We start from the raw sequence: 144,179 nt of genomic DNA on the forward strand, positions 1-144,179 counted from the left end.
GTGCACAAGGCAGGCAGGAACAGGTTAGTATGACACTGTTCTTTCTGCTTGGTGTTTTGACTCCCTTGGGACTGAGTTCAAGACCCAAGGTTCTTGAGAAATTGGAGGTGGGAGGGCCAGGGAAACCTCAAGAAAGGATTACTATGCTCTCCACTAACAGGACACAAAAGGGTTCAAGTAATTAATTGGAAAAATAAATGCTACCATATGTGTAGCCCATGTTGATTAGGCAGGTATACCATTTCTTTATATAGGGAACAATAAAGATAAGGTTTTGTTTGACTATTCTGTCTTCGCTCCCTCAAGTGTCTTCTTTAAATATATGACAGTTTGGTTTTTTAAAAGTCAAACACATCCTTGTTCCCTTTTCCAAATCATTAACATGGAACTTTACAGTTTTTTTTCTAAGTGAGAAAGAAATGCCATTTACATTTTCAGTCTGTCTCAAGTGTCAGCATGTGCTACCCACTCTCACTCACGCACTGGAGCTGAGCACACACACACATGTGTACTGCAGTGTGTTCAGCAATTGCCGGTTCATTGTTAATTTCTTGAACTGAATGAACAAAGATAAAAGTGCAAGTTGTTCTTTCCAGAGAGATCATGTTTTCTGACAGAGATGATGCAGGAATCCCTTTCCTAGAATGTATCTAGGAAGCTGCTTCCCACAGAGTTGAGCATGTGCTGCTCAGCTAGCTAGGTGGGGCTGGGGGGGCATCTTAGGTTATAAATATGTATGTTTAAAAATGTACCTCCTGTGAGAGGGGGTGGTGGGTGAAAAAGTACCTACGAGGTACAACGTACACTACTAAGGTGGTGGGTACACCAAAAGCCCAAATTCCACCACTACTCTCAGTATATACACATAATGGAATTCAACTTGTACCCCCTATATTTATTAAAATTTTTAAAAAGGAAAAAAAAATGTACATCCTCACCCCATGACATACATGTTAGAGGTTCTTTTCTTAAATATCCTTTTTTTTCCAGAAGTGGAAACCACTATTTACCACTCTTTCTTGCAGTATCTGAGTCTCCTTTTTGCTGTTCTGTTCCTCTTTTGGCTGAGGGGTGTATGTGTGTGTGGGGTGGAGATGGGGGGAGGGGGATGGAGCGAGAGGAAACGAATATGAATTAGGGACTCTCAGCCCTTTTAAAACTGCTGACCCCACAGAGGGGTCACATCTCTGGTGGAAAACACCCACGACAGGTTTCAATAAAAGGCCCAGTGGAGAACAGCCGTTAGCTAGATGACGCCCAGTGCTCCCCAGCCAGGGGCTGGCTTCTAAGCAGAACCGCAGGGTGAGGGTCCCAGCGGCGGGACGGGCAGGAGGAGGCCTCTGATGGGCTGGGGCTGGCAGAGCTGTGGTCTTCCGTCCCTTCCCACCTCACAGAGTTCTCAGAATCCAAGTACGCCTCAAGGCCTCCCTCCCAACCCTACACTTCCAAGTCTTGCATCGTCGATGAGGTCTGACCATTTACAAATGCAACTCTCAGGGAGAGAAGGGAACGTTCCAGAAACTGAATTGCCGTCAGGAACTCAAGGCTCTTCAAAAAAAAAAAAACCTGTTTTGGTCGGGTGCTAGGTGGCAAAGGTTAAGCTAAAGGCAAATCATTCAGCAAAAGCAGACAGAAACTGTTCAAGGGTGCTCTAGGATGAAATGGTAGTGGGGAAGGGATGGAGGGGAAAGTGTTTCTAGAATGTTCTCCTCCCAGTTTCATAGCACCGAGCCATAGAGTAGGATAGTGCTGTGGTCTAATGCTGGTATCTCCCCCAAGTTCATATGGAAACCCCCAAAGTGATGGTATTAGGAAGTGGGGCATTTGGGGGGTGATTAGGTCATGAGAGTGGAGTCCTCAGGAATGGGGTCAGTGCTGCCATAAAAGAGGCCCAAAGAAACTCAGTGGCCCTTTCACTTCGTGACGACTGAGCAAGAAGACAGCTATCCGTGAGCCAGTAAGCAGGCCCTCCCTCACCAGACACTGCATTTGCTGACTCCTTGATCTTGGACTTTCCAGCCTCCAGAACTGTGAGCAGTAAATTTCTGTTGTTTATAAGTCGACCAGTTTATGGTTTATTTTGTTATAGCAACCCTAACCAACTAAGACAGAAGTTTATCACTAGGGTGAAGAGGGAGGATGCCTTTCTTTTCCTTACGGTTGTCCATGCTTCTTTCTCATCTCAAAACTGTCTTTTAGACCAAATCTGACTGCAACATTCTGCCTGGTCCTGCCAGAGCTTTCCTGGCTGGGCAGGATCCCTGCATCTGCCCTCTGTGCACTCCGTAGCTAGCTCGTTCCTGGGGCTTCCCCAGGTTTTGCAGAAAACGAAACACTGCATCTTTAAAGGACCAAATTAAAGAGAAAACATATTTTGTTGTTGTTGTTCAATACATACTGTATTTAACTTTTTTTTTTAATCCCAGAGAAGTGAAATGCAACATCTGTTTGAGTTTATGTAACATCCAAAGACTGACGACTCAGAATTTCCTAATTAAAGTCATTTTTAAGGCACTCTGCAGAGCCAGCTTTCGCCTCTTCCTTCGTTGGGTTTTTCTCCGATCTGTAGCAGAATACCTGGTTTCTCTTTCTTCAAAGTGATACACACATGCTCATGCTCTTAACCTGCTCTTCTGTTCTGGACGACACCAAAAGACAGCACAATTCCAAAGGGGGAAACAGTAAACGGAGGAAATACATCGCGGGAGGGGGTTCGGGGGAGAGCAGAGGGGACACGTACCAGGAAATGAACTGATATGTTCGTAGCAGAAGGGAAATTCAACAGGGTGGGGTGGGCCAGATGGCTGGCAGCCGGCAAAAAAATAGGCTACATTTCCCAGTGAGGTTTGAATTAATTTAGCTGGTTCCTTTTTTTTTTTGTTTGTTTGTTTTTCATTTTTAAAGATAGGGCCAATGTAAGGGAGGTGTGTGACAATAATGGAAGGTGTACATAGGTAAGTGTGCTTGCTCGTGCTCGTGCACGTATGAAGGGCTGATCTTAGAGACAGGCATGACCAGGGGCTCTATAATGTCCTCCTGATAAAAAGTAATCTCCCTTCCTGGCCCACTTCTGTGCCTGAAATTCCCACCACTAGAGCCACTCCTTCAGATTAAGGCATTATCTATAGCCCCTGTTAAAACGTAAACGGTCACCTGGGAAGGGTAACACTCGACTCTTTAGCACCCACTGACTGAACTGTCACCTATCAGAGAATAGGACCCTGAGAGATGGGACATAGGGCAGGGACATTCTGGGGAGAGAAGGCTAGTGGCATATGGGATGTGGGGTCAGTGGCCGGGCAGCTGCGGGGAGTGTGTGAAGTAGTAATACTTTCCCTGGGAAACCACTTACATCGGGGAGGTGGGAGAGCAATGTGAACACGTCCCACGTCACAGGTTTCCCTAGGGCTGTGTGTGTGTGTGTGTGTGTGTGACAGTTTGCATCTATTACAACATTCTGCGTATATTCCTAATTCAGAATTCACTTGGGCCCATGATGAATGTGAAACTGCACTGAGTGAAAGACAACGAAAGTCCTCGATTGTTTTCATATAAAATGCAATTATATGTAAAGTCTAGCATGGCTATAGATCTAGACGGTTTGTATGTAGGTAGCGTGTGCACATGCGCACACACACTCACACACATTTACTCACACTCCGCAGTGGAGATCTCGTAAGTGTCAAGGGTGAGATGTCTCTTCTCAGCCATCGAGGATTTGGATGCAGAGTGGCTGCTGCCAGGTTGTTGGGGAAAGGACTGGCTTGAGGGCATTGTGACCCCTTCCTCTGTTACCAGTAGACCCTCACTCAACTCAGGTGGCTCTGCAGAAATGGCCAAGGCTTGCGTTAGAAAGATTGGCACAGACATTACCATCAGTATGGGGACTTGGAGACCAGAATGTTATTGAAGTACCCTTTAAACTTTTGGAGTCTGGGAGGCTAGAGGAGGGGCAGGTGGACAGAAAATCTGGCAGGGGACAGGTTCCTGCACTAAGCAAAGCTGGAAATCATCTAGGACCAGCCTCCAAGCTCAGTGCAGGTGCCAGCCTCAGGGTATGACTCATGGGACCTGCCGCCCCTCCAGGGATCTGCTCGGGTGGGTTGAGCTGATGGGGAAGTTCGGTGGGGAGGAGGGGCTGGAGGAATGGGAACAGGACTCCAGAGGAGGCGTGGGCACTAATGGATGCGGGGGTCTGGGCAGTGGGGAGAGGCAGAGGAAAGAAGACACTAGAAGCATTCTCAACCTTGTTTTCACATTGCAATCACCTGGGTAACTTGAAAAACACCGATGCCTATGCGCTACCCTTGAAGATTCTGCTGTAATTGGTTTGGGGAGAGGACCAGGCACAGATATTTTGAAGCTCCTCAGAAGATTCTAAGGTGCATCTTGTGTTAAGAATATCGTGCCAGAGTGGAATGAGAAGTCCTGCTCCGAACGGTCAGGCTGCAGCCCGCTGGAGTGAGGAGGAGGAGGAGGGGAGGGCGGGCAGGAGGGCGTGGGCGGGGCAGGATTCTGACAGCTTCTGTCTGGACAGTCGAGCCTCTACTGATTGTGTGGCTTTACGGCCTCACTGGCTGGTGGTTTCTAATCCCATTTGTGGTTGAAAATCTGGCTGGGATGGAGGTGTTTAGGCACAGGGAGAGAGTTCTCCCCCTTTCTTCTGTGGCTTCTACGGGGAATGATTCACTGTGCTCTATGGGGCCAAGAAGACAAATTCTGGGGCTGATGCTTCAAAACTGGAAGCGGATTTTCTGTTGTCTAATGAATACTTATTTCATAAATAAATAAATCAGTAAGCAAGCCAATAAATAAACTAATACATAAAACAACGCACACCATTTTTGCCCTCTTAGGGTGGTCCTCCCCCCCCACCCCGCTGATCTGGGGACATTCACTCTGCTCTTGGTCACCTGAAGGCACGCAGCCTGGATGAGGGAGGGGAAAGAGGACTGCTTTGGCCCTGGCTCTCCAAGGATCAGAGACCTTTGAGAAACCATCAGGGAGTGTCAACACTGGCCGCCCACGTGGAGAAGGGAATAAGAGGGGAGATACACAATTCCCTCTGTTTCCCACCCAAAAGTGCAGAGAGGGAAGGCAGAGTTTGGGAACCAAGGTGGGGCCATGTTAGGTATCTGAAGTCCAGGCTGACCAAGCTCTTCATCCCTGGGAGGCTTCCCTTCGAGGGTCGGGGATGGACTGGAGATCTGAATGAACCCCATCTTTCCACGCACAAAAAGATACAGCAGGCACCACTCCCACTTCAACATGGCTCCCCATGAGCCAAGCGGGCAGCCCGGTCAGCCCACGGTGAGTGCCGCGTGGCACACGGAGGAGGGTGGGAGGTACTGGTCGTGGCCGGGAGGATGGCGAGGACACAGGCAGGACGGTGGCACTCGTTTTAATGGGAACTCAGCTGTCCAGGGCTTCAGCTTCTGGAGCCGCCAGCCATTGCTCATTTCGTCCTTCTTAGTCTCTGCCATGTGGTTCTGCTTGCTGGGCTTGCCTTGTCCTACTGGGAGACCTGCATGTGGATATGGAAACATGTAAATAGAGCGGGCGCTGAGACAGTGATCAAAGACATGTCATTCCCTAAAAGCAGATGTTCACAATGTAGGCTTCATAAATAAACTTTAAGAGGGAAATGGCCCTGAAATTTTATGTAAAATTTTTGGTAATTATTTTTATATGCACTCCCCTATAAAGAGAGTCTAGAATTTTCCTATGGTTCTTTAAAAAGATTAGAAACTAAAAATTCTTAAAGGATTCCAGGTCATTTAAATGTGTAACCCATTAGCAAGGCACAAAAGGACCTATGGACATGGGTGAGGATTCCAGACCCCTATGGCATTGTTCTCAGCATCCAAAGCACAAATGAATTTGTAGGAATTGCCAACCCGAGCCCTGTAGTTTCCCCCGGCATTCCTGTGCGTGGGCCCTCACGCCTGCTGTGCCCAAACTGACTGCTTGAATGTGCGTCTTTATTCTTCACCCTGAAGTTGTCAATCAATTTTTTCTCTACAAAGAAAACTTGTTGCCACTATTTTTTGTGGGTTCTTGTATATATTGTTTTTTATTAAGAGTTGTGGTCCTAAAAGAAGTAGTGGGTGAAGTCAATTTTTAAAATAAAATTAAAAAAAGCATTTTTGAATATATGAAGGGAGTTGCTGTGAGGCAAGCCAAGCACGGGGCATTCTCCTCTTTCTTCCCGGATCCTTTTCTTGTTTGCATCTTCGGATTTTTTATGTACTGTGTTTGCCTACAGGGATGTTCCGCTGTCATGGCACAAATTTATGATTACAAATTAACATAATTTGCTTTTTTCAGGTTTTATGCATGGTTTCAAATTCTTGTGTAGATGGTCAAAGAAATTTGTCCCAAGTGTTTGGAGTTAGTAGACGACCCCATTACACATACAAACAGGGACTTGGCCTCGAAGCCGTTCTAGAAAATGTTCCTCTGTATACTCTGTGCTCGGGGATGGCTGCCTTGCTCTTTGGTGTCAGTAAGTGCCCATTCCCCTTTCTGCAATAATGAGATTGGTCAGAACTGGTCAGAGGCACTGAGCCCTTGATCCTTTGCATGTCACAGAATGACAGACATGGCAGGGACAGTGGAACGAGTGGGGCACGATGGGGGTGTGCAGAGGCCTCGGGACAGCCTCAGAGTCTGCTTGCTGCTCACAGACCACACTGGAAAGATGCTTGTGTGCAAAAGTCACATCGCCATGGTGGCTGCTTCATACGATCACCATTTCATCACTATGTTTTTATATTATATTAATTCTATTATACTTATTATACAGTAAGGCTTCCTTTGGGGTAGCATATATTTTTTTTTTTGTACAGAAAATATTTTAACTGCACGGTTGGATTTTTGTCTATTAGTTTTCTCAAAGGCAAGGCAGGAGGCTAAGAGCTCTCAATGTGCTCTCGCAAGCCTGCAGACTTTGAGAGGGTGCACATGGCACTGATGGAAGCATCAGCCTTCTTCCTATTTCACAAACGGAAAAGTGAAGGTCGCAAAGGCAGTCGCCATCAGACCCACATAAAGCACAAATCCAGCCTCAGGGGTCTCAGGTCCCCTGGTCCATGAGACCGTCCTGTGCAAATGAACGTCTCATTGGATATAGAGAACTGGCTTGGAAATGCCTACTTCTTCACTAAAGAGGAGAAGACAAGATTGTTTTGGCCGTAAAAGGTTTGGAATCCAACTAAGTTTAAAGTTGTTTGTCCTTTCAAAACAAATGCCCTATTTCCCTCCTGATGAATGTGCCCAAAGAAGGCATTTTCCTTTGTTTGATTTTGTGGGCGGCTCCTGGGAGCAGGTACTTCCTTGCTGTTTCAGAAGAGCCATGAAATTCTTTAGGTGAAACGGGAGATGAGTCTTTAGTTCCCTGATGTGTGTGTGTGCACACAAGAGGTAGGTGGGGTAGCCTCCCGGCCTCTGTTCATCTGATATGCATGTGCAGAGTCTTTCTTTCTTTCCTAATTAATTAGAAGTAATAGCTTTCCATAGTTTGTGGTACGTGAGGGAGTGAAGTGGGAAATAATTTAATTGGCTGTCTTGCTTTCAAAGCCCAGTTTAATGAAATAGTTCTCAGCCTGAAGTGCATGTATTATCTTTCCTGTTATTTTTCCAATTAACATTTCATTGGATCGCGCCTGTGTGGAATATTGTAATTGGTTTGAAGGGCGGGGTGAAGGGACAGGAGCAGATGGAGAGATAACCAGCTGGTCCTTTCATCCCGAGTGCCTGCGCAGGCATGGACACGGCGGGTTTTCCCCGGTGCCTTGCCTCGGAGGAGCTCAAAGTGCTTGACGGAAGTCCTGCCCTGTCACCTTACCTGTCCCTCACGGAGGGCAACACCCCCTCACAGGCAGACTGGCTGATGTGCTGCATGGAAGAACTAAGGGGGACACTTTCTGAGGTCCCAGGCTTGCCTGTGATGTGTGACCCCAGGGGGAATGAGTGGCTCCCAGAGCTCCCTGTGAGTACCGCCTCTGCGAGGGCAGTCACTGCTCAGCCTGGCACACGGGAGGTGCCACTGCAAAGACTTTAGACAGAATAAGCGTTCAGAGGGATCCCACAGTGCTTCCCCTCTCCTCTCTTCCTCTTGCGCAGAAAGCAGGGAGCTGGAGGCAGGCGTGAGGGGCTGGGACTAGGGCAAGGCGGGTGCCCGGGGCGACACACTGAAGGAGGCTCCTTCGTGCAGGCAGGGCAAGCGCAGGGCTGGTGTATGCGCACATTTGAGGGTGAGTGACAGTCTCGCTCTGTCACCGCAGCTAGAGTGCAGTGGCGTCATCATAGCTCACTACAACCTCAAACTCCTGGGCTCAAGTGATCCTCCTGTCTCAGCCTCCACACACCACGACATCTGGCTGTTTTTTTCTATTTTTAGTAGAGATGGAAGTCTCACTCTTGCTCTCAAACTCCTGACCTCCACCGATCCTCCCGCCCCAGCCTCCCAGAGTGCCAGGACTATGGGTGTGAGCCCCCCACCTGGCCTCAGTGAGGGCCTTCTTACACCCTGCACCCTGGTGCCTCGCTTGCCTCACCCAGTCTCTGGCCTGGCATGAAGCAAAGCCAGGCCTCCTTTCTATCTCCTCCCCACCCCATGCAGTGATGCCGGCCCTCAGCCAGCCTGAGACCAGCCCGAGAGCGGCGATCTCGTCCTCCACCTACTTCACGTCCAACCCCCTCACAGCACCCAGCGAGGTCTGTGTGGCACCAGTCGTGCTGTGTCTCTGCCCTCTCCCCAAGTGGCTGTGATTCTAACGTCTGTTTTCCCTTCTCCCAGGCATTTTGGACCCAGCACTCAGCTGCTGTAAGGATCAACCCATGCTTCCTGGGTTAGGCAAGGACAAACGTGGGCCTGGAGGCAGAGGAGGGCTGCTATGCTGGGCCACATGGCCTGCTTCCCAGAGGCCTGGCTTCACATTTGTCCTGGGGAGAGGAGCTGCTCTCAGGGACCACTCCCAGGCCCAGCTGGAGAAAGGCACAGCTGGGATGTAGGGACAGGAGGGCCTTGGGGAGCAGCCCTAGGCAAACTCTGTGGCTAGGCCAGGTGGGGCCGTGGAGAATGGGGCCACTGAGGCAGGTGCGGAGAGAGGGGCCATCATCAAATATGCCTTGAGTGTGGTGAGAGAGCCCATTGGGCTGCAGGGTGGGAAGAAGTATTTCCTCATTTTATTTGTACCCACATGACCAAATCTGTAACTTCATGTCTAGGTAATGTGGGGTCCTAGCCAAGATCTGGGTGGTCAAAAACTATCTAAGGATAGATAGGCCAGTCAAGACCCACATGCAGGTTTGAATCTTCTCCTCTGTTATCTCCTGCCTGAGCCCATGACAGGAAAAACGTAGCCGTTCCTGGCTGGCTTTTCTAGTCAGCTTTAAACTAGGCAAACTGTGCTGGGATTTCGAGTCTGGCCCAGAACTGATGTTCAGCCTCCTTTCCTTTCCAAAAGGCCTCTGAGAGTTCCAGCTACAAATGCTTCCTGGAGCTGCTTCCTGCAGGGCTTTGCAACAGTCTCTTTCCTTCCTTGGCCACCAGGGTTCAGGCCTCCCTGAACAAGCAAGGTGGCTGGGGCCGCTCAGAGCCTACCAATCTCCACAGAGGCCAGGCCTCACGTGGCAGGAAAACTAGGTTTCCCTGAGATGTTGGCTGGGCAGTATTAGTCTCTCAGTTAACAGAGGAGGAAAGTCAAGCCCAGGTAAGTTAAATTATTTGCTCAAGTCCAGCTTACCAGCTGGGTCCAGAAGATCTCAAGTCATGCTCAGTTCCTGGGCTCTGGCCTCCTTCCTCAGAGTACCTAGGTGGGCCTCCCTTCTCTGGGAGAGAAGAGAAATCACCTGCAGGCACAGAGTCTGGGCCAGTCGAGCCCAGACTCCTCAGTGGAATTCATTCTGTCTTGTTAACATGCACCCAGGGTATCAGCTAGGGCAGCCCCGTGAAGACTCCCTCTCCTTGTCAGCCCTGCGTGAGCAACAGCAGCGGCCGGACAAGCAGAGAACAGTGTTTGCATTTAATAGGGGAGAGAATGTTCTGTGAGAATGGAGAGAAGCTCAAGTCCTTAGAGCACCACTAGAATTACAGTGCCTTTGGACAAGGCACTTGAGCTTTCTGCTTCAAATTCCTCAACTATAAGACGGGGATATAATGACAATCTTTCGGGACTGTTGAGGATAAAATGACAAAGTATTTGTGTCTGTGCTACGTAACAGACTCATCAAATGGGAGCTGTTGTTATTAATAGTAATGATGACAGAAGGACCAGGCCAACACTAAGATTTCCCGCCTTGAACAGAGATGCATTTTACTCTACACAAAGGAAAGTAAAAACCCTTTGTGAACTGTAAAGTATTTACACATGGAAGGGATTTGGGACAGACGGAGGTTAGAGATGGGATCTGTCATGGGCGGGTGCATGGCTGACCTGGGGTGGGGGGAATGGCACGCCATCTCCCAGATGCATGCCTATAAAAGTGTCTGGAATGGCCAAATAACCTTGGCTGTCCTCTGGCCACTGAACTGGCAACTCTCCCAATGGCCTTCCCTAGGCAGATGTCCTACCGGGGAAACTAGAACCAGATGTCCTCAAGATCTCTAAAGAAATTAATGGCAATACGACTCTAGGGTAAAAATATCTGTGTGCACAGAGCTTGCTCACTCAGCTCCCTTTCTATCTAAGGATCATTTAGGCTTTAATTATAGAGTTCAGGCGTTCATTGGGCTTTTGATTAATTTTCTTTTCAGCCTGAAGAGTGTGTGTGGTGGGTCTCCGTGTGTGTATGTGTGTTTACATCTTTCTTTGCAACTCAGTTGGGAGCCGGCTCCGGCAACGTTTAATTGTGCCCTCAGTTCTAACAAGAACGTTCGATGTGCCAACCAGAGCTTGGAAACCCATTGTTTCCACTGCCTCTGCCCTACAGGCTTCTCCTGCCGTGTTGAGCGACAGCGGGTGGCAGGACCTCGCTCAGCTGGGACCTCAGCTGCGGGACGCACGCTTTCCTCCCCCTTTCGTGCTTGTGGTGGTTAAGGGATTCTGAGACCAGGGGAGCAGATTTCCCACTCCACTAATTACCAGGACTCGCTAAGCGCTGGTGACTCACAGCCGGCTCACCCACACTGCAGCCCCTGGCAGGCATTTTTCTGGGCCGATGTCCCTGAGGACTACAAGGCTCTCTGCGTAAGGAAACAGTGTTCATTCTCTTATTTTTGATGTGTCCACTTAATAGAGTGGTAGCGACTACATGCCTGTGTAGGCGAAGGTGACTGCTTTCTCCTTTCCTTCCTGCCCTTTTGTGCCCTGTAGGTAGAAAGGCATCCCAGCGTAGCAGAGGGACAGGGAATTTGGAGCCCAAAGGCCCCTTTTGGATCCTGGCTCCTGACATTTCCTGTTTGTGTGCCAGCAGACATGTCACTTAACCTCTTGGTCTCAATGTACTATCTGCGGATGGGGATAATAATAACAACAGTATCACACTCCTTGAATGGCTGGGGATGACAAAATGCATGTGGAAGCCTCTTGTAAAATGCTCTGTAAATCACAGTTATTTTTATTGCTCAGAATTGCTGCTTAGAACATGATTTTGACCTATGAGGTACTATTCCCAGTGACAGGAGAGAGGGATTTGCAGAAAGGTTCCTGCAAAGGGAGGCAGATAGGGGACTAGCTTCCAACCTTCCCACCTGCTGGGGGCCATGGTAATGACCCAGCAATGTACAATGCATGCAGCAGAGAGCCCAGATTAAGGGTCCAACAGCAAAACAGCTGTTACAGATAAAAGGGCATCTGGAACAGTCATTTTTTGGGACATAATAGTAATAAGGATTTCCCCTTGTTCTTTAAAGGATGGATCCAACTGTCTCTAGTATTTCGAGTAATTGGTTTGTGAATGAATGGTTCAGGGATGGTGATGATATTTTGGCTAGAGACAAGAAGAGGCTCTGGGTCACAGGTAAGTGTGACCATGCTGTGAGATAAGACTTGGAGACCTGGGGCCTTCTCTTAGTTCTTCTGCCAGTTAGGTGTGTGACCCTGAATAGATGACCTAATTTAACTGGGCCTCAATTTCCTTTGAGATCATGTACTAAAAGACCTCGAAGGTGATTTGATATAAAATCTAAGACCTGGTGGAATGCTTTGTCTTACACAGGAATTCAAAACTCTTGTGCCACCAAGAAACTCTGTATGTGCCTGTGTGTGTGTGTGTGTGCGCAGAATTTAAATATAGTCCTGAGACCACCCAACTAAAACTTAATCAAGGCACTGAATGAGCCCCTTTGCATCTGATATCAGATGCAGGCACTTTGAGGGGAAGGAAGGCTGGATAAGAGGATGGAGGTGACCCCAACAGAGAATTCAAGGTCAATTCTCTCTTTTAAGAGAGGCTTTCATTTGACAATATCCTAAGCTGAAAGGTAATGATCCATAAGTCACAGGAACAAAAGGGGTCATCTCCTTGTAAAACGATGATAACTTTAAAATAATTGGCTATAGCGCAATAGAGCATTCTGACAGGCTGATTTCAGAACTGAGCAACTCAACTGTAGAGTTTGCAATACTATCAATGACAATAATCATAATGTATACTTGCATAGTGCTTTTAACTTTTATAAGCACTTTGCGATCTCTCTTTTTTTCATTTTGTCATTATATAATTTCCCAATAAACTGCCTTGGAGTAATTTCTTTTAAAACTCTGAAAAGTGTGATTTTTTTCAGGGGGAACAAGTCTAGCTAAGTATGTTTGCACCTTGCTTTATAAATACAGATATGCCTTTGAAAAATTATGTTACATGTAAATATAATTATGTTAAGTCATATCTTATTTTAAAAAGGCCACGGAAATTTGAAAACAGAAATCTTGTATAGGATCTTGTAATGCAAATCCTTTCTTTTTAATCTGTTGTTGTGTTCATCACAATTTTGGATTTTTAAATATCAGGTTTTCTTAACCACTTTGGTACCAGCGTTGACTATAGTCGATAGCCACAGATGAATGCGCACAGTGACTTTAGCCGACAGCCATGATATGACTTTTCTAATTTTTCATTTATCAAAATAAAATTGTGAACACTTAAAAATAACGTAATGAAAACATATATGTATATGTTACCTATTCTGATTTACATTACAAGTAAAGCTGCCTGTAAAGTAAAACAAGTTTTCAGTGCTTTAAGGCTTTTCTCATCACACAAGAGCAAAATGGATTCGTCATCCATGCACAGCACAAACTATCGTGCGGACTATGAGTGCCGGCTGTGAGCAAGGCATTGCCGCCGATGAGCGCGGTACTGAAGTGGCTAAAGTGGGCTTACATGGATAAAATTCCAGTATAAGTATCTACACACCCCTGAATCCCATGAGGGTGGCATCTAATTCAAGGGAGAGACTGCTGTTTCTGATGTCAACGTGGAAAATAAGCAGCTTTACATTTCAGCCGTGGAGCTCTTTGGGGCTACCTCTCCCATAAAAAAACAAAAGGGACAGAGGAATCCAAATGTAACAGTTGAATTATTTCTAGATGGAATGTTTCCAGGTCTTCTGTGAGTCACTGGTGTGTCATTAATGTGCTGTCATAAATAACTTGCCATCAATAACTAATCTTTAACAGAGCAGTTGATGGTTGGAGTGTGAGGTTAACACTACATAATTTGGAGTGAATCTGTTAGCACTCTTATGTAAATAAGTACCATCCCCTGGGAATAGAACCTGAAATAAATTCAACTAAATTGCATTTTTAATAAAAACAATAAACAAGTCCTCCTGCCTTTTATTCTCTATCCTCAAACTCTGGTAGAAGACAGATCTTTGGAGCCAATCATGAGATTGCAATAATTGCTCTGAACCATAACTCTCTCATCTCTGAAATTAGGCTGGCTGTTGTCTACTCATCAAGTACACAATGGCATTGTGAGAAATTTATAATTAGTTTGCATGAGGGGTTTTGAATAAGGAATCATACATATATATATATGATTATATATAATATGATTTTATATCTATATCTATATAAAAATCTCACAGTTTGCATCATGGGGAATAAAGGAGAAAGCTCTTGTTATTTTGGGGGGGGGGGAGGGTTGATTCAAGCTAGAAGAGCTAGAAAAATCCTCATTGTAAAGACTGAAAACTTTAAAGTTTTGTATTGGTCTGACTAAAAGAAACCTAGCCTCTCATCTTTATTGGTTGGACCTTGGCAGTACAAGATTTCTTAATGTAAGTAGCTCAGATTTTCATTAAAGGGCTCTAAAGTTTAGCCTTATGAAGCACTTTCTTACAAATGCTCAAGAAGTTCAAGTCGAGCTTCTGTGAAATATTAATAGAACTAAAATAAACATATGGATGCACAGTGTACGTACTGTGTACGTACAAAGGCTACAGGTACATATGCAAGCATTGCTGGCAAATCTGCTAACAATTATGCTGAATGCATCCTGGTGTGAGTGCGCACGCATATTTTGTGTGAACTCCACATTTAAATAATTCAGAAACTAAAAAGAAAAAGAATAAAAATACTGTTCTTATTTGTTGAAATGTTTGTGAAACCCTGCATGGATTCATGGCTTATAAATTTTCTTTTTGTAAAGTTAGGGCTGGTGATGGGGTGAGAATAAGCAGCTGTAAGCAAAATCACAGTTTGGATTTCACTAAAAACATGATGAGGGTCCCAAATACCATAGCTGCTGCAGAATACAGCAACTACATATCCAAATACTGTGATTAAAAATACTCTGCATAAACAATCTTTTTTGGAAAGGGGTGGGTAGATGGAACCAATGGGAATCTCCACTGGTCAGTTCACATCAGCACCACGGACAGTTCCGAGGAGGCTTTTCCCCCTTCAGAATGAAGCAAGTTATCATTTCTCCAGTTTTCTGAGCGTTCCGTTCATTCCAGGGAGTGTGCTGAAGACCTGAGGATCAACTAATAAATGCACAGGTAGTAATTTGTAATAACAACTTATTCTTTCCTCTCCCCATCCCCCATTCTTTCACCACTTGACTTTCATTCCACCCATTTCCCCAACATCCTCCTGTCAGACAGCAGGGCTGTCTTGTCTTACAAACACCTGGTGTGGATGTTTTCACTCCTTCTTCTAATTGGTTGGGAAGCAGCATTTGCCACAGGCACTGTTTCATTTTGTTTCCATCCCCTGCATCTCACAGGAAAGAAATGGTCAATAGTTCAGATAAAAGAATCATCCTGGTCAGCTCCAAAATATGGCTACTTGCATGGTAATCACGGCAAGTCTGTCAAATCAGTGATTTCTTTATTCCTAAGAGGAAGAAACTTTTCCTAAGGATTGTGGTTCTACCACCCAAGGAGCAGCCCTTCTCCTCACAAGTGGCTGCAAAGGCTGGCAAACCAAGAGGTCTGCTTTGGCTCAGAAACTCAGTTTGGCTCCTGGCACCCCTGGCACCCTCACTGCGTGTCTCGGGGGCATGTGCTCCACACAGTCAGGCCAGTCTGCTTCTACTTAGGAGGGATCACAACCAGAGGTGGCCCTCGCTTGGGCCTCCACATAAGGACCTGGGCATCGTTGGCATTGGGTTTGACCAGTGCGTTCGGGGGGATGGGCTCCATCCGGCTCAGAATCCGGGGCTGCTCCTGCTGAGTCCTGCCCACCAGCCGGGCCCGCTGCCCCAGCAGCTGAAGAGGGTCCACCTCAATGTCCACCCTCATCCTCCACTTGATGGTCTGCAGAATAATCTTCTCCTTGGTGGTGGTATTCATGGCCACCAGCCAGGTCGTGAAACTTTGGTCCCTCTTGATTCTTGTGAGCAGTGGCACGTTGTTGTCACTCACAGGCACCGCCCACGTCACACTGGGGTAGAAGTTGTCATTCATGCTGACGGAGAACCTGGAGATCTTGTTGGTGGGGCCAACCAGGGTCACAGTTTCTGTGGTGTTCCCGTACCAAGGGTAGCTCACCCCATCTGAGTCACTGATGGCTTTTACTCTCCCTTCCCTCAAGTCAGGCAGTTCCCAGCTTGACCTGGCAAAGCAGAAGAGATGCACAAGAAAAGAAGAGGCTGAATGAATTTTTCAAAAGCTGGAGAGGTGCCCACCACTCACTAACATAGTCAACTTGGGCAAAATGGGGCGTTCAGAGGGAGAATGCAGGCCAAAAAGTTCTATGCTGTGCTGTTTCAGGATTAAATGAGAACAAATCAAAACAAAAATAACAAAAGCAACACCAAAAGCAAGTTAAATAAAACCATGGCTGACCCAGTTGAGAGCAGGAAGTTCAAAGAGGCAGTTGGGAGGCCACAAAGAGACATCAATTAGTTGGGATGACAGTAATCAGACATTTAGAGGCATTCCATCGCAAGAACCACTTTCTTGGGAAGTATGAGTGTAAGCTTTGTGTGTTGGGAAGAGATGGTGGTTGAAATTTGATGGACTTGGAAGGAAGAAAAGGTTATACTAACTTCTTAGGAAACCACAGCAGTAGAATTTCTACTCAACAAAGAGAGTTGTTTAAATTCTAGCCATCAGTCACTCTTGTGCTTAGAAAACAGAGATAAGGAAAATGATAATGCAGGGAGGTAACGGTCATCTGCTGGAAGCCACCTGGATGTGACAGTTACACTACAGGCTGGCGCTCACAGTCCCTAACACACTGCTCTCCCAATGCCTCCTCGTCCAGCCTGGGAGCCTCATTACTAAGTTTGGCAAACTTGCCATTCTGGTACCTGCCTACTCTTCTTGGCTGCCTCTGACCTTGTACCATGTCTTTTCCCCCTGCCATAGACTGTTGCCAGTCATTATCATCATCATCATCATCATCATCATCATCATCACCACCACTAATACTTAGTGAGTGCTTACTCTATTCCAAACACTGCCCTAAGTACTTTACCTTATCTCAGTTAATGTTCAAAATAGTCCACAAGATAAATCAATTTTTATTTGCATTTTACACATGAGGAGATGGGGTCTTAAAAGATGTTGAGGTACACGCCAAGGGTCCTGCAGATGGCAAGGGGTGGAGCTGGGAGTTGTCTGACTCCAAAGTCCATGCTTTTGACCACTCTATCATACTGCCTCCTGCAGGGCCCCTACATGGTGCCTGAGGAAGCCACAGTGGAGGGGACTCAGGCTGTCCAATGAGCTAGCAGCTCCCACAGCAGCCGTGGGGAGCTGGACTGGACCCTGGTGTGGGCCGGTGTTTAGTCAGCAGAGCCTGGCTATGCATTCTCCATGTTTCTACTCCTGGGGGCAGGGATGACGCTTGGTAATAATGCATTAGAATTAAATAATTAAGGAATGGAATGAGACTGCTTCATTCATCAGCTAAGAGGCAGTGGCCTTGTCTGATATAAAGTTCTTCCTCCTATGAAGTGACAGAAGATCCTGCTGGGCTTTACACAAGTGCTCTAAAAGGGAGCTGCATTGTCAAGTTGATGCTGAATACATCTCAGCATCCCTAATGGTCACATGGGGACCTGGGGACCCTGTCCACTGCCTTCTGCTGCCCCCACCCCCCACAGCAGCTCCTATGCCAGTGAGCCTGAAGTGAAGGCAGGGCCTGGCTGCCTGGGGAGGAGGTGAGCCACAGGTACAACAGCCTTTTCTCTGGTCTCCATGCCCTTGACAACTATTGGGAAAACTGTAGTACATCATGGTTGGCAGACACTAGTCAGGAATTGATCTAATGCAGAAAGTCAGACAGAGCTCATTTTGCTACATATGCTACTGTAGCTGGGGGTAGTAGCCCCCAGGTAATTATTTCTTACTGTATAAAAGGGAACAGGCATTGTTTGAGTGAGTTATAATCATATAATCATTTTGGTTGTGACCAGTTCTTACTGGCCTTTGGGCTCCTCTGTGGGATGGGAGAACACAGCAGTGACAGATTATACTTGCTCTCCCATCCTAACTATAGCATATTGCCTGGGGAATTTGGATTTGAGCTTATGTGTTGTGTATTCTGTCACAACACTGTCTATTTCAAGACTGGCTATCTTGCGGGCCAATTCAGTGATTTCTGTCTTATAGAGACTTTTACAGCTCAATTTGTGCCCCTCTCTTCCTGCCCAGAGCCATGTAAGCAGGCTTGGGGCCCAAGGTCTACAGGTCAACCCTGTAAGACAGATCATAAAACTCAGTTGGGTCCCAGGTTTTATGAAAAACAGAGATAATACAAAGAAGGCAAACTCTTGTGTCTGTCTCAGGAGAGAAGAAAGAGACCCTTTTCTTGGAGAATTCTTGCAAATAGAGAAATACAACAGGCTTCTTAATCATCACATCAGAACAAAGACATCTGGCCACATGTAGTCACTGGGCGTAGTGATCTTGGGAGGCTACACATTAGTTCTATCCACACTGCTGTCACGTCCGTGGCTGCTCTTGTGGAAATCCCTCAGGTCTGAGGCATGCTCTCTTCCATAGTCCTGGGACCCCAGGACTACATCATTAGGGGTGTAGATTTTAGAAATAGCCAAAATTCATAATGACTTCAGTCTAGTCATAGAGATGACTAGAACATAATATGGAGTGACTTTCTATTTGAAAAGTATAAAATTTTTATTTCTATTTCTTTTATGAAAAATACAAACTAATGCACATCCCAAGGCAGTGGCCTGCTCTCCCCCTGTCCCTCCATTCTTTATTTTTTTCCCAAAAAGAGAGTCATGCCTATAAAATGCATGTCTAGTTTATGTAACTGATGAAATGGCTTTGATAATGGTTTTCTGAGAAGTCCCTGAAAAGTTCCAAGAATGATAGCACCATTTGAGTAACATAATGACCACGTAAGGGGACTACTTCGAATGAGGTACAGGGGGTACTTCAAGTTCCAGATGGCCCAAACTGAACTCACCATCTCCACGACAGCCAGGCCTTCTTCCCCTGTCTCTGCTCCAGGGGGTGTCCCACTGCTCACCCGATCTTCCGGGCCAGAAGAAAGGGTCATCTTTGGCTCCTCCTATCCCATCAGCTGGGCTGCCGCAGCTACTGCACCACTGCATCCTGTGCCTCTTGCCCCACATCGATGCTTGAATTCAGATTCCTTTCTCCACCCAGCTCTCTCCACCCTAACTTAATCCAAGCCCTCAGCATCTCTTACTTGGTCTACTGGAATGGTCTATAACTGGTTTCTCTGCATCCAACTCTAGTCCCTCTCAAACCCATCTTTTAGGTTGCGTAAGTGTTCAAACATGCAAATCTGATCATGCTCTTTCTATACAGAAACCCTTCCATGGCTTTTATATTAATACATGGACCTCGCTGGCACCACCCACAGGGTAAGGTTCACAGGACATACAAGGCTTTCCATGACCTGGCCTCCCCATCCACACACCCCATGCTGTTTCTCACCTCTGCCCCTGTGCTCACGCTGTGCCCTCTTGCCCACACTGCTCTTCCTCCTACTCAAGTTTCACTGTACCCAAGTACTCATCCTCTGAGAATCGCACGTGTGTCACCTCCTCCAGGAAGCCTTCTCCTCCATGCACCCCTGGATGTGTGCAGATCTGCAGGTGCCAGATTATACTGGAACTACTTGTTTATGTGTCTGACTTTCCCATTAGGAAAGGTTTAGGATTGTGACTTATCTTTAAATCATTAGTGTCTAACATATTCCTAGCACTAAGCACTTAATAAATCTTTATTGGAGGAATGAATATTTTATTCAAGTCATTTTCATGCCTATATACCTGGAGCTTGGTAGAACTTGTTTACAACAAAGTGTTTTATCACAGTTTTATAGTTTATGTATTCACTCACCTTTTAAAGAAAAGCTAACATCGATTATTCATTTAGAATCTATTATCAGAATAGCACCATGCCTTGCACTGGAAGTTATTTATCCTTAAAAGGAGGGGGCAAGCCACACAAATAGAACTGAATGAATTAGTAAATACGAACGTATTTTAGTGACAATTCATGCCATCATATACCTAGATAGAAAAATGAGTGATACAGACTTCAAGTGATACAGAAATTCAGAGACATGGACATCCACGCAAGGAGGGAAGGCTTTGTGGAGGAAATGGGGTATGAACTGTTGGGAATAAAGGTAGGCTTTCCCAGGTAGGAGGTTCCATCATGGGCAGAGGTGTGACATCAAGCATGAACATGGAGTGTCCAGGAAACAGAGAAGAGAACACTTGGGAGGGAGGGCAGGCATTGGGAAGAGTGGAGACAGCTGGGTGGGCAGGTGGTGCCAGTTTGTGGAGTGCCTTAGGCACTGGGGGCTTCATCCTAGAGGTGGTGGGACTTTTGCTCAGGAGAGTGAATTTGCAGGAGGAAGAGTGATGTAAAAAGAATTTGAGGGCTAAAGGGAAGGAATGAGGATGTTCAAGAGCATTTGAGACACTCGGAATGATCTTTATTGAGAACTTCATCTAGGCTGGTGGCCGAGGGAATGAACAGGAGGCACCACATATAAGAGATATTATAAGGTTAGATCCTCTGGGGGTTAGTCATTAATTGCCTATTAGATACAAAAGAAGGGATAAAGTGGAACAGTCACTGGGAAGAGCTAAGCATGGTTGACTCTGTGTGTGTGTGTGTGTGTGTGTGTGTGTGTGTGTGTGTGTGTGTGTTAAGAATCATTCACAGATGTACCAAGGTTGTGGTCTTACTGTTGCTGGCATTCTCTGCCCATTTCTGGATCAGCCCACAGTGGTATTTCAGGGTGACAGTCCCTGATTCCTCCTCTAAAGAGTGAGGGTGGAGTCACGTTTGTCTTTGTCTCTCTGGCCCACAGCAAGGTGTCTGGCACGTGGTACACGCTCACTACTCACGTTTCTCCTTAAGTATCACTATTTCCCTCTCAGTTTCCTTTGCTGGGTCTGCCTCGTCTCTCAGCCTTTTAATACTGGAGGGCCCCAGGGCTCTCAGTTTTTGGTCCTCTTCTCTTTTCTAACTATTTCCATTTCCTTGGTGATCTCATCCGGTCTCATGATGTTCAGTACCATCTGCACTCTGACGACTTCCAAATTTATATCTCTAGCCTGGATTGCTCCCTTGAGCTCCGGATCCATATACTCACCTGCCCACTTGCCAAAAACTTCTCAGTCACTCCTGACCAATCTCTCACATTCCACATGCTGAGCATCAGCAAATCCTGTTGACGCCACCAAACTATATCTAGAATTCAACTCCTTCCCACCACCTCCATCACCACGACCTTGGTCCAAGCTACAGCTGTCACCCCTGGATTACTGCAAGAGCCTCCTAACTGGTCTCCTAGCTAATAATACTTCCACTCTGCCGCCCAGTCTATTTTCAACATGGCAGCCCCCATGATCTTGTTAAACATTTGCAAAATTGTGTCACCTGCTGAAAATATTTCCATGTCTCCTAAGCCATGCCGAAAAAGCCAAGCTTTTTAAAATGGCTTATGTTGCCCTACACCATCTGGTTCCTCACTTCCTCTCTAATCTGATTTCCTTTTCTCTCTCTTCCCATTCTGGCCAATATGCTGCTTATGGACCATCAAGCCAAGTAAGCTGCCACCCTAGGACCTTTGCACTCACTATTCATTTTACCTGGAGCATTCTTCCCTCAAATATCTGAAAGGCTTGCTCCCTTGCTTCCTTCATTCCTGCCTCAAATACCATGTTCTCAGTGCAACCTTTCCTGATAATCAAATTTAAAATTCCAATCTCCTGCCCCCTATCCCCCACTCCTATCCTCCACCTCTGCTTTATGTTTTTCTCCATAGCATCTTCTAATATACTATATCACTTTAATCGCTTTGCTAACAATCTGTCTCCATTCTACTCAACCCCTAAGAAGGTAGAGATTTCATTTATTTTATTCACTGCTATATCTCCAGTACCTAAAACAGTGTCAGGGAGACAGAAGGAGCTTGAAATTATTTGTTGAATAAGTAAGTATAATATCAAACTGATCTGATGTGAAAGATGGGAGAAGACCATGAATTTTAGAATGTCAATTTGGAGGCTGCTGCTTTTGCAGAGCTGACTGGATAGGCGAACACAGTGTCTGTGACGTAGCTGCAAAGCTGGGTCTAGCTCAGAAGAAAGAGCAAGAAATGTAAATTTGGCCACCATCTGTATGGAGAGGATCATTTGATATGTTGGTGATAGGCGAGATCTTTGGGGACGACAGAGAGATCTTCGGAGACTTGTTTAGATGGCCAGACCGAGGAGTCTGAAAAGCAAAGGAACAGCCAGTGAAGGGGGAGAACTAGTTTCCAAAGTCAGGAAGATTTCAGGGAGTCAGCACTGTCAAAAGCCACAGAAATCGAAGAGAGCAGGGTTAAGGAGAAGCCTTTAGTTAATTATCAAGACGGCAGGAAAGACATCCCAGTGGAGGCCGTTCTGTAAGGGGTTATGGAGGGAATGAACAAGCCCAAGAAAATACTGAGAGTTCAGGTCCTTCCTTTAAGAAGCCGGCCACGACGGGCAGCGTAAGATGAAGGCGAGAGGTGGTTGAGCTGAAGGCAGTGTTTCTGTGGCCAGGTGCCAAAGCTTGCAAGCCCAGTGCCACCCCTCACTAGCTGGGTGAACTCAGGAGATCGGTTCTTTCTGTACCAGTTTCCCCTCCTATAAAATCAGGCTGACAACAGCACTTCCTTGATGTACTTGGTGTGAGAACTGAATGAGATGAGAAATGGGAAGTACTTAGCGAAGTGTGTGGCACAAAGTGACATTGAAGTTTAGGTATTAGTAAGTAACAGCAATGGGGGCAGGGTTAGGGGAAGAAGGAAACTAACAGCCATTGAACCCTTCCACACGTGAGCACTTGACAGTGGCCCTATGAGGCAGGAATCATTATACTCTGTCACACACAAGGAAAAGAATCTCAGAGTAAATTGTCCAAAGTCACAGATGGGAAGGGGCAGTGCTAGGATTCAAAGCCAGGGCACTCTGATCTCAATCCTGCCTTTCCTGCTGCACCATGCTCATGGGAAAAGCTCCTATTACCCTCATCCCTCTTTAGGGTAATTTCTTGAGGGTATTTTCTCATCCCTCTTGCCTTGAAGTCTTTGGTGTGGTGAACAGAGATGTGCCAAAACTGCCTTGAGCAGATACGGGTGTCCGTCCCAAGTTAAGAGCTGCCTGACCTCATGCAAGTCGCTCCTGCCAGCTGCAGGTTCCTTATTTGCAAAATGGGAAGAAAAATAACTCCAGGCTTCCCTACATCTCAGAGCTATTATAGGGATCAAATGAAGTGATGATGTATGAGCAAATGCTCTGTAAACTATAACACACTGTGTCAATATTAGTTATTATCTCATTTCCTTCCTTCTCCTACAACCCTTCCCCTCACTGTGATAAACACAGTGTTTTTGTTTTAGACAATCAGCCATTGACCCAAAGCTCACAGCTAATGGACTCGCCAATGGGCCTAATAATGAAAACATCGATTATTGCAACCTTCACGCTTTCTGCATCCGGTTTTTAGAAGAAAGAGGCAAATCTCAATCAAACAAGCTCATGTTAAGCATTTCATCCAAATAAGCAGTCCCTGGGTGAAGGTCGAGGCTCCACCCAGACCCAGCCAGTTCTGCCAGTACCCGTGAGGGGCACAGCAAGCTCTCTGAGAAGAGCACCCACCCCCAACCCTGGGATCTCCCTGAAGCCCTGTAGTCACTGGAGCAATGCTGGAAGCAGCATCTTTGGAGGCAAGGAGTTGGCAGGTGTGCAGGGACTCTACTGATACTAATGTCCCCTGGTGCAGTGTGGGATGGGAGTCAGGGAGAGCACACATGTAGGACCGATGGCTCCAAGCCCAGAGAGCTTCCAGGGCAGGCCTTGAGATCTGGAATGGTCCTGCCCTTAGACCCAGGTGAGAGGAGTCCTGGCCTGGCCTTACACTTTAAGGGGACTTAGTCTGGTATCTTCTGGCCAACCAATACCACATTGGACAAGGAGTCTGAGGGGCTGAGAGGATGTGCCTGTCCTTCCAGACCATCCTCTGGGTATGTGGGATCTCAGTATTCTCAGCCCAAATGGCCCTAAACATGTCTCCAGGATCTACACAGGTCTTTTCCTGGTCTGTCTTTCCAAGGGCCATCCAATCTGCTGTGTGTGCACTTTGGGGCACATGTAGTGGCCAGAGGGTGGCTGTCTGTTGGGGGTATGCATGGAGTTTGGGCCAGTATGTCAGTGTCCACATGCATATGCACGATAGGACATATCTCTCAACCTGGTTCAGAGCCAAGGGTAGGAAGAGAATGGGTGGGGCCGGGGCTGAGGGTCTGCTGCTCCTAGCTGCTGCATTCTGGCACAGAACTTTGAGGCAGCCAAGTTATTGTAAATTTGAACATAAAAGACTTCAGGTTGCTATAAAGGTGTATTTGTCTAGGAGGAAGATAGAACTTATTTGATTCAGTGCTCTGTTAGTTTGACCTATAACTTTTAAGTATTTAGAAATATGATAGCCAGGCCTTTGTACTCTTACCCTGGAACTTACATATCTTAAAGATGGACAGAGCTGGGAGTTTTCGATGCACAGCTCTGAAACCCTGAATAGTTCCAACCCAGAATTTTTTCTTTTGTTATGTGTGTTTTTTTCCATACCTGCTTAGTCTTAATATTCACAAAGCACTCTCACAATCATCCACTTTGTGCATCAGTTACAGGACACAGCTATCATTCGACTTTCCATCATACTGTAAGGAACTAGCTCAAGGTCTCGCAGCTACTGAGGGGCGCCACTGAGTTGTGAACCCCAAATCTGATTCTAAATCACATGCTTTCTCATGATGCCTCCAAAAGTTCTGAAAAATAATAATAATAGTCATTGATGATATCAGCCGACCCATACATATTGCTATGACCATATCAGTTGTCAAAAGATTGAAACATTTTTGGAATAATCGCTAAACAGCCCGTCTCCTTCCTCAGTGTCCTCTCCCTGGCTACCCAGGTGATCCTCAGGCCTCCCACCCCACCTCTCCAAAATACACCACCTAAAGGGTTAATGCAGGCACAGTAGGGGACCTCCAGGACCCAGCTGCAGCTGGCAGTGTTAGTTCTACTAATGTCACCCTAATCACAGCCCACTGGTAGCTTCCTGAATGCCAGGCTCAGTGATCTAACTGCCACGTGGAGCCTGCTCTTTAAAGGAATCCCCACTGCTGAGTTAAGTTTGCTGCACTTAGAGGGTGGGAGAAGAGGCCCCTACCTTCTCTCTTCATCTTCATGGCTCATACCTAAGGAGTCACTATTTAGTTACATGGAAAGTAACTAAAGAGAACCTCGTACCCTTGAGAATTCATGCTTTTCCCATCTAATACCGAGGCAAGCGATGTGCCCCCCGTTCGTGTGAGCCTCAAGCTCAGTGTCATCTCAGACTTCCCTCCTCCCAAGCCCTCCACGGGGAGTTGGAAGCAACAGTGCACGGAGTGGGTGCGAGGCGAGGAGAGAGGAGAGAGGCGGCACGGGGGTGGGGTGGGGTGGGCTCAGGGGTGGGCCAGGAGGTGGGTGCAGTGGGGGGCACTAAGCCAGGCCCCATGTCACCTGGGCAGCCACTCGGCCCCCAGACACCAATTCCCAGCCCTGGCTCTGGCCCACATCCCGATTCTCAGATGGTCTGCACCATGATTACAGAGTAAGTTTTAAAATTAGGATTTTCCTTATTCTGCACTGCTTATGTCAGACCCGGAGAAGCTGTAAATACTCCCCTCCCACCTTCACCTCCGCCCCCTTCCTCTCTGGCCACATCCTTTCCTTTTTGGCACACAAGAGAGAGTCATTTTTCTCCACTGCAGAAAACAAAATTCCCAGTGTTTTTCAGGGGTCGTCAGTGCTGGGAGAGGCTGTGTGTTTCCACCGCCCGCCCTCACGTTCTGTTTAGACTGCGTTTGTCCAGCACCGGAGCCGTCTTCTCACTGCGTGTTTACCCTTCCTCACGTGGAGGTCGGTTCACCTGGCACCTGCTAAGTTGGCTGGGTTCCCAGAGGCCTCCGCTGACTTGTTTCTACTGGACAGTCCTGAGGGCGTGGGTCAGTGGCCACTTTCCTGGGTCCTGTCTGAGGCTGGTTTACCTCCGACTCCAATTCTGAGCTTCTTGGAGCAAAGTGCCTGCCGGTCCCCACACAGAGGCCGCAGAAGCCAGGCAGCCTCCCACGCGGGAGACGCTCACTCACGCCCGCAGGGCACGGGGGCCAGGCCCAGGCTGTGTCCCTTACAAGGGCCACGTCTGCTGGCCACGTGGCTGGCCCTCCTGGCTCCTTACCAGGCACGGGGCCTTGTGCTAGGCCCGGGCAGTCTGCCCCATCCTCAAGGAGATCACAGCCCCCCTGGGGTGACCGGTCCAATCCTCCTGAAAGAGTAAAGCCCTGCTCACATCCAGGCTCCGTGGGGAACAAGAGGAGGCAGAGGTGACGGGCCAGGAGTGGAGATCACGGAGGTTTCCAGGCGAAGTGGGGCTGGAGCAGGACCCAAGGACAAAGGGCACTCCATGTGGGCCACGTCCCAGGTGGAGACGGAAGCAGAGTGTGGACCCCGCCTGTCCTTTGCCAACCCCCTCCCCCATCCTGCTCTCTTAACATTGCGCTCTGCTCTGCCTCCACAATATGGCCAGAATTTGTCCCTTCTCTCTGGCGCCATGGCCACCACACTGTTCCAAGCCAGTTTTCCTCCTTCTGGGACCATGCGACACCCTCCTCGCCGGGCCTCCGCTTCCAAGCTTGCCCCGCCCCACACCCACAGATATGGTTTTGATCAAACGTAAACTGGATGACGCCTCCTCTCTCTGAAAATCCCTACGATGGTTTTCTACTGTATTTATAATGCCCACGAGTCACTGTTTGCCCCCACCAGCTCCCCGGCCTCATCCCCACCCCGTCCCTCCCGCCACTCTGGACTCAGCAACACTGACTCTTCTTGTCCTAGAATAAGGCAAGCTCCCTCCTGCCTCTGGGCCTGTGGATTCGCTGTTCCCTCTGCTCAGAACCCTTTCCTTACTGCTCTTTACACGCCTGGCTCCTTTTCATCCTCAACTTGCAGCTCAAAGTCACCTCCTGAGCGTGTCCCCGACTGTGTGTGCATTTCAGCGTGTGGCTCCCCACCAGACTAGAAGCATCCTGAGGACAGGCCCGGCTGCTCCTCCAGCAGAGCCCAGAGCACGTGCTTCCTTGACGTGGTTGCACTGAACGGGGTGAGTGTTTCTGGCAGAGCAGGCAGGGCTGGCTGCGGAGGTGAGTTCCAGAGGGCAGCAGAGGGGATAAGATGGGGAAGTCTCTTCTGGAGTCCAGGGGAGAGTCCAATGTGAAAGCTAAAGGGATCGGGATGGATCGCATGCAGACACACTGGGACACGCGTCCCTGGGGCTCCTGGCTAGGTGCTGAGTGCCCTCCTCTGACACTTGGCATCAAACACGAGCTCTGCTGGGCTGGGAGAGGCTGGGGGGCCAGGTGGCGGTGTTAGGCGGAAGGGGGCTGCAACCCACTTCAATCTGGCCCACGGAAGTGGCCTGCATCCTCTACTTCCAGCCCTTGAAGCCAGACAAATGGCAGGTTGGGGGGTGGTGGTGGTGGTGGATGTGTGTGTTGTTTGTTTGTTTTTGGTGAGACAGGGTCCTGCTCTGTCTCTTAGGCTGGAATGCAGTGGTGTGATCTCAGCCCACTGCAACCTCCAACTCCCAGGCTCAAGCGATCTTCCTGGTTGAGCTTCTGAGTAGCTGGGACTACAGGTGTGCATCACCACACCTAGCTATTTAAAAAAAAATTTTTTTTTTTTTTTGTAGAGATAGGGTCTCATTGTGTTTGTTGCCCAGGGTGGTCTCGAACCCCTGGCCTCAAGTGATTCTCCTGCCTCGATCTCCCAAAGCATTGGGATTACAGGCATGTGCCACCATGCCTGGCCCGTTTTTTCCTTCTTATTTTGGAATTTCTGCTATTACAGGTAGAACCTTAGCTAAAATTGAGAAAAGACATTATGGGATGGATACACCAAAATGCTGGTAAGTGGTTACCCATGATTATGGGATTATAAGTAATTCCTATTAATTTTGTATTATGTTCTCATTAAACAACATTTTTGTCTTTATTCTGTAATAAAAAGAGATGAGTCACCTAATAGGATTGAATAGTGTGATTGTGAAGCACTCTGGGGAAAGAGAAAGAAGATGAGGAGTGGGCAGAGCTGTATAGGCTGAGGGGTGGCTCGAGCTGACCCAAAGAGGCAGTGTGGGGTGGGACATACTGGATTGGGACATTGTCCGCAAATCTGGACATCGCCGCCCGCTGACCACATGGACTTTGGAAAATGACCAGGCCTCTTTGCGCTTCCATTTCCCATGTGAATAGGGATAATAATAAAACCTACCTTGTAGGGTTGTTTTTTTAAATGAGAAAGCCTATAGAAAGCAATCTATACTGTGCCTGGCATACAATAGGTACTTCATAAATTGGAACATTATTATGAGTATTGCTCATTTGAAAAGAACACGGACTGCCTGGGACCTGAGCTTCCTCAAAGGATAAGACCCATTTCTTCCCTTCGTATGAATGAGAACTGCTTCCCTCCCATCCTGACAGAGTAACAGGAGGGCAGATGGAGACACTGAAGGAGGGGGAGGGAGGGAGGGGGAGGGAGAGAGGGAGGGAGGGGGGGAGAGAGAGAGAGAGAGAGAGAGAAATGATGCACTCATAGCACACACCAAGAAAGATGCACGTCCATGACAGTATTCCTTTCACAAGAATTTTCTGAAAATTCTTTGTGAAATCACCTACTTTGTTCTCAACACTGTGTTAGACTTTGTGGATAACACAGAAGACACACACACACACACACACACGTATTGTGCATACAGTTTCGAGGGGCAGGGTTTCCAATCTAAGAATACCTGCTCTGGAGGTGACTAGCCTGGACGCCCTTCTTGGGTGACTGCTGGGCTATCTTCTCCAATGCGAGCCCTTTCACCCCCAATTTCCTCATCTATAAAACCAAGAGAGTGGAATAAACAACCTCATGGATAAGGCTATGTCAGCTCCTATAATCTCAGACCAAAGACCTCAGTCCTTGTGCTGATGTGGAGTGGGATTTTCAGGGCCGCAAAGGGAAGAAGTTGTGGCTTCAGAAGAGAGAAATGTAGTGGTCATTCTCTAGGGACGAACTCCTTCCAGAACACAAGACCCCACACAACTGGTTCTCCCTGGGATCGAAGGCTGCTGGGGACTCAGGGTGGCCTCCCTGCACCTAGGTCCCTACCCACTCTCCTCTCCGTGGTTCCAGCTCCTCCTGATGGAGTTTCCTGCACTACCTGCAGCTGGGGTGGGGGGAGGGGGCGGGGGGAGGGGGGCACCGCAGCTCCTGAGCCCGACACACGTCTCTGATTTGCTGGCTGTCAGGCTTCCAGCCTGTGCATCGGGGGGTGGGAGGAGACACTGTGCGCTTCTCAGAGCCCAGCCCCAAAGCCTGGCCTCCCCCAGAATGCCCACTGGAGTCCAGAATCCCGCAGCTCCCGCAACTAGGAAAGGCTTTGACACTGTGAATACACAACCCCTTTCTTCCTTTTCATTTTTTCGCTTTCTGCCTTGTCACTGACTGGGAGGAGGTGTGGTTCACTTATTTCCTTTTGTGTTATTCAAGTGGCATTCCTCGTATGGAATCTTTTGGTGGATCCCTGGAGGAGGACATCTTGAGGTCCCGTCTTCTACTCTGTCTTGGTTAACTGACACAGTCTGGCACTGCACGCGCTGTGGTCTCATTGACTGTTGTAGCACAAAACATCTGCGGTTCGAACTGTTATTTATAAAGACACGACCGATTTTCTGTGGCTGAATCTAATGGCAGCACACGTATCTGATGGGCACAGTGACCAGTGAGCACGCCTGGCCGGAGGCCCCGGGCAGCTCTGAGGGAAGGACGGCCACTCTGCCATCCCTTGACATCTGGGCCCACAGCTGTGCCTCAGCTCTGGAGGCTGGGGCAAGAACCCGAGATCTCAGCTGCTGCACTTTCTTCCCAACTAATGTGGGAATCAGGGGGAATGACTCTTTAAGGCCAAGGAGATATCGATAAGGACATGACTGTCAAACCTTCTCCAAGATGAGAGTCACTAGATACTTATCAGCTGAATGGATGAACCAGAGCAGGGCTGCTGGGCACAAGCATGAGAGCAGGAGTACAGGGCATCACCAGCTCTTCTCCCGTGCCTCACTGGTTATCAAAGCCTCAGAGACCCCGTGAAAAGTGGCCATGACCAGGCCATGACCATAAGGTCTGGGTACCTTGGGGTCAATGCAGAGTCTGGACTAGGGGCTCTTTGGCCTCAATGGTCTATAAGGGTCCAAAGTCAAAGTCAAAGAGATGTGTTTATTGCAGCAAGAACCAGGCCAGGAGAACACAGTTCAAAACAGTTGTGGTGACAAGGTTGAGATGGTCAAGGCAGGCAGAGGGTAGGAATCTCAAAAGTCAGCTATTAATACTGCTACTACCAATAAGAGCGGCTAATATTTACTGGAGGTTTCCATGTGCCAAGCATTCTACCAAATGTTTGATATAGCAACCTCAAAGTAGGCACTGTGCTTCTTCCTTTCTTTTGCATACGGTAGCTGAGGCTCAGGCCAAACTACTCACCAATGTCACAAAGCAAGGAAGTGGCAGAGCTGGGATGAACTTAACTCTGACCCTCCAGCGCGCCTGTGTCCACTCCTAGATCCATTAACCTGATTCCCCTTGTCCAACCATCCCCAAAGTTCTGGGTCTCTTCACAAGTGACAGCAAAGCTGAGGTATGTCCCTAGAGGAGGCACAGCGGCAGACGGACAGGACTTTGCTGGCTGCCACTGGCTGGCTGCTGGGAGTAGTCATATCTCACTGGCACTGGGCAGGAAGATGAAAGGGGCCTCCCAGTTCCCACTGAATAATGCCCAAGGAGACAGGGGAGAGGGCAGGGAAGGGTCAGGCCCACGAGAGCTGAGCAGAGAGAGGCATACGCAGGAAAACAAGGGAGGAGGCGGCGTGGTCTAGCGGTATGGACTTTTAAAATCAGAGTTTATTGTTTTCATTAACTTTCCACTTTGTGTTCTTCGCACGCCACATTTCACTGCGTGCTGAGCAGGGCGGCAGATGTGGGGAGTTGCCGGCAGCAGCTGAGCCGGGCAGGAGAGATGAGGATGCTGGCAGCTGGGTGTGTGCCCCGGTGACAGGACTGTGGAAATGCCTCACTGGACAGGTCCCAGCTTAGCACACAGAAGCGGTGTCTGTCTGCAGTAGGCAGAGGTGGGGCCACGCTGATACCCACGTGTGGATGCAGGCACTCACATGGGTGTTACCAAACTCAAGAGGTAGAGACTGCAAAATTTCTAGACTAAATGTTCCCCTAGTGTGGCCACACGAAGCACGGTCCAGGTGGGATGCCCCTTTCTGCTGTCACTAATGCAAGTGGCTCGCACACTTGCTCTCACTCATTCTGCAACAACATTGTTAGGTGGCCATGGTGATCATCACCCCCATTTTGCAGAGGAGACTGAGACACAGAACTTAAGTGACACTTGAGGATGACAGCTACAGCCAGCCATGGAAGCAGGATTCTCACCCTGCCTAATGCCTCCACAGCCCAAATCTAAGCACTCACGGAAGGATGCTACTATTTCCTGAACACTTATTATACTTTGGGTACCAGGCTACATACTGTATATGGGTTAACTCATTCGGTTGTCACAAGTCCTGAGGAAGAAAGCGTTGTTAGCCTGTCTTACGAATGCAGCCACTCAGATGGAGAGAAACGAAGTGACTTGTCTGTATTCACCCGGCTTGTATGTGGCAGAGCTGGGACGTAAACCCATGGGCCTCCCACGTGACCGTGTTGTGTTTTCAATTTGTAAAAGTTACACTATTTCTCTCCTTCTCCCCACATCTGCTTTGTTGATTGACTGACTAATTCCTTTAACAGGTAATTTCTGAAGTCCATCTGCATCCAGGGCAAAATGTAGGGAGGGGACACAAAGATGATCGTGACCTGGCTCTGGGCAGGCAAAAGGCACACGCAAAGGACTGCAGTGCAAGGAGGAACGTGAGGCGTGCTGCTCGGGCCAACGAGCACTTCCGGGGTGCTGGAGATGGCAGAGAGCACTCGTGTCTGCTGCCGTTTCCTCCTGCACCCTGGGGAAGGTGGCCCAGAAGTCAGCCTCCCCAGGCTGCAAATGCCTCGAGCCAATTCTGCTCAAGCTGTGGTCGTCTCCTTCCACCGCCCAGGGCACCGGCTTTTGTCCCTGGGTGGATCATCTCTGATGGTTCTGGCTTCGGTGTGAGAGCCAGCAGGGAAGCCGGCGTGCGACAGAGGCCTCTGGAACTTCATGCTCTTCAGCTGTTAAACTGAAACCAGGAGCTTTCGGACCCTTCTTTATTCAAGAGCCCGTCAACGCTGCGTGGGAGCTGACGTGGATTCCAAAGGAACGCCAGGACCGCACCTGCGTGGCCCTTTCCTCCACCGTGTCCCACTTTCTCCTCTCTCTCTTTCCAAGGGAGTTTTCTCTCTTCTGCAAGACCCTGCTGGGCAGAGACAGCACTGGGCATAGAATCAGAAGATTCAGGGCCACATTCTGGTCTGTCACTCAGCTGCATGAATTCGTCCTAGGCCTCAGTCTCCTGAGCTGTAACATGGGATAAATGATGCCCACAGAGCCACTCTGTGGGCCATATGAGAAGAATATAAAATGTTGGGTTTTATGCCTGTCACAATTCCCAGGCTTCACTGAGTGGCATCTGGCTACACGCAAGCCATTCACACACACCTCCACCCTCTGGGGCTTCCTGATGGCTCCAGCCCAACTGATTTCTGGAGGGCTGTGTGAGTTTAGCCCAAGGTACTTGGCTTCCCAAGGGTAGGGGAGAGGAGGCAGGTGCTGGGTTAATCTGGGGTTTGGGTTGTGCTGGGCTGGTGGGCTCCCCAGTGTATAACTCTTCAGAAGCTTCCTGTCACTGGTAGAATGCCACTGAAACCCTGACCGTGCCCCACATGGTCACACAGGGTCTGGTCTCTGACTGTCCCCAGCTGTGCCTCATACCACACTCCCCCATGCTCTCAGCACTCCATCCTCAACAGCTTCCCTCGTGGTCCCCAAACATGCCAGGATCCTCCCTGCCTCAGGGCTTTGGCACATGCTGTCTGGAGGGTACTTTTCCCCACTGTTCACTTGGGTAACTGAATAATCCTTATATCTAAGTGCAAGTGTCCCTTCCTCTGGGACACCCTCCCCGATCCACACTCCTCCTCCTCCCCCACGCTGAACTAAGCTAGATCTCTGTTAACAGAACATCCCATCTTTTATTCACAGAACTTATCACCGTTTGTAATCACGTATGTGTGAGTATGATTTAATGTCTGCCTCTCCATGTGGGTTGAAACATGCTAACCCTGATTACTAATAGCAACCAAGGACTCACCACAGTCTGGCACGTGGTGTATTTCATCAGCCTGTGGGAGGAGTGAATGTCTGCACAAAGGAGGTAAAGCAAGGGACAAGAGGATGGAGGAGAGTGGTGGTGTGATCTGCCTGCGAGGTGCCCGGGTGGGACAGGCAGGGAGGAGGCAGAGGGCTCTCGCGCAAGAAAGAAGGGGCCAGCAGAAGGGCCTGGGAGGGGGCTGTTTGAATCTGAGATTTCAGGGAAGCAGCAGGGGCGGATGGTCTGTGTTGAGGTCCCTAGAAAGGGGTGGATGCTTTCTAGGGGTGAGGCCCCTAGAAAGGGGTGGACCCCCCTTCGGATGGGGTCTTGTGGGTCTGGGCATCCAGACATGAGAAATGGGCCAGGACGTGGGATAGGGCTCCGTGGGGGGAGCCGATGCTGCCCGTGTCCCTGTGTCATGGGGTGGCCCTGCCCTCCAGGTATCCGAGGTAGCTGGAATTTTACCAGCGGGAGGGAGAGGGGACTCTGTTGACACAAGTGGAATAGGGGTTAAACAGCAATGTTCCCTGGGCGGTGCAGGGCCCTGCGGCTGGCAGTGCCGCATGGAGGCCCCAGACTTGGGACCCAGTGTCCCTGGGCCACGCTGGGGCTCTCCGTCCTCCTGGCAGCAATTACAAAGTGAACAGCAGAGGCAGGGGAGGATCAAAAGCCAAGCAGGAAGCTGATAATTGCCCCTTGCAGAAATAGCTCTTTTAAAATACCAGTGAGGTCCTGAGGTTCGTACCCAGGTCAGTTATACAACGCTGCTCCTGCCCCTCCCAGAGCCCTGGAATTCTTCCCAGTGTCCCCTCTCTGACCCCTACGACGCTCTCATGTAGGGAAAAAGATGCCGATGTGAAAACTGGGAAGCGAAAGCCCGACCCTGCACGCACCGATTTTTAGGACTCCTGAGAACACAGCCACGGGCGATCACGCTGCGTTTTCCACGCCAGGACCATCACGACCACCTGTCCATTCACTGACACGTGAGCCTGCCCGTTCAGCGGACAGGCAGAACAACGCCTCGCCTGCTGAGACTGAGCCCTTGTTCAGCAGGAAGATGGGCTGGAAAAACTAAAAGTCAACCAGCAAGAGAGGTAGGTTCCAAGAGCCAGAGGAGGCCACACCAAGGACAAGGGAGCAAGAGCCATCCAAGGCCACAGGCTATTAACCCTTTGCACTCGCTTGCTTTTTTCTCGACTCCTTTATTCTCCTTGGGATTTAATTTTTTAAATGCCCCATAGTTTACATTTTACTTGTCCTTTCATGCTAATGAAAACAAGAAAAGATACTGGAAAAATAGACAAAAATCTCCCTTTTCCCCCTCAGTGAAACTACGTGTTGAGTGTGGCTCAACATACGAGCTGCTACCGATGCTAACCGTGTCGAGTCACACTTGACATCGGAGTGCAAAGGGTTAACTCTGCCGGTCTAGGGCTACAACTAACCATGTTGAGAAAGACGCAGTCCCACTCAACAGCAGTAAGAAAGAAAAGCACCTCAGAGATATGGCTTCTCTGACACGAGTTCAATGATTTCTTGACTATTAACCACGTGCTCGGTGCTGTCCTAGATGCAAGGGGCACCAAGACTCGTAAGGCAGGTTGCTTGCTCTCAGGGAGTGTCTGCATTATTTGGGCAGGACAGACTTAGGGGAAAATCACTTCGATATAATGTGGAATATTTGGGGACAGAGACATGTAATCATAGGGGCAGCAACGAAAGTGCCCAGGCCATCTGGAAAGAGGGGGATGGTGTGACAATAATGATGTGACAATAATGATGGCTAATGTTTATCGAGGGCTTTGTGTAGGCATTGTTCATGGCACTTCACGGGCATTAACTGATCAAGTCTCACGACAACCCAATGAGATCGGTATTAACGTTATTCTCATTATTATTATTATTACTTTTTTTTTGAAACAGGGTCTCACCCTGTCCCCAGGCTGGAGTGCAGTGGCGTGACCATAGCTCACTGTACCCTCTAACTCCTGGCCTCAAGCGATCCTCCTGCCTCAGCCTCCCAAATGCTGGGACTACTGGCATGAGCCACCAAGCCTGGCCTATTGTCCCCATTTTAAAGGGGAGGACTGAGGTTTGGGAGGTGAAGAAACTGGGCTAGGGCAACACAGGATTTCAATGCAAGCTGTCTGGCTCCTGAGCAGACATGGGGTAAGAATGAGCAGCAGACGAGGAAGCAGTGTGAGCAATGATCTCAAGGTGTGGGAAGGACAGAAAAGCGTAGAAGCAGCAGTTTCTGTATTTCTTGAACGTAAAGTTGGGCCAAGAGTGAGAGAGGACAAGGCTGAGGGGCAGGTGGTGGCCGTGACATCTTCCCCACGGCTGTGCGGTTGGTTTGGTGCAAGGAGGCGGCGTCTCAAACATAATCCTTTGAGGTCCCATCACTTCCTACTGCCACAGAGACAGATGCTCCCCAGGATTTGGTGACTGAATGAATGGGAAAGTAACTACAGCCAGATATTGACTTACTACTTTACATTTCACAGAATATTCCCCATAGAAATGGCCTCATTTAATCTGCACAACAATCCTATGAGCCAGATATAATGTCTTCCATCTTACAGACACAGAAGCCGAAGCTCAGAAGGGTTAAATGATTTTCCCGAGGTCCCGCAGGCCCGAAGTGATGGAGACAGGTCCTGAACCCCCATGCTAGCTCTGTGATGTTTTCCGCCACACTCTCCCTGCCTCTCAGTGAGGCGAGACCGCAGGGGAACCTGGAAACTCGGTGGTTAACATGGCTCAGCCATCATGTTTCTGTAAAATAAAAAGAGGGTGAAGCTTATGTATCAAAAAGCCTATTTTTCTGAAGATTTTTTTCCCAGAACTTGGCTCTCAGAAAGATGATCTGCCCAAACTGCCTGTAATACACTTGGTAAACGTGAGCCAGAAATAATTAGCTAATGAGCTACCATTAATGCTAATTATCTGTGCCAGTGGAGGCGAGCATTGATGTGGAGAATAGAAAGTGTGGCAGTGTCTCTCGGATGGTGGGGCTGTGCCGTCCTGCCCCCAGTGTGGGGTCCCCGCTGGTCTGTGCTACAGGTAGCCTGTACCCCAACCCTGCCTGGTGTCGCTAACCGCCCCTGGCCACCAGGGCTTGCTCAAAGGGGCCTCTCTAGTGGCCAGTGCTCTCAACACACCCCCCATCTCCTCCCACTCCTAGTTAGTCCTGCACTGCCCCCTGCCTCTTCTCTCTGCAGAACCTTCACTTGGGACCCAGTTCTGGTTCTCTGCCTACTCTCTGCCTATTGGTCTTCAAGCCTCCAGCTCGCTCAAGCCTGTTCTTGCCATCCGGCACGCAGACTCCGATTCCCCTTCACCCCACGCTCCTCGGCTGCAAGCCGGCCTTGCCCAGCCAGGACCCCAGGGCCGGGCTCCCCCAAATGAATTTTGTGCATACAACACAGCTTTTATTTCAGGTCCAACCACCCCAAACGTGCTCATTAAATTTGGTGACATCTACTAGTTATTTTTGTATGAGATAGTGACAGTAAAAGAGGCCCCCACAAATGCTATTCTGATACGCATTTTTGATGAATGAAGGAGTAAGTGACTTGTTAAATCCCCCCCACAATGACAGGTGGATAGGATGGTCGTCTCCACTTCGCAGACAAGCACACTGGATCTCAGAGACAGCTTAACTTGCCGCTAAGTGGCCAGGGCTGGAATTAGACCTGGGCCTGTCGGAGCCCCAAACCTATATTCTCTCAAATCCACTTGTAACATCAGTAGTAATTAATAAATAAAAAGAAATAATAGAATATACTCAGGCAGCTACTCCTTGAAAACGTCTCATGGAGAAGCATTTTTGGAACAGAAAAGATTGTATGTAATATATAAATAAGCACCTGTTAATTGTTCCTGTTTTACGAGTCATCTATATATTGTGAAACTATATATAGTTTCTTAAAGTGGGCATGGCATTTTGTGAGAAATGGCCCAGAACAGATATTGGTCAGAAAGGTGGTAGGAAGACATGGCCAAGTCATGTGTTCATTCTATTAATAGGTGTGAATGGTGCTTGTGAATAGCAGGAAAAACATGCAGATGATCTTAAATTCTAATTTTCAAGCTGCTGTTCCAAGTCCCTGCCCTTCTCATTGCTCTCACCAAGAAACAAGGGGCTGATGGGGCAATTGTCTCCTTTTATTTCCTTTTCTCCTGGGCCAAAAGCAGAAGGAAAGAGACAGAAACATTACTGCCCTAACACGGCTGGCCCTGTATGCCCGGGAGTTCACGGGTCCCCATTTCAAGGCCAGGAGCTTGCCTTCTTTTACATAAAATGTCCTTTCTATTCCTTCTCACAGGGAAAGGCTCTGAGAGGTTGAACCCGTGCCAAAGCAATGGAGGACGAACTCAGGAGGGAAAAGTACATCAGAGCAATTCTTCGCACAATAAAAGAACTCTGATCGGCAGAGGCTTCTCCAGGGTCTGGAAACCGCAGACAAGCAGGTTACTGGGAAGCGCTCTTTATTATTTTCTTAAAGAAAGCAACATAATTATCAGAGGTAGATTGGGCTCTGGAGGCAGGGCAGGCATTGATTTTTTAGGAAAGATCCGAATTGTCCCTCAGCGTGTCCCGACTGGCTGGGAAGGCGAGGAACAGGCTGCCGCGGAGGGGGCTGCACAGGCCCAGGGTCGATGACTGCTCACGGTGGAGGAAGGGACACGGGGACGGGGGAGGGGGCACGCAGGCGTGTGGATGCGCGTGTTCATGAGTCCCTGCTTTATGGAGCCAGAGGTGTGGCAGCGGAGGGAGGCAGGAAGCTGGGATGCAGGGAGGACCTCAAACAGAAGTGCAGAATGCAGCCCCCGAGCAGAAGCCATCTGAGGGGACCATGCTTAGGAACATGCCCACGCCCACAGCCAAGGGGAAGATGGTGGCAGATGAGCAGCAGGAACAGGAGTGGCAGGGTGATGGGTGTCAAGCAGGCCCTGCTGGAGAAGGCTGAGGCCAGGAGGAGGGGACAGAAGCAGAAGGCCGCCACCCGGCTATGGGGACAGGTACACAGGGACGCCGTGTCCCGTGCTCCCTGTAGGACTTGGTCTCCGCTCAGCGGCAGGGCTCTCCACCGGGACGGGACGCATGTGTGATGCCGACGCTTGCAGTTTGACAGGGAGCTGCAGTGGGCATTTCCCAGTCCCCGCGGCCCCAGAGCTGCCCGCGGCCATCCTGCACCGCTCTGCGATGAGTCTGTGAATTCGTGCTGTCGTGTTCTGCAGGGTACGTGTTCCTCGGCTTCCAACATCTGCGCTTTTCTTGGAAGACTGATGGTGCAGGAGTGCCCCACAGATGTGGGGACAGAACGTGCCTTTGTGTTTTTGCGGTGAATATTCTGACCCTGTGGTGGATGCTCCCGTGGGTTCAAATGGTCACAAATTCTGGAAGGAGCCCCGAAAGGAGCAGGAGGGTGGTTGAGGGCCAAGTGAGGCTGAGACAGGCAGGGAAGCTCCCTTGGGAGCGACAGCAATAGCAGCAGGACAGTTGTGGAGGTTCATACGCCTATTTCATGCCCGAGGGTGTACAGAATTTTACACACACTCTTCCACACGTGGGTATTATCAGGCCCATTTTATATACATGAGAAAACAAGTTCAAGGAGTTAAAAGTGACTCTGCAAGTGGCCGAGACGGCAGGTCTCTCTGACACTCAGGATGCTTCTGCCCTTGTCATTTTGCCGGGTAACTGTCCGCCTGTACCAGCCCTTGCAGGGCCCGGCAGGGGCAAGTCCATGACAGCCCTGCCCTGAGGGCTCAGGAGTCTGGTCCTCAGGGTGGCTTCCCATCCCTGGAGCATGGCAGATGCAATGCAGAAGCCCTGCAGCAGTGACAGGCCGGAGCAGCCGGGCTGGGGAGTGCTTGTCCCAGGAGGGTGCACGCACATGGTGTCACAGGTGAGACGGGGGCTGTGAGGAGCAGCCTGGACAGGTGCAAAGAGGTGGAGGGGCGGGCAGAGCAGTCAGCGCAGCCAATAGGGCAGGAACCAGGACAGACAGGCAGATGGAAGTTGAACAGGCCTGATGCTGGCCTGAGGTTCGGGTACATCTGGGGACATTCGTAAACTTCACAGCTTCCCAGTGCTGGGGCGTGGGCTGTCTGAAGCCTCCAGGGCAGGGGTCCTCAAACTACAGCCCGCGGGCCACATGTGGCCTGCCGAGGACATTTATCCGGCCCACTGGGTGTTTTTGCCGCCGCTGCCTGTCCTGCTTAGCAGCCGACTCGTCCCAGGCCCACAGTGCGCATGTATGGAATGTACATTGCACTCTCCAATGGCCCTCCAACGGTCTGAAGGACAGTGAACTGGCCCCCCCCCCCCCCCCCCGTTTAAAAAGTTCAAGGACCCCTGCTCCAGGGGGAGGAGACTAGGGACTGCATGGGGAGGAAGGGCACCGTCACTGTTTCCAGCAGGAGCACTGTAACCGGCACCTCCACATCTGTCCCCATTCTCGTGAGCCCACAGGGACCCCACGCCACCTCAGAGTGCCCTCTGCTCAGCCCTGCCAAGAAGGGGGCAGGAGGAAAAGGGCAGGGGACAGCCCAAGTGACATACAGTGAGTGACACGCAGAATCTCCCAGAGAAAAGGTGGCTGGGACCTGAGTAGAGGAGCGAATCAGCAACTGTTCCCGGGGGCAGGGTGGTGACACTCCACTGGCCGAGAGGAGTAAGGTGCCAGCCCTGAAGAGCAGCCACAGGTTAAACAAAGAGACCATCAAATACCAAATGCAGGAAGCTGCAGACTGAAGTGTGCTTCCCCAGCTGGAAATGGCAACACCTAAAAATACTGAGCTGCGGTTCTCACAGGAACGCGCAATGGCCCACGTTCAATCTAGAATGGCTTCTGGATTATGGGTTAGAGTAAATAAAGAAGATCATCTAAGCACCATAACCACAGGTTTTTAGCTTAAAATGACATCTGGTACCAACATATTGTCTGTCTCTAAGAAACTCCAATTGCCAGTCGTCCCACGGGCCTCTGCTGCTCTCAGCAAATTTTCATCCAGGGTTGCTCTGACTGGTGGTAAGAATGTAAGTTTGGATTTCAGCTCTCCTTTGGGTCCTGGAGTTCCTACTGCTACCCAGAAGCCACTGCTGATAACAGGATGGTCACTGGTCAGCACCTGGCCACTCTGATACGGGGCAGTGAGCCCAGTCTGCTCACATCTGTGGACGGGCAGCTGGCTGAGGCTAGCCAGCCTCAACAGCCCCACGAGCAGATTATCATACATCCACCTCTTCTCCAAGAAAAACAACTTTTTTTTTTTAGATAGTCTGGGTCTATTGACGTGGCTAGAGTGCTGTGGCATCAGCACAGCCCACAGCAACCTCAAACTTCTGGACTCAAGCGATCCTCCTGACTCAGCCTCCTGAGTAGCTGACTACAGGCATGTGTCACCATGGGGTCTCTCTGTTGCTCAGGCTGGTCTCAAACTCCTGAACTCAAGCGAACCTCCCGCCTCAGCCTCCCGCAGTGCTAGGATTACAGGTGTGAGCCGCCACGTCTGGCCAGAGGAAAAAACCTTTAAGTACACAATCTCTCGATGGTTGGTTGGTGGTAGAATTTTCTTTGTTAAGAAGGAAAATTCATACTCCATGATAGATTTAATTCCTGGTTCTACAACGTCCTAGCTCTGTGACCTAGGCAAGTCACTTAGCTGCTTTATGCCTCAGTTTCCTCATTTGTAGGGTAGGATAAGCGTATCTCTGACTGTCCTGACGTGGTCAGAGAGGCCTGCTTCAATATTCTTGTCCTTGTCCCCTCACCCAGCCTTCCTCTCGCACACCCACTAAGTCAGGGATGCCTGCGCCGCACCCCACCCTGACCTTCGACTCGGGAAGTCAGCTAGTTGCCAGGGAAACCAGCCTGGCGTCCTAGGATCCAGAGAAGATGAAGGGCTGTCTTGAAGAGAAAAAGAGCAAGGATTTATCACTGACCCTGCCATTCCTGAGTATCGTGAAATCCCAGCCTCAGATCCTCCCGCTGCACAGCTGGGCATCTTTGAAGAGTCGGGCAGTAGGAGCCTGCAGCTGCTCTGTCCCTCCCGCCGTGTGGCCAGCATTCATCAGCTCTTCCCCCTGTGGCCGTGGCTGGTGCACGTGGCGACGAGCAATCACCACTCCCCCGCCCCCCACGGGGTGCTGCCCGAAGCCTGGTGAGTCCTCAACTTCCCCACTCCCTTCCTGCTTGCTGTCACCGAGGCAGCAACTGCGCCAGGTGTGCACACTGGCAGGTGGCCAGGTGGGCAACGGTGACTTCAGATGCCACGAAGCTCTCAGAGAGGAGAGCCCGTGGCCCACAACTGTCAGGGACTCGGCTTTTCATTCCTCACCTGGCAGAGCCGTCGGGGAGCTGAGCACGTCTGGGCCTGTGGGCGGCAGGGCATAAGGTATGACGGGGCAAAAGTGGTCTTAGGACAGGCGTGGACTAAGAAGTGACAAGTGTGAGCATACACTGGCTCTGTATAATCAAGCCTTGGAAGGGCTGTGTGCTATACACGTGTACGGGAATGACAGAAACCTGAAAGGTCCCTGCTGGGCGAGTAGGAAAAAGGACACAGGAGTTGGGAGGAATGAAATGACCAATAAGAATTCCCATCTTTGGTGACCCAGCTGGGCGAGTGGGAGGCGCAAGGCCTCTGTATGAAGGCAAGCTGACACGGCCACCGTAGATGGGGCTCTCCCGGGAGGAACACTGGCTCAGCCCTTGCCCTTCCCTTTTATACATGCTCTGTGTATGTTAAGCAACCACGAGGTCCAGGAGGCTGGGCTCTGTCCAAGGACCAGCACTGCTTTCTGCATCAAGGAGATCCTAAATGTATGGAGTGTGTTAGAAACAGGAACCTTCTCCAGGACTGATGGGCAGGGATGGGAAGGATAGGGTTAGACTGGGTTTCACATTTTCTTCTCTGCACCCCAACCAATGGGCCTCTGCTTTCAGAGCTGGGTTATTGAGTTGAGAGGCTTGATACACAGGATGTGACCAAGTGCAGAGAACAAGCTAGAATTCTCAGTTGTGTCCAGGGCTACCTGTTACAGAGGCTGGAACAAGCTGTCTGCAGCAATAACACATCGACTATGCCTCATGTACAGTGTCCCTGCTGTGCCTATAGTCAGTCTGTTTTGGAAACGTATTAAGTCTCTTGCTCTAGTTACAAGTAACTGAGAATACCACTTCTTTTTGGTCACCTGGAGTGGTGGAAAAGTCAAACTCCCAAGGTCAAAGAATATGTCTTTTTTATTTTTATTTTGTCTTTGTCACCCCAGCTAGAGTGCAGTGGCGTCATCATAGCTCACCGCAACCTCCAACTCCTGGGCTCAAGCGATCCTCCTGCCTCAGCCTCCAGAGTAGCTGGGACTACAGGTGCACACCACCACACCTGGTTAATTTTTCTGGTTTTTGTAGAGACGGGCTACTGCTCTTGCTCAGGCTGACCTTGAACTCCTGAGCTTGTGCAATCCTCCCACCGTGGCCTCCCAGAGTGCTAGGATTATAGGCATGAGCCACCTTGACCAGCCAAAGAACATGTCTTTATAACAGAAAACTGTCAAGTGTTCACTACTGGACTGCAACGTCTTCTTCATGGGGCTTTTGGGGCGATCTGATGGATGCAGGTCATCAAAGTCACAGCACAGTTCTTGGCACATAATAAGCACTAGGGGAATGTTCATAATTATCTAATTGCCTGTAATATTTGAAGTATAACCAGCCCTAGAGCAGGGCTCCGGGCTTCCTAGGGGCTCCTTTGTCACCTGTGGCTTTCTATTCTTTATTGCTCTCTGGCTAAATTTCCATCCAGGTCATAGTGATTTTGCCTAAGAGAATATAAATCACATTCAGTAAGTTGCATGAGCCAGGCTCTCAAAGACTTCATTAACATCAGGAGACATTACTCAGCACTGTGGCCTTCCCAGGGTATAATTCTGCAATTTCGTCCCCAGAAGCAGCCGGGCCTTTCTGGCATTGCTGCCTCTGTCTAAATTCTTGGGGTGTATCTCTCCTCTGCTCTGCAATTCTCTTTCAGCTTAGTCATGCCCATCTTCAGAACGGATTTACTAGGGATTAGCTTTCTTACTTATTTATCACCTTTCTATTATAATTGTGCTCACAACCCTGTCCCTGGATAGACAGACACAAAACAGATTAAGGATGAGGGAAACAAACGTGTGAGCCCCAAAGCAGGGTTCTATGAAGCCCAGCTGATTTTTTTTTTCCCTTCTGATCTTCACCTCACTTCCCCCCGTTTATTAAAAAAATACTAATCAGGTTTTTTAGGTCAACAGTCTGAATCAGTCTGGGAGAGAAACCTCTGGAGTCTCAAAGGGCACTTTCCCTTGGAATCTGTCTCCAAATGTGGCGAGACTGAGCCACAGGCTCTCGTGGTGGTGTCTCGGGCAAGGCAGCTCTCTGAGGACGGCCTTGCAGGAAGATAGTAATTCTTGGAATCCACCGATGACACGCTGACCTCCCATTCCAGCCACTCCTTTCTGGAGATGCCCTACTACTCAAGGAGTGGCAAGAATACGCTGGTGCCCTGTCACTCCAAAAGGCAGGTGTTGTCCGTGCCCCTGCCCTCCTGCCCTCAAACTGAGAATGGGCAGAGGTTTGGCAGCAAGACCCTGGGCCACCCGGGATTCTGAGGGTACTTCCTGTATGCCAGGCTCTGTGTAAGTACTGCACAGTCACTTCATTTCGCCTTCGCAACACTCCCACTCAGGATGAACACATACCGGGGTTACTCCCATTTCACAGACGTGGAAACTGAGGCCCAGAGAGGTTATATAAATACCCAAAGTCATATCACTTATTAGTGCCAGAGCTGAGATATAAACCTAAGTCATTAGACCCTAACATCTGCATTCTTGAGAAATTCATTTAAAGTGCACTGTTCAATTGGCTATGTTAGAGGGATGATTTTTTTAAAAAAAAATCTGCTTTCTAATTTATAAATAAAAACACAGAATTTTATTGCAGGGAATGAGGCTCAGCTGTACCCTGCCGGATGGTCACTCGGCCTAAACACAGGCCATGGCCACAGACCCTGCACAGCCTATCCGGCTCAAGGTGAGTGAGGGGTGAGCGGCGGATGAGCAAGGTGACTCTCACCATGGCCTCTGGACCAGGTTTGCTGCCTTTGGCCAGGACACCTCTTTGGATTCACAGCCCTCCCGGCGGTCAGGGTCCTGCCTGCTAGAGACTTCCTGGGAGACAATGTGGTTTAGCGGGAAGAGACCCGCTTTGCAGGGTCACTGTGCCGGGTTAGGAATCCCACCTCTCTCACTTGGACCTGTACGTTCAGATTAACTTCGCTGCTCCAGCTCTGGCTTCTCCGCCTGCTAAACAGCGCTGATAGCTATGTCACAGCGCTATGAAGATTAAATTAAATGTGTGATGAGAGAACACACGTGAAAGCTTTATAAACATTAGCAACTAAGTATACCACTCATTTATTTTTATCAGGGTGTGAACGACCATTAGGATTTACCCTCCAAGGACACCTGCGTTTTAAAAGAGGAATTGGCTACAACAAATGAGGCTCAGATTAGCGGGATGTGTATGCAGCACCTGAAGCTCAGGAGTCCAGGTCAGGAGCCAGCTGGAGGGACCGGAGCCGCGCTCGCCACCCTCTGCAAGGGGCCACTCTGCGCGGTGTTCTGGCCGGCCTTTCCCGTGCTCTCACTCGGGTTCTTTGTCTCGAGCGGCCGTGGGCAGCAAATGGGTGTGTGTTTCCTGGGACGGAAGGGCCGCCGCATGGGTGTAGGTGACGGGCATGCAAGCGATGGGTGCAGCTGTGAGACCACCAGCCTTCACTCGGCTCTGTCCTCAGTGGGAGGGGACAGTGGGGGAAGTCCCCACCTCAGCAGGGGCCGTGTCAGGATCCGAACTGGTGCAAACCAGTGAGGTTCCAACACGGATGAATGACAAGAAGGTGGCCCATCGGAGCCCTCAGTGCCGTTAGGTGGACCACATGAGGGTCCACTTACCTGAAGGCACTTGGTAGGCATGAAAACTCTTTATGTAACAAGACGCAGGGCAGTAAATACGTAAGACAGCATTCATCCTTTCACTATTTAGCCAAAGGCCTCCTCTGTGCACACTCTATGCTGAGTATGATCAAGCATGAGGATGAAGACACATTTCCATTGCATATGAGAATTTTTGAAGTGCTCACACACGTATGATCTAACTGAATTCTTAAAACAAACTCATACAGAACACAGTCTAATGGTTATTTAGAGGACGGGAAACTGAGGCTCACAGAGAGAGCGTACCCTAGATCACTGTTATTAGATGGTACAGCTTGGGCTGAAGCCTACTGGGATTTGCTCATTCATTTATTCATCCGTTCATTTATAAAATGGTTTGGATTTTTCAGAATCGATTCTGATGTAGTTTAGTATACATATGTCATCTTTTGGAAAAAAAACAAAACAAAACTGATATCTAGAAAGTTCTGTGTGAATACCGGATGCTCTACATTTACCACCAGGACGGTGTTCGTAACAGAGACAAATTTTCCAGCACTAATTTCCAAGGAGAAAAGAAGAAATGCACTTCCAGCAAGAAAAACTGGGTGTCTGGGAAAGCTTCCAGCCACGAGATTTCCAGCAGGACTTGGAAAAACTTGGTCCACCCTGCATTATAACAGACAGTGGGAGTAGGAAGGAGGTAGCCTTTCCTCATCATTTCCTGTGCTAGTTACCTTAAAGGACACACAGAGAAAGACAGGGACCCTTCCCCGGAGAGTATAGCAGTGTGGATGCCTTATTTTAAAAGAGACAGCAGTATGGCTTAGGGTTTTTGTGTTTTTTTTTTTTTTTTTCCTCCCCGAACTCAGAAACCATGGTTATCCTGGCCAACATCTTCACAGAGTTAGACTGCGTCTGACTCATGTGTATCCCCTGCCTGCCGGGGAGATACTCTGGTCTTACAGAACAAATTCCCTTCAGCCTTCTCCTCCGACGGCACAGAGGTGGCGCTTCTCAAAATTTGGAGAGCCAAGGATGAGAAACGAGAGATTCAGGAGGGGCATGTGTGTGGTACTACTGGTTCCCTCGAAGTGTGACAGAAAACAGCTTTTGGTGTCTTACCATGAAACAGCACGGTTTGTTCATTGATTTGACAAATGTTTACGGAGTGCAGAGACTGTTCTAGGCTCTGCGGTCACAGCAGTGAACAAAGCAAAGCTCCTGCTCTCGGTGAGCCTGTGCCCGGGCGGGGGAAACAGACAACACACTGACAAAGGAGATAAAGGCAATGAGAGACGGGGGTTGCTGTTTAAGACAGAGGCACAGGCATGGCCTCTTTGAGAATGTTGTCACACTGTCATTTTAGGCAAACACCCGAATGAAGTGAGGGAGACGGCACGGGGGTCGGGAGGCAGAGTGCTCCAGGCAGGGGGGACGAGCAAGGGCAAAGGCCCTGCGGCACGTCTGAGCTCACCTGGGGAAGGTGGGGAGAGGTGAGGTCACACAGGTAGTGGCACAGCAGGGGTGCAGATCCTGTGGGCCCTGCGGCTGCGTTTAAAGGACTGTGGCTATTTACCATGCAGCGTCTATGTGCTGGGCATGTCCCGGGGTCTGGGGACACAAAGATAAACAAGCCAAGGTCCCTGCCTTCACCCGGTTTATGGTCTAGCAAGGGATGACAGACAAAGATGAGTCCAGTGCTGGAAGGTGATTAGAGGGGCCAAGGGCTCAGGAAAAGGCTTCCAGAGAAGAAGGCTCCAAAGGTGGCAGGAACAGTTGTGAATAAGCCAGAAGTGAGCTGTGTTCTAGAACCGGTTTTGCCCATTTTCCATCTCAGTCAAATCCTTTGCTCTTTCTGAGCTTTGACTTCCTTGTGCCCAAAATGGGAATAACTACACTTGCTCTCTACAGAGAAAACAAGGTCAAAGTTGTGAAAGTGCTTTGAAGACCAGTGCTCTAGACAGACGTAAAATACTGCTACTATATCTCACCACGCCACTTACTCTTGCTACACACGTATGCCTGTGGGTGAGTGCACACGAGCGGTGCACAGGCTCCTAGCATCTCTCCATCCACCCAGCAAAGCTGGTCACTCTGTCTGTGAAGATCTAGAGCCAAGCTCCTCGGCCCGAGGCCTGGCTGTACCCTGCAGCCTCCGTGCATCCTGTGGCCATCAGTGCAGCCGCTGGTTAACTGGAATTGCTCGAGCGCGTGTGCAGACTCCTGGGCTCCTCATCCTCTCCGACCAGAACCAGAGCTGGGACTCTGCCCCTGCTCCCCAGGCTCCAAACAAGAAGTGGCCACTGGGCTCCAGGTGTCTGGTCACCCTGCAATGCCCTTTGTCCGTGTTTGGGAGAGGGATGCTGTTCCCACACATGCCAGGTGTGGCTCTGCCCAGAGCTTTGTTTCTCTGTAGCCAGAGGCGCTCAGCCCGGGAAAGAGTCTGCCATCTCTATAAAGAAGGTGTATTTGGGGAGCAAATTTCCATCAGCAGATTGGCAAGGTTATAGCGTAAAACCAAACAATCCTCAACAATAAAGTTAGAATGGAGTGCCATTGCATGCCATCTTGCAGAGTTAAAAAGCCCGTTTCCTCTAGTTTCCTTCAGAAAGAAGAGTCCCTTTTTGCCAACCCCAAGGCTTTATGGATTTCGTCTTCTGGGGCAGTTTCTCCAATCAGAGTGGTCTTACAGTAAGCTAACCTGCCTAAGCTGAACCGTCCTTTCTTGACTTAGGAAAAACACTGGCTGGGTTCAAATACTTGTTCTGCTCTGTGACCTTGAACTCTCCTTGGGTCTCAACGACTGACTATTTGTAAAATGGGAAGATTAGAACAGATGACCCCGAGGTCCCTCCCAGCTCCAATCTTTTAGGATCCCATGACCCTCTGTTTCCACTGGCAGCACCCTGTCATCTGTCTTGGCTGAGGGGTCACCGTGTCTCTGAACTTCACCCTTGTCTTTTGTCTTTCCATGGTCTCCTTCTGTTTTTCTCGCCGGTTTAAGGAAACACACAAGCCCCTGGGTAGGATTCCTGCCTAATTTTGTATCTTGCAGAGCAGCAGTCCCCAGCCTTTTGGGGACCAGAGACCGGTTTCACGGAAGACAATTTTTCCACGGACTGGAGGTGAGGTGGGGGTTTGGGGTTGGGGGGGGCTGGGGGTGTGGAACTCAGGCAGTGATGTGTGTCCCGTTTCCCAAAAGGCCACGAACCCGTACCGGGCTGTGGCCCAGGGGTTGGGGACCACAGTTGTAGGGCATGCAGTTTGCTGTTGGTGCTCAATAAATACAACAGCAGATTAATAGACTCCAAACAGCACATTTCCTTTCTTCATTTAGACAATCAGCTGTTACAGTCTTGGCACCCCCATAACATGTTTCCTCGTCAGCACAAGCTGCTACTTCTCTGATATGCTAATAACAGCAAGTCTCCATTTAATCCCATCTGAGATGTCAGCTCTTAGGGCCTCTGTTGCATTGCAGTCTTAACGGCACTTATTTTTCTATAAAGGTATGCTTTCATTAGCATAGATTTCTATCGAGAAGGCAGCTGTTTTATTCATGGCAGGAGTGGCTCAACTGTGGGTACATAGGTAGATGGAAGGCACTGGATGTCTCAGTGGTCTGGGAAAGAGCAGACTTTAAATACCTAAAGAGTTATAGCAAATTCTAAACCTTCTTCCTGGATGGATGGGACATAAAGGCAGGTTTCTGGATGTCTGGGAAGAACACAGAAGCTGAGTCGAGTGGGGTCCAAAAGACAGAGTCGGGGTGCAGCTGGGATGGAAAGTCAAACAGATAGTTCCACAGAATTGCTCAGCCTAGACAGCTGGGCAGGGACGAGCACAAACCTGACATGATGCGACTGGGGAATGGGGACGCTGGACCCAGAGATACCAAGTCAGGCTCGGATTAAAGGGAAGAAGGTCCTTTGAGGCAACCTGTGGTCCTTTGAGGCAAACCTCGTGGGCTCTGTAATAGAACTGCAGCTTGGATACTGGGCTGTCTCCTTAGATGGCAAGCTCTTTGTGGAATACAGATGACCAGGAATTAGGAACTTGTAGAGGAGCTTCCAGCATGCAGGGGGCAGTGGGATTCTATGACCTCTAAAGATCCCTTTGAGCTCTAATAAGAGTATGAAATTCTATGAGATTTTTAAAAAAAATCTATACCAAGATACCTATCTAATGTATAATTTCAGTTAATCACATTGCAAATAAAAGAATAATAATTTCACATTCTAATAGGTTCTGTGCCTTCCCAAGATAAAACTTATAAGTTTATTGTTAGAAAGAATCTTATTGGTCATCTAATCCAGAGGTGGACACGCAGTGTCCTGCTGCCTCTTTTAACAAATAAAGTTTTATTGGAACTATTAGCCCATTCCTTCACGTACTGTCTTTGGCTGTTTTGGTGCTCCGGTAGTAGAGCTGAATAGTTGCAACAAAGATCACACGGCCCGAGAAGCCTAAAACACTTATTACCTGGCCCTTTAGAGAAAATGTTTGCTACTCTTCAATCTAGTCCCTCATTTAACAGGCAAGAAAACTGAGGCCATTAGAGTGAAATGGCTTACTTTGGCTGAGTTGGGAGGAGAACCGTGACATCTGACTCCCAGGCCCGTGTTTCTCCGCTGTGGCTCAGGGGGTCCCACCCTGGTGGCTCTGTCGGCAAGCACCTCTTCTTATCATGCCACATGTCATTTTATGGCCACAGGCCCCAAGGGGCAGAGGTGAGCTGACTGGCCCAGGGCCACTCCACCAGCCTGCCAGGCATAGGACGAGCCTCAGACTTTCCATTCCTGACCCTGCAGGGAGCTAGCCCAAGCTCAGGCCTTGGAAGGCAGAGAGATGCTAAGAGCTTCGAAGGCGAGAACTCATCCGGCTCCCCAAGTCCTTCTCGGCATTAGCATTCACCTTCTGTTATCTAACAAAAGGACACATTTACAACTGTCTCCAGCTCAACCTGAAAACCCTTTTCACAGGTTTCCAGGGAAATTACTCCAAGCAGCCCTGATGGGTTAAAATGATTTTAACACACCAGTTGCCTTCAATTCCTTCAGCGGCATCCGCTACAAACAGCAAAACATATGAGAACCTGATATTTACCTTCCTTTGAAATGAGAGATTCCAAAGGAGACGGTGCAAAGGGGGAAAAAAAAACACGCAAGCAGCCCTGCCTACCCACAATCATATTTGAAGAACAAACAGCCCACTGGAGGCCCAGGTCGGGCCTCTGCTTTCTGTGTGGGAGATTTCCCAGAGTGGCGAGCATCGGTCAGACCATTAGAGCGATCTACATTTGTCCAGGAGAGTATAAATGGAAAGCCCACCCCCACTCTGACCCTTCTTCCAGCTGCCTCCCTTAAGACAGCTGTTTCCCTCCTCCTTGCCATTTACAAGACTTTACATTTTCTGCACTTCCACTTCTATTACACATCTCTCTTGGACAGACAGGAATGAATATTCATGCGAGAGATTAAAGCGCATCAGCAGTTCTAACATAAGTGGTCAAGAGAATAAAGCATGCACGTCGTAAGTGGCCACAGGAGACTCCCCGAAGCTTTGCCAAGGCGGTATGCTGAACACACGCGTGCTTCCGCAGGCCCACGGGGCTCCTGCTCAGCTCGGGCGCAAGCCTGAATTTCAAGGGTGACATTTCCAGCCAAGGGAGGAAAGAAAGCTAAGGATGAGAGAGAGAGGACGAGTCTTTAAACAAAGGCAGCTCTGCTTGGGGCTCAGCCAGAGGACCTACCGTTACCAGTTACCAGTGGCTCTGAACGCAGCCCACCCCTTACCACCAAGTCAGCTCCTCGCGGCTTAAAGACGATGAAAACCAACATGGATTGTGTTAGGCACTGGGTGGGGTGCTGGGGATCGAAGATAAACAGGGGCCTTGCCTTAACATTTATTGAGCATCTATCTGTGCCAGGGGCTTTGCATAAGCCATTTCTGTAAATCCTCACATAGCCATAAGGTCAGTATTATTATCCTCATTTTATACATGTAGCACCCACAACTCAGAGAAGTTAGGTAACTGATCCAAAGACGCACAGCAAGTTAGTGGTGGAGCCGAGCACTGAACTTGCGTGTGTGCCCGTGTGCTTCCCAACACACTGCAGCACTTCCAAAGCCCAGAGACTCTCTTTCATCCTGGTTGCTGGCTGACTGTGCTTCAGTCACGTAGCAGCGTGCCCAGCAGCTGCAGGAACATGGGTGAAGGCCCAGATGCATTCAGTGTGCTGCACATCATGTTGAGGCAAGAGCATGTTGAAGGTGAAGGTCAGCTGGAGAGGAGATGCCGAAGAGTGAAATGTGGGGAAATACAAATGCTTACGTGGGTGTGAATTATTTGCACTGATTGTGGCTAGTGAGAATGCCATATATGCAGACAGTTGTACTCACTTGGACCCTAGGGGGTCCATAAGAGGGGTCCCGGAGGGTCATTGCAAGGGAGGGCGAAGACAGTAAAAGCACAAGATTCCTGCAGAATCCGGGAGTGAGGTGGGTGGATGAACACAGGAGGAGCTAAGAGTTGCTCCTAAGAGCAGGTGTGGGTGGCGGGCAGAGGGCCTCACTGTGGACTCGCAGCTAACCAGAGAGAACCGTGAACACTCTGGGCAGGAGGGGTCCGCCTGACGCCAGAACCTTGGCCACACCATATACGCTGACACCATTTGTCTTGTTCTTCACACCCAAGTTTCCCACACTCCCCTCTTCCATCGACTTGCCAAACTGAGCAGGGGGAGGAAGTGAGGACACAAGTCCATACAGGAACACAGCCACTTCCCGGCACTGGTCCCCAGAGCTGCAGCTCAGAGTGACCTTTCTTGATCTCACTCTTCACCACCAACACTACCATCACCAGGCCCACTCCTACAACTGGCAGAGTCTGGGGAAAGAGCGAAAAAAGAAAAAGCTTACCCTACCACATGCCTAAATGTTTAAAAGTTATAAAACAAGCCTACAAGTTGCTAAATAAAATATGCGATAGTCTCCTACCTTGACAACTATACCTTCACATCTGGAAGACCAAATTCAAACTTAGAATTCCCAGACTCCACAGAGCTCTGTGCTGGACTATAGCGGCAAGGGGTGGCACACGCACCGGAGCGGGCACCGTCATGGTCCATGAGGAGCTGCGCAGAAATGAGCGTGGACAACATCATGGTCCATGAGGGACCACACGCAGATGGGTGTGAACACCACCATGGTGCACAAAGGGGCCACATACACATAGGTGCAGGCACATGGTCCATGGGGCTGCACACCCATGGGGTGGACGCCACAGTCCACAGGGGCTGCATGCTCTGGAGGGGCACTCAAGTCCCCAGGACCAGGCTCTGTCCACACCTTCATCTTTAGTCACCCTTGGGCACCTGAGGGTTCACAAGGTAGTGGGGCCCACCCTCAGAGAGGCAAACTAAGGGGAAAAGGTCCACATGGGTCCTGGAAGCTCTAGGCTAAGCGGGGAATGGCAGGGTCCTGGCTACCACTGAAGAATGGTCTAGAAGGAGGAGTATGGGCATGTTTTCTTGGTCCTTCAGAACTCCATGCCCTGTGGAGAAGGACACAGGAGAGGGTCTTCTAAAGCACAGGGACCAGGGCAAGGTACTAATGCTCAGCTGTCCTAAGCATTTGACGTGTGCCAACGTATTCATTCTCATAACAACTCTATGAAGTAGGTACTGTTATTATTGTCCTTTTACGGGTGAGGAACCTGACTGAGAGCAGGCAAGTAACTTGCCCAAGGTTGTAAGTGACAGGGCCAGGTCTTCTAGTCACATCAACTGCACACAGAGCAGAGCCCACCTTTGGGGCACACAGTGGCTTCTATGGCAGCTTCCCGGAGCTCAGCCCTGAAGATAACTCTCAGCCAGGCACTATGGAACACCTGCTGTATACTCATGGCCTATACTCATGAACGTTTGGAACAACTCTTTGTCACGTCCCCATGCCTCTGACTGCTTTGCTGAGTCATGGATTAATCCCTAGATCTGGGCAGTGGATGTGCTGAAGCATCATTTTGCAAAGGTGGAAGAGTCAGGAGATGGATTTTTTTTTCCCTTGGCTCAGCCGGGCTAAGGAATGGCATCATCCCCGGGGAGGGGACGAGCACACTCTGAGGGCACTGGGGGTCAATGCCTTAGCTGATAACCAAGAGAAGGCTGCTGTCAAGGGCACGGATCTGCCTGACGCGGGAGGTTTCTAGCAGCCGGTGATGGGGGCTGCCCTTGAACTGGGGGCAAGTACACACCCAAGGAAAGAGAGCTACTGCGCTTCATCCTGGTTCTTCTGAAAGCCCAGCCCATGTCTACCTGGGTCAGATAACAAATGTCAGGGAAAACCCAATCAGCTTGACATTTACACATTTATAAAGTTTACTACCAACACTTTATCAGCCAACTCATCTTAGCTAGCAATAGACCTCAAAATAGAGATTAGCTGCAACCCACTCACAAATGGTTTAAAAAAAATCGGCCCAAAGGTGGGAAGTGCATCATTGTGTGAAGAACCGTGGATCTGGGTTCAAATCCTCATTCTTAGCAGCTATGTGGCATTGGGTACATCATTTGATCTCTCTGAATTCTTGGCTTTCTGACCCGTAAAATAGGAATGGAAAGTATCTAATAGGATGATTGTGAGCATTAAATGAAATAATGTATATAAAGCCCGTGGTATACACAATGTGCTCTTAAAATGTTCTTTCCCCTCTTCTTAGGCCATTTCTGGCTTCCACTCCTGCCTCCTGGGCACCCCTGTCCTCAGGCTATCTTTAGGATCCCGGTGGGGTGTGTTGTTCCCAGCTGCGGGTGGCCTTCTTTTGCATGAGGGAAATGTGGTCAGGTTGAGAGCTCCGGGAAGAAGGTATAAAAACAGCAGAGCGCAGCAGTGCCCACTTTTGATCAGGGACCACTTCTAAGAAAGGCGGGGAACTAGACAAAGACGTTTCAAAGAAATCCCTCAGCAGCGGGGACAGCAGAGTGTGGGGGCTAGACCCTGACACAGCAAGGTGACAGTGTGGCTTGGCAGGAAGGCTTCAGCTGCAAGGGGAGAACAGGTGTCTCTGGCCGCCTTTGCTGGCCTTGGTCCACTTCTGGGCCTTGACCTTCAAAGCCAGGCCAGACCTCCCACACCTGGAACACGTTCAGGTGGCCTGGGGACCTCAGGCCATCGCCCTCATGAGTGGAGACACAGCCGACAGTCTCTGGCTCCACCTTGTCTTGGCCATCTCTGCCTCCAGGTTTCTCAGATCAGTCTCTCTCCTCCTTCCTACTTCAGTGACCTTATATGAGGTCCTCATCCCTTCGCTCTGGGACAGCGACGACAGCCCCTCATTGGTGTCCCCGTCTCCAACCTCTCTCTAATTCATCCTCTGTGGTGCTGTCAGGTGATGTCTCTGAAATGCACAACTGACCCTAATTTAACACCCTTCACCCTTCGATAGCTCCTCACTGGCCAGAGGATGAAATCTAAGCTCCTCAGTCTCTTAGGCCTTTTGCATTTGCAAAGGTCAGAAAACAACTTGAGGAAGCTCAGATTTTTTTAAAGAAAGGGTTTGTTAGCAGGATACTGGGACAGTTCACACCAGAGAAGGAAGAGCCACAGGAACTGGGCAGTTTCTGGGATTTCAGGGGCCAGGACTGGGGGCTCCTCCCTGGGGTGAGGAAGAGGCCATCAGTGGCCGAGAACCATACCCCATCGGCGACATGCCACCAGTGCAAGCCGGATTCTTCTGCCCCAGCTCCAGCAGAAGTCCCAGGGGAGTACAGTGATTGGCCAGCTTAGGTCACATGCAACTAATTAGGGTCAAAATTATTGTGGCCAGTGGACTGGGGGAATGTGCTTGGTACCTGTGTCCCATGCCTGGGCCTAGTCCCAAATGGGAAGAGGAGTGAGATCTGGGCTAAAGAAGTCGGGAGAAGGGTGCTGAGCTGAAGAAGACAAAAGGCCCCCATGGTTTACCTGCGATAGCTGCATCACTCAAGGTGCCCTACCTGGAAGCCCGCACAACTGCAACGTCAGTCTCCCTGCAGTTTCTAGCACACACCAGGCTGTCTTATGCTTCCCTGTCTGGCTCGTGGTTTTCAACCATGTTTTCCTATAACGTCTTCTGCCCTTTTCTTTTCTGCCTAGTCATCCTTCAAGATTCGGTTCCTTGTCACCTCTTCTGAGATTCCTTCCCAGAGCTCTTAGACTAGATCGAGTGTCACTTTTTGGGATACTGGCACATCTGTGTGTCTTTGTGGAAGTTACTACACAATAACACTAAATGATGGAAATGACAATAAAAACAAATGTATATAGCACCCACTATATGCCAGGCACTGCTTTAGGCACTTGGCATATTTTAATTCATTTGCTCCTCACGCCAACCCTATGAGGCAGGTACTACTATTAGCCCCCAGTTTATGAAGTAAGGAAATGGAGGCGCAGAGAGTTTATGTCACTTGCCTGAGATCACGGAGCTACTGTAATAAGCAGCAGAGCCAAGTTCAAACCCAGGAAGTGTGACTCTGAGCCTCTGCTCTCTAGAAATAATTTTTAAGAAAATTTTCTCAACTCCTCCTTCACAGAATCTAGAAATAACAGGCCTCAGTCTACCCTGCTGGGCGGTGAGGGTGACACTGTGACAGTCACCCGCACATTCTTGGTGCTGACTGAGTCACTCACAAAATACTGTCTGGCAGAATTGACCAGAACTTCCTCCACTGGCCAGCAGGAAGAGGAGGAGGAAGGAAGGAAGAAAGGCCGCTTCTTCTTGGGAGTTGGATTTTGGAGGGCTGTAGAAATGGAGTCAGAGGAGTCCAGCCCCAGACTGGCTGTGTCCTGGCAGACCTGGTGTGGGGGAGGGGACACGGACACCAGCCACACTGTCCTGCACCTACCTGGTCGCCACTGCGAAACATCTCTTCCTAACTCAGCCACCCTTTCTCTCCAACTTGCACATTCTTTAAGCAATTTTGGCTTCTCCTATGGTTAAAACTGAGACTTCCCTGGTGGCATGAGACAGAGGCTTCCTCACCATGCTCTCCCAACTGCAGTTCCTTGCCATGTATGACTTGATAAGGCCTGTGTCCGGGTACACACGAGCTGGGGTGATTTTCACCCAGGGCTGCGGCATCCTTCAATTATGGACCGACATGCAGGCAGGCAGGCCTCAGACTCACTGCCTTTCCTCAAATAAGCTCTCAAGCGGCCCCGACTCAGCTTCTCCAGTTGCATATTGAAGCTGACTCTTAATAATCTGCCTCAGTGGGTCTTGGGGCTCACAAGGACCCGTCTCCACCAGCAGGCCCAGTGGTGAGAGCGAGGGACTGTGACCATCACAGGCCGGTCAGTGACAACGGCCCATGTTTCCCCGCCAGGGGGACCCGAAACTGAACTGCAGCCCAACAGCAAATGAACCAATATCGAAGTCAGACATGGTAAGAGAAGCTTTTTAGTGAGTCTTTCCAATGGCACTGAGCTAAGCTATTAACAAATAAAATCACCCCTCTGTATCTGTGGGGCTTTGGTTCCAGGCTGGGGTGGGGAACCTGAGGCCTTAAGGCCATATGTGGCCTTCTAGGTCCTTAAGTGTGGCCTTTTGACTGAATACAAATTTTATAGAACAAGTTCTTCTATTAAAAGGGGTGCAGCAAGAAAAGATGAAGCTTTTCTTGCCTTCTTTGGTGCTTAAAATATATTAATAACAACCTTGAAATCCAAAGGTTGTAGGTTCCCCACCCCTGAATGGTGCAGTATTTGCATATAACCTCTGCACATCCTCCTGTATATGTTACATTATCTCTAGATTGCTTAATATCTAATACAATGTAAATGCTACATAAATAGTTGTACTATATTGCTTTTTTTTTTTTTTTTTTGGCGACAGAGTCTTACTCTGTTGCCCTGGCTAGAGTGCCGTGGCGTCAGCCTAGCTCACAGCAACCTCAAACTCCTGGGCTCAAGCAATCCTGCTGCCTCAGCCTCCCGAGTAGCTGGGACTACAGGCATGCGCCACCATGCCTGGCTAATTTTTTCTATATATTTTTAGTTGGGCAATTAATTTCTTTCTATTTTTAGTAGAGGCAGGGTCTCACTCTTGCCCAGGCTGGGTTCGAATTCCTGACCTTGAGCGATCCTCCTGCCTCGGCCTCCCAGAGTGCTAGGATTACAGGCGTGAGCCACTGCGCCCGGCCAATATTATTTGCATTATTTTTTACTGTTGTATTTTTTTTTCTGAATATTTTTAATCTTCGGTTGGCTGAATCCTTGGGTGTGGAACCCATGGACACAGAGGGCTGACCATACTCTCTAATTTAATCTTCACAGCTCTGTGTTAATCCTTTCCTATAGATGCTGATTCTATATTGGACACTTGGGAGACGGCACTAAATAAAACGAAGATCTTTAACTTGTATACAGACAAGCGATAAACACAACAAGCAAGTAATAAACCACGAGGTAAACCATGTAGTGGGTTGGGGAGAAATACTGTGAATGAAGCCATAGAGCAGGCAAGAGAGACTGGGAGTGCCGGGGGATGGTCTAGGCCTCATTGAGAAGATGGTAATTGAGCAAAAATGTGATGGAGGTGAGGGAGCTGACCACGTGGACACCTTGGGGAGGGGCATTCTCGGCAAAGGCCCGAAGGTGGGAGCTTGCTTGGGGTACTCAGGGAGTGGGGAGGGGGCTGGTGAGGCTGGGAAGGAGAGGGGGTGGGAGAGACAAGGATGAGAGGCAGTGAGGGTCACATCATGCAGGGCCATAATATGCACCATTGCACATTATTATGTAGGCCATAACATGAGTACCATTATCAGCCCCATTTTATAGATGAGGAAACTGAGGCAAAACAAAGGTTGCATGTCTTGTCCAAGGCAACGTGACCTTTAAGTTTTGGAGCTGGGAATGGACTCATGCAGTCTAAGCCCAGAGCTCATGTGTGCACCCTAATGACATATAGATAGCTCCTCCCAACACACGGCAATCCAAGAAGTGTCGTGATGTCTTCCCATATCCACCAAATTAGGGAAGGCAGGACCTAACACTCAGAAACTTTTGAGCTAGACAGAACTCAGAAATCTCCTCTTCTAATTCTGGTGTAATGGAAGGAACAAATGATTGTGAGGCTGAAGTCTGGGGTCCTCCCCTCTCTTATTAGGTAACACACGACATCCTTCTGGGCGTTAGGATCCTCACATGGAGACAATCACCCCTGTTTTACAGCGTTGTGCAGATTAAATGAATTGATACATATATACAAGGGCTTTGAAAAGTGCTGACAGGTCCTTCTTTCCTATCTCCTTCCTCAGCCTCTTGCAGCTGCAGTCACCAACAATTCATCTCCGGGTTCAATCCTGCCCAGACAGAGACGGTGCGTATTGATCACCTCCACCCAATCGCCACCGGTGCAGTGGGAGCTTGGCATGGAGCCTTCCTCCAGACCCTGGGGACAGGGGTTTCCTGGGGCTGTGGAGGACCACCTCCCTTTCTGTCCATACGCATGGAGAGCCCAGCTTCCACCCAGGGGACTCAGGATCTGGTTCTAGAAGGGTCCCTAACCTTGAGGCTCCACAGTCCCTCTTCCACCCACCACTGGGGCCTTCTATATGTGCTCACAATTTTTTTTTTTTTTGGTGGCCCATACGGGGACACAATTTTGTTTAAAGTGTAAGGCACATACTAGGTGCTCAAGAAAGGGTTATTATTGTTATTACTAATAGAACTAGTAGAAAGGGAATTTGTTGCTACCCAAAAATGTACTGCCTGTCTGAACAAATGTTGGTAAGGAAAACCTTGGTGATGAAAAGAGAAGGACAAATTTAGTTCACAAACTTGTCAGACTGCTGCTGCTGTGTGTGTGTGTGCGTGTGTGTGCGCGTGTGTATGTATGTGTGTATGTGTGTGTGTGTGTGTGAGGGTGAGGCCCGTGAAACAAACGTGCCACGATCAGCGAGCACACCCCGCCTGGGCTCTGGGAACCAGCCTGACCAGGTTAACCCAAAGGCTGAGGATGGTGCCAAGATTATACCTCACTGGCAACAGCCCTGGTCCGGCAGGTGGCAAATGGATCCACACAGACTTACGGACCAGAGGAAGCCTGCATGCACCTATCATCATTTTGGAAATAACCAGTATAAAATACAGAGCCACCATATCAGACAAGACATTTTGCTACTTGATTAAAAACCAAAAAAACAAAAAAACCTGTGATATAGGCCTCAGTCATATAAGCTTTACTGTAAGAGCCATGGAAAACTTATAATAAAAGCCCAGGACGCAGGAACCGAAGGAACTGCAGACACAGGAGAGCTAAGCCAACAAACACAATTTTGATACCCTCATTAGACCTATTTATAGGAGCTAAACTTTTCTTCTTTGCATTTTGTGTCTTTTTCATTTCTCCTTCATTTACGACTGATTTTATTTATTCATTCATTCAATTTGTTCTTTATTCATTTTATTCCTCCTTTATTTCTTCCTCATTCCATGAAGGCCCCTGCGAGCAGTGAAACGACCCGCAGAAGCCTGTGGAACGGGAAGGACAGGAAGCACAGGGCCTGGGCGGAGGGTGGCAGAGCCTGTGCCGGCCGGCAGACGACCGGGGTCTGGTCCTTGCCCTGGCACCGGGCACACCACGCTCTGCACCACCGCCCCCCATAAAGCAGAAACTTAACGCCTTGCCACTGTGACAACGGAGCGAGCTAACGTTAGTAAAATGCCTAACCTACGGTGCAAAGCGACCCTCATGCAAGCCACTGTCCTTTGGTTCTCAGCCGGAGAGTAGAGGGGAGAAGGTTTCGCAGCGGGACCCCACTGCCAACATGCACAAGCGGGAGCTGGAGTAGGGGGCCCTGGTCCTTGGGTGTCTCCTCCCACTCTCCCACTGGGACAGAACATGGCACCGGGTCTGTGAGCGAGCGTGGGTGAGGCAGGACGACCGCATTCCCCGTGGCAGGCCCGCCGACGCGCGGAGCCTCCCTTTGCCTGGCTGGCAGATAAATATTAATGACTACGTATGGATGCAGGGTGGAAGATGGATGGGCATCCTGGGAGCCATCACTTTGATTGTCCCTTCTTAGATGCATTTAAGGATATCAACATCATCACTGCCTACAGGGCGGGAATGAAATAATAAAAAGGGTGGGAGAGGTGAAGCAAGGTCCATGGGAGGAAAAACAGACCAAAGTCAGGTCACCTGCTGGGGGGACGAGACGTGAATGTGACCGAGGCATCCGTGGGAACACAAACACGGGGCTCCTGCTGACCATTCAGGAGTCCGGGCTACGTTTTCCTGTCCGGCTGTGTGAGCAGTGGTGGGAGGCCCAGCTGTGCCAATTTGGTGCTCGAAGCCCCGCTGTGGGCACACCCCTGGGTATATGGATTGAGAGCATCCCAGTGTATGGTTAGAGTATTAGTAAAAAACAGCATATGGCATCTGCTCTGCATGCGACTCTGCTCCTGCTGTTAACTTCGTTAAATCCAAACTATGATTCTTTTCTGCTTATAGCATCTCAAATCATGGCTGGGATGTGGCAAAGTCATAACATGTAACCAAAATGTTTGTACCTTCCTAATTAATTAATTTCCTGAAATTAAAAAAAAAAGGTGCTTTGCACAGGGGCAAAGGCCCGGGGCTGGGTTCCTTTTGTTTTCTTCTTAATGTTTTTTTTGTTTTGTTTTGTTTTTGAGGTTCACATATATAGTCCTTAAAAAATAATAGATGGATTGGAGAAGGCAATCCATTTTGTTGGAAAAAACAAAGCACTGAGTAAACATTCATGAGCTCCCCCCGATTCCGGGAAATGTGCAAGACCTTTTCAGCCCCAGATGTGGACGAATTTGGGAAACGCTCAGTTTTAATACTTTTCCCTGGCCCTTCTCCAATGCTCAAAGTTCCTGATTCCTGCTTCCTCCTCTTGTCTTCTCTTGTTCCATTATTGGAAACCCTTTTCTCAGGGATCCAGAGTCAAAGCTGTAGCCCCCACGCCTCCTCCCCTTCCTTGGCCCTCACAGCCCGGGTTGGGTCTCCCGCACTCCCTCCTCGCTGATCTCTGTCCTCCCTGCCGCCGCCGCTACCGCTCCAGCCAGGTGCCCAGCCACCTTGTGCTGGTGTCGCCCCATTGCTCCAGTCTACTCCAGACATGACTGCCACACGGCCCCCTTCAACACGGCTGTGCCCAGGACACGCCACTGCCCACTAAGTCAGGGACCACGTGCAACCCTGGCATCCGGAGCCTTCGTAAACCGACCACAAGTGTCACCTCCGCTATCTTCTTGTCTGACCCCACATGCTGTCTCCCCTGGACCGCACTGTGCCCTCTGCTTCAACCCCTTCAGGCTACGCCGCCCATCTCTGCCTACTGAATTCTATTCGACCCCCAGGGCCTATCCCGACATCACCTCCTTTCTGCAGCGTTTTCTGACACCCAAGTGCCTCTTTCAAACTCTGCTTCCAGTCACCTCCATGCTTCAGTCTTCCTCCCATGAGACTCCACCATCCATGAAAACAGGCACTGTGCTCATCTTCGTGGCCCTTCACTTCCCACAGGGTATTAAATACATTTAAAAAAGAGAAATTGGCCGGGCATGGTGGCTGGCTCACGCCTGTAATCCTAGCACTCTGGGAGGCCGAGGAGGGCGGATTGCTTGAGGTCAGGAGTTCGAGACCAGCCTGAGCAAGAGCGAGACCCCGTCTCTACTATAAATAGAAAGAAATTAATTGGCCAACTAATATATATAGAGAAAAAATTAGCCGGGCATGGTGGCGCATGCCTGTAGTCCCAGCTACTCGGGAGGCTGAGGCAGGAGGATTGCTTGAGCCCAGGAGTTTGAGGTTGCTGTGAGCTAGGCTGATGCCACGGTACTCACTCTAGCCTGAGCAACAGAGCGAGACTCTGTCTCAAAAAATAAATAAATAAATAAATAAATAAATAAATAAAAATAAAAAGGAGAAACTGACTTGAATTGTGTGATGTAAAGCATGGGCATATCGAGCTACTTGCTGGACCACGTGTGTGGGTGTGGTATAGAATACGCTATTTCTTCTTTCTGCGTCTACGTAAGTATAGACAAATCAGAGGAGACCGAAATGCCAGAGGAGGAGGATGAAGACAACCGTGATGCCCTTTATTTCCAAGCACAGTTATCTAGTGTATCCCGATACTCCTATGAGTGAATGCGCTGCATCTTATGTGGGGGTAATTTTGCCTCCCACCCTCCTGCCAGGGGACATTTGGCTACATCTGGAGATACTTTTGGTTGTCGCAACTGGGAAGTGCTACTGGCATTTAGTGGGTAGAGACCACAGATGCTGCTAAACGTCCTACACTTCACGAGACAGTCTCCTGCAACAAAGAGCCATGAGAACAAAATGTCAGTGGTGCTGCAGCTGAGAAACCCTGAGTTAATGGAAAACAGGCATTAGTAACCCCAGGATGGAGGTGAAGAAACTAAGGCGCAAACAAGTTACAGCTATTTAAGTGGCAGGAACAGGTCTAAACCCCAGGTCCCTGATTCCCAGACCTGGGTTCTCCCTCTTAGAGTATGTGTCCACCTGCATAACCATACTCCATGCTAGGGCCAAGAAGCATCAGTCCCGACAAGGAACGCTGTCATTATTAAGCTTGGTGTGTGTCAAGGTGGCACAAGGCTTTGGGCCCAGGTGGGACAACTTGGTCTATCTGTGCCTCCCCTAGGTGCCTTTTTACAGTGCCTCAAATTAAACAAGACAGTGGGCAGCAATGCCAGAAGCCACAGGGTAGCTAAGCCCTATCGCAGTGGGCCAGGCCAGACTGCTCCAGGGCTTGGGGAGAGCAAACTACCTCCCGACAGTGGATAACTGAACCCTCCAGCAGACAGTGACTTTGCCGAGACCAAACACCACCAAGTGTTTGCTGAGACCAAACACCACCAAGTCAGTTTTCCTTGCTCAAAGAGCTGTGACAGCCTGGAAAGAGGCCCAAGGAGAGTAGACATCCTTGTGATGGGAAATCCTACACCAAGCCTTGGTTACTGGAGTCCCTGACTCAAGAGAGCAGAGGGCAGCATGCTGGCATGGAGGAGGGGGAGGGGCTCGACAGATCCCAAATGCCACTGCTCCTGAGCACGTGGGCCCGTGTCCTGAAACCTACCACCTGCGTGAGAGCAGTGGGGTGGAGGAGGGCTGGAAGGGACTGCCCTGGGGAGGAGGAGAGTTCGGGGGGCATGAACGTGCCCTCAATTCTCTGCAGGGCAGCCTCATATATCTGTGAGAAGACTTATCTTGGGGGACTCTGGTGGGCGGAACTGGGATTCATAGAGAGAATACAGTTTGACTGATTTGGGCTCAATATGAGGAAGAACAGGGAGAGTGTCGAAAATGGGATAAAGTTCCATGCCACTGGGGCTCAGAGTAAGCTGCATGAGCTCTAAGGGGCACTGGAAAAGTCCCTACCTGGGAATTCCCAAGGTCCTGTTATGTTTTACAAAAGAAAACTCAAGGTTACACGCCTGTGCACTAACTGCACATCCACAGTACGAGCTCTAATTTAAAAAATTTGCTAGCAGATGTCTCTACAGTACGAGCAACAGGCTACGAGACTGAGCACATATTAGCCGTCATAAAATAAGACATAATCAAATGAATACGACGTGTTCAGTGATAGCCTATCATTACTATTGTGCAACATGCGGATTAAGCAGCTCACATAAATAACGGAAAGGCGTTTTGTTTTTTCTGATCTATCTTTGTCAGTTAGAGAAGTGGTTCCCAATGACCCCTCTTCCCTAACCCTCACGGTGTGAAGAGTATGGCACAATGGACTTGACTGACATGGCCTGGGTTCAAATTCTGGCATGCAATGTACCAGTGTGACCCTGGGCAAGCCATGTAATTTTTATGCTGCAGTTTCCTCATTTGTAAAATGGGGACAATAACACTACTTACCCTTTATAGGATAATTGTTGAGGAGTAAATATTTGTGAAGTGCATAGAACGGGGCGTGTGCACAGTAAGTGGCTTGTGAATGCCAGCTGTCACCATGGCTTCCCCATGTCATCTGCTTCCTCTGTACAGCAGTGGGAGATTCCCTTCCTCCATCCCTCCGGTGGATGAATCTCCACCCAACTGCTGCTCTCTCTCAACCAAATCATTCCAGCTAATTAGGCAAAGATTCTCATGCTAGGATGAGAATCACCAAGTTCAAAAGCCACTTGCTTCTAGCTGTGTTCTGTGAAGAATCCACTACAAAAAAATACACTACATCAGCTACGTGAACCCACTAGGTCAGCTTTATTACCTACTGCCCCAAATCATTGTTAGGTAAAGGGCAACTTGCGTTACAATACCCGTTCATCGGTGTGATGAAGCTGTTTCAGAATACCTGCTGCCTTCCCAAGATGAAAGTGATAAGGGGAGTTTGCAGGGGTGTGACTGTTGTATTTATGCCTCCTGGGATAGAAATCTCTGGGTCCAGTCTAAGGTCATCAGCAACACTGAGAATTCGTTGGGGAACTGGAAGAAGGTATGGGTTGTTTATCAAACTGGCAGTATCTTGGCAGGCCAAGGGGACTGCTGACTCTGGGAATGGCAGTGTGGCCCTCCTTTTACTCTTTGAGAATGAGATTTCTGCCAGAGGCTGGACCCCAGTGTTCTTCTCTTGGCTTCCTGGAGCAGGAATAAGGGCTGAGCTTTGCACAGCTGCATGCCCTGATGCAGCTACATGCAAGTACCTGAAACTCCAAATAAGGTGCCTTTGGTCTTCCTCGAGGGCTGCTTGTGAGAACTCTCAGGAGAAGAGAGCTTGTTGTTACTGTGTAACTTTAGGTTTAGAGTTACACTTTCCTAAAGATGTAAGCATGTTGGAGTTGTAATTTCTTTAACAAAAGAACCTGCCATCTGCATACTCTGCCAGCATGTGACAGCAGTATGAACCAAATCACAAGATGTTTTTGCTTCGTGTGGGGAGTCTTCTCTCAAACTCCGCAAATGTGTAACTGTTATTTCCATGAGTTTCAGAAATACATGCAACTTTTAAATATGAATCTGTAAAGCTGAGCAATCTTGAAAGAAAAAAAGAACCGCAAATATAATGTGGAAGAGTGAATCTGACTTTTAGTGATTAGCAATGTATTGCAAGGCTAATCTAACGCCTATATAATTAGCACAGGTCTTTGCACAGCTGTGGGCTGCAGGCTGCAACCTTTCCCAGGCCTCTTGCGTCAGTGCTTCTCCCACTCTGATGGCCACTCACGAGGCGCTTACCATTATGATCGTCCTGTTATAGAACTCCCGTCTCCTTTCTCGGAACATTATTATTTACTGAACACTTTATGCCAGGAACTAGGCAAGACACTTTATCCCACTAGTCTCCTTTTATCCTCACCACAACCCCACAAGTTCCATGTTCTTATCTCTGCTCTACTACAGGAGACTGAGATTGAGCAGTGACTGAGCCCGGATCTGCCTGACTCCCCGCACCTACAAACTCCCCCTCCCCCCCCCCAGCATTCCTTCCCAGGCTCAGAGAAATGCAAGCTCGGGGAATGTCCCCATGCTGACAGGGTTTCCTTACACTGTCACTGCAATGTTCATATTCTCCGGTCTGAAGGGAGAGATGCTCTACTTTATCCTTTTTGGAAAATAAGACAAAGCAGTCCACCCCCACCCCCCACTATTCTTTTATTCTAGGGGCTCTCTGAGCGAGTGTGCATATAATGTTTATTTATTGATTCACAGAATTTTATCACCAGGAGGACCTTGGAGGGCATTTAATGCAACTCCCTCTCTTTGCAGTAACAAAAACCAGGCAGGAGAGGTGCACTGCAACTAGTTAGTGGCAGAGGCAGGACTGAGCTCGGGTTGCCCGTCTTATGGTTGGACTGAGTGCTCTCTAGCTTTTCCATATCATTCCAGAAAGTTCTGAAGAAGTGGCTATTTGAAAGAGACCAAAACTTAAAAACAAAAAAGAAAAGAATAGAGGCTAAACTGGCCTAAAAGAGTATATGAATCTAAAAACACTTCAGTAGGGCAGACCAGAATTCAGCCACCTAATATTCTGTCCCTGATGGTGGCATCCTGAGGGGCATGGAAGGGAGAATATGGGGGACTCATCCATAATGTTAATTTTAAACATTTAGGAACTGTCCCCTGACTTCCCTTTAATAACCCAATTTATATCTGTCATCCACGATGTTCTCTAAAAGTGCCTGGAATCTACTTATCATTTTCAGCCCATACTGTTTTGGGGAATAAGGAGTTTCACACACTTACTACCTACGGTGCAAAGTACTACTTCCTTTTATTTGGCCTAAAACTATCAAGCTCTTTGGCTCTGCTCAGCAGGGCAAGATGAGAAGCCATTAACATTTTTCGCCTGAAGAAATATTTTTTAAAGAAGCTAATTAAATCTACAATGAAAACAGGCATATTACTATGCAAACACATTAATTAGGCCAATTCTGAGGTCCCTACAAGTTCCCTGAAACTTCAGTCCACCTACAGAGGCTTACTTTCCCTGGATGACTTCCAGTAGGAAGATTCAGTAGGAATTTTCTTTAGACACCTATATGGACATGGTGTATATATCTGCCCCAGAAGAAAAATGAAGGAAAGCAAGACCAAGGGGCAGGAAAATACAATCTATAACTAAAGTATCATGGCAATGACATCTTGAAAACACATTCTTTTGTTTTCAAAGTCCACAGCCCTGAAAACAATTCCTCTCTGGACAAAGGGCACAGTGGGGACTGGTTGACCAACTCCAGTGTCCATAGCTGGGAGACGGGATGATGGGAAACACCATTCCAGTGATTGCATTACCCGAATCCTTCCAGATCAGGATTTACAGTGAAAGCATGTGTTGCCCCTTGTCTGTTTCACTAGCAGTAAGTAATAAGCTTCTGTTGATTTTCAACTCAGCCCAATAGCATGAGGCATGTTGGGTGCAGACACTCTCCTTGAAGATGCAAGATACACGGCACCCTCTCAGTCTCCTTTTGTGCCAGGAGAGGGAAAGGATGGAGAAGGAACCAAGCCAGAGAGAACTGCAAATAGGACAGTTTCACCATGGTCTCAGGGCACTGGGTCACGCAGGGACAGGCGTGGCACTTCTAACTCAACACCATGACTCTGTCAAGTGGGGAGAGGGGCCGAGGCCCAAATGAGCTTCTCTTCTCTGAACAGTAGTCACATTCTGTGTGTGTTCTGCAGAGATAGTGCAAAGGGGAATAATCTGAGGCATTTTAGAATCAGTACAGACCAAACCTATTTTCCAAAAGTTGGTTTTTGACATTTTAAGAAGAGATCTAGTCTCCCAAGACTTGGGAAATCCCCAGGGGTTCCTACATTCTCCAGACAGAGCAGAAGGAACGCCGCAAGCCTCCACGCTAAATCTTTTCAAACAGTTCTTTCCAAGAGGACTTGTCACTCACCAGCATTCCACGTGGACCAAGTACAGTGTCTTAAACAAACCCGCCAGTAATTTGCTTGTCTACGGGGCCAGCTGGGAACCAGCAAAGGACACCGAGGATGTTACAGAACAAGGCTGTAAGAATTCTGATGCATGGAGGGTGTCAGAGATTTAATAAGAGTTCGGTCTTTTAGCAATGCCTGAATTCACAGCATGGCTTTTTCCAAGAAGCGCCAAGTGCTTTAAAGATGACACGCTAATCTTCACAGAGCCTGGGTAATGGAAAGCTGAGCCTGCAGGGATGGGGCGTGAGGGCTGGGGAAGCTGACTTCTAGCTGTGCGCCGGCCCCATGAGCGGATCAGTGACGTAGGTGACAGGACAGCTGTCTCCACACGCCTCATCCCTCCGCCCTCATGGCTGCGCTGTCCCTGCCAACTCTCACTCCTGGTGTTATTATGAACCGGGCCACTTCCTCTGTCTCTCTTAAGAGTAGCGTATCGTCATTGATAAATAATAGCAAAAAATAAACGAGCCAAAAAGCAAATAAGCCTGTAAAGCAGAGGTCCCCAACCTTTTTGGCACCAGGCACCAGGGTTTCATGGAAGACGATGGACCACAGGTGGGGGAATGAGGGGAAATGGCAAGTGATGGGGAGCGGCTATAAATACGGATGAAGCTTCGTTCCCGCGCCAGCTGCTCACCTCTTGCTGTGCGGCCAGGTTCCTAACAGGCCAAAATGGACTGGGGCCCATGGCCCAGGGGTTGGGGACTGCAGCTAAATGGCAACAGGAAGATCTAGTAAAGGAAAAATGCAGTCAGCTCCTGCAAAGTAACATTATGAGACCAAAAAGTCCACCGTATCTATCTGAGGCCCCAGGCTACCTTGCCCCTGATGAGGGTGGTGTGTCTCATGACTCGGATGGTGAGCAGGCACGGCTCTGGCTCAGTCCCTGAGAGGGAAGAGGATCTGGATGCCTGGTGGGAAGCTCAAGGGCCTGGGTGTTAGCACAGAGCCGGCACACGCTGACATCTGCTGACTGAATGTACTTGTACTGCACTTTACAGTTTAGAAACGTGCTCGCTTGTCTCATCTGCTTCACGTCTCATAACTACCATGTGAGGCAGGTGTTATTACACTCTGCGAGGAAACCAAGCCCGTAATGGAGAGAGAAGGGGCCTGAACATGAATCTTCTCATTCTCAATTCTCAGTCGCTTACTTTTTCCACTGATCTGTAGAAAAGGAATGTTCCGGGATGACCTGGTGGAAGGAACACGATGCTGGAAGGGAGGAGACCAGTTTTCTGTGCCCAGAAGGTTAGACTGGAAAAGAACTTGGAGAGCTGCGTGAGGGATGGCGAGCGATCTCATCTCATGTGCTAGCTCTGGTGTCCAGCAGTGGCTGCTGGCTCCCAGGAGCCCTGGTTCTGAGGACTCTGGGGCGGCTGCATCTGGCTTAGTGGGACAGTGTGCTGTGATCGATTAGCCATGTCTGCCACAGGCATGGAAAGGATGAATAGGACCAAAGATGTCACTCATTTGCCATATTTTCTTTTTCTAGTCCAATCTATTTATTTTATAGATAATAAAATTAAACACCAGAAAATAGATGAATTCTAAGTCACAGCTGGACAGTAGTAGAACTGAAATGTGAACCCAAGATGCCTGACTGCAAGTACTTTTTTCACTGCCATGCTATCTTGGTCCTAATACTAGTTATAGCTCCGTAGGTGTGGATAAATGAGCTCCCCATGATTCAGTTTCCTCACCTCCAGATTAGAAAGAATAATTCCTGTTTTATCTATCTCACAGAATTACTAACAATCAAATAAAATGTGAGAATCCCAGAACTTTGAGCTTCCAGGCCCATGTTCTTGTTACTGCACCATGATGCTATTAATGGATGTGAAAAAACTGAAAAGCATAAGCAGCCTCTAATGCAGCATAGCATTGCTCAAAATAAGGATTCTGCTTCAGCTGCATCTGCCTTACACCTGCAGGCTTCCTCTCTATGTCCCACATGCAGGAGCGCAGAAGGAAATCACAGCTAATAGCAGAAGCTGACCCTGGTCTCCCCAGAAGCACGTGGTCCCAGGTATGTCTGAGAACAGAACGTGTGGCTGGAGGCAAAAACTCCTGACAGGGTGGGGCTCCCATCCTCTTATATTCCTCTCATCCCTGCTTCCTGCCCTCAGAGCGATGTCCCACTAGTCAACGAGTAGGAACTTGTGATTGGTACCTGGGACATTGCACCTAGACTCCCACCTCCTCAGAAAAGAGGATGACGGCAGCAGGACCTAGAGGGCAGTGAGGCTGGTTCCTTGGTCTTGATTTGGTGGTTTTTTCTTGTCTGCCTCCAACTTCTGCCCTTCCTCACTGTCCTCATCAAAGCCTCCATCCCCACCACCCCTGCTCTCCATCTCCTACTTCTCTCCCTCTTGATTCACTCTCTTGGGTCCTTCAAACAAGTGGTCCATGCCCTGTGGTTCTCCTTCTTCAGGCTCAGTATCACAGTAATCTCAAGAAAAGGCATCGCCTCCATCCCTACCCCCACCACAACGTACAGTTTTAAAGTACTGTTGTTTAGCGCCTTTTCATAAGAACAGCCTGCTGCATCTACCTTGCCTCTCACTCCTAGAGTGAGAACTGCCACAGGGTAGAGGTCATGATTTAGCCTAATGGTATTAGAACTTCAGAGGCCACTCATGTTAACAACCTTAGATTCATGGGATTGCGGGGTTAAAAGAAACTAACAAGGTCATTTAGTCTCAGCAGCCATTGGGAGCAGATTTCTAAATAATAAATGTATTCTTGAACGCAAATAACTCATTAGCTCACAGGCAGCTCGTTTTGAGGATCCAAGAAGCTCCTATCCATGGGATTTATTTTGGTTTTGGACCGTCTCTATTCACTAGAATGTAAACTCCATAAGGGCAAGAATTTTTGTCTGTTTTATTCATTACTGCATCATGTTTGCCCAGAGTAGTGCCTGGCACATGGCAGGCACTCAATATTTGTTGAATGAATTAATAACTGATCTTGTTTTTATAGCCCTTGAGGCCTTTCAAAAGAATCTGATCCTTTTCGTCTTCTACGTGACAGCCCCTCAAATAATTCAAGACAGCTGTCATGTTCCCTGAGTGCTCTCCCTGCTAGGTATTTGCAGTTCTTGAACATTACATGAAGACTATCCAGGCTATGCTTTGCCATCTTGGGGCATTCTCTGAATGTGCTCCAGAATCACAAAGCAGCAAGGGGGAAATCAGAAATATTACTAGCTAGCCCACACTATCGCTTTATAGATAAGAGAACAGAGGGAAATAAGAGAGAGCAGCTCCGTTAGAAGGGGAAGCCCAGGCTCAAGGTTTTATTCAGTAGGAGATGGACCAACATCAGAAACAGCTGAGATAAGCTCCACGATGCAGAAACTTTGTAGGCAAAAGAAATCCTAGACCAACATATTTCCCATCTTCTCGATACTGTCTGTATGAGTAGCAGAATTCCAAAACCAAACCACTACAGCTTTATATGGAGTCAAGAGTCTTTATTCATTCAATAGGCACCGAGAGTACAGTATGTGCTATGAACTGCACTGGGTTTTGGGGATGCAGAGTTGAAAAAAAAGTCTCTATGCACTTGACACTTACAGTCTAATGGAGACAACATCCAAGCAAACAATTAAAAGTCTACAAAATGAGCACAGTGATACAGGGGCAGAGTTCAGAGGGAACAGAGAAGAAAAAGGAGCCACTAAGGCAGCCTCAGGGAGGTGGGAAATCTTCCTAGAGGATGAGGTAGCATTTGAACACCAAGGGGTGGGTTTGCTACTGGCTTCAGCTCTAAGCCTGGCACATATTTGGCATACAGCTGGCAGAGGAGGCTGCAGGGCCTGTCGGTCTTAATGCAGACTAGCGCATCCCAAAGGCGGCTCTTCCTGTGGACACTGTCAGTGTCTAGAAATAGCATAGTATGGTGTTTCAACCAGAGAGATGAACAGCTTTATGAGGGTCCCTCTGTGGCTGTTGCTTCCCCATGAAAATCCAAGTTAGGCTGTCCTGCTTTGGGGGCAGAGGTAAGAGGCTGGACTCTCCCAGATGTGAAGCCAGGTGGCAACTTCTCTACTACCACCGCCAAGGGCTCCCAGGATGTAGGAAGTGACGGAGGCCATGCAGGGTGAAGGGGAGGGCGGAGGCAGGTTTCTGCAGACCTTTTCAGAAGACTGCTTTAAATGAGCAGGAAAGAAGGCTTAGAGCACATGTGCTTCTGACACCCTCCAGCAGGGCTAGACTCTTCTAAGGAATAAGATGACATTTCTAACAGTGGCTTGGATGTTCCAGGAGCAGTGGCATTGCTCTCTATATCCACCAGCCTTCCAGCGTGCAGGTTGCATGTTCACTCTTTCCCACAGCATAATCCACCACCACCACTTCTGCTGCCGTCCTGGAGAAATAAGGCTGACTTGCAAGGGAACAGTGAGACCGCAGTCCGGCGAGAGAACCAGTCCCAGCTTGACTGCCGCCTGGGAGGATTTGGATTGGACAGCGAACGTGAATATGCAAATCGGACTCCAGACGTTGTCGGGGGCTAGAAACCGTGATCATAAATCTGGGAAGCCAGACAGCAGCATTACAGGGCTTCAGGCCTTCAGGAAATGACAGTGAGGGTGACTAATAAATCTGAGACTTGTCTTCTTAACTGAGCCAGAGAAGGGAGAGAGGCGCCATCATCTCTGCTTAAGGGAAGGATGATAAAACTAATTGGCGGGAGGCCTCTGTCTTTTGCTAGGTTGCTGATGCTGAATAAGTCATCATGGTGTGCCTCAGTTTCCCTTACTGCATATTATGGGCTAGTGGGTGATTACTAGGAAACAGTGTGGTTTGTGGAGGCTCTCTAAGAAAATGCTTGATGATGAAACACAACAAAGAAGATTCTCTGGCATGATTTGGATCCTCCCTGATCTCTGTTCCACCATGGGTCTGTACTATGCAGAGAAAATGCCTTAGAGTTTACAAAATGGTTTCCTGTAATTCTGTTCACTCTGAAAACAACGCCGTGGGTCAGGTATTATTACTAATGCATCTACTTTTCTGATAGAGAGACTATGGCTCAGAGAAACCAGGTGACTTGCTCAAAGTTCACAGACAACCAACAGCAGAGCTCTGACTGCAATCTGGTCTTTGGATACCAAAGCCCAGGCTGCCTGACTGCCTATGTAAGCGAAAGTAGCAGAATGAGAGGGACGCTAAGTGTTTAGAAAACGTATGCCCGCTTAATGTGTCAGCAATGCTCCCCTGACGTTAAAGGCCAGGCCAATGAGCAGGTGGGACACTCACAATGGCTCACCTGCTGTGGCCCAAAAAACCTGTATGAGGTGCCTACTGGGGCAGGTGCCAACTCGGGCAGGGTGCTGTGCCAGGCACTGGGGACAATGATGTCCAAGGGACAGAGATCTGATCCCTGCCCTCATGCCCTCTGGTGGGAGAAACAGACAAGTCACCATGCAATTACATCACAGTGAGACAAATGATTGACAGGGCAGGTGCAGATGCTGAACCCGCCAGAGGTTTGGGGACATGGAAGATCTTACTCAGTTATTGAGCAAGAGCTTCCTCTCCCTGAACATGCTAGCCACAGAGATCATCAAATGACTGAAAGAAGATAGTAGACTATTTCTCCCCATGTATTTTCCACACATGCTCGAAACTCCTTTGTCTAAGACAGATTTTCTTAAAGATATTGTAATTGAGTGTTTACTTAGTGCTGGGAGCTGGGTCCATAATAGGTACTTGACAAATATTTGTTAAACTAGTAAAATGCAGGATCTTCACAACATCTGCAAAGTAGGCATGTTTATCCCCATTTTACAGAAGAGGAAAGTGTGCTCCAGCTTGGAGGTGATGTGAGGGGCATATTCACCTGGGGCCTGGCAAAGGGTGAGACTGATGGATACATGGCAGCCACCTCTGGTTGTCCTGCTGGCTACCTGATGCACAGTCCATGACAGGTTGCACTGTCTTTTTTTTTGAGACAGAGTCTTGGTTTGTTGCCTGGGCTAGAGCATAGTGGCATCATCATAGCTCACAGCAACCTCAAATTCCTGGGCTCAAGCAATTCTCCTGCCTCAGCCTGCCAAGTAGCTAGGAATACACATGTGCACCACCACGCCTGGCTAATTTATTTGTTTTTTTTTTGTAGAGACAAGGTCTCGCTCTTGCTCAGGCTGGTCTAGAACTCCTGGCCTCAAGCTGTCCTCCCGCCTCGGCCTCCTGGAGTGCTAGGATTACAGGCGTGAGCCACCATGGCCAGCCTGCATTGTCTTTTCCATGCACACGGACAAGTGCAAAGCTGTACCTGCCAGGCACAGACTATAAGTGTCCTGGACTCTGGAGGAGGGACATTACTTGAGGCTAGATCATTTGGAGAAAGGGAGGAGGCAGGCAGGCTGGCAGGTCTTGTTTGGTCCTGCAAAGCTGTGGTATTCTCTGCCTGTCCTGCCTGGGCATGCCATCTGTCAAGGGTCCTGGGTTTCCTCACCCTGGACACAGCTCCTCAATGATCACACTGGCTGCATGGTGAGGGGCACGGTGGCCTGCTCTGACCTGGAGCAGTCAGCATGGAAGCACACAGCTGTGTTGTGGAGATCTATACCTAGGCAGGTCACTAGGGGACACTGTACAATGGGAAATAATTGTTGCTGGTGGGGGGCTAGACCGCACTTAAAGGAGGTTCTAGTGTCCTGAACAACACGGGTCTATTGCAGTCTGGGACGCTGCTCCTAGAAATTGACTTCCAACCTGGGTCTTTAGGGTGACCTCTGCAACCGCAGCCTGGGAAGACTGCATAACCGAGGCTAGGGCATGGGGCAGCAGCAGAGCCCGAAGCCCATGGAGACGCTGAATGGTGACATGTGTGGCACATGGTCCTGCCTATCAAGGGGCATACGATCTAGCTGTGAAATGAGGAAGACCACTTCTATACAAGGATTGGCCATAAAACAAAGAAGCTGGTTTTGTTTTTGATTTGAAGAATTGCTATCATTACTTTCGGCTTGTGTATCACTGTTTCATCTCCTCAATCAAATGATAAGTTCCTCAAGGGAAGAGCCTTGTCTTCTAAATCTCTGACCCTCATACAAGGCGCCCTGTGGAGTGATGTGTGGACAACTGGTTGCAAAAGTGGATCAGTCTTAAAATCTACTGAGTACCACAGGATAGTCCTGAAGGGTTAACTGAAAAGGAACTGCAGTCCTGCCCTGTGCCCGGCAGTGAGACAGGTTCAGGACTCAAACGTGAGTAGCAGATGGTTTCTCAGTTCGAGGATCTCTGTCCAGGAAGGCCTATGGTTTGGTCAACGGGACAAGAGCAAGAGGCCACAGAGCCCAGTGGGTATGAGGAGACAGTCGGGAGCCAGACCATTTAGGTTCAAATAGCAGCTCTTAAGAGCTGTGAGATCTTAGGAAAATCTCTTAATTTCTCGGTGTCTCAATTTCCTTATCCGTAATGTGCCATGATAGTAACAGTGGCTAACACAGCCTTGTTTGTGAGGACTAAATGTATTAAGACACGAAATATTTGGGAACACTGAAGTGTTAGCTATTAACACATGGGAGAGGCTGAGACAGTGGGAGGAAGGGACACCCAATCCAGATTAGGGGACGGCTGCCAGGGAAGGCTGTCAGGGCAGAAGCACAGATGTCTTCCAGGAGAAGGAAGGGTGGCCCTGGCTGGGAACTGCAGGCCACGTTGTATAGCTCTGGCCCAGGTACCGAGGAGGCACTGGCAGGTGAGACAGGCTAGAGATGCCCCTGGATCTCTATCCAGGAAAGGTCAGGCGACCAGAGGCTTGGCATTCCTTGCTAGGGAGTTTGAATTTTATCTTGAAGCGAATGTGGAACTTTAGGCTTTTAAGTAGGAGCAAGTGACATGATCAGATTTATATTGAGATGGCCACAGTGGCTGTGGTGCAGAGGACAGTGGAGGAGGGGAAGAGTTTGGAGCCCGAGGGCAGAGGCCAGGCAGGAGGCCGTGGTGGCAAAGCAGGTGGGAGACGGTGAGCTTGCACTAAGGCAGTGGGACGGAGAGAAGAGGGCAGATATGAGAAAGATTAGGAGGTTGGATGCCAGGACTTGCATGTGCTAAAACACCACGACTAACACTAATAACAGATATTGAGGCCTTAACCACACGCCAGGCCCTGTGCTGAACACTTTGCACGAAGCGTCTCATTTGGTCCTTACTCAAACCCTACGCACCTCAGTGTGTGCGTGGAGGGGGGAGGGCAGGATGGGAGGCAATGGATGCCCATAGGAGCTGCAGGACAGAGGTGACACAGTGTGCTAACTCACGTTTGAGGAAAGTTAAGAAGGACGGTGATTTTATTAAGGAGTCAGTAATGACGAGGCAGCCAAAACAACTGACAAAAGGCACACAAGAAATCCTGGATCCAAATTAATGGGTCCAGTAATGAGGGTTCCCAAGGGACGAAGGGGTTTGGTGGGTGCCCACTTCTAATTATTCAGGAAGCAAAAACTACAGGACTCGAAGACTGACTGACAGCCTGCCCTGTGTGTATGTGTGCATGAGTTGCCTTCACGGATCCGCGCTCAGGCATTTGGAGGGGAGAGAGCTGTGAGGACGGGAGGGGTCTAGGCACGGGCCCCAGCCTCCTTATGAATGATCTTGATGTGGGTGTCACAGGAATGAAATCAACAGATGGCAATACATTTGTAGGAAGTGAAGGAGACAGATTTAAATCCAGAATCGCAGGAGCCCTTCAACTGCTTCTACGCAAGGAAGGCATATGAACATTAAATATTTTTTAAAGCATTAGCTCAATTCTGATCTGCCTCCCTGCACAGGTGGGAGGCAGGGCTGGGAAGGGGAGGCTGGCTGTCCTCATGATGGAGCAGGCAGAATCAGAGTAACGGCGTAGGCAGAGAGGGGAGCAGAGAGGTCCCCATTCATCTTAAGCTGCACTGGCTCCTGACAGACAGGGAGTGGGTGGCTGTTTACCTCTCAAACCTCAGCTATTTTCTTCAGTAGCAAGGTGTAAACTAACTTTCCTCAAGGCAAAATCTTCAGCTGCAAGGTGGAGGGGGGAAGGCACATCACAGGTATGGAGTCCCCAAGGGAAGGGGAGACCTGCCACTTCTTAATGGGAGAAACCTCCTTTCTGTTCTTCACCACGGCACCTCCCTGAGGCTTCTCTGCGAACTCATTCATCCTTCCACGAAAAAGGCAACCCCTCCTCTCACCTGCTGTCCAGGGAAAGGAGAAGTGCTGGGTTTCTCTGGAGAAGCCAGAGGTGGGGTGGGGTTGGGGGGACTGCACACCACCTACTAGACTTGGCCATCACTTCAAAGTTACACATCGGCGCCCAGGGCCTTGGATGTCAAACTACGCCAAAGAAAGCAGGTGGGCAAATGCCCTCAAGCTGGGCTGAATCCATCATAGTCACGGTAAAGGATGTGGCACCCGGATGACCCTGGGACGACAAAGCTTAGCTCCTCTCTGACGTCCACAGACTCAGGAGGCCACAAACTGCAGAAGTCACCGTCCCTGGCCTCACACTCCCATCTCGTCCATCAAAGCTGCTTTCATCAAGTTCACATTTACAAGTAAGAGGTGTCTCCTGAACATGGTACCAAGGCAAGATTTTAGACTTTGGGTGCGCTTTGTGCTTCCGTTCGTCTCACTCTCCTGCCTGAACCCAGCCTTCCAGGGTGCATCTGCATCCTGCCTGCCAGGGCGCCCTGCAGGTGGGTGCCTGGTGCCATCACGGCACCAGCACTGTGCCTATGTTGTCAAGGGAGACACAGCTTCTCCCTGGGCAAAGAGGAGTATGGAAGGGCCTGCATGGTACAGGACGTTCACCTGCCTCTGGTGCATGAGGAAGGGGAGAGATCAATCAGATGTTTCCCCAAATTCCAGCCACTTTATGACTCTAAGACAGGACACAGGGTATTACCTTAGCAAAAATCAGCAAAATGCCCAGTCTTGGACCTGTACATTAGCACAGACAAGCACAAGTAAGACATATTTTTAGCACCAAATGGAGTTCATCCATGCAAGCTTTCCAAATGAAAGGTGACTAACACTTTTTATTTTCCTTCTTCCTCTTCTTCTTCTATTTTTATAGAGACGGAGTCTTGCTCTGTTGCCCAGGCTGCATGCAGGGCAGTGGCACGATCACAGCTCACTGCAACCTCGAACTCCTGGTCCCAAGCAGCCCTCCTGCCTCAGCCTCCTTAGTAGCTAGGATTACAGGCACGAGCCACCATGTCTGGCTAATATTTATGTAGAGATGGGGTCTCATTATGCTGCCCATACTGGTCTCAAACTCCTGGCCTCAAGTGATCCTCCCACCTCTGAGCCACCACACCCAGCAGCTTTTTTCTTGGTTGGCTACACATTAAGCTGATGCTCAAATTCAGGACCTGAAGGTGAGTAGGATGGTAAAGTGGATGAATAGTGGATGATGAGTCAGAAGATACTGCTTTAGTCTTCTGTCTGCTGCTCTGGCTGTGGACAAGTCACATCACTTCCCTGGTCTTAGTGTCTTCCTTTGCAAAAGAGAGATTATAGCTTCTCTACCTTCCTCTTACAGCCACTGCCAGGAGCCAAAGAGATGTTGTGAATGAGAGTGCTTTGTAAGCTTCCACTACCTGTGTGAAGGATGGTTATTATTAACATCGCTTGGAAGGTCCAGAGTCTTCCCTGAGGACAACTCAGGGAGATGCTCTAGGACTTTAGTTTAATGGACTGATGTTGTACAGTTACTGCCACCACCATTTTGTTGAAAAGACTTTTGACCCTAAGGGACAATTTCTATCTTCTTCACTCAGGGTTTTATAGCATCTGGGACCACAAAGCATTATGTTTATTTAGGATACTGCCTGAGTCATTTTTTCTACATTGAATTAAACTCACTGATCTTCACAGCCCCCTGGTGCCTAGCACAGCGCTTGATAGAAAGCTGGTGCTTGATAAGATAATGAATAAAGAGCTGCTGACATTTGCATCCATTAAACTGCAGGGGGAAAAAAAGAGCTGCTGACAAGCTAGTTAGGATGATGCAGTCCTATGGGCAGGAGGATGGACAGAAAGTTGTTCTTGTTCACCAGTTTTAGGAGATTTCTATAACCTGTAAGTGAGATGCAAGCACTTCAAGGTCAGACTGGCACTGAGCCAAGGGCAATCAGGGTCTAGGGCTTCCTATAAAGGTACCCACGTGATTCAGAAAAGGGAGGTTGAGAGTACACAGTGGGTCAGGGGTGGCTCAGGAAGCTGATGCTCAATGGCAGAACTCATGGGGCCACTAGGATGGTAATGTGGCCAAATCATGGATAATGAGCCTTAGGGGACATCTCAGCCAACCTCTCAACACAGGTAGAAATTACCTGAGCGTTGGCATTTATTTCATTTTGGCTGGTAGGACTGTCCTGAGCTTCCTCTTTTGGAAGCTTTAGGTCATTCACCTCCTTCGTACTCAGTGCTCAGGTTCATTGCACCACTTTGTGACAATAACCTACAATCTCTCTCTGCATGGCTGAGCCCCACACCACCAAGCACACACACAAAGCCACTGGGGTTCCTAGAAGGTCTGAGTTCATAACCTAATCTCGGGGCTTTGAGTTCTGTGTCTGGTTCTCGCCTGGCTGGAGTTCTGGAAGGACCAGATCTAGGCAGAAACGATCAGAAAGAACCTCACCCTAGGAGAGGTGGCAGCAAAGAACAAAGTTCAGCTCAGCAGCTCAGTAAAAAGAACAATGGACACAGGGGAGGGAAACTTCATTAACGCCAAGACAGGAAAGGCTGGTTGTGTGTGTGGAGAGCACAGCCAGAGCAGTCCTATGGGCTGTCGAGGGTAACAGCCAACCTCTCTCGCTGGCATGCTGTGGTTGCAGAGATGAACAGCAGGCGCGATGCCAGGATAGCAACGCCTCGATGGGGATCGGTGAGCGGGAGGCACGATGACGTCCTTGCATGGCTGCAGCCCGCTCAGGCCCCACCTTCTCTAGGAACAGACTTCAAGGAGTAAGTAAGTGAGAACCCGTAAGGACTTTAGGGAACTGGGCAGGATTCTGCCTGGAGAAGGCTGGACGGAAAGGCAATTTATGGTGCAGTCATGTGTTCGTTATGGGTCTAGCAGGTTCCCCTGCTCCGGTGGGCCTCCCCGATCAGGAAGGTCACAGTGGACCTGGCACGATGCCAAGCGTAGGTACTTAACACACACCACTTGGCAGGTTCAGCTGTATAAAGGGCTTTCATAAAAATCACAACAAGTTTTTCTTCATAGTATGAAAAATTTCCTAGCATAGTTCCTGGCAGGTATTCAATAAATATTTGTCCATTTTATTTGTTCATCCATTAAAAAAAAAAAAAGTAACAAAATCATGGTGCCTATGACATATCAGGCACTGTTCTAAGCACTTTCTAAATGTTAACTCATTTGGCCGTCCTAACAACTTTATGAAATAGCTATGACTATTACAGGCAGGGCAGCAGAGGTACCAGGAGGTTAGTTAATCTGCCCCAAGACACACAGCTGGCAAGTGAGGAGGCAGGATTTGAACCTAAGGACTAAGTTTCTTCTTCATGGTGCCTCCAGTCAACAAGGAGTTAAGGGCTATGAGTTCTTGGTGACCAGTGGCTTCTGAACCTCACATTCTTTTCCACCGTGGCACGCTCTTCCTGCTAATCTAACACTTCAACTCTAACAACAACGAATCTCCCCCCGTGTGGAGACCCATGCAGAAACCTCAGGCGAACACAAGGAAAGGTACGAGGGGTCTAGAGAGCTGGTAACTCAAACACCTCAACTCTGACACTACGTTTTAAGGAATGCTTTTTCGCTTACTGATAAATCATGATATACCTCCCATATAGCCTAGTACGGTAGTTTGGTAAAAGTGTTTGTGATACATCTTGTCACAAGATGTTCAAATTATTTGCTATTCTCAGCCTTCTCAAGCCCTGCTTAGAAGCTGAGGTTCATTTTTCTTCTTTAGGTGAAGCATCTCTATGCATAATGCCGGTCAGAAGGATAGATTTGGAATTCTTCGAACCTGGTGTTATGTGCTGGTTCTAGCACTGCAAGTTTGGGCAAGTTACATGGTCTTTCAAGAGCTTCAGTTTCTTTAAGTGCGAAATAGAGATACTATGAGTTTGAATGAGCACTAAATGAGATGTTATTTGTGTAAACGAACTAGCATTTCGTGTTCATCTTTGTGCCTATTACGTGATGCATCAACGATGGGAATCTGCATTAGGAGAGGGTTTACCCCAGTTGGGCAGGTGGCTGGGATGCGGCTCAGTCTTCTGATGGGAACTAAGCGGAAAGGAGAGAGAAGACAACTCATTCTGCCACAGGTGCCAGGAAGGCCAGGTGACAACAGGGGCTCGGATCCCTTCCTCCCAATGCAACTGTCCAACAGGTGAGGTTATTCCTGTACACTGTCATCCTGTCACAGACTACGTTTCTCAGAGAAATGGCGAAGGTTCATAAAATTAAATTCATTGCATTTAAATGTCATAAAAAACAAACATTTTAAAATAAACTCCATCCTTTGGGGATATCAGCTTCCTGTATGACCTTGGGCAGTTCCCTTTACCTCTTTTTACCTCTGTTTTCTCTTCTGTAAAATAAAGGAGCCAGACTGGGACCTCCAAGGTCTTTTCAGCTTCTAAAGTTCTATCACTTTCTTTTTCCACTATCAGCTACGGAGGCGAGCATCGATTTGAAATGGGATGGACGGCGTGGCCACTTCCTAACTGTGTAAACTTGCCAAAAAACAGTTCAGCATACCGAGCCCTGGTTTTCTCTCTTGTCATGTGGAGAACAATAATCCCATCTCTAAGGGTGAGTGTGAGACCCTGCAGAAGTAACATGCATGACGCATTTTTGTGAATGCTGGAGTTCTAGCCCAGGCTTCTTCATCAGACTCAAGGTTTATATGGCCCTGACCACACTGAGATGTCCACATCCCAGAACCGCTCATCACAGAGAATCCCCACGTCTCAACTGCATCCCTGGACAGTGTCGGCCTGCTGAGTGCGGAGTGACACTAGGCATGTGTGGCTTCTCGGGGGTCCCTGGCTGCACCTTCCAAATGGCAGATGCCTTGCCTCCTGGTCTCCTCCCACCTCCCCCCGCCCCCTCTGCTGGTCCTTCTCAGAGCCATCTGGAAGAGAAGGAAGCAGACAAGCTGACTGCCTGCCAGAAGCCAAATGCCAGTGCAAAACAAGCCCCGGGGGTAAGGGCAGGGAACAGGTGCAGGGAAACCTGGAGCAAGCGACTTCTCTCTGATGCTGGGGGGTGGGGGGGATACGGAGGATGGCTGTGCTTCCCGGGGGCTCAAGGCATCTTAGGAATGCAGCATCACCTCCGGCAGAATGTCTGGCTTGCCAAGGCAGACTCAGGGCCCTGGAGTGTGTACAGGTGGTGACAAATGCCATAGTCATTCAGCAGAGTCCCTTATGACAGCTCAGAGAAACTGTGTCTGCTGAGGCAGCGTATGCCCCAGTTGGTTGTGCCCAGTGCCCAGTGGGGTGACTTGCTGGACTCTCTCGGCCTTGGCCTTAGACCCAAACCCTCACAGTGCCGTGGCACCCCTCTCCACCCCTAACAGCAGAGTGCTGACAAACCTCAGTCCTTTTTATCAAAGAACCTTGCCTAGACAGGCAGCTTGCTTTGAAAGCCATTCATTCAAACCAGAAAAAATAGCCATTAAAAGCTTACTTTTGTCTATAATTGAGGACCAGAAGAATCCAGTAAACAACTCATAATAGACTAAATATCTTAGAAAACCCCTCCATCGCCAATTTCTTCTTGAGTGTATGATTGAGTTGGCAAAATAAATTCCTAGGGGTCAAAAATGAAGAGGAAAACAAAAAATTAAGAGATGAACAGGCTTAGCCTGAATGAACTGCAAAAGGAGTCATGAACACGATAGCATAGAGAGATTTCAACAGACTTCCTCAATAATTGATAAAACAGATAAAATTATCAAGAATACAGAACATGTGTACAATGCAATTAGCAAGCTTTATCTTATGGACATAAGAAATGCACATTCTTGGCTGGGCACGGTGGCCCACACCTGTAATCCCAGCACTTTGGGAGGCTGAGGTGGGAAGGTCTCTTGAGGCCAGGAGTTTGAGACCAGCCTGGGCAGCATAGCGAGACCCTGTCTCTACAAAAAATAAAAAAAAATAGCTGGGCGTAGTGGCGTGCCTGTTGTCCCAGCTACTCAGGAGGCTGAGGCAGGAGGATCCATCCAGCTCAGCGGTTCAAGGTTGCAGTGAGCTATAATCTTGCCACTGCACTCCACCCTGGGTAACAGAACAAGACCATGTCTCTTAAAAAAAAAAAAAAGAAAGAAATACACAGAAAATCAGAAATATTTAGAAGTTAGACGGATGTACAACCCAGAACTGGGATTTTGATCTGGTATGGAAGTTGATTTCTGCCAAGGAGCTGAAGGCCAGGGAGCTGCACCTCAGTTCTGTGCTGGGTCATCTGGGATGGCATCAGAGAAGAAGCCGAACACTGAGCCTGGAAACCACTGCATCTAATAAGTTGTCACAGTTCAGGTGTTTGATGCTACCCTGTAAACTGGCCTGTGCTCTTGAAACGCTCCCATGAAGACAACCTGTCTCACCCGCTTCTTTGTCTCGGTTTCCTTTCCTACCCGTTTAACCACAGGTATTTCTGATGAATGTTTTTCCAATGTCTTTGCATTTGGGGGATGGCATGAAAACATTCCAAGATGCTGTTCCTCTTTTTGGAAAGCCATTAAGTACCAGGGTGTAACTCTAGATTCTAATTCTGATGACTAGACATTTCAGCAAGCACCAGATGCTAAAGGTAAATCTTGAAGAAAAACCTCTCGGCATCCAATTTCCCTCTCAGAATGAAGATCTAAACATTCCTGCCTTCCGATCCAGATGCATCCTGCTCTTCTTGGCTAGGCAGTGACAGCTCGTTCAATTGTGGGGGCATCTGGGCTAGGACTCCTCAATCAGGAGTCTGAAGTTGTTGATGACAACTGCAAAAACCATAGCCCTTTGTAAGTAGAGAGGAGACCATCTTAGGCTCCAGGTGTTCACAAACAATCCCCAGTAGGGACTGTTTCTGCTTCAAGTGCCAGACCCACTCAACTATTCAACCATTTGGCTAAAGAGCATTAGCTGCTTCATGAAAAAGTAACTATGCACAGATCCCAAGGTTAAAGGTCAATTGATGGGGATGCCACAAAATCTTTGTCATGTGGACAAATGCTATTCTCCCCTTCCATTCAACTTTGAGGGCCCTGTAGCCCAGAAGGAGGCTAAACCCTTCCTAAATCTGCACCATGACCCCTGGCACTCAACCTTCTTCTAGGTCCAACTCTTGGTCTGATTATGGAACAGTTCCCTCTTTGAAAGTCTTTTCAATTGTGATTAAGCAGCCCCACAGGTACCAAGAGGGTCTAGATTCTCTATGGGATTCAGGTACTGGAAAGACAACCTCTCTCAGAGACACCCTGGAAGCCCAGGCACTGGCCGCTGCAGGAGGAGGCCTCCCCTGGCTGTGGAAGGGCCACTTTGGTGTTCCTAGCTTCCCTCTCTTTCCTCTCCGGAGCCTCTTAGCTAAGGCCACTCAGCTCAGCCACCCAACTGCACACATCATCTCAGGGAGCTCTGCAGCAGAGATTATGGTGGCGGCTGTTCTTGGTACCAGGGACAGGGATGAGAGCAGGTACCAGCCTCACCTGGGCTTCCTAGCTCCATACTGGCAGGACAGGGCAGGACAAAGGTCAAGAGCTTGTCTGCCCTTGTGGTGTAGGAACTAGGCCCATCATGGCTTCCCTTGGCCCAGTATATACCCCATTAATGTCCTCTTTTCCACATCTTAGGGTCTACCCTTGACATCCAGGTCTTTCTAATCTTCCTGATGGTTACCAAGACAACAAGGGCAGTAACCCATGCTCTTACCCTTCTCTCCTGCTCCTTCTCTTTGCTACACCCTTGCTGTGAATGAGCCGGCCCTGGGTGCTTGCTGAATCCATTTCCCTTTTCCCTGCTCCCTCTCTGGATTCCAAATCCCACCTGCTCTGGGGAAGTCCTCAAAACTTTGGTCTCAACCGTGTTTCAGCCCACAGCTTTTGGAGATGCACTCATGAGATGAAAAAGCAGAAGCCCAGCCGGGTGCGGAGGGGATGTCGGGGACGGAGTGGCTCTCAGGCCCCAGGAACAGGGTGGGCGACTCTGCTCCTAGTGGGAAGGACAGTGTTGCTCCCCCAGCCGTGGCTCCCTCTGTATCAGTCTCTCCAACGTCAGAGGGACAGGGCGAGCCCAAGACACGGAGCCCGTCAGAAGTCGGAGGATCCAGGAGAACAGCGGTAAGGCCCTGCAGCTTGAAAGAGTGACTGGCTTAAGAAAAGCAGGGGCTCAGAACCTAGGCAGGCAGACACTGGGATGGACACGGAGACGGTACAAGGAGTTAGCCTCGACAAAGGCAGGCAGGAGCCCAGCAACAAATACTGAAGAATCCGGCAGCAGGGCCGATCAGACAGACAGGAGCCCCGAGAGTTACAAGAGTTGAACAGGCCTCACCAGGAAGGTGGGACAACACTGGGATGGGGTCCAATCATCAGTCCAGGAGACCTGAGGATGCCTCCTCTTCCAGGGAGGCCTCCAGGGAAGGCAGGAGCCAGGTCACAGTACAAGTTTTGAGAGGGAGGGCCAGGCTGGAACAGGACTATGCAAGGAGGTGGACTAGCTGACATAGCCCTGGATTTCCAGAGTCCTCACGAGAGGCAGCCTGGAGTGGTACAAAGACTACAGCTTTGGAGTCAGCCAGGCAGGCAGAGGTGACAGGCTGCTCTGAGGTACACACTCACCCACCTCTGCAATCCTTCCTCTATACCCCCTTGGATCCCAACAAGGGCAAAGCAAAAGGTGGGGTGGGCTGGACCAGTTCTCCTCTGCTCCTCCCACCCCGCTATCCTTACTCTCTAGAGTAAGCAGAGCTCATTTAGATCATGCCCCTATGCTAAGATGCCCCAACAAAACAAAGCAACAACAAAAAGAGAACTAAGTAAAACCCAACTAAAAGCCACAACACAGAGTCTCCAGGCTGCTAGGATATCCCTCTCAGACTTCCCCCATCTGTTCTGCTCCACCGGGGCCTCCCAGCTGAGCCCTGCTGTCAGGGGAGGGCCCCTGGCCCCCTCACAATCTGTCATCTTTGACACTACTTGGATCTTTTTTCTTCTGGAGCTGCCAGAAGCCATGAAGATACCTTGCCTGTCTGTGGGCAGGGGGCCGGGAGGCCCGTGCATGCCACCAGCACCTGGGCCGGGGTGGGGGGGAAGAGGATTGCAGGGTGGGTTGTTGGATATCCGGGCTGAATCTCAATTTCTCCATACCTCCCTCCTCCCTTGGGCTGTCAAGCCCTCCCGTCCCTTGCCATCTGCGATGGGTATCTCTGGGGAGCCCCTCTTCTTTCTTGCTTGCTAATCACTGCAGTGTGGACGCTGAAAATGGGCCGGTCTCTCTGCTCCTGGCAGCTGTGTCGACATCTCTTCGGCTGACTTGAGTTCCTCTGTGGGCTGCCGAGGGACGGGTTCCTCCTGCACCCTGCGCCACTTCCTCTCTTGGGCAGATGGCCATCTCTTGCCTGTGGACCTGGACCCTTAGGGAAACAAGATCAGGGGGAGCAGTGATGGAAAAATAGGAGGTGGTGACCACTGGCGACTGCTTTACAGACTATGGGTGCTAGGGGTGCCTCTAGCCTTGACGCTCGGAGTAAAGGCCCGTGGGCCTGAGTCCTGGTCCTACTCTCGCTAGCCTGTGGCATGGCCCCTCTGTCTGTGAAAGGAGCAGTCCGGCTAGACGATTTCCTGCACTGTCCTAACGCCCCATGCATCAAGTACACTTCTGCTGACCTACCACTTGTGTTCTTCTGGCCATTTCTCTACTCTGTAATCTAGATCCTGCTGGGACTGGTCGCTAGTGGCAGTCACCTGCAAGGTAAGCTGGAAGGTGCCAGGATGGTCTCTTTAGTCTGATTCCAAACCCTGGTCTCATCAGCTGAGTGAACCAAGCAGCACTTCAGTTCGTGCTTGTTAACCAACTGGCAGCGAACCGATTTCCAAATCTGGCCCTGTCACTAATTAGCTGGGTAATGCTGGGCAACTGACCCAACCTCTTTAGGCCTCACTTTCAGCACCTCTAATATAAGGAAAATAATGGTGGTACCTATGTCATAGACCATGCATGTGAGGCATCTGGCACTCGTTAAGTGTTCAACAAATAGTTGTCGTTATTGTTATTAAGTTGAGTATCTTGCCTACGATTTCATGAGGAGACAGATGATAAGCAGACTTCCTGCCCACCACTGAAAGTATACAGGTGTCCCAGCAAAAGACAGGCTCCCTGGTCCCAACGGCCAAGAAAGTATCTTTGACAGGGGTTTGGGGTTTAGTTTTGTGGCATGAATCTCCCATCCTCCCTAAAGAATGTAAAGATGGTGCATGGAAGTTTGAAACAGATTCTCAAATCGTGAAGTCATTTCAAAAAAACCAGCTCTTGAATTGGTTTGCCCAGCTCAGGCGTGGAGGCTGCCGTTTGGAATGGAGGTTCAGCAGTGGACTGTCAGGAGGGGGAACAAAGCGAAGCTAAGACCCTGCCCTAACAGAATGAGCGCATCTCACTACCTTCAAGCCTCTCCCTCCCCACCTGTCCCAGGCAAAGCAACATCTAATTTCCCTGTTTCTGGCAGTTCCTGGGCTTGCCAAAGCCTGTCCCTGCTGCCATGCATGCCCCAGAAACCCTGGCCTGCCTGCCCTGCCTGCCTGCCTCTCCAGGACGCTGCAGAAACTAGGGACAGAGGATGCTGATCTACTGCTTCCCATTAGCCAGGCCTCTGACAGCCTCCGAGCACCTTGGCTTGACACAGGCCACGAGCCAGCTCTGGAAGGTCAGGGCCCAGGAGCGGGAGCCAGCGGCTTTCCCAGGCAGGCCTGTCACAGTGACCCCACTGATGTACCTACCATCAGATGGCACATGGCCTTATTTATTTTGTTCAAATCTGACAATCTGAAAATTTCTTTTGCGTTTGCTAAACACATTTAGATGGTGCAGTCTTCTCTCTCTTGTCTTCAGAGGCCATAAATGATGCCATTAGAAGCGCCCACATGCTGGCTGAGCCAGACTTGCCCAATGCACATGGCTCTGAGGATGGCGTCTCTCCCGTCCTCAACTCCCGCCCCTCGTTGGCTGACCATGGACTTGGCACAGGAGGGCTCTGGGGCAGGAGGGGGCAGGCCTGGGCAGCAGCCTGATTCTACCGTGCTTGCCAGCATGACCTTGAGCACATGACTTAATCTCTTTGGACCTCAGCTTGCTTATCTAAAATGGGAAAAACTGTCACCCTAAATATGTTTCATGATTATTGTGAGGTTAATTATGTGAGGTCCTCTTACAAAGAGACAAAATCAAGAAAGGGGCTTGGAAAGAATAAAGCATATTAAAAATAGCTGTAGACATAAATATTTCAGATGTTGGTCTCATCTGTCCATCCAAGCTGGAAACTCCACAACCTTCCTGAGCACAGACAGCCAGGCTCACCTGCTCTCGCCACACCCCACCCTCCAGTCCTTGGTTTGGGCCAGCCCCTTCCCTGAGCCCACTGATCCTGTCATCAAGGGAGGGCTCAGGAGTGGGCGGGCAGTCCCCACAGGGACATGGCTAAGCTGCAGGCATCATGCCCAGGGATCAGGAACAGTTGGGGTCCTGGATGCTGCCCAGAGTCCCCAGCTTGGAGCAGAGCTGGGAGGGTGACTTCTGGGTGGGATGGGGGGTCTCTATCGCCCTCCTCTGAGTATGAGCGGAAAGCAGCCCTGGCTCCAGAGGTACAAAGCGAGCCTTTCTCCTCTCCTCCAGCTCTAAGTGGTGGCTGACATGTCAAGAATCCCTCTCCAGAGTCCGAATGCTTCTCCGCTCAGGGAACCTTCAGGGCCCCTACCACAACCTCCCTGATCCTTTAGGCTGAACTGGAGTCACCCTCTAGTACTAACAACAGACATGCTCTGCAATAATAAAAGTAACATGTACACAGCACATTACGGTTCGGAGAGCCCTTTCCCATTTTCCATTTCACTTGATTCCTAACCTCTATGAAAGAGACAGGATAGATCCCATTATTGCCCACTTATGTACAGCCAAACTAAACACTGAATTGTTAAGGGACCTGCCAAAGGCCACACAGCTGGCACTGGAACCCAGATCTTCTGACTCAAACCCCTGGCCTGGGAAGCCAACAGCTAAATCTTCAACCAGCACAGTGAGCATCTCCAGCTGGCTCGTATCCCAGAACCTAAAGGAGGGAGCAGGGTCCGCCTGGCTAACACGACGGCCTGAGGGGCCTTGATAAAAGGCACAGTACAGGAATTCCTGGGAGCCAGAGGTATGTCCAATGAGCTGATGGTAGAGCCAGGGGTCCCTTCTACCACCAGAAGGGAATCCTCTTTCTCCTTCTCTTCCTAATCACCCACTCAAACAATAACTGTCTGGAGGGTATGAGGGATGGACAGAGCTCCACAAGCAGTACCGGGGGGGGGGGGGGGGGTCTGGGTGGCTGTGTGCCGGGGCCCAGGGCTACCCGTTAAGGCCCACGTGGGCCCACAGGAAAGTTCCCGGAGGTGCAGGCACAGGGCTAAACCTTGCAGCCCAGACCAGCCAGCTTGTGGCCCGACTGCCGAGAGTGGTGCCCCCTGCTCCCAAGGAATGAACCCTTCGGTACGAATGGAGCTTGTTCCCGCCACCTTTGCTCCTGGCCTCTTACAAAGGTGTGGCTCTTACGGCTAATCACTCACGGCATTCTCGGGGGAAATTCAAAGAGGTGCACGTACAGTATCTCAGAGCAACTTAGTTTCCAAAGAAGTGAGGAAACAGACAAATCAGAAAAAAAAACAAAAAACAATAAAGCTAGGTCCATTGTTATTATTATTAATATTCTGCAGAGCAAGTTCAGACAGTCTCCTTCCTGGGAGGTAAGGCAGTCTATCAGAAATAGAGTAGCCAGAGGACATGGGCCTGACTCCTGGCCCGGCTACTTGCTGGCCAGGATGCCCTGGGCTAGTTTCTGAGCCTCCCCGAACCTTGCAAGAAAAGAAACCCCCTCAGTGAGGTCATGTATGGAAAGCACCCGGCTTGGTGCCAGGCACACAGATGTTGACTGTGTGTTCCTTTATTCTTCTTTCCCGCCCAAGGAGCATCTCCCAGACGACAGGCTTCCCTTCATGTGGACAACTCTCCCAACACAGGCACACTCACACCCTGCTTTCCTAACGCCCATAACATAACAGCAGCAGCAACTCTAGAACCATCCTTAAAGACCACATGGGTTTGGACTGTCCCATGACTCTACCCACGTGGAGGAAGACCCCACCCTGTGAGCCACTCTCTCTGCCATTGGTGTGCAGCCTCCAATCCCCCACCCCCCGCAAAGGCTCTGCCTCTGTGAGGTTCACCAGAACGCTCTGTTACTGATCTCCCGTTATTTCTCCTCTCACACGGGTCCATAATAACTAACTTATAAATTACAGCCACTTCCTGTAGCCTGTTTTGTGTTAATACTGCTGCGACAAGTGTACAGCTTAGTGTTACAGCTCTTGACCAGGGAAAGAACAGAGCAGCACATGAAGAGTCGGAGAACAGTCTTTATTCTTCCCACAGGCTCAACCCAACAAGTGTTACAACTCTCTTCAGGACTTCCGATCTTCTGACCCCCCCCTTCCTTGTTCTCCTCCTGCTTTTATACCCTTTGTAGGGCTCAAAAAGCATCCAATCAACTACAAGCTTTAACATCCAATCAACATCAAGCTTTAACATCCAATCAGCAACAAGCTTTAACATCCAATCAACAACAGTGGGATTCAAAAATTACCCAATCAGGATCACGCAAGCAGCGTGCCCTCCAACTGGCCAAGCGCAGCTCTGGCCAGCAGAGATGCGGAGCAACGGGAGGCAGCAAGCGGCCAAGTCCCAGCTCCCAACATTTTCCGTGTCAATACACCATCAGGAATCGTGGCCCCTCTGTTATCTGTGACCACTTTTCTTATCACTGTGGTAAAGCGGCCAAGGGAAGAAGGAGGCTGCTAAGAAGGAAGCCACAAAATCACCTACTTGGGGCCTTTGGGCAACCCTAGACTTCGGCACAAGAAGCTTTGCGGAAAAGAGCTCCGTGCGCCGTTACAGCAGCCGTTAACTATTCATACTAGCTTTTCTGGTACTGACAGGGAGGGCTGATTGGTCTCCACTACAGGTCAAGCTGTGGCAGTACACGGGAAGCCAGGACACAGGTCAGAAGACACAGCTTACAGTCCCAGTTTGGCCACTTACTACATGTATGGCCTTAGGCAAGTCATGGAAGCCCAATTTCCCCATCAGTGAGATCAGCACGATTTCAGTACCTAGCTCCCACGATGGCTGGGAGGCTCAGATGAGATCAGAGGGCAGCACAAAGGAGAGGAAAGGGGATATTTGGGATCCTATATCCTACACCAGTTTTTGCATTTCCTTATCAACTGCCAATCTTTATCCTTAACCTGGCATGTGACGCCTTTGCAGACCCAGCCCCAAAGACAGCATTTGCTCCTGCTGCCTGGGGAAGGTCACTGAGAGCCCAGTGCCCTCCCAGCAGCCCATGTCCTGCCCCTGCTTTCCCCAATCATCCAGCAGATTGGCATCCCAGTTTACACAAGCCACATTTGTTAACTCCCTTTCTACTTCTTTCCCTAATCATTTGTTTCCTCTCCCATCTCTCCATCCCCCTCCACCTCCAGAGTTGTGCTTTATCTCCAGTGAGCTTAATGCTTCCCTGATAAGACTGGTTAATCCTCTGCTGCTCCTCTTTTGCAGAGATGGAGGAGATTAGAGGCAAAGGGTTAGGCCATCTCCCCTTCAAGGGCATTCAGGACTTTAATAAAGGAATTGGCTCCTGCTTTCCCATATGATACTCTAGATCCGGGTTTCTTGTGTTTCTGGTGAGGAGCAGCTCTGGCTACTTCCAGATCATGACCCTCCTGATGGGTGCAATGGGTAAGGGGGGATGGGTACCGATTGGGCAAATGGCCTGGAGACTCAGACCAGGCTCTCTGGACAGATGAGTCGAGCTGGTCCTCAAGAGCAAAATGCCTAAAGGACACATCTCTATGACCAGTGAGGCCACACTTAAAGCCACACTGGACATGCAGCAGTATGCACCTGGTAACAAAAAGGGGAGCTCTAGCTTGGGGGAAATGACTCTGCCAGGCAAGGCCTTCAAGACTTCTCTTCTGCAAGTCGTGAGGGATTCACCAGTTAGTGGCGCAGGTGCAGCAGTGCTACATCGAGGGTCCTACACTGTGTCTCCTGGGGCACACGCCCAGTGCTACTTCACAGCAGGCAGGTGTATAGGTGATGTGACAGTGAGGCTTCAGTGTCTGCTGAACACTACTCCTGGTGTACAGAACGCTGCAAGGAGACAGAGGAAATGACAGACACAAGCCCTGTGCTAAGGACCAGGACAAAATGACACACAGGCACAGTGCAGCTGAACTGTACATGTTACTGCAAGCAACTCTACCGGACTGTCGAGTTCAAGAGCTTTGTGAGGTTAGGCTTAGGCTTAAAATGAAAAGCTAATTTTGAAGACACATGATTTATAAAGAGGACATAGACTATCTGAGGTCATAAAAATGGCTCATTTATTTTGAAAAGATGTTTATTGAACATTTGCCGTGGGCCACGCACTGTTCGTAGAGAACAGAACGAATATATCTGCTTTCCTGGAATTGATAGTCTAGCAGACAAGTCAGAAGTTAAGTGAACAATAGTATTCTCACTAATTGAATAAAGACAAGAACAGGGCATTGTGAACGAGAAGAACAGGAGGACCCTAACAAAAACTGTGAAATCAGGGGCGGCCTCTCAGAGGAGGTGATGGCTGTGCCCTTAATGAGGCGTAGGGATTAGCTAGAACAGGGAAGGCAGGAGAAGCATTTCAAATGGAGAGCAGCATATGGAAAAGTTCTGAGTTGGGATAAAGTTGGTTCCTTTGAAAAGCTGGAAGAAGGCTGGCATGGCTTAAGAATAGAAATTCAGAGAGTGGGAAGAGATTTTTGAATTGTATCCTAATTGTGATAGAAAGTTAAGCAGGGAAGTGATAGCATCTATGTTTTTAATATATCACTCTGGCTGCTGTGGGGGAACCAGACTGGAGGGAGGGCGAGAATGGAGGTGGCAAGTATAGTGAGAAAGCTTCTGCAGGGGCAGGTGACAAGTGATGGTGACATGTCCTAAGACGGTGGCAGGGGACACAGAGCATGGTGGCTGGATTACAGGTATATCTTAGAGATAGGATTAGTAGGATTTGACGATGGACTGGATGTGCGGGGAAGTATCTAGAGTGACACACAGATGTTTTACCTTGAGCAACTCAGGGAGTAGAGGCGTTATTTACTAAGTCGGGGAGGAATGGCAGAGGTGCAGATTTCGGGTAGGAGTTGTAACAGAGATCAAGAGTTCAGGTTTGGCTACCTCAAGCTGGGGATGTCTTTCAGGTGGCTACGTGGAAACTGTGCAGAGACACACACACCCCTAGACCGGACTTGGCCGTGTATCACAGACCGGAGTTGGCCGTGTATCACTTCCTGCCACTGGCATGGAAGAAATTATGCAGGAGAAGTACAGAATGAGAAGGAAAATGTCCTGATGAACTATATTTTGAGGTGAGAGACAAAGAAATGGCTGGAAAAATAGCATGGAAGCTAAAAGATGGGAGCGATTCAGGACAGAGGATTCTGTGGAATACTGCTCGAAGGTGAAGGTCTCTCAAAAGTGTCTGCTGCATTTGACAACATGGATATCACAGACAAACTTAGCAAGAGCAATTTCAGAATGAATAGAAACCAGCTGGGATTGCACTGAGCGGGCAACAGGGGGTTGGGTGGAGTCAAATCCTCAACAACCTTGGCTGTGAAGGAGGAATAGAGAGCCAAGCAGGAGCTGTCTCCCAAAGGACAGGAGTGAGCTATGACCTCCTAACGTCTTACCCAGGCCAAAGTTTTCCAAATTGGCATGTGAGATGGCTCCCACACTATCAGCCCTAGGCTGACCATCGGAGCGTTCCCTTATATCTCTGCAAGACAGCGCACATGGACTTAGAGAATGGGAGGGGCCGTTAGCTAGCACCAGCTTTCCCCTCTCGACCTGGGCTTCACCTCATTCATCCCCGGCACAAGAGCCCCTTTCTTGTTCAAATCGCACTCAGGAAACCTCTCCGGTGTGGTGTTCCGGTATTTAAAACTGTTCAATCATTAAAGTCTCCTGCCTCTAATGGCAAGCTCCTGCATACCCACAAGGTATGAAGAAGGTAGGGAGGAGAGCCTCCTGAACCCTCTGCCTGGCCAAGAAGATCTGACTTTAACCTTCTCTCTTCTGGACTGTGTTGTCCTAGGCCCACCCAACAGACCCCAAACTACCTTTCAGAACCCATCTCCTACTCTTCTCCTTCCTGCACACTCCACTCCAGCCTGCTTATGTGCCCTTAAAACACCTGATAGTTTCCTACGTCCATATATTTTCTAGTTTCCCTTTGGAAGTAGTCCCTCCTGCTTGCCTAGCTGAATGCTCTCCATCCTTCATAGTCGGGCTTGAGTCCATTCATCTCTAGAAAACCCTGCCTGGGCACCCAGCTCTCTCTCTCCCATACTGCTGAGGGGCACTGGTTTTCTCTGCATGCATCCATACCTGTCCTACAATGACGAGCGGGACTGCCTGCATATTCCTTTGTTTTCTTTGGTAGTGCCTATACATCAGAGACACTTTGGTAAGTATTTATTTATTTATTTATTTATTTATTTTTGAGGCAGAGTCTCGCTTTGCTGCCCAGGCTAGAGTGATGGTAAGTATTTATTTATTGACAGGTTGGCTGAGAAAAGCCAGGGGCCCTTCCTCCCTGAAGGATGAAGACTTGCAGCAGGCTGTTCAAGGCTGCAGGAGCAGGATTTGCCAGGGCCAAATGAGAAAAAAAAAACAGGTGCCGCAAAGTATTCACCAGCCTGGATTCTACAAAATCACCTGAGAATTGCCAAGTTACTGAGTTCGAGTTCAAAGTAAGCTCTGGCCATCAATTATTTCAAATGGTCTTTTAGAAGCCTATCCCTTCTTGGAAATGTTTAAAATTTAAACTACAAAAGCTCATGTTTTCTTTTAATCCCTTAGATAGATGTTTATTGCCATTTTAAGCTGTGGATTTGCTCTGGCACAGCCCTTTTAAAGATATTAAAAAGGCAACTTTCAAACCCAAACCTTTTAACTGTATCATGGTTCGTGAGACAGAATATTGCAAGGTCGTGAAAATTCAGCCTGCCGGTGTTTTTTTCCACTTGAGGTACTGGCTAAAGTAGACGTAATAACTAATGGACGGCATGGACTTTCATGCAATATGAGTTCCCATTAAAAAGTTTACGCTGGCAAAGTTTTCAGGGAGTAAACATTTGTGGAAATTGATTCAATCAAATCTGGGCTCCAAAGTGCCCTTAAACATACAGCAATACTGCAACCACGAACAGACAGGTAGACTCTGGACACAGATCTGTAATAGCATGCTTCATGATTTCTTGGAGACTATTTTTGTTCCCTTGAATCAACAACAGGAAAACCAGTGGCAGTTTAAAAACAAAACCTCTTTCCAAATCCTAGATGCAAGGATTTAGTGGGGAAGGGTCAGAAATACTACTGCTATGGGTTCATGCTCATTAAAGTTGGTTCCAAGTGGGCGCACCCTCCTATACATTCATGGAAGTTCAACTACCATGTCTGTTCATATCTTAACTGCACTTCTCCTGAGGTCAAGTACATTTTATATTTTATGGAAAGAATTATTCATTTTATATATATATACTTTTACTGATTTACAAACGATCTGCAGCAACAGAGAGCCCCAATGTGCAGTTTTGGGAAAAGTGAGGCTGCCACTGCTCAGTGACACTCAGTATAACTGCTCTTTCAGGGGCCCCAGGCTTCAGGGACAGCAGTTACTGTCCTCCAGCAAGATCACCCACTGTTATCAGTGTGAGGCCAGGGAATGAGAGGGAGGGCCCTTGCCCTGCCTGTGGCTTTCCCTGACTTGGCTGGAAATACTAGGTTTAATTAAAAAAAAAAGTAGTTTTAATAGACACGTGTTCAGATATAATCATTCTTCTGAAGGTGTGTCTGTTTTTAAATGGCATGATTCACCCAAAATAATATATCCCTAATTTTTTTTTTTCACATTTAGCTATCTTCCAGAAAGAGAACACAGTGTGCAGAAGCATATTGGAAATCGGTCCTCACATTTCTTCCCTAGGAATGAGCTTTCTCCAGCATTGAGCTTTTATGCTTAAAGAGAAAAGTGCAAAGTCTTTGGGAGGAAAAAAGAAACAAAACGACCTGTCAAAATTTCTTTTAGCGCCTATGACTAGTGTTAACTTACATGCTCTCAGAGTGCAATAAAAAGCCTCCAAACTGCTGCTAAAAAGATGATTTGACCTTTTAAAATGGGAACTCCCCCACCCCATGCCCATATTAAACAGATGAACCTTGGGAGCTCTAGAGTTTTAGATTAATAAATGAAATGAGGTTGAATTCCAGAAAAAGGGTTTCCCTACAGGCTGTGGGATAATTAGGGTGTTCTAGACCTACATTGTAACAGCAGGTAGAATGCAGGCCCCAAACCTTTTAGCCATTTTAGTTGCCAACTACTCAGAGTCTGGTTCTGAAAGGAGGCGGGCAGGGAGTTATGAAAATTTAGCAAATGAAACAGTCCCAGACGCGACTGCCCACCGCAGCCTGCGGTTCGGGGACAGGCTGTCGGCCCCTGACGGCCAAGGAACCGCGGCGATCCTGGGTCTCCGCCGCAGCCGCGAAACCAGGCGCGCACCAACGGCGCTGCTGAAAGAAGTTGGAGAGCTCCCAGGTCGCCAACAAGATTCGGCGGTGGGCGCCGGGGAATCCCTTCCAGCGCCGCAATTAGGAAACTTTTGAAAAGTAAAGACCCCAGACAAAAGACCCATCCCTTCCTTGAGCATAAGAAACACCCCGCGCCACGCCAGCTGGAGACTGCTCGCACAAGGCCATCCGCCCTGCTTGGCCGGGACGCGCCCGGTGCCTTCCAGCTCCTAGCAGAACTGGTCCAAGGGGGCGCGGAGCCAGAGAGGCAGGTCTGCCGGGGTTGCGGCTCCAGACAGAAATGCCTCCGGCCTCCCTGGCCTGGGGGACAAGGGCTTGGATTCAACAGTCGAGGGGGCAAGGGCTGAACCACCAACTCCAGCTCAGACGCCCGGGACCTACTCTTCCAAGCCCGCTCCAGTTTCTCCAAAGGACGCGCGGCACAGCCCATGCGCCCCCGGCACTCCACTCCACTCCTCTACGGTTCCCCCCAAACTCTTCCCGGAGAGCCCCACAAAGCACAGAAGGCGCCCTGAAACTCCCAGGGCACTCGCCAGCCACCCCCACCTCCGCCTCCTGAACCCTCCTTGCCGCGTTCTTCCCGCCCCGCACCGTTCTCCTCGCGTTTCTGGGGAGTCAGAAGCAAACCACGAGAAAATGCCTTCGCGAGGAGCCTCCCTACACCCGCCCAGTGACTGAAACAAAAGCGCAGGGAGGAGGGAGGTGGGAGAGGAGGCGGGAGGAAGGTTTAGAAAGAGGATGGGGACAGCGGTAAGAAAAAGCTGGGGGGTGGGGGTCAGGGTGGAGTGCGGAGACGGGGGCCGGGACCCGCTCCGGCGCCGCGCGGTGGGTAGCTTACATGCCCAGGTCGCTGTAGGTGTTGAAGAACTCCATCTGGTTGCACGCCTGGATCCAGCCCACCACCCAGGTCTCGTGGCGGGGGATGGGGGGCATGACCACGCGGGCTGAGGCTTTGAAGTAGGGGGTCTTGTAGCGCAGGACGATGGGCGAGGTCTCCTCGATGCGCGTGGGGCACTGGTCGATGGTGGCGCACACATCGTACACCACGATGTTCTCGCGCCGGATCCGCGCCTTGCAGGTGATGCTTTGGATACAGCCCATCCTGCCGCCCGGCGCCGGCGCGGCGCGGCGTGGGGCAGCGCGGGGGCCCGCGCGGGCAGCCGGGGGCGCCCGTCACGCCGGCATGGCTACGCGCCGCTCGCTCCCGGTGCGGCTCAGCTCGTGCCTAGGAGCGGGGAGCAGCCGCCGGGCATCCTCGGGGAAGCCCCCTCCTCTCGCCGCCGCGCGGGGTCCCCGCTGCCCCGACGCCCGCCCACGCCCGCCCCCTCGCTCCAGCAGGGCGCACGCGGTGTGCGCTCCTAGGAGGCGGCGGGTGCCCTCGCCGGCTCCGGCGCCCGGGCGGAGGGCAGGGAGGGGAGCGGCGCTGCGAGCAGTGGTGCCCACCCCGGGCCGGAGCCCCCCGCCCCTCGCCGGAGAGGAGGAGGCGGCGGCGGCGGCGGCATGGAGCCGGGGGAGGGCGGCGGCGGCAGCGCCCGGTCTATCTGCCTCCGCGGCGGCAGCAGCAGCAGCAGCCGCCGCCGCCGCCGCCGCCGCATGAACCTCTGCACCGCGGCTGCCCCCCGCGTGCAGCGCACCCAGCGGCGGGCGAGCGGGCCGCCCGAGCCGCAGGCGGAGGCAGCGGCGGCGGCGGAGACCGGCGCGCCCGCCGGCCCCGCCCCGTAGCCAGACCGCGGCGACACTCCTCGGCCAGGCAGCTCGGGCCTTGGGGGGCGCCAAGGGGCTGTGGCCCGGGCTGGAGGGCCCCGCCGGCCGGGGCCGCCCGGAACGTGCTCCGCGGAGGAAACTGGCTGTACGCCATGAGTTTTGTCCCTCTCCGGCTGCCGTCCGCGTGGGGGGGGGCAATGTGTAAGGGTGGGGGTGTTTAAAGGGCCGCTAGCGCCGGGGTGGGGCCCGGCACGTGGGGCTGGGCCGGGGCGGGGCGGGGCACGGGTGGGCGGCGCCCGCGGGTGGGGGTGGGGCGCTGGGGGGGGTGGGGCCGGGAAGGGCGCGGCGCTGCCCGGAGTCCGGCGGGAGCCCTGCCCCGTGTTGAGGGTGGGGAGTTGGCCTTTGGGGCAGCAGAAGGATTCGGGGAGCAGCTTTAGCTGAGACTGGTCGTCATTTATAATTTAGCTTGTCAGGTTAAATTTAGGCTTGAGCTCCCCTAGTATCCTGTCTTCAGTGGAAATACCTCTTTCTCTCACTGGGTTTGTTCTGGAAGCTCTTGTTTCCACCGCTGTGTGCATAGTAAGGGTACCTGAAGAATGCCACCGCACTCCAACACCGGGCCACCAGAATGCCAGAGTTTTGGCACGATGTTGGACATTGTGTATGGTGCAACCACTGTCATGTGTCTGGTTTTGCTGTCTAAGGTGCCAAACAGGAAAAACATTTTGCTGATGCTTTTACTGGGCATCTTACATTTATATTTTCAGAGACAAACGCTTCCTTTTAAGTATTTCTTCCATGATCTTTGAACATGTGCTGGATCTGGTGGTGCCCAAGTGTGAAATGCTCTTGACTAACAGGCCACAGGAGGCTGCTAGAGTTAGTCTTTAGCTGGGACAGATGTGATGAGTAATTTAAAAATGTAAAAGCGCCCTTCATCTTTGTTTTAACTTTTTTTTTTTAACACCTTGGCTCACTTTATAGTTAACAAAAAGGCAGGGTTTTTTTTTTTTTTTTTCCCTTTTATGACATGCCTCTCTCATTTTATCATGCAGCCACAGACTTTGGTCACTGGTGCTTTTATTCAGCAAACACTGACTGCCTGGCAGGAACCTAGTGCTAGGTACTAGGGATTCAAAGTTGCACAAGAGCAAGCACATGGATCACTGGAGAAGATGAACATGTTAATAGGTTGTTCCAGTAAACTGCAGCATGACACAACAGAACCCGTGCTTTATAGGGATGTGTATCCAGTGCCATGGGAGGCCAGACAGGAGAGCCACTGAGACATTTACACATGGGCCTGCCGAGGCAGTAACATTTGAATTGGATCCTGAGGGACTGATAGAGGCTCGCTGAGTACAGGGAAAGGGACCAGAGTCTGACAGATGCAAAATGCATAGAGGTATGAGAGAACTCAGCATTTTCTGAGGGAGAAACAGCTCACAGTCAAGGCATTTCTCAAAATGTTATGTGCCATCGGCATCAGAAACACAGTCCAAAAATCACTTGTTGATAGGACCCTATCTTAATCTTCAGAGGATGCCAGCGAAGGCAGGACTTTGAGAAAAACTACTCTGTATGAACCTAGAGGACAGAGCAGGCAGGGGGTTCAGGATATTGTGAGGACAGATGATTTGGCCTTGAGCTGGGGCAGTGGCATGGGGCTGGGGAGGCCTGGCTGCATTTGAGAGTCATTTAGGAAGTAAAATGGATTTACTTGGTAACTGATTAGATGTTGGGGAGAAGGTCTAGAAGGCCAACTCTGAGTTTTCTCGCTTCGGTGATTGAATATAAGTGTTCAGAACAAGCAGACAGAAGTGGAAACGTACTGGGGTCTGTGGGCGAAGTCATGTTAAGTTTAAGGTTCTTGGAGGGCATTTTAGGGAAGGGGTCAGAGTTTGGGTTTCAGGAGTTATTAGGTTCCAGGAAATAGACCAAAGGGAAAGCATTCAGTTGGAGAATTAGTTTACTTGTCAGGCTGCAGTTTTGTGGCTAAATACTTTTTTTGTCTTCTGGTGACTGACACATGTTAAACTATCATAGACAGTAAAGAGAATGGTAGCCTTCCCCCAATTATAGGAAAATCATGTAAGGGAGAATATGTCTTATTTTTCAAACTTAAAATAAGACCTTGTTATATCCAGTAGAGTGCCAATAAAATATAATGTTATTCACAGACTTGGACCCTTGACATTCTCAAAAGGTTCATCCATGACCTTGGTGATTCTCCAAAATCATGAATGTCATCATGGCATATAATTTCCACCATAAAGTGCAGTAAAGCGTAACTGAAAAATGTAAGAAATCCTTTCAGACTCTTAATGGTTCTATAAATATGGGGCCAAGGTAATTTCTAAAGCTATTTTAATAAGTTTTGCGATTAAAATAAACTCTTTACTTCATTACTTTATATCTTTACCTTATTAACTCCATATTTTTTTTTTCTGTAAAGAAAAAAATTAATCACAGTATGAGAATTACTGTGCAGATGTCAATGAGAAGAAAAGAGCTAAGCTGTACTGGGACACAAATGCCAGGTGTTCAGTACGGTCCATCCAATAGCTAAGTGCCTGGCAGGTACATTCTGGCCTCCTAGCAGCCCATTCAAAATTGTGTCTTGGCAAATTACCTCATGACAGGGACCTTTCAGGTCACTCACTGGAGACAATTATCATTCATGAATATTCAGTCTGCAGATGCCAATGCATGTAGCTCAAATGAAGCCCCCCAGAAGTGCAACAGTTTCTCTGTGCTGCTCGTTTAAGTTTCTCCTTCTCTTTCCTCATAGTAAGTCTCCCCTGCCTCTATTAACACCTTCCATGCTGTTTCACAGTTGTTTGCTAACACTTGTCTCCTCCAGTAGGCCGTTCACTCCTCAAGGGAATGTGCCATCCTGCCCTAGGAGCGGCTCCATAAATGTTTGAATGACAAAAAGTGTTCTTAAAAATCTGATAAAACATTATTTCCTATACCTCCCCTGGAAGTTCTTTCCCATTACCTACAACAAGCGTATGTTTTCAGGCTAACTCTGCACTGTTCCTCTTTCCTTTCACTCTTTTTTCCCAGTGTCCCTCCTTGATGTTAAGTGATGGCCTTTGTCTTTGAGCACTATGCACAATCTCAAGAGTTATCAGTTCTAGGCACCAAGAAATGGAAAAACTCCAGTGGCAAGACCTTGATGACAATCATTCCTTCTGAACAACTTCATCGGAGCTTGTTCTCAGGGCACAGTACAAATGATCCTTTGTAATTCCAGCGTTTGATGTTCTTGGGCATGACAGAGCTCCTCAGTTCCCCGAGTGAGAGCCCTACAGCACACTCTCCAGGATGCTGGCCTCTATGCCTTCTTTACAATCGCTTCCCTCAGCTGCAGATGACCCTGCACTTGGTGCTTCCCGAAGCAGGGCGATCTCTGACTTTATTTTTCCTCTTGATTGACTCATTACTCAATTTGTCAAGGGAGCTTTTTAGAAATTCTGGGTCACAAGGGCCTATTTTCCAGCTGACCTTGGCAAGAAACAAACAGACTTACCAAAAGTTGTTGAGGAATTGCCTCTGGAGCTGTTCAAAACAGATGGATTTCTAGCTAACTTAGAAGGCCCAAAGAGAGGCAAGAAGTTAAATGAGTCCTTAGGTCCAAGAGTACAGGATTAAAGAAACAAATCCTTTTTGGTTGTGAACTCCCCCACTACCACTCCATAGCCGGAGTTATCATTTCTCCTCCAGGACAGGCTGAGAAACTGAACGTGGAGTGGACCATGGCAATAGACTCAGGTGCTTTGTGGAAGTCATTCAGCCCAAGATGTGGCAGCCAGTATGCTTCAAGTAGCTTATATTTACCAAGCTTTTCCCACTGGCCTTGCATTATATTAGGCTGTGGAAATTAGGAAGAAGGATGCCCTGGTTCCTCAGCTGTTCTGTTGAAGGTCCTCTGGACCTGTCTCTGTCACATTCAAAGTCCATTTCTTTATTCTTCTCTGCAAAATTTGATACTTTTTTCTTCTTTTAATCCCATGATTCTAAAAATTCTGATTCTCCTCTTGCTTCTCCCACTCCTCTTACTTTCTCATCTCCCAAGGTAGTATTTCCTAATGATCTCTCCTTTCCTACCTGAACCCCCTCTGGGTTTTTACCCATGTTTTAACTCTTATTTTTCATGGAGATCTTCTAAGTTTGTCCTGCCAGCCCAGCAGACTGAACTCAAAGCCAGCACACCCATTTACCTGCTAGATGTTTTCATTTGGATGTACCACCATCTCTTCCATCTCAATGAGTGGGTACCTCACTTCCTGCAAGCCAGTGTCTTCTCCCAACTACTGGGTTTCTGGCTGAAGGCCAGTTTTGAAGGTCAGAACCATCTTGGGCTCCCTCCTCTCCATCTTTGCCACTTTATCTAGCATACTAAGCCAGAGCATATTCTGATCATGTTTTCTTGTTATTAGCAAATTCATCACAAATCCCTCAGGTTGATATTGAAGTGCTCCATGATGGGATCCCGACCAACTGGACTATTGAGCCTTTTCCCCCCTCTACTTCCTGCCCACCCTGGGCCTCAGCCCAAGCAGATGACTCACCAGTCCCTCAGCTGCCCTCCATCCTTTCCCGATCTGGCTCTGTGATGGCTACACCTCGTCTTCCAGTTGCATGTCCAATTCCCGCCCAGTTCCATGACAATTATAATAATAATCATGTGTGTCTCATTTATTCCTTGCACAAGTCTGTGAGGAAATGTCATTATCTTTTTTTTTTTTTTTACAGGTAAGGGTACAGTGGCAAGGAGTAAGGAATATTCCCAGGGTCAGCTCCGGTAAGTGGCTGGGCCAGGATTCAAACCTCTGTCTGACCACACACGAATACTGCCTGGCTCTCATGAGAAATTCTGTGAGCACTTCTGCTGCAAATGATCTTTCCCACCCCTAAACTCCTGGTCAGAATTCAGAGTGGGCACTGAGTAAGGGACACGTGAATGAACAAAATAACAGGATTTCATAATAGATCTTTATATAGAAGGATCAAAGTGGAAAGAAGAATCAAGGATAAATCCAAGATTTCTAGGCTAATAGCTTAAAGAATGATAATACTGTTGTCAAAGTGAATCACATGAGGAGAGTTTGGTGGGTTGGGGGCTGCAGTGATCTTGATCTTAGGTTATCGAAGTTTTCAAGTGAAGTTCCCCTGTGGCAAAGTCACCGAAGAACACATCTTGTTTGAGTTGTCATTTTAGGAATTACAGCTTAGTGCAATGCTTCCTTCTCCCTTTTCTCCCTCCTCTACTTTCTATCCCTTTCTTTCCCCCCTTACTTTCTTCTGGAAATATCACTGAGCCTTCTCTTGGTGATTAGAAATCCTAATGATGACGGTGATTAGAGATTCTGAGTATAAGATACTACATGCGGTTCTTACCTTGCTCATAGCACTCACTCTTAAAAAAACCACAATCAATTTACATGACTCTCTGGTTAATTATCATAGTCTTGAGTTTGTGTGTATTATTTGATTTTGTGTCCTCAGTTCAAAGCACAGTGCCTGGCACTTTGTGCTTAGATGACAATGAGTGAAAGGTGGCCTGGTGAGGAAGAAGAGAAACAGTGTTGCAGAGTCAGACCAGTGCTTCTCAAATTACAATGCACATACAAATCACTTGGGAATCCTGTTAAAATGCAGATTCTTGATCCAATAGGAGGGGAGGGTGTGGGGCTGAGACTCTTCATTTTGAATGAACTTCTAGAGCCGTGTTACTCAAAGTGTAGCCTGAGGACCAGCCGTGTTGGCATTCAAGTTTGAGAAGCATGATGGAGGGGTGGTGTATTAGGGAGCAGCAGGAAGTTTATTATGGCGGGCACAGCACATGGGGGTGCAGGGATGGGAAAGGTAAGGCCAAAAAGGGAGGCTGAGACCAGAGCCTGCAGATCTCAGTGTCTACACAAGGCAGAGGGCGATATAGTGAAAAACTAGTGCAGCTGGAGTCAGGTATACCTGAGTTCTAGTCTCAGTTTGGACGAGTACTGGCTGTATATCTTCCCTATCCCTAGGCCTCATTTTCCTTGTGTATAAAACGAGAATAAGGAGAACACGAGGTCTACCTCATGATGTTGCTGTCGGCATTAACTAAATGTGAATCTTCTGGGGTAACGCCTGGTGCATGGCAGGTGCGTGGTGGCGGGCGTCATCACCGTTGCGTGTGACAGCCATCGCGAAGAAAGCATGATCGCTGCCTGGAGGAGTTTCCAGAGTGGTCAGATCATCAGTGTGGATGAGCCTCCTGGCTGCAGCCCCTCCCGTTTGTGTGTTTCAGTTTCATGACTGGAAGGGATAAGCTGGGAATTGGTTGCACAGCCGTGGCCCGGGCGGGATTCCCACGTGCGGGGAGCCCCAGGTCTGTAAACACCCTCAGCAGAACGCAGTTACCTTTCCTGGATTTGTTTTGGCCTCATTCATATTTCTTTTGGACACCTTTCTTCTTTTTTCTCTTCTTATTTCACCTGTGGGTTTTCTACTGAACACCGGCTAAGCTTGGACGAGGCGTGTTTTCCCACGATCCCTCCTCGTGGGTCACATGGTGGGATTTAGCTTCAGGTGTACGCAGCGCAGTGTGGAGCGGCAGCTGAGAGCAGGTGCGTGTCTGCGGGGGTTCCTCGTCAGCAGGGCTGGCCACCGCCCAGCTCTCGTGCCACGTGGAAGGCAGAGCCACCCCCTGTCCTCCCCATCTCCTTTGCTGCTGCCACTGCTCCATCCTCATCAGCTAGAGCACTGGCCTCCAAAAACAGCCTCCCCTGGAGAAGAAGAAGAAGAGGATAATAGAATTTCCATTTTCTGTTATTTTTTAACTTTGCCTATTAAAATTTCTATTTTAGGTATGTGTTATTTATGAATATATTAGTTATGTGTTATTGACATACATCATTTATAAATAAATGGATGAGTAAACCTAAGTGGCAACCATTGATCTAGACAATTGCAATTTTTTTTCTAGCTGGTCTCCTTGTCTCAGTCCTTTCTTTTATGTTACGCTCAGAGTTATCTTTCTAAAACACACCTCTCACTGATTGATTGATTCATTCATTCACTTGCTGAGCTGCTGCCATGGGTGAGGCACTGAATGAGGTGCTGGGGTTACGAAGGTGGGTAAGACACTGTCCTTGTCCTTACAGAATCCAGGGAAATGGGCTCCTTGTGATCTCATGCTCCTCTGTGTGATGAGTAAGACTTTGTAATCTGGCCCCTTCCCCCTCTGCAGCCTAAACTCTACCCCTCCACTCACATTTAGCCACACTGAGGTTCTTAGTGGTGCCCAAACAGTTTTCACCCCGAGTGCTTTTCATTTTCACATCCCACAAGCATGTAAGCCCCACGAGGGCAGGGGGCTCCACTCTTCTGTTTGCGAATGTATTCCAAATGCTTAGTACAGCGCTTGGCACATGCTGGCATTTACGATATTTATTGAATGCACCAATGCCCTGCACATGCTGACTCCTCTTCTTCGAAGTCTTTTCTCTCTGGTGGATATCTGTCCACCTTTGAAAGTCACCTCCTCTGTGAAGCCTTAAGCCCCCTCTCCCTGGCCCCCACATTCATGCTCTCCCATGCCCACTGAGCTCTTTTTTCTTTTCCGCAGTGCTCTGACTATTCCTCCGTATTAGCAATTGTCAGGGTGTCTTGTAACTGCTTATTTATGTGTCGATGTCTCCAACTAATGTGCATGCTCCTTTTGTGGTAGTCACTATGTGTTTTTCATTTTTATATCCTGGTGCCTGTTTCACACTAAGTGTTTAATAACTGTTTCAGAAAGGAAAGAGAAAGACAGCAGAAGCTAAAGTCTCGTGAAGGCCAAGTCCTTATAGGTCTTGCCGGGCAGAGAGATGGTGATGTATGAGGGGATGGGTCAGGCCCTTGTGGCCCTGCCTTCAAAAAATCTCCTATTATGTATTGAATTGTGTCCTCCAGAAAGTATGCTGAAGTCCAAATCCCCAGGTACCTCAGAACGTGACCTTATTTGGACATGGAATCCTTGTAGATGTAATTAGTTAAGCAGAGTCACACGAGTTGGATGTGCCCTCAATCCAACATGACTGGTGTCCTTAGAAGATGTGAGGACACAGACACACCGAGAGAATGCCATGTGATGACAGAGGGATGCAACCAAGAAATGCCAAGGATTGACAGCCACACCAGACACTAGGGAGAGGCAAGGAAAGATGGTACCCATGGTCTCCAAGGGAGCATGCCCTGCCAACGCCTTGATTTTGGACTTCTAGCCTCCAGAATGATGACAGAGTAAATCAATGCTGTTTAAGCCACCCAGTTTCTGGTGCCTTGTTATAGCAGCCCAGGACACTGAGGCACGTCCTCTCCCTCAGCTAACGCACTGGCCGCTCCCTGCAAGTTCAGCATCTCCCCTGCCTGTACGATCAAGGGTCACCTCACTGAGGTCTCCCAAGGACGCCCAGCTATACCCCTCAGCCTCCGCGGTGCCAGGGTATCCTGGTTGTGAGCTGAATCCGATCTAGAGCCTCCTTCCCGAGACCCAGTGCCCATGTTAACCCCTGGTCCTGGTCACCGAATTTCCATCTCCTCCCTAGGATCTGGTGCTTCCCCCATGCCCCATTCCTAAGAACTGGCTTCTCTGGTTTTCCTGAGCCTCACAACTGGTTTCTCCACATTTTCCCTTCTACCCTGTCCCCACCTATTTTTGTACACAGTAGTCAACATGATCTTTTAAAAATTCAAATAAGATCGTGTTGCTTATTCTCAAAACACATGCCAATGTCTTCCTACATCTCTTGGGACCCTATTCTTAGTCTCACCGTGCCATGACCATGATCAGATATTCATGATCTGGCTCTTGGATGCCTCTCCTGCCTCATCTTGAACCATGTTTTGTCTCATCTATTTCACCTGCACACTTTTCTTCTTTTGTATAATTGAATAAGTTAAGCTACTTTCCACCTCAAGCCTTCATGTGAACTTTTTCTTCTAATGGGATCACTCTTCCTCCTGCACCCCTGCCCTGACCTCCAACCTCTGACCTCCAGCCTCTGCACTCTCACATAGCCATCTCATTCCTCAGTAATGCTTTCAGTCTCCCAGACCCCACTAGAGCTCACTACTGTGCACCCTTAAAGCCCTGTACCTCTTTCTCATAGCACTTATGAGTAATTTATTAATCAGTCTGCGGTTATTTAATTTTATCTGTCATCCTTGTTAGAGTATAAGCTCCATAAGGGTAGGGATCACAATTATCTTCTTCATTGCTGTTTCTCCAGCCCTCAAAACCATGCCTGATGCATAGTGATGGTTCACAAAATATTTGTTGAATAAATTTGGAAGCTTGTCTTGGTAACCTGGATAACCTTGGTATCCCAGTCCTAGAGATGTTGCCCTCTGTCACCCTTGATACTCGTTCACCCCCTTGGGTGGGAGAGACATCCTTGAACTTCACCTTGGTACCAGAACACTGCTGCATACTCTTAGACTTCCCTCCTATTGCCTACCTTCTCGCTGCTTCTGGATTTGTCCCTGTTCTTCCCCTGGTCAGGACGCATCCGTTACTCCACCTTGGAGGTTCTGGTGCTGAGGCTAAGCCTTCTTGATGCCATGCTGTACCCGTGGGAGTAGACACATTCCTCCCAGCCCCTGGTTGGAGATCTCCATGTCAGTTCCAGGTCCCACCCCTCCTGGACTGCCCCATCCAAATTGTGTCAGGGACAAGAGTCTGGAGATGCAATGGGAGCATTTGAGGAGCTGGTGAGGGGACCCTCAGGGACGGATTGGGGAGCACTATGGTATGCTGTGTTTACTTAGAAATCCAACATGGGCCTTAGTCTAGGCTGAAGAAACACAAGATGAGGGCAGAAATCTCTGTGAGCATTTACCATCGGAGTAATTATTTTTATGAATTCTAGAAACAATTGATTCATGAAGAGGAAGCAAGTCCAAATCACACTGTAATACAGGGAATAAGCAGTATATGAAGAAAAATGATACAAAAAGGAAGGAGAAAACCTGAGAATTTCTTAAAGTTGGGTATTGTGTTTACTGGAATAGAAACTAATTCTCTCTGTATCGCTCAATAAGTATCACACACAGTGGCAGCAAAATAACATTGGTGTTTACACTTCCTGAGGCAATTGGAAACTACAGCCACAATCCTGTACTGACATGAGACAAACATCGAGTAGCTCACACAACACAATTTCATTCCACAAACCCCCCACAGAGCTGGATGGATAAGGCCATGCTGTTTCCCTAAAATGTTCGAAGCACAATTGATTGCATCTTAAAATAGGCCCACAGCTTGGCACTGGGAGCTTTATTGGAGAGTCATGTCTCTGAGCCTTTGTGTCTTCCAGTTAACAAAGGATTGGTCATGGAATTAACTACTCCAGTCTTGGGCAGCTCATATGAATTCTCTGAGCCTCAGTTTCCTTGTTTGTATTTGTAATTCAAAAAGATTGTCTTCATGTCTGTCTCCAGATTTCCTCCTGTTTTTGTCTTGGGAAACACCCTTATAACTGCTTGGGATAGAAGATGAACATCTGAGCACGAGGAACATGAGACCTGGCAAAAGGATGCTAATTGGTTCTCCCAGCGAAATGAATATGAATTTGGGGGATGGAAAGAGAATAAAGCAAAGAGAAGACAAGGGAGAGAGGAGAGAGTGGATAGCCTACCAAATGGGTGGCGAGAGCTACCCATTAGAATAGGGAGAACTAATGTTCAGTTTTAAGTGGTTTCTATTATTCTTTCATGTAAAAGACCCATTCCTCTGTGTCTCCAAACCTACAACACTGTCTTCTTTACATGCAAAGTCCGTGTGTGTGTGTGTGTAGATTAACACATTAACTGCCATGAGAGTTGTATTTAGAGCGAGGCTGGGGCCATGAGAATCATATATAAAATCTTGTTGATGTTCTTATTGTTACAAGTAATATTGACAATTTAGTTCTAAAAACGTGGATTAAATGAATAGATGTCAATGCATTTTGTCTTTCCACTTATATTTACCTTTAAATTACACTGAAAGTTTTTATTCTATTTTCATAATAAAACACTGTGGCCCCAAGGAAAAGTTTCTGGGTGTTTTTTTTGTGTGTGTGTGTGTGGCAGTCAGTGTGTTAAAGGCTAGGGATGAGTTCCATGCCTGAGTCAACTCTAGGGCAAAGGTGTAGGAACAATATGAGTCCAAGTAAAGACCAAGAGTTGAGAAGTGACATGAAGTCAGTGGAGAATATGAGGACACAGGTGCCCTGGAATTGACAGAATCTCTGAAAGAGGGATGGATTTTCTGAGAACATGGGATGAGAATTTGAGCCAATGATATTCTTCTTCCTCAAGGAGAGAAAGACCTGAGCACACCTGGGTAACATGCAAAATAAGGAAAATAAACAGGACACAGGGACAGAAATCTTTGTAAGCACTTACCATTGGAATAAGTAATTATTTTATTACTGCTGGAAACTGCCCTGCCCCGATCACCTTACATATTTGTCATGAGTTGAGAAGGGCCATCAGAAGGCTCATGCATGTGAAAAGCTTCCAATGTCAGATATGGTTAATAATATTATTTCAGAGGCTTAAAACCTTCTCTGCTTGTGTCCCTGGACTTTCTCACTCAATTTCCAATTTGGAAACATTATACAAAGTTATTGTTCATTCTTAGCATCTTTCTGACCGTGCTATGGTCAAAGCTAAAATAAATGTAAAGCTGAGAAGTTTGGCAGAGGTCTAAAGAGACTGAACAATTTCTTACTCAAAAAGGAAGAAATTAAAATACATTAAACAAATGAAGAAACGAATGGTCAATGGGAGAAAATTCAGCTCCTTTTCTAGACAACAGAGAGCGATGGGACCTAAAAAAGGGAAATCTAAGCAAGTTCTCCATGTAAAGAGTGGAGGGAAAAGCAACAGAGCTCTTCTGCATTTCGCCCACGTTTTATGGGGGTGTGCAAACAATTGAGCAGAATGTGTAAAGGTGAAGATACCTGAGCAGAAATGGTAAAAACCAAAGAATAGCCTGGGAAAACTAGTATGATAAGATATGTGTCAAACAACAAAGGGGCCACTCTCAGGCATATTAGACTGGGGCAATGACTCCCAACATCCCCAAGGTGGAAGACACCATCACCTTGGAACTGGTGGGCTGTGCCTGGGAGATTGGATGATTACTAAGATGTGCAATGAGAAAGGCTCACTGGGCCATTGGCCTGTCTGGTTGTACCTATTAAATTTTAATTCAAACATACCCACTTTTCCATTTTTTATTAGAATTTTGGGAGAGAAGTAAAGGAGACAGTGCTTGTCTGGAGGCAAAAGCAATGCCTAGAAGATTTAGGGATCACAGGGGTAACCAGGGTTTCTATAGGGTTGGGGAGACTTCCAGTACTTTATCCACTGTGGAAACCATCCAGAAGGCAGCAAACTCAAAAGCGAAGATGGGACACATAGAGTCCAACATCAAGGCCCTATTCATTTTTACATTCTTTAGGTAGGGGTGGGCAACTGTGGCATATGCTCAAAGGAACACACAGTGGGATGCAGGAAAATGGGCCCGGCTGGGAGTGGATCCTGCTGCTCTGCCACTATCTCATACCACAAACTTGGGCAAATAATTTATCTTTCCTGAGCTTCAATTTCTCACCAAAAAAATAGGATTATCCACATCTTCCTTACTGACTCAAATAGACTGTCATATGTATAAATGTTTTGACATGGTGAGGCTTTGAGCACATATAAATTATGTGATGTAATTTTGAGTGGAGAAGATGGTGTATTGACGTATTTGTCTTTGGAAACCTTCCAATCCCCTCTGAGGATCATTTCTCCCTTTTGGAGTAGTTACCTCTGTCCCCTAACACTAGGCTGTATGTCAAGCGATGTCAAGAGACTGTCAACTACTCTCTACTAAGGTGTCTATTGATCAATAAATAATTAAGGGACTACCACATACCAGGCATTATGCTAGGCATTGGAGAGTCAAAGATAAATTGGGCACTGTTCTTGCCATGTTGGAACCCATGGTCTAGGAGGAAGGCAATGATTAGAATGGAGGGTGAAGACCTAGAACAGAAGTCCTAGTAGAGTGCTGTGGGAGAAACAAGAGAGATGGGGAAGAGGAGCCTGAAGCAGAAAGGCAACATTTCTCAGAGCATGAGATGACATTTGCTGTGGGATGAGTAAGAGTTCCCCAATGAAAGGGCAGGAGAAGACAGTGTTTTCAGAGGAATAGCATGAACAAAGGCTTGAGCACATGAAGCTCCTTTATGCACTTAGGAAATGGAGAGAAGGCTGATGTAGGTAAATCCTGAGATAAGGGTAGAATGGGGAAAGATCAAGAATTACACAGGATGGGCTGCTGGAGGCCAGATCCATTAAAGGAATTTGGGGTAGGTTGGAAAAAAATGGAATATGGACACGTAATAGCTTTCTTAGGATAAATCCCATTTGGTCAAGATGCATTATTCTCTTTATGGTAGGCTGGATTTGCTAATGGTAATGCATTTTATGTTTATGTTCTGTAGATTTCTCTATTGTGATGCTATTGTCTTCTTTTGATATCAAGATAATGCTGGCCTCATGGAATAAGTTGGAAGTGTTCCCTCCTTGTATTGGGTTTCTATCGCTGCTGTAACAAATTAACACAAATTTATTGGGTTAAAACAACAAAAATATTGGATCAGGGTTGGGTTTTTGAGAGAGAAATGTCCTTGTTCTTTGGCTCCTTGCTTGGAAGAATTGCAAGCTGGGCTGGTGTGATGGAGTGAACACAGACAGGAAGCAGTTCCACACAAACAGCTTTCACTGTAGAAAAGAAGGAAGAAAGAAGAAAGCTGCATAAAGTGAAAGTATGTTCCAGAGAGAGGAACGAGTGGAGAAGGATGTTAAGGACTCCCAGGTGGTTTCCTTTTGTTGGCTTGGTCCCAGAGAGGGCTCATGGGAGGTGTGGGATGTTACCAGATGATTGAGATACCTGATTGCCAGGTGTTCTGTGTTTTCCTTCAGTCCCTTGCCCTGATTTGTCCCTGGCTTCTTTGCCCCTAGGAACGGCCCTCCTGGCTTGTATCTGCCACCTGCAGATTTGATCCCTGACTAACGATGTATTGTCTTACAGTTCTTAAGGTCAAAAGCCCAAAATGAACCTTACTGGGCTAAAATTAAGGTGTTAGCAGGGCTGAGATCCTTCTGGAGACACTAGGAGAAAATTCGTTTCCTTGCTTTTTCCAGCATCTACAGGCTACCTCAATTTCTTGGTTCATGGCCAACTTATCCCATTCTCAAAGCCAGCAGTATAATATCTTCCAATATCTCTTTCATTCTAACTCTCCTGCCTCCCTTTTTTTCTTATGAGGACCCTTGTGATTACATTGGGCCCACCTTGATAATGCAGGATAATCTCCCGTTTCAAGATCCTTAACTTAATCATCTTCACAAAGTTCCTTTTCCCATGTCAGGCAAGACGTTCATAGGTTCCAAGGATAGGACAGGAGCATTTGTGGGAGAGCGTTATTCTGCCTGGCACACTCTTTTTCAGTTTTTTGAAAGAGTGTGTGTAGAACTGGTACTATTTCCTCCTTAAATGTTTGGTGGGATTTGCTAGTGAAGTCATGGGCCTGGAATAATCTTTGTGGAAAGATTTTTAGTTCCAAATGCGATTTTTAAACATAAATATAAGTAAGGCTGTTAAGGTTATTTACTTCTTTTTGAGTGAGCTTTGGTAGTTTATGTCTGTTAGGGAATTTGTACCATTTAATCTAAGTTGCTGAATTTAGTGGCATAACTTTGTTCATAATATTCCCTTGTTATCATTTTGATTCTATGGAATTTGCTGTGATATCCACTCTTATTTCTGATATTGGTCATTTGCGTCTTCTCTCTTTTTTTTTTATTTGTGATCAATCTACGTAAAAGTGTTTGAAGTTTATTGATATTCTCAAAGAACCAGCTTTTGGTCTTATTAACTTTCAATGCTATTGTTATTTCTTTTGTTTCATTGATATTGACTCTTATCATTGTTTCCTTTCTTCTTCTTACAATAGATTTAATTTACTCTTTTTATAGCTTCATAAGATGGAAGCTTAGATTATTGATTTGAGAATTTCTTCTCTTCTAATGTAAGTGTTTAATGCTATACGTTTTCCTCTGAGTATTGTTTTCACTGCATTTAATAAACTTTAATATATTATGCTTTCATTTTATTTTGGTTCTAAATACTTTATATTGTTCCTTGTGATATCTTCTTTGACTCATAGTTTATATATGGGTATATGGTCTAATTTCTAAATACTTAGGGAGTTCTAAGATGATTTTTTTTCTTTTGGTACTTTAAATATGTTACTCCACTTTCTTCTAGCTTGCATTGTTTCCAAAGAGAAGTCTCCTGTAATTCTTATCTTTGTTCATCAGTATGTTTCGTATCTTTTTTTAAAATTTGGCTTTTTAAAAGATTTTTGCTTTATTGTGGGTTTTAAACAATTTAATTATGATGTGCCTGGGTACACTTTTTGTAATGTTTCTAGTTTTGAACTTCTTGGGTCTGTGTTTATAGGTTTTATCAAACTTGAAAGTAATTTTCTTCATTATATCTTGGAATATTTTTTATATTCCCATTCCCTTTCATTTCCCTCTTTTTTAGGGCCACAAATTATATTAGGCTTCTTGAAGTTGCTCCATAGCTCATTCATGCTGTGTTCATTTTTTAAAATATTTTTTCTCTCTGTGTTTTATTTTCAGTATTTCTATTGTTCTTTGTATTGTTATTCACTAATCTTTTCTTATACAGTGTCTAATCTGCTCTTAATATCATCCATTGTATTTTTCATCTTAGATGTATTTTCATCTATAAAAGTTTAATTTGGATTTTTTTTATATCATTCTTGTCTCTAATATGTTCATGATTTCTGCTGTCTTCTTCAGCATATGAAGTATAAATATAATAGTTGCTTTAATGTTCTTGTTTAATAATTCTATTATATTCTCTGTGCCATTTCTAGGTCTTTTTATATTGATTGATTTTTCTCTTCATGGATTATATATTTTCCTATTTGTATGCCTGATAATTTTCACTGAATGCCAAACATCTTACATGGTATGTCCTTGAGTGCTAAAATTTTCATACTCCTTTAAATATTTTTGTGCATGATTCTAGGATACAGTTAAAAATAAAACAGTGTAATCCTTTTGAGGCTTGCTTTTAAACTTTGTTAGGTGAGAACAGGCATCTTTTTATTTGAAGATAGTTTGGCAATATTCTCTTGAATACTCTTCCTGTTGCTCCGCATATTATAGGTTTCTCCTCTTTAATGGTTGAGAACTTAAACTATTCCCAGCCCTTTGTGAGCTTCAGAAGTTCTCCTGCTCTTTTCTAGTTGTCTTTGTTCTATCTTAAGTAGTTTTCTCACATACAGGCACTAATAAATATTCAGCCAAAGACTCAAAAACTCTTAGCAGATCTCTGGAATTCTCTCTCTATGCAGTTCAGTTTTCTCTGATACTTGCCCAATAAAATCTAGCTGCCTTGGTCTCCTGAAACTCCCAACTTTATCTAAACCCCCTAAACTCAGGGGAATCTTTTTGCCTGGGATCCCCCTCTCTCTTCTATGTCTAGGAAACTCTTTCCAGGAGATAATCTGGGGCAATTATAGGGGTCTCCTCACTTATTTTCTCTCAGGAAGCACTGTTCTTTACCACTTGTAGTCCATTGTCTGAAGGCATTTTCCATAAGTTTTGTTCAGTTTTTTAGTTGTTTAAGAAGGGAGGGTAACTTTGGTCATTCTTACTCTATCTTGGTTGGAAGTGGAAGTAAATGTAAAATACCTTAAGGTAAAATTGCTTAAAGACCTGACTTTTTAAGCAGGCTCAGATCCAAAGAATAATGCCATGGTCATGAAAACCCAGAGTATGAAAACCTAGAGTAATGTAAGGAGTAAGAGAATAATCTCAATATGCCTAAAATCTGTACAATCAGTTTTATCCAGCCTCAGATCAGAAGTACATACTGAGCCCTGATGAATACTTTTCTGGAGCAAAACAGAGGAGCTCCCAGTCTTCATTGGAGGCTGAGCCACTGAGCTTACCGTTATTTCTAGTGAACCCACCTGCTCCTGAACCCCTGGTCATAGTAGATTTTCCTGGTTTCCCTGAAGGCTGTTTCTACCCATGTTTCCAGGGAATCAGGCCTGAGCCCCACGGGGCCCTCCTAACACCTCAACACTAATATCCAAGACTGAGACATGAACCCATCCTCCCAGGGCCTCACTTCTGCCCTTGGGATCATGATTAACTCTGCGGTAGCAGAGTTATGATAAATGGCTTTCTTTCCTTATAGTAATTCAGATTTCTTGGGATGGAGGGACTCCATTGAAATAAGGAATGAGAGTCGGGCAGCTCCCTATGTTGTAGGGGAACTAGAGGGCTGGACGGGTGAGCATCTCTGATGACTGCCCTGTGGACAAAGAGATTGAAATAGCGTTCTCAGGAGGCTAAGCCTCTTCCCCAGACCTGGAATCTTCATTGTAAAGAGTCTAGCTAAATAGCCTACATGATCCTTTCCTTATATCTCCTTGGAACTCAATGTAATTTTCCTTCTGATTTCTTTTTATTCAGTCAGAGTTCATAGAAACTAATTCTAAGGAGGTGCAGCCAGAGTGGCCCTGCTAAGGGACGCTCTCGCCTCCCTGAGTGACTATGAAGGCCTCTTTGTTAGGACAAACTGTAATCACTCCTATAATGTTGTTATAGCATTGTAGTGGTGACAGACACCAGGTGTCATCTCTGTGCACATCATATAGCAGGCCCTGTTGACTGCAGAGTATGAGCACAGTCGTGTCCAATATTCCTGAGTCAGCTGCAATGCCTGACATAGATCAGAACACACAGTAGGTGTACAGTAAATGCCCACTTTTTGAATGAATAAGCCAAGAGAATTCCAGAGTTTGTCATGGACTTGGATAGAGCCAGATTTCCTGAGCTTTTTCTGAATGAGTGGCACCGAGAATACATCATGCAAAACTCCAAACAACACCTCACCTGCCACAGAGAGTTTTCCAATCTAGGGGTAAGAACTATAGTACAAAGTAAAAAGTTGTAGTGTCTACAAAAGCAGTGACTCACAAGTCCCAGGAAAGAGAGATCACTTCGTTCTAACCTCTTCCTTAGACAGTGGTCCTCTGAAGCAATATTTGTCTGCTTTCTAATTGGCATGTTCTGAAGCCCTTCCTGTGTTTGGGGCATTTTCTGCATTGTGAATTTCACCTCTCCAAGCAGAAAGCTAGATACTTGTTTTCCCACCTTCTTTGCGGTTAGCGCATGTTCACCAGATCCAAGTTCTGCCAATCAGACACACTGATGGGAGACTTCAATTAGGAAAAGAGCAGAGTGAGGTTGCAAGGGCTGTAACTCATTTTCTAATGAAAATGGCTATGGGGTATTTGGCTACTGGGGGCAATAGAGGCAGAGTTTTGGGTTTCTAGGGCCCAATGTCAGGGGTGTCTCTGCTGGAGCCATCCACAGTGTGCTCCAGGTGTTGTCCCTGGTCATGGCATCTCCAAGCCTGGCCTTCTGGCCCTCCTAGAGATTTTCTGAGCTATCTAGTATCTTTTAATACATTCATTTTCTGCTTAAGGTAGACAAAGGGGAATTCTGCTATGTGTAAATGAGAACCTGACAGATACACCTCTGGGTGGTTGGTTGTTAAGGGCCAGCACTTCCTGTTTATGTGCATGCAAATCGAACTCATTTGTTCTGTGATTCTAGGTACGGATTCCTAAGAGTTGCTAGGTCAGAATGAGCAAGGAGGTCCCAAACCACCCTTGAAGGAAGGAGAGGAAATCTTACTCCTGAAAGCTTTCTTACAGTTTTTACACTCTAAATATACACATTAATTTGCTCCTCTGCCTGTGTTATCTGTTTTTGGTAAGTGAACCTGGATGCCCAAGCCAGAGATGTGCACTCATCCTAGACCCTTCCTCTCTCTCACCTCCCAGTCACAAGCTTCTAGTGCTTAAATCCTCGCTCTTCTCTACACTCCCACAGCTGCTGCCCCAGCTGAGACCTCCATCATGCATTTGTCCCTCTGTTCAGCTCCTTGCCTTCAGCCCTTTCACATGTCAGGCCATCTCCCATGCCACAAAAGGTAGTCAATCACTCTCTTTTCTTGGAGGAAATCTTTCGGTGGCAGACTAGTGTCCAAGCTCCTTTGTGATCTTGCCCCAGATGACCATTTTAAGCTCACGTCTTGCTACTTCCTCACCGTCTCCTATGTCCAGCCACCCACCGGTCTCCAAAACCAGGTTCTCATTGCTGCATCTTTGAGTGCACTGCTCTCTCTTTTGGAAATATCCTTTATCAAAATCTTGCATTTGGCATACTCCTATTCATCCTTCAAGATTTCATGGGAAAGCCACCAACTCTGGGAAACAGTTTCTGCCATTTTCAACAGAGGGGAGCACTTTCTTTTCTGTGTTACCATTCCTCATTCTTCTAATATAGAACTTACTACTTTAGTGTGGCTATTGATTGACCCATCTACCTTCCCATTAGGCAATGAGGATGTGAGGGGTAGAGCTGGCGTCCTCCTCATCTCTGTAACTCCATGGCTGAGGACAGTGTCTGGCACTTAGTAGGTGCTCAGCTGGTGCCTATGAAATCAATTAATCAACAACAAAAGCAATTACAGAAAAAATAATCTAGAAACTAATGCAAAACATTGGGAACCTGCATTCCCAAATAGAAGCTGTGATAAACGTAGTAAGATTCTAGTCACTCCAGTCACAGTGTCACTTCTCCAGTGGGTCACATGAAAACCCCCAGGAGCAGATCTTTCGGCACAGGCAGCCCAAAGGCAGCCCCAGAAAAGGAAACGAAGCACCTGCTAGTTTACAAACACCTAGGTATCTGGAATAATAATTAACACAGAACTCACCAATAGTTAGGGAGTAATGAATAGTTAAATGTTGGCATTTAACAAAATGATGTTTTCCCCCTTTTCTACCCAAGCAATGATTTTCAGTTGAGGATGCTCCAAATGGCTTGAAAGGGGAGGAAATCATTCCAGACACCACGTGTGTTTAAAAGGCAGTGCTACTTGTGGGCGTCCCTCGTTGCTATCATTAAGCACAATGGAACAGCAAGCATTTACTGAATCCTCGCCAGCCAAGGCAGAGGTGCGGAATTGAAGGCGGGCCCACTTCCACAAAATCTCTCCTGCAAAAACAAATGAATTTGTAGGGAGGCAGGTGATCATTCACAATCCAAAAAGCCCCTCTGCTCTATGAAAGGATCTCCCACAGGGCTTTTTAAAATAGGAAACTCCTCGAGAGCACTTAAAATGTCATTGAGTTTATAAGGAATTGATTAAGAACTAATTCTTTCAGAAACCAATTTATTGCACAATGGGGGTGTAGCTACCTTTAGAATTGCAGCTCCCATCTTTGCTTTGCTGTCATCCCTTGTCAGCCACCTTTACACAGCAGCAACACTGGGCAAAGGGAGGTGGCTGGACAGGGTCTGGAGACCTGGGTCTGAGTCTGGCTTTTGGCCATGCTGGCTAAGCATGGGCAAAGCTTAGCCTCAGTGTTCTCATCTGGAACTGCGGCCAACAAACTCGGGGCAAGAAGTGAAAAAAGAGAATGAATGTGCAATGGTCCGTGACATAGGTGGTTGTTCTCTGCGTCTAGGGCTGCCATCACAAAGTGCCACAAATGGAGTGGCTTCCACAAGAGACGTTTATTGTCTCTCAGTGCGGGAGGTTAGAGATCTGAGATCAAGGTGTTGGTGGGAGTGGTTCCTTTGGAGGGCTGTTCCATGTCTCTTTCCTTGCTTCTGGTGGTTTGCTGGCAATCTTTGATATTCCCTGGCTTTTGTTGTGTCGCCCCAATCTCTGCCTTCATCATCATAGGGCACCATCTGGGGTGACCCCATCTTAACACATGTGCAATGACCCTATTTCAAGTAAGGTCACATTCTGAGGCACTGAGGGTTCGGACTTTAACGTGTGAATTTTGGAGGGGGGTGGACACAATTCAAACTGTTACAGCTCATCACTGTTCCGGCCTTAAGTCACTGAAATAGCAGACAAGCTGTGTTTTTTCTTGTTAGATATTTTGCTTTTCTTGGGTAAGATGTTGCCAAGCAAAAGGTATTTTTATAGAAACAATAGCAAGCCACGAAGGGAAGCTCTTGGACACAGAAATCAAAGCAAAAGGGAAACTTTAGCAGAGAGCAGATTGGATTACCACTTGGGGAGCAGCTCCCAGTAGCAGTTTTGTTTTTCATGCCACTCTCTTTCATCCCTCCCCTTTCCAGGAAAGAGAGTGTATTCATCAGGGGTTTGGTCCGGTCCTCCTTGCCTCATTGAGGAGTAAGAGGAAGGCCTGGCACTATTCATACCACAACTCACTTTTCGCAAGAAATTATCTCACACCCTGTGGAACCGTCCTTCTGTTAGATGGAGGCAGCTCTTTGCTTCCAGGGTTCTGCCAGACTGGCCTCAGGAACAATGAATTGGTCATTTCTTTCTAATGCTGGTTTCCCATATACTCCAAAAAAAGCCAACTGATGTCCTATACATTCTATTACCATTGGATTGTTGGAGGTTTGGAGGTTAGAGGCTAAAAGAAATGACTTTGGGAGTTCTAAAGTCTGTGACATACTTGTTTTGTGCTCTGGCACCCACACAGTGATCCTGGGATTTGGGGGTAGATTGATCATAGAAATTGGGCCATTTCTATGAAAGAAATGGCCCCATTTCTTTCCACCTCCCTGTATCCATGCATTTGATAATGATCTTCCACATTGCCTTTTGGTATAGGCATGTATATCTTGCTTTGGCCAAAGGGGGTAGATGGAAAAGTGCTTGTATTTTAGGGCTTGTCTTCTTGCTGCTCTTGCAAACTCTCCCACTGCCCCCAAATGATCAAGCTCGAGCTAGCCTGATAGAAGAAGAGACACCATTTGGAGCAGAGACAAACTATTCCAGCCGAGCCATCTTAGATCTGCCAGCCAACTCGGTAGCTAATCACAGATGTGTGAGTGAGCCCAGCTGATATTAGGAGAGTCTAGCCCTGGCTGGCAGAATCGCCCAGCTGAGCCAAGCCCAAAAGGCATATTATCATATTTGTGAGCTAAAATATTAAATAATATTTTTTGGTTTTGATTGTAAGCCACTTGGTTTTGGAGTGGTTTGTTATGTAGCAAAATCTTACTAACACTTTTATTTTCCTGAAGATTTTTCAAGAGTCTGGTACCACTGATGAGATCACGTATGTTGGGATTTTAGGGATAGTTTTCTATATAGCCAGCTGACATTTGGGCTAGAAAGTGGGATCTGTTACCAATCATGCTCTCTGTCTTTTGAGAGCATAGGCTTTAAAGTCAACTGACTTCAAATCATGGCACTGTGTCAAGGTGGGATAATAAGCTGCAATAAACAGTGGCTTGATACAATAAAGGTGTATTTCCATGTCACAATCCATTTATATATATTTGGTGTCTCATCCATCTGTGATCAGCTGCAGAGGTGGCTGGGGGATGGCTAATCTCAGACAGCTCCGCTGGGATGGCTTGTCTCTACTCTAAGTGCTATCTCGTCCTCCAGAAGACTGGCTTGAGCTTGTGCATGTCTATGCCTATCTATATCAATATCTATATCTGTATCTATCTATTAATGTATATCTCCATGTGGAGATTCAGGCACTGTGATAGTTAATTTTAGTCATCAACTTGACTGGATCTTGGGTTGCCCAGATATCTGATTAAACACTATTTCTGGATGTTTCTCTCAGCAGGTTGCCTAAAGAGATTAGCATTTGAATCAGCAGACTAAGAAGATTGCCCTCCCTAATGTGGTAGGCCTCATCCAGTCTACTGAAGGTTTGAATAGAACACTAAGGTAGAGAAAGGGAGAATTTGATGGCTTTCTGCCTGAAGACTCAAACCGAACCAGGATGTTGATCTTTTCCTGCCCTCAATTCTATGGCTGTCAGCCTCCAACTACACCACCAGCTTTCCAGCTTGCAGATGGCAGATCATGGGACTTTTTAGCCTCCATAATTGTGTGAGCCAATATGTTACATATATATATATAAAGTAAATTTATATATGTATAAAATATTCTCCTATTGGAACTCCTACTGGGAGTTCACCAAGTTTATTTCCATGTGCCATGTCTATTTAAAGGTTAGGTAATGCAATTGCACTACTTTGAAGGTAATTTTGCATGGTGGACAGTTAAAAAAATAATCTACTTTGGGTGTCAAATTTATTAGCTTAGTCACTCACTGGCCCCTAGATTGGTCTTTCATGTCCTCTCCTTGCTAGCACTGCATTTCCACTGTGGAAATGGTCCTCCCTGGAAGTATTAGGTTATTCCTAAGAGGCAGAGGGACTGGACAGGACTTCAGAATTCCAGGTCTCCAGATCCAGACATTTATCATGAGTGGCCTGGACCACGCTGTTCACTGGCTGGTGGGGCAAAGGCAAGTCCAAACAGACCAAGCATGGAAATAGAAAATGGGATCTTGAGTCTCTGCCTTCCTCTCTCTTACCCATCCAATTATTTACCTCTGACTGCCTATGAGATAGTTCTGTGCAGTTGTCCTCTTGTCCAAATGACTAAGTCCAAACCTGGGTGGATTCATCACTCATTTTCCAGGTATCTCACATCCTTACATTTTTATGTTAATGGAACCATTATTCTCCTACTCTCAGTTCTTTAGCCCTTTCGCTTTCATTTTCTATTGTTAATCAGGTTCTGTAATCCATCCACCCCAGCTTGGACCCTGGTCAGCTCACATCCCTTTCCCTGCAATCTGTCTGTACTCTGCTGCCAAAGGAACCTTCCCAAGCTACACTTTTATCACGTCAGTGCTCCCTGAGAATTTGCAATGGCTTCCTGCTGCTATTGCATCAAGACTACCTCCCTTCCTTAGATGAAGTCCCTCATGTGCACCTGCTCAGGTTCAAGGACCAAGGAAGGAGAAGGACAAGTGTCTGCTTCCCACTCACCAACACAGGGTGGTGAAAAAGAGACAGAAAAACTACAATTGACTCCCCTGTTTCAAAAAGAGGAAAAAAGGGAGTCATGATCAGTCACTGATTCATAGCAGTTCTGAAATCCGGACTGACATATGTCCCAGTTTCTCTGTCTCGAGGCAAAGGGTATTCCCTGATGAAGGCTCACGTTTGTTTTTTAGAAGTGGTTCTCTTCGGATCGTGGTCTCACTCTCTGGGATCTGCCCCTGCCTGAGTCTTTCTTCCTTTCATAAAAATGGCCCAGTTTTGTAGCTGCATAGCTCTAATCCTGCTGCCTGCCCTGTGGGAAGCTGGGGCCCAAAGGGAGGGCAAATGTGGAGGCTAGTCTGCACGCACAGGGAACCACACCTCCTGGTGTTCATGGCTTTCTGTAGCTCCCTCACCCATCAAACCTGGGCCAGCTTTGTGACCCGCTTTAACCAGTGGAATGTGGCAGAGGTAGCACTGCACCAGCTCTGGACCAAAGTCTTAAGAAACCCTGACAGCTCCTGATTTTGTATGTCTGGGATCTCTAAACCACCACGTAGGAAGCCTGTCTACCCTGCTGGGAAAACCACATGGAGAGAGAGAGAGGTCTGAGAAAACATGGAGCAGGGAGAGGCCAAGTCATGCCCACATCCCAGTCAGGCTTCCAGGCAACTCCATGCTGAGTTTCTATCTGATGGCAAGTACATGTGAGAATCCAAGCGACACCACAGAAGAACCTCCCATGGAGTCTAGTCGACCGATGGAACTGCAAGAGACAAGAAAGTGCTTGTTGTTTTAAGCCATTAAATGGGGTGGTTTGCTATGCAGTAATAGATAATCGAAATATATGTATTCCTGTACTGAAAGTTATTTAGCTATCCATCTGTGCCTGACATTGTGTGTGTTAGGCCAAATAGATGCAAAGCTGAATAAAGCAGGGATTCTGAAATCTATATTGTTCCCATATGTCAATAAAAATCTTTGTAAATAGCATTGCTAATTTTATGTCTTAAAGGCAAAATATTTCTATTTGAAATATTCTTGTGAATCCTTTTGTAAAAAGAAATAATTACTGTGACATTTGTCATATTTTTCATTTTGTTCAAGTTAGAATTTTTCAATAGTGAAGCACACCCGAGCTTTCAAAAATATAATTTAATTCAACAAATATTTTCTGAGCACTTACTATGTGCTTCTGTTATATATTTTTAAAAATCTATGTACTCTAGTGAGATTAGGTTGAAATTCAAATACTGTTTTTCTTCTGACTTCTATTAGCTTGCGTGGGGTTTATTGTCCCGAGTTACTTGGGGATCCTGTTTTTGTCTATTAGCATATATTCTTGTTACTATTATGCATTCCCCTGGCTGTTTTCTTATTACTTCAGCAAGAATTACATTCAGTTGTTGAGTTTCTAAATGACCTAATTAGCAGCACTTTTTTCCATTCTTTCCTTATAATTCTGTCTTCAGTTGGACTCCCTCCCCATCACCTTCTCTTCCTTTCTGAGTTTTACTCAACATCCTGCTAATGAGTTCACGTTCTGCTCTTGGCTCTCCATGGACTGCTGCCCAGGCATTTGGAGACCTCCTTGCCTTAATTATTGGGGGGGAAATCTCTTCTTGGTCTTTTCTTGCTATACTCTAATGGCTCTGAGTTTTCAGTTATTTACCTCTCATGTATCTTTGTTTTTCATAGACACAGAGACCAGAAAGCAGAGAGGAGCCCTGGAGATCATGTAATTTTACAGATGAGCAAACTCTGGACCAGAGAGCCAAGTGACTTGCTCAAAGAATCACAGCCAGTCAGAGTGGCAGAGCCAGGACCAGAACCCATATCTCCAAACCAAGGAGTCCTGGCCTCACTAATGTAATGAATGCACTATCAAACCACATCACACTAATGTAAACTGACCAACTGATGATTGAGTCATCAGCTCCTATTTATAATTATTAATGGATTTTAATTAAGCCTCAGCTCTATTCTTAGTCTTGGGCAAAAACTGGAGAAAATAAGAGGAAAAAAAAAAAGGAAGTACAGTGGATTCAGAAGCTGTAAGTTATATAGTAGTAGGTCATAATATTTTTACGGTTTAGGACCTTGGTAAATGCCCTTGTGCCTCAAATTAATTTATGCAATTAATATTTATGGAACACCCACTGTGTGCACACATGCATGCATGCACACACACATACACACAACACATATTTTCCCTACACATGTGTGAAATAGTATATAATATCCACAGAAATACATTTATAATATAATATATACAATTTTTATACCTGTTGCAATGCACCACAGATTTGTTGCTTTTTTTTGGAAAATGGACACTGTGATTCCTTACAGATACTTTGTCTCTCTGATCATTCTCATATGCCCAATGCTTAGAATCATCTGATCATTATATTTCATAATAGTGGTCCTCAAACTCAAGTGCATTCAGGGGCCGTGCAGTTAATGTGAATAAGTGAAGCAGGCTGGGTGTTACACTGCTGGGGTACTAAGACCACGAATTCTATTTAAAGGGGGACAGTTGCTACTCCATGTCAGGGGATTGTTGTCATGTGGAAGTTCAAGAGCTGGTATTTCTAGAACTTCTGAATTTTTAAGAGATGCTGTAAATCTTTATTTTGTGTGAAATCTCCTGATTTTTAAATTGTTGACCATTTAAAAAAGTGTAAAACCACTGCCTGGGCATATTTAGCTAAGCGTATTTAGCAGATTCAACTCCTGGGCAGATAGTGCGTCTCACCACCTTGGTGTGTGCCTTCGCCATAGTCGCAGACAGTAATATCCAACCTCCCCCAGCCATGGGACTGTCTTATTTCCTAAGAATTCTGTAAGTGAGGGCTTCATGGGCAGTCCTTCTCACTCGCTGACCTTTGTGGAGTATTCAAACAATCACTCAATTATTTGCTTGGCCAATTTCAACTTGATATCATTGAGAAAAATCAAAAAGCCCTTCACTAGAATGAATGGGAAAGAGTAGCTGCTTTTGAGATAATCCAAATAAGAGATTGCCTTTGCCTAGTTTTTATTAGTTCAAAATGTATTAATTATTCTAGAAATTCAAATATAGTACTGGCAGTGCCATCTGATGAATGTGTTAGATGGCCATTCCTGCATGGGTCATGCTAACACATATCTATACACGGCATCTTGAATCCTATTTTTCTAAACCCCCCAAAATAAGAGTCTAGTATCAGCTGAAACTATTCAGTTCAAGGTCCTCAAAAGTCTCCTAAACTTCAAGTCTAATTTCCTGTTCTCATTGCTTGTCTTATCTCATTTGCTTATGTGTCAGATATTTAAAGAGAACCTTCTAGGCGTCAGATATGGTTTTAAACACTAAAGATATCACAGTGAATCACACACAGTCTATTCTCTCACGGAGCTTACCTCCTGTGAAGGCTCAGAAGAGAACAGTCAGGTAGAGAAATGAATAAATAACATGGTTTCAAAACACTGATAGCTGTAGTGAAGAAAATACAATGGGGAAATGGCATAAAGGTGACTGAGAAAAGGCTTTTGTATGGAGTCGCTGGGGTGAAAGCCTGAATGCTGCCGAGGGGACTGCAATGCAGGTAGGAGGGTGGACGGCTCCAGTCAGAGCAAAGGCCTGGGGCCAGGAATGGATTTGATGTGTTCGAGGATCAGAAAGAAAACCCGTGTGACTGGACTGTTTCGCCTGAATTCCCTCTGGCATTGGACACCTGTTTACAGCCCTAGTCTTGACACAGCACTTGCCTGGTTTCTGTTCCTCTAAATCTGCTTCCTTCGCTGGTTCTCTCCAAGGTCCTGAACATGAGCAAGCCTTCTTTGGAGCGTGTACCCCACTTCTAGAGTCTCATCCCCTCAATGTTGTGGTCACCAGAGTACACGTACTAAGTTGTGATTTCAGGTATATTTCAGATGCCTGGAGTGCCTAAACTTACCGCATTTATGGCTTTCTTCTCTCTGGAACTCAGGGACATTTTGCAGCAGTCCAGAAAGATAATGGCCTCAACTAAAGTAGTACCTGATTTAGAGACACTGGTACCTGATAGTCTATTAGACATGTGCATGGATGTGGAAGTGTGTTGTGGGAGTGAGTGGACATATTCAGGGTGGATAGTTCCAAAGTGTCAAACTTAAACAACTGGGTAGACGGTGGTGCCTTTCACTGAGATTCAGGAAACAGGAGAAGCGGGTTCCATTTGGACACAGAGTGGCATGGATAGGGACACGCCACTATGGAAGGTAAGACAGAATGGAAAGAGGGTTAAGAAGGAGTCTTTGAATCTGTAGCTGGGACTCTAGCAGGAAAGCCTCTTTTCTGCCATCTCAGATAAAGGTTGCCACTTAAACATGCGTACAATGAGAATATGGTTCTATGATGTTATTGGGTACTATTCTTCTTCTACATTAGGATAAAAGGATTTTGTAGCTTGGCCTAGAAACTTACCCACCAATAACAGAATTGCTTCTTAAAACCAGAATGCTACATCATGTGCTAAACATTTAGAAAGTTGAAAGTTCCCTGGGAAATTCAGGCCAGAGTTGTTTGGTGTCATTTCAATTTTCCTTTGTCCAACTAAGTAAATTTTATAAGCATGATCACTGGTTTTGAGCATTGGAGCACAGGTGGCAGACATGGCCATCATCATATCCTGGATAATGTTCACCAATCATTAAACAAAATTTATTAGGCACTTACTGTGTGCCAGACTTTGTGCTAGGTGCCAGGGATACAAAGATGAATAAGATACAGCCCTTGCCACCAAATTATCAACAAAGCATGCCTTGGCTGACCTTTCTGTTTCAAACTAGTTCCTTTCCTTAACTGATGGACACTGCCTTTTAAAATAGTCTGTCAATATAATAAGAGTGTACGAGACCCACTTGTGTTTACTCTTTTGTCAAAGATCCCTATGATTTTAAGAGACTCACTGTAGGTGAATTTGAAGAGGGAAGGAGTCTAGTAGTGGTCAAGATCTGCTTCATTTACTTTTTTAAGAGTTCATTCTACTTGGAAATAGTTTCCATGGTTATTACTTATGAATCTTCTCACCTGGACCTCTGATACAGCAGCCCAAGGGCCTATGTTCTGGCATTTTGATGGAATGGGTTTATTTTCTCAACCCTGGACACCAGGTGCTGCTTACTAAAAACAGCAAAGGAGTGAATTTCCTTCCTTAAGGCTCCTGGTAGCTCTGCAGAAAATTTGGCCACTGAACTGGCCCAGGCTCTGTTACTTCCCTTCCCTCCCTAATGTGTGTGTGCAGTGTGTGTGTATTTGAGGGGGGGAGGGAGGGAGGAGGAGAGAGAGAAGAAAGAAAGAGAGAAAGTGCTTCGATTTCCCTATTCTCAAATGGAGATGGCATTCTCTCATTTCAAAGGGTGTTCTGGAAGGAAAATAATATAAAATATGACAATCAATATGACAGTGCCTAGGAAAATGAGTTATGACAGTTTAAGATATTATTAATTAGTGATACTAAATCAGTATTACTCGGCATTCCCATGAGATAGTGTAATGTAGTATATCTGATATGTAATCTTTGTTTTGGCCCTTGCTAGCTTTGTGATCTTGAGCAAGTTACTTTGTCTCTTTGAACCTGAATTTCTTTACCTATGAACAAAAGATAATAACTTTACCTACTTCATAAAGTTGCTGTGAGGCTCAAATAACTTATTATCAGTAAAGTGCTTACTCTAGTATCTAGCATATGGGAAGTGTTTGCTTAATCAAGTGTTTGATTACCTTATTCCTGCCATGCCCAAGAGGACTTTATAGCTCTTTCCAAATATATCTGTACAGAAATGACCACCTGTATTCTCTTATGACTCATTGAACACCAAGAATATTTCCAAAATGGAAAGACAACATGGGCCCAAGAGAACAAAGAGTTGTAGGACCCGAATTTTAATTGTGGTCCTCTGGCCAATTGGCCAGGTGACCTTGGAGAGACTCTTTGTTTACAGTGCTGTTAGCATGTCTTCAATATGCAAATGAGGAAGCTGAGGTCCTGATTCACCCCCCCCCCAGCTAATAGAAATGCTCAAGTCTCTCCCACCTTTAAAAAACAATCAACCAACCAACCAACCGACCAATATCCAATCCAACATTTAAATAAAAGATTTTCTATTTTTGGTCCTAGTCAAGTTTCTTAAAAGTTGTCTAGTTGTCTACATTGATCTCTACCACTTTTTCACCTGTGCTCACTTCCTAACAAGGCATAGCTACCTACCACTGGCCTGTATTACTTTGCTGCATCTGCTCTGGTTAAAATCACCTCTTCATTGACAAAACCAGTGGACACCTTTCAAACTTTATCTTCCTTAACTTTTGGCCACAGGAAAAAGGAGGCAAATGACCTTCCTGGATGATAAATAACATTTTTTCAAGTTTGACTCCAGACATAGCAATTCTTGATGCTGAAATCAAAATGCCATTTAAAGGAACTTTGTTCTGCTGGAAACATCCCATATTCAGATACAAAAATGTGAATTATTCAAGTAATCAAGGAAACTAGGTCTACTAAAATATCTTACTGTGACATCAGACACCAAAAGTGAAGTCTGATGACAAGAAAATGATTAGAGCACAAAGCAATCTGTTGCTTTGTTCTTACATGAAATAATGATGGTGAAGTAGGAACCTGGTGCCATTTGCACCTGATGGGTCCTAATACATTTCACATCCCATTGTCTAATCATTCTACACCCTTCCAATCAAAACGCATTTGTCCTGGGTCACGTAGCATCAAAACCTTCTTTGTTAAGGAGCCTCTGCAAGGATCCAATCAAAATGTTAAAAGTAGTCATTTGCATTTCCACAGACATTTTCAAGAGATAATTTCAGGGACACAGGCAGGTGGGTGCGGGCAATATTTTTCGGTTAGGGGAGCATTCTCAAAGCTCCCTGAAATTATCCTCCGGAGTTGACTGCCTTTTAATGGGACGTTTGGTGAAGCTGCTACCCTGAGCTGAGTCAGATCATTGCAGAGAAGGTTTATCATTCTCCGAGGCTGTCAAGATGATTAAATAGGGCTGTTGTGCGGCAGGTCCCACACAGCAGCCGCGGAGGAGTGGAATAAACACTGGACTGGGAATCAGGGGAACTGGTCTAGTTTGTTTCCATGAATCTGAGCAAGTCTCCTCCACTCTCTTAGCCTTGGTATTGTCGCTGGTAAAATGAGGGGCTCATTTAGATTATTTCTAAGGTCATGTGTAAGGCAATGATTCTGAAGTCATTTTTCAAAATCTCCTCTCTTTCCTGACTCTGCAGTTCTCCCCCTAATTTTTTTTTGACCTATTTTTTATCTTGCCTGATTTTACCACTACTTTTTCCAAAGCGATTACTTCTTATCTCTCTGCCTTATTGCTTATTTCTGGCTGGTTCGTTCAAAGATGAACCCAGGAAATATGTATCTTGGGAGCAAATCATCTTCTCCTTTGGAGATAGCGTATCTCTCTGCTAGGTTCACAGCAGGGCAATTACATGGCGAGTTTGGGTTGTGTCCAGAATATTCACTCTTACAGAGCAAAGCTCTTTTAGCTTGAACTCTTGGCCCTTTTCTGAGGTTGTTCACTGATGCCTGTGTGAAATGCCAGTTGGGTGGCCAGGTTTGAAACCAGATAATTAGAGTAGACTACAGAGTGCTATATGGAATAGACTATAGTATTCCCATGTCTCTGCTCTACTAATTATTTGCTCTAAAGATTTTCAAACTGTAAGGTTGATGAATAATTTTACATTTTCTTTCTTTCCTCTAGTTCTTCAAGCCCAAGCTGACAGAGGGCTGGATCCTGCAGCCTATGGTGAGCCACCAGTTAAACATGTCAACAGGAACCATATCTTCTTTCGTGGGGCTCAATTAGCACTAATATAATGAGCTTTTTAAAAGTAAAAACTCATAACTAGAAATACTGTGAAATTTCAGAACATCAGGGATAAAGAGAAAATACTAAAGGCTTTCCCTATAGGGTTGACAGGTAAAGTACAGGATACCAGTTAAATTTGAAGTTCATATAAATAATGAATAATTATTTTAGAGTAAGCGTGTCCCAAATATTTCATTGTTTGTCTGAAGTGTGAATTTACTAACCAGGTGTTCTATATTTTTCTTTGCTAAATGTGGCTATCCTATTCCCCAGAATAAAGCTAGATCACCTCACTATCCCCTCAGTAACAGTGGATGGTAAAAGGCAATGTGACAGATGCTTTCAAAATTGCAAGACACTATGATTTTCAACTACAATTCCATACCTACCCAACTCATCAATGAAGTACATAAGGGAGAAACTGAAATATTTTAACACACTCAAGGACTAAGAAAAATTATTTCCATTATGGATTTCTTAGACGGTTTTATAGCATGTATTCTGGTCAAAGCAGGAAGTAAACCAAAGTAAGCATCCATGAAAGTGTGACTCAGGTTCAGAAAAGCAATGAAGGGACTACCTAAGATGACAGGTGCTCAGCACAACTCAAGTAACAGGTAGAATTCTTTGACTGCAAGTTATAGAAAATGCAACTCAAATTGACATAACAAGAACAACAAAAGTGGGGAAGGCTCTCAGATTGATGGGTTCAAAGATCATCAAAGACCCAGACTATCTTTCTGTTCTATCAGCCCTGGTAGTGGCTTTTCCTAAGGTTGCTTTTCCTCCTGGTCATAAGTAAGATGACTGCCAGAAGCAACCCAAGTAATGCTTTTTCTGTTCATAGCTATTCATAGCAGGAGAGAGACTGGGTTCTCCCATCCAACAATTCTCTCCTCACATCTCATTGGCCCAAATGGTGCTGAGGCTGCCCATTCCCGGAAGTCTCTAGCAAATGAGCTGCAGTAGCTTTGATTCTTCCACCTAGCACCTACTGTGCGCCAGGCACTGTTCTAAGTACTGGGGATCAAGTAGAAAATGAGACAGACAGGCCGGGCGCGGTGGCTCACGCCTGTAATCCTAGCTCTCTGGGAGGCCGAGGCGGGCGGATTGCTCGAGGTCAGGAGTTCGAAACCAGCCTGAGCAAGAGTGAGACCCCGTCTCTACTATAAATAGAAAGAAATTAATTGGCCAAATAATATATATAGAAAAAATTAGCCGGGCATGGTGGCGCATGCCTGTAGTCCCAGCCACTTGGGAGGCTGAGGCAGAAGGATCGCTTGAGCCCAGGAGTTTGAGGTTGCTGTGAGCTAGGCTGATGCCATGGCACTCATTCTAGCCTGGGCAACAAAGCGAGACTCTGTCTCAAAAAAAAAAAAAAAAAAAAAAAAAAAAAAAAAAAAAAGAAAATGAGACAGACAAAACTCTCCACTTCTATGGAGCTTATGTTCAGGTAAACAGACAAGAAACAAGGTAAGTATGTAAAGTATCTGCATGCTACATAGTGACACGTGCTAGGGAGACATAGCAGAAGACGGGATAGGCAGTCCTGCAAGAGATGGATGGAATTTTAGGGAAGATGTCCAGGAAAATCCTCACTAAGAATGTAACTCTTGGCTCAGTCTAGTTATCTGTGTTGGAATGGGTTTGGGAGCATCAGCTATACTCTCTACTACACCTACAGAACAATCCAGGGTGAAGCAGAGGGCCCTGGAAGAGAATCTTCTGGGAAAAGAGGGGCCTTCCTAGAATACCTGATATAACTGAAAGTTAAAAAATTGTATTAGAATCTGCAGAAACGAAAACACATATTAGAAAGAAATTAATACTCATAGAATACTACATGGGTCCTCCCTGAATAACGCTTACACAGTCACTATAATATAAAGGCTGTTGTTACTTTTCAGGTTTTAGAATGTACTGATAGAGAAAGCACGGAAGAGTTAATTATAATTACAAGAATTAAATGTAAATGCTATCAACTTGAATACTCTAAGACTGGAATGCTGAAAATGTGAGGTGGCAGAGCCAAGGCTAGTAACACCAGTGTTCCCTTTGTACCCACCAGGATGTTGACAGAGACTGTCTAGTCTGGTGGAACAAGAAGTGATAGTCAGAGGAACTGAATGTAGTGTTATAACCGTATCAGGAAGTTGGGGAGGACAGGTGGGAGGTGATATAAGTAAGCAAAATCTCATACACACTCACACATCCCAAAGAACCACAGAAGAACTGCAGTATTTCTATGTAACTATAGAATAAGTATATTAAAGAGTTAGCAGGGTGACTTTGGGAAGGTACAACCGAAGGTGGGAACAAAAGGCAAACCATTGTTTTCATTGTTAGTCCTTTGGCAAAATTGACTTTTGAACTGTGTGCATTCATTACTATGACTTAAAAAAAATGTCTGGCCTCCACTCTAGAATTTTTTTTTCTATATTCTTAAAACTGATACATGGCTCATTTTGGAAAAATTTGAAAATATAGAAAATTTCCAGTATTTAAAGGCAACTCTTAAAATATTGATGTGTTTTCCAACAGTCTTTTAAAATTGATTATATTTATACATGTTTGTTGTGATTATGCAGAGCAAAGATACATTTTGGTGCATTCCAATTCATGAATCTAAACTGATTAGCTTGGATTCCATAGATAATTTGTAATATTTTAAATCTCCCTCAGGATTGAAAACAAGACCAAAACAAACATGATATTAAAGTCTCCATGTGAGAGACCTTTGACATTAAACAGTAACAGCAAAATTAGATAGTTCGTCAAGGAGACTGGATCCCAGCATACTAAAGTGAAGTTGTTATTCAAGCAGTGAGAGCTATTAACCACCACCCAAAATTAAATTACAGATTTGTTTCATATCTGAAGATAATCACATAGACACCTTATATAATTAGACATGGTATTCATATCCTGCCTTCCTTACTGGCCTCGTCTCCCACCCTTCCCTGACCCCACTCAATGCCTAAGACGCTCTGACTTAGCTGTGTGTCTGAGAATGCACCAGGCTTCCTCTTGCCTTTGGGCTTTGTCCATGCTGTTTCCTTTGCTTGGCATGTTCTTTCCAGGCTAGTCATCTGGAAAAAAGCTACCAATCCATTAGCTTTCAGCTCAAATGCTGTCTTTTGTGATGCTTAACTAACTCTTTCATGGATATTTTGCTGCCTTTGTGCTTGTACAACCACACCATGATTAGCGTACTCACGGTGCACAGTGAAGGGCATGTGTGTGGAGAGACTGTCTGAGCTTGGCTCCCAGCTCCACCTCTAACTGACCATGGGAACTTGGGCAAGTCACTTACCCACTTTGATCCTCAGTTTACTCCTCTGTAAAATGGCATTAATAATACCTACCTCAGTGCTTATGGTGAGGATTAAAAGAAATAATATGGAGAAGGTACTTGGACAGTGACTGGTTTATGGAAAGTGTTCTGAAACACCTGCTACTATTCGTTTTTGCTGCTGCTGCTGTAATGGTTGGCTTGCATGTCTAGCCATTAAGGTTAGCAACTGTAACTTTTCATCTTTACATCCTCTGTTTCTCTGTAGAACTTGGCATTGTGTCCTTGAAAAAGTATGTACACTAAATGGATGAATAAGTGAATGATTTAAAGTGAATTCAGCTGCCTTTGCTTTTATAACTATCATTTTAAGGATGGTAGTTTGAAGAGTGGACTTCAGAGTCATGCAAAAAGGTAACCAGCGTTAATTCAACGAACCAGTACTTTCCCAGTCAATACAAAGAACCACTTCCTGAATATATTCACTGTATTTTCAGCTCTATCTCAGAGCTTCCTAGTGTCCATTTACCATTTTTGTTAATAGCACATGATTTTCTTTTGGGGATACACTCCCCTCCCACTCCTCTGTTTTTATTCTCTGTGATTCAAGGGGGGCTGATCTCATTTCCCTGGCTCCAGGCTGGGCTTGGACAATCAAAACTCCAGTGACTGGTTCAGAAATGGTCATGTGACCCAAGCTCTACCTCACAGCTGAAAATACAAGAAAGATATGGGAGGTCTCCTAGCAATGCAAGACCTTGCCTCTTTCCTAAAATATTTTTCAGAGCCATAGAGAGGCTGGCACTTCAAATCCACGGAGATTCAGTACTAGATGGAATAATTGCATTTCAAAGAGATATGGAGACTCCAAACCACAATACAAATGTGAAATAACATTAAAATATTTTTATTACCTTATGAAATGCATCTATTTGGGTTTTCCATGTTATTGTTTTTCTTCCTTCTCCATGGGATGATTATTTCTGGGCCTGGGAGATTTCCCTTTAAGCCCAGGTATATTTAATGCCTTTGCAGCTACACATGGCTGACTTGTGACCTCAGGGATAAGTGCTCACCATGGTTTTGTTCTAACGAGGGGGCTCCACCTGTCTGTGCCGTACCCCAGAACCAGGCTCCATGTGTTCTGCCATTACAGCGTAAGGAGACTTGACTCCCTTGGCAGGAGAATCGGGTTCTGCTGGCAGTTATTTGAGTCTGACTCCATGCCAGACACTCCAGTAGTTACTTGAGAGAATAATATTTGTCCTGCTTACCTCCAAGTACTGCTGGAAGGCTCTAGTGAGCCATTTTACCAAGTACAAAGTGATCTATGCATACTAGGGTCTTATTATTATTAAAAACACATCTCATCTTCGACTGGAACATCTAGATAAAGGAATGTTGGGTGTAATAAAGAGCCAAGCTAAAGGAGGAGAAACACTTAAAAAACCTAATTACCAAATATCACACAAATACCACAAAGGGAGCGATTACTTGATTAATTGATGACAGGAGCCCTACATGTAAGTGTTTCTGTTGCACTTGCATCAACCCTCTTTGCCTATCAGGATGGGGTTGTTTCTGCCAGTGAATAACTATCAAACCACCGAGGCCTAACTGATGTGTGATTAATGTGGGCTCTGTTAATTGTACGGCTGAATTTTATGCATGAAGCTGTACCCTTGATTTTTTTCCTCCCTTAATTTCCTCCTGTTTAACTGTTGGTCATAAAATGGTTCCAAATGCATCTGCTGAGTCTGAGAGCAAGTTTTGCAACTTGAAAAGTGCCTGAGTCAGTTTGGGCATCTTGTGCAGTAAAACTGACTTGGGGGAACTCTTAGGCTGTAAGATGGATTGTTGCTTGGCTTTCACTCCCAGCCCTGCTGGCTCCTTTCCTGCGGCTGCTCCCTGGCGCTGTATCTCATCTGTTATCATTAAGCACACGTACAACATAGATAGTGGCAAAAGGCTTAATCACTTTCTTTCCGACAGCCCATCAGATGTGGCCCTATTCAGTCTTATTTTAGACAGCTGGAGATGATGACATCTGTCGTTTTACTCTTCCTAGTGTCCATTTTTGTTAATAGCACGTGATTTTCTTTTGGGGATATACTCCCCTCCCACTCCTTCTCCGCTTGCATTCTCTGTGATTCAAGTAGAGCTGATCTCATTTCCCTGGCTCCAGGGCTGGGCTTGGACAATTAGAACCCCAGCGACTGGCTCAGAAATGGGCATGTGACCCAAGCTCTGCCAATGACAGGCAACCCTGGGACTTGAGCATGAACTACTAGGAATGATGAGTTCTCTTTTCTTTCTGGGTCTTTAGATTGGCTACACCATTAAGTTTCTGGTCTCTATGTCACCATGAAAAAAGAACCCAGTTGAGAATGAAGCCAACACAGAGGAAAGGAGAACCAAGAGAGAGAGAGAGACAAAATCCTGCTGACATGGTTTGAGCATGTGGATTCAGTCACGCCTGAAGACAAGCCCAGGCTTATATTTTTCTATTATATGAGACAGTTTGAATGTGATTTTTGTCACTTATAACCAAGAGTCCTGACTCAAATGATGATGCTGATCATATCACCTTTCTGCCTTAGCATGTCCTATGTGTATTGAGCCTTAAGAAAAATTAGAATTTCCTAGAAATAAGTTATAGTGCAGAAAACAAAGTTCAGAATTTTAGAAATATATATATAAATTATATATATAATATATAAAAATATATATAAATATATATAAATAATATTATATTTATATAATATATAATATAGTATTATATTTATATAATATACATAATAAATATATACATTAAAATATATTATAAATATATATATAAATATATATATATTTAAATGTATAGTTTTTGCCTCTAGAAAAAAAGCTTGCTTGGGTCAATTGAACATTTTCCCTTATGTTGTTGAAGAGGTCTGATTGAAGTAATTCTGTGACATCTTGCTGGTAGAAGGTACTGTGTACTTACAGGGGGAAACCCTGTAGGTCATTCATTCATTCAATGGTTGGATGCCTGCTTTATTTATTTATTTAATTTTTTTTTTTTTTTGAGTCAGAGTCTCACTCTGTTCCCTGGGCTAGAGTGCTGTAGCATCAGCCTAGCTCACAGCAACCTCAAACTTCTGGGCTCAAGCAATCCTTCTGCCTCAGCCTCCCAAGTAGCTGGGACTACAGGCATGAGCCATCATGCCCGGCTAATTTTTTCTATATATTTTTAGTTGGCCAATTAATTTCTTTCTATTTTTAGTGGGGACATGGTCTCACTCTTGGTCAGGCTGGTTTCCAACACCTGACCTTGAGCAATCACCCACCTCGGCCTCCCAGAGTGCTAGGATTACAGGCATGAGCCACCTCGACCGGCCTGGATGCTTGTTTGTGCCAAGTGGTGAGGATGTGGCAGGTACCTGAGCTGGCTCTGTTTGCTTCCCTAGTGGAGATTGTGATCTACTAGATTTTAGTGAATCAAGAGTCCAGGACTCACAGAGACAAAGGAAATCAGCAGATTTTGACAGTGAATCCCCTTATCAATCCCCACATGAGATAGACCCTCTGATTTCCAAGGGGTGTTGATGATTTTATTAATTATAGAAGCTTTCCTGTCTGATGCTCATATTAAGTCTGTGATGGTCCTCAGCTCTTTTACTTTTCCACCTCAATAAAGAAACATTTTCCTAAAAAGAAAATTGAGGCAGCTTAACAATAAGAAGGATGCAAAGACTGAAAAATACCACCCATCCATCCTGTTACTCTAAAATAATTGGCTTGCTTTTGGGGCTGCTTAGATTGTTGTAGATTTAGGACACCTTTACTCCAGTGAGTTGTAAACTCTTTATGTGGTTGAACACACTTTATTTTCCCCAGTCTCTGCTGATTGTATCAGAAGCCAGAATTATATCCCCTAACTCACAGAGGAAAAAAACCAAGGCAGAGAAGAGAAGGCTCGAGAACTTGCCTGAGTTGTCAAAGGGAGAGGCTGTGACAGGTCCTGATCCACTCTGATCCTCCTGAGAAGCCGCCATCCCCTGAAGCCCTGTGCCCACCCACACCTGGCCAAAGTGCCTACTCCTGCCCTTCCCCCCCTTGCATCCTCACTGCCCAGCCCTGGTTGAGGTCTGAGTCGCTGCAACTCGGGGATTTTACAATCTCCTCCTAGTTGTTCTCTTCACCACCACTTCCACTAATTCTACAGCATGTTGCTGCCAGGGGAATCTTGCTAATGTACAGCAACAAGTATGTTACTCCTCTGCCCAGACATCTTCATTCTTTATTTTTTGCCTGTAAAGCCAAGTCTAAATTCTTTAGCCAGGCAAGGCAAGGCCCTGCAGGAGCTGGCCTTCATCTACTATCCTGTTTGTTCCTTTCCATGACTCTCCCTCTCTCCACTCCTAGCCCCATTGTTCCAGCACAACATTCCCCAAGCATTGTTCTACGTACCCCTGCCTTTACTCCCACTTTCACTCATCTGGAATGTCTTCATACCCCTCTCCCTAACTCTCACCCCCACTCACAACATTTTCATTTATGGAATTTCTACCCATCCTTCCAAGCCTCAAGAAAAAGCCTCCTCTTTCATGAAGTTTTCTGAGATTTTCTGTAGCTGGAAGTAATTTCTTCACACTTTATATCCTTGTTATATTTGATTTATTCCTGCATATTTTTCAAATTTAATCTGATATCTATTTACATACTAGCCTGTCTCTCCTGATGGCATGTGAGCTTATCAAGACAGGGAACCGTGCCTGGCTCTTCTTTGTGACTTCCGTGGTGCCTGCTGCTTTGATTAAAGAACTAAACAATCGCTTGCTGATTGAATGATGAGTAGGTTCTCTCCCAACTTAAAAATGAGGCTAAACATCCCATGCTTCCTCTCACCATTGAGCCTTTGCAGAGGCCGTTCTCTTTCTGGAATGAGCTTCTATTCTCCCTGCTTCTCCCACTGCCTAGTTCACAACCCACAGTAAGAAACACATTTTATATTGTAATACTTTATAAACATTTCATGAAACAATACTAACCCTTGCTAACCTTCAACACATTCTGATCTGTTCCCTATTTGCTCTTCTATTCTGTTATCTTCTCTTCCACTGTGTTGCAGTCCAGTCTACTATTTCATTTCAAAAGATACTGGTTGTCGGTGGCTCACGCCTGTAATCCTAGCTCTCTGGGAGGCCAAGGCGGGCGGATTGCTCGAGGTCAGGAGTTCGAAACCAGCCTGAGCAAGAGCAAGACCCCATCTCTACTATAAATAGAAAGAAGTTAATTGGCTAACTAATATATATAGAAAAAAGTAGCCGGGCATGGTGGTGCATGCCTGTAGTTCCAGCTACTCGGGAGGCTGAGGCAGGAGGATTTCCTGAGCCCAGGAGTTTGAGGTTGCTGTGAGCTAGGCTGATGCCACGGCACTCACTCTAGCCTGGGCAACAAAGTGAGACTCTGTCTCAAAAAAAAAAAAAAAGATACTGGTTGTGACACTTGAAATCATTTCGTTGGCCTATTAACAGGTTGCAAGAACCACAGGCCTCGTTGGTTCCTACTCATCTTTCAGATCTCTTCCCGCATGTTCCATCTACAGAAAAGTCTTCTCCTGACCTCCTGGGCTAGACCGAGCTCCTGATAGAGGTTCTCGCAGCCCCTCTTCCTCATAGCACTAGATCATAGCATTTTGTGTATTGTTTGGTTGTCTTTTCTCCCATCGGATACCAAGCTTCATGACAGCATAATTTCCTTGCTCATTTTCATCATCAAATTCTTAGGGCCTACCACAATGCCCAGGGCACATCTGTGCACATGGAAGCTTTGTTGAATCCATGGACTGGGTGTTTTTAAGTTGGGGGATGAGGAGTTGACATAATCAGATTTGTGCTTTAGGTGTATCACTTGAGCTACCTAAATTTTATTATTGAAAGGGCAAAAATCAGGACTGATTTGAGTGAACTTGGGGAGGTGTTGATGGGTAGCAGACTTGGAGGCAGAGAGGGAGGGACAGTAGGTTGGGGTCCTGCATAGTGGGGAATTGAACTAAGGGACAATCAGTGCTGTTGGAGAGCTGGGGACAGATCCAAGACATATTTGTATGGGAGAACCAAGGGAACATAATGTCCTGCCTTGAAGGTAGATCCAGTTCTTGAGACCCTTTTCTGTCACAGTCAAGAAGCAGGAGTTATTCTTCTGGCTTATATGGGTCTCTTCCAGGGTCTCCAAGATGCCCCCTGGCTCTCGAGGTCTCTGGGCTCCCAGGCTGATGATCTTCCTCCCCCGGGATTCTGCATCCTATGGGGACTGGGGGAGAATGCGGTAAAGGTGTACTCAGGGTGGCCCCCACTCAGATCCTGACATCGTCTGCTAGATCCACTTCTTTCCTGGTCCTCACAGCCCCACCTCATGGGCTAATTGTGCTCTGGCTATCTTTGTCTTCACCTTTGATGTTATTAATAGTTTTAAGCCAATTAAAATGGGCAGGTATTTCAAGTAGGATTGCTTCTTTATTGATCATTTTTATACTAAGGCCTTAGCTCTTAATTACAAGGAGTCACTGCTCCTGTCTATAGACCCAAAGCCTCCTGAGGTGACCTGGCCCACCAGGGGGAGAGAGGCAGGCTCCCACCGTGATCAGTTTAGAGATGCACTCATGGCCCTGCATCCCTCACTCCCAGCACCAGCTCTGGGCCAGTGCGTGGTTTTGGACAGTAGCTTTGGAGGCCAAGGCGGTGTCTATGCAGGGAGACTGAGACCTGCCTCTTTAGCAGATTTGGTATATGTGCTTGTCATGAGGGCACAGTGCCTAGCAGTGGTTCAGACTGTCTATAGTTGTTCCAATTTGGTTGTTAAAACTGCCAAAATAATGACTAATACAACCAACAAAAATATTTTTGTTGTGCAATTACATCAACCAATTGACCACTGGCCTCTGTTAGAGTTGGAAAATCTAAATCAAGCAGAAAAAATAAAAAACAGTCTATGGGATGAGGACTTATTTATTAATATCAGTAGGCACCTCATGAGATGTTAGCTTCTTTTCCTAGGATCATATTGTATACAGCAGGGGCACTCTGGCCATATTCCTGCCAGTGCCCTTTTCTCTCCGTGTTCCTTAACTCTACTTCTCTGAGATGACACTCTTCTTCCCTTCCAGGTTGACTATATATTGAATTATTTCTTGCTAGATAAAGTAGATTGCATTTTCCTCCAGAGATAAATTGCATTTCATTATGTGCTGTCCATATTGCTAATCCAGTAAGTCCATTTAAATTACCACTTGGCACTGCTCGATGCTTGGTCTACTCCTCAGCTCAGGGTTGCCATGACTTCTGCGTGGCCACAGAACCAGCCAGGAGCACGTTTCCTTCCATTAGGGAAAAAAAGATGGGGAGAAGAGGAATAAAGAGTTAATGAGAAGAGAAATAGCCATCTCAACTTACTAAATAAGTACAGGTTGTGGTTTTGCACAAAATGCACAGCAAAGAACTACTAGCCATACAAATAATGATAGCAAATGGCACAATTCTGAGTGTCTTATGCATATTAGCATTTTCAATTCTTACAACCACTCTAGGAGGTAGGTACTATTGTCATCTGCCTTCCAGATAAGGAAACTAGAACACGGAGAGGTTAGGTAATGTGCCCAAGGTAACACAGCTAGCTAGTAAGTGGCAGAGACTGGATCCCATGGAGTTTACATATAAATTATACAGATTTTAAATTTCAGTAGCTTTAAATATTTCAGTTTTAAGCTCATATGTCAGACATGTAGCTGATGTCAGTATGTGGTTGGAAAAACCATCCAATATTATTTTCTTTCACAACTCTAATGACCCACCCATTCTTGGGGAATCTTTCCACACTTTTCCTTACACTCAGTGATCATGTATACACAAATATATGCATAGGAAGCTGGTTTTTTATCATTGTTTATTTTATAAAAATTGGATCACAGTATATACACAGTTATGTAGTTTATCTTTTCACTCATAATAACTCATGGAAATCCCCTCAAGGCAATTGTTAGGGCTTTTAGTGGCTGTATCATATTTCACGGAGTGAATGTATTAAATAATCAAGAAGTTTCCTTATAGGGAGACAGTCACTTTGTTTCTATAACCTTAATTACAATTCTAATTGTTAATTATTGTGTTAGTATGAATAATGATGCAATAAACATTCTTGAATTTATATTCTTATGTACTGGGAATTGTATTTCTGAGGAAATCAATTCAGTGGTTGTTAGGATATTCACAGAGTTGAACAACCAACATTGGCAATCAATTTTAGAAATCTCATACCTAATAATAGTCACTTTCCATTTCTCCCCAACCCTCTAGCTCCAAGAAACCATTAATTTACTTTCTGTCTCCACAGATTTACCTATTCTGGACACTTCCTATAAATGGATTCGCATAATATGTGGTGGCTGGCTTCTTTTACTTAGCATAATGTTTTCAAAGTTCACCCATATTACCACATGTATCAGTACTTTATTCCTTTTTATGGATAAATAATATTCAGTTGTGTAGATAGAGCATATTTTATTTATCCTTTCATCTATTAATGGATATTTGGCTATTTCTACCTTCTGGATATTATGAACAGTGCTTCTATGAACATGGTGTACATGTATTTGCTTAACTATCTGTTTTCAATTATTTTGGGTATATACCTAGGAGCAGAATTGTTGAGTCATATGGTAATTGTATGTTTAATTACTTTAGGAAATACTAGATTGTTTTCCAAAATGGCTGTGCTGTTTTAATTCTCACCAGCAGTGTATGTGGGTTCTGATTTCTCCACATAATCCCCAGCATGTGTTTATATCTGTCTTTTTGATTATAGCCATACTGGTGGGTATACCACCTGCTGGGTGGTATCTCAATGTGGTTTTGATTTGTGTTGTCCTAATGGCCAATTCTGTGGAACATCTTTTCTTGGACTTACTGGCCAGTTATATACCTTCTTTGGAGAAATGTCTATTCAAATCCTTTGCCGATTTTTAAATTTAGCTATTTATCTTATAAAAATTGAATTGTAAGAGTCTTTATAAATTCTAGATACAAGTCCTTTGTTAGATATATGATTTGAAAATATTTTCTCCCATTCTGTGAACTGGCTTCTCACTTTTTTGATGGTATTGTTTGAAAAACAAGTTTTTAATTTTGATGAACTTATAATTTATTTATTTTATTCTTTTTTCACTTGTTCTTTTGATGTCACATCTAAGAAGGTTTTGCCTAACTCAGGAACATGAAAATTTACCCCTCTATTGGCTTCTAAAAGTTTTATAGTTTTAGCTTTTACATTTACATTTAGTCTTGCCTTAGTCCATTCAGCCTGCTATAACAAAAACACCTTATAATGAATAATTTATAAACAATAGAACTTTATTACTCACAGTTCTGGAGACTGGAAAGTCCAAGATCAAGGTGCCAGCAGATTTGGTGTCTGATGGAGGCTAGAAGGAGTCCCAGAGCAAGCATTGCCTATAAGAGAAAAGAATTTATGAGACAATTTTGGCTTACATAAAACATAGTTATAATCCACTATTTTGAGCTGATAACAACTTAAGTTTCATTGCATAGAAAAACTCTAGACTTTTCCCCTTCTCCACAATTCGTTTTTGATGTCACAATTTACATATTTTTATAGCATGTATTCCTTAAAAACTTATTGTAGCTTTAGTTATTTTTGACTGTTTTGACTTATAACCTTCATACTAGGGATACGTATGATTTACATACCATCATTAGAGTATTAGAATATTCTGGATTTGAGCATGTATTTACTTCTACCAGTGAGTTTTATACTTTCATATGTATTCATGATAATAATTATCATCCTTTTGTTTCCATTTGAAGAACTTCCTTAAGCATTTCTTGTAAGACAGGTCTAGTGGTAATGAATTCCATCAGCTTTTGCTTGTCTGTGAAAGACTATTTCTCCTTCATTTCTGAAGTACAGCTTTGCTGAATATAATATTCTTCACTAGCAGTTTTTTGTTCTTTCAGCCCTTTGAATCCAGCATCCATTCTCTCCTGGCCTGCAAGGATTCTGCTGAGAAATCCACTGATAGGCTAATGAGACTTCCCTTATATGTGAGCACTATTCTCTTGCTGTTTCAAAAATTCTCTTCATCTTTGACTCTTGAAAGTTTGGTTATAATGCAGCTCAGAGAGGACATCTATGGTTTGAATCTGGGAATTTTTGAGCTTCATGAATTTGGATGTCCATATCTCTTCCAACACTAAGGAAATTTTCGGCAGCTATTTCATTAAATAGGCTTTCTGTCCAATTCTCTATCTCTTCTTGAAACCCCATAATGTGAATATTTGTTCTCTTAATATTGTCCTGTAAGTCCTGTTACACTGTATTCACTCTCTTTCATTTCCTTTAATTTTTTGTTCTGACTGAGCCATTTTAAAAGACCTATTTTTAAGTTCAGAGATTTTTTTCTTCTGCTTAATCTTGTCTGCCTTTGAAACTCTCAGTTGTATTATTACTTTAATTGATTCAATTGTTCAGCTCCAAGATTTCTGTTTGGTTCATTCTTTTGACATCTCTCAGTTGAATTTCTCATTCAGATCATAAATTGTTTTTCTGATTTCATTGAATGTGTATTCTTTTGTATCTCGCTGAGTTT

General features: G+C 47.0%; 1 protein-coding gene and 1 long non-coding RNA gene across 2 annotated transcripts; one reads left to right on the plus strand and one right to left on the minus strand.

Moving 5' to 3' along the window:
- Positions 1–14,957: 14,957 nt before the first annotated feature.
- FAM78B (family with sequence similarity 78 member B) lies at positions 14,958–98,536 on the minus strand. The gene is made up of 2 exons (XM_020285436.2): positions 97,517–98,536; positions 14,958–16,007 (listed from the first exon to the last, which is right to left on the minus strand). The coding sequence occupies exons 1-2, from the start codon at positions 97,777–97,779 to the stop codon at positions 15,485–15,487; spliced, it is 786 nt and encodes a 261-aa protein (XP_020141025.1). The 5' UTR covers positions 97,780–98,536; the 3' UTR covers positions 14,958–15,484.
- LOC142869592 (uncharacterized) lies at positions 34,219–37,771 on the plus strand. Its single transcript, XR_012918187.1, has 2 exons — positions 34,219–34,429; positions 37,664–37,771. It is a non-coding gene; the product is annotated as an uncharacterized LOC142869592 (long non-coding RNA).
- Positions 98,537–144,179: the final 45,643 nt, after the last annotated feature.

Source organism: Microcebus murinus, chromosome 2, assembly GCF_040939455.1.
Source record: "Microcebus murinus isolate Inina chromosome 2, M.murinus_Inina_mat1.0, whole genome shotgun sequence".
NCBI classification, from domain to species: Eukaryota; Metazoa; Chordata; class Mammalia; order Primates; family Cheirogaleidae; genus Microcebus; species Microcebus murinus.

Coding starts and splice junctions, on each gene's coding strand:
- FAM78B (XM_020285436.2), bottom strand. CDS start 97,779: ATGGGCTGTATCCAAAGCATCACCTGCAAGGCGCGGATCCGGCGCGAG. Junction 16,008..97,516: donor ACCTACAGCGACCTGGGCAT/GTAAGCTACCCA, acceptor CTGCTTTGCCAG/GTCAAGCTGGGAACTGCCTG.